The 140,951-nt window shown below is 55.2% G+C and overlaps 4 protein-coding genes and 1 pseudogene across 4 annotated transcripts; all 5 read left to right on the top strand.

The window, feature by feature from the left end:
• Positions 1 to 38,344: 38,344 nt before the first annotated feature.
• On the top strand, positions 38,345 to 64,028 carry LOC130043361 (poliovirus receptor homolog). The gene is made up of 9 exons (XM_056135615.1): positions 38,345 to 38,405; positions 41,974 to 42,342; positions 44,641 to 44,758; positions 45,853 to 46,001; positions 59,263 to 59,401; positions 59,462 to 59,634; positions 61,505 to 61,622; positions 62,499 to 62,647; positions 64,009 to 64,028. The coding sequence occupies exons 1-9, from the start codon at positions 38,345 to 38,347 to the stop codon at positions 64,026 to 64,028; spliced, it is 1,296 nt and encodes a 431-aa protein (XP_055991590.1).
• A 9,060-nt stretch (positions 64,029 to 73,088) lies between these two features.
• CEACAM19 (CEA cell adhesion molecule 19) lies at positions 73,089 to 81,306 on the top strand. The gene is made up of 7 exons (XM_056135614.1): positions 73,089 to 73,143; positions 74,462 to 74,824; positions 77,544 to 77,694; positions 78,681 to 78,727; positions 80,178 to 80,263; positions 80,526 to 80,582; positions 81,250 to 81,306. The coding sequence occupies exons 1-7, from the start codon at positions 73,089 to 73,091 to the stop codon at positions 81,304 to 81,306; spliced, it is 816 nt and encodes a 271-aa protein (XP_055991589.1).
• A 10,527-nt stretch (positions 81,307 to 91,833) lies between these two features.
• CEACAM16 (CEA cell adhesion molecule 16, tectorial membrane component) lies at positions 91,834 to 100,791 on the top strand. The gene is given in 7 exon segments (XM_056135601.1): positions 91,834 to 91,870; positions 92,686 to 93,030; positions 93,453 to 93,728; positions 96,035 to 96,313; positions 98,582 to 98,760; positions 98,762 to 98,909; positions 100,781 to 100,791. Coding segments are annotated over 7 exon segments (1,275 nt in total).
• Positions 95,360 to 95,448, top strand: LOC130044606 (uncharacterized; annotated as a pseudogene).
• Positions 100,792 to 128,177: 27,386 nt separating the features above from the next.
• On the top strand, positions 128,178 to 139,120 carry BCL3 (BCL3 transcription coactivator). The gene is made up of 9 exons (XM_056136717.1): positions 128,178 to 128,625; positions 130,094 to 130,247; positions 135,799 to 135,907; positions 136,122 to 136,326; positions 136,408 to 136,496; positions 136,691 to 136,768; positions 137,718 to 137,885; positions 138,197 to 138,308; positions 138,434 to 139,120. The coding sequence occupies exons 1-9, from the start codon at positions 128,370 to 128,372 to the stop codon at positions 138,607 to 138,609; spliced, it is 1,347 nt and encodes a 448-aa protein (XP_055992692.1). The 5' UTR covers positions 128,178 to 128,369; the 3' UTR covers positions 138,610 to 139,120.
• The last annotated feature ends 1,831 nt before the right edge of the window (positions 139,121 to 140,951 follow it).

Below are 140,951 nucleotides of genomic sequence, written 5' to 3'. Positions count from 1 at the left end.
GAGGATTAGCTGGTGATTCTGACTCATGATCCGTAACAGATTTCTCCAAATTAGTTTTGTTTTCCCATGACACATGGTAGTGCTAAGAACTTACTCCTTGCTCAGTGCTCAGAAATCACTCCTGGTGAGCTGGGCGCCCATAGATGGTTCCTGGGATCAAACCTGGGTCAGCCACAAGTGAGGCAAGTGCCCTACACTTGACCTGCCACTCTGGCCTCTCCAAATTCTATAAAAATAGCTGGTCTGTAGCTCAAAGGGTGGAGCGAAGATTCCACAGGTGAGAAGACTCAGCAACAAATTATTCCTCGATACCACAGGGAGTGGCCCCAAAAGGAGTGAAAAAGAAAATAAAATAAATAAAAATAAAATTTCCCCTTCCCTCTTTCACAGCCACTGCTGCAAAGGCTGCTCCTTCCCCTCATGCTGCTCATGGTGCTCCCCGGGGTTTCTGTGGTGCTCACAATGCTCATCTGCTGCTGGAAACTTCAGTGCTCCCAGTCTTCACTTGTGGGACTCACTGGGTTGCCCAGTGACAGCTGTGGTACTTATACACATCTGCCTGTGCCCAGTGATCACACTCAGTTGCATCATTGGGGCAGGATTCAGTCAGCAGAGAAACTGGATCCACACTCAGCACATGTGGGGGCACTAGGGATCAAACTCATGACCTCAAACTTGCAAGGCAGGTGATTGAGGCCAGGGAGCCAGTCCTCAGGTCCCAGATGTCAGATTCTTACACACGCTCAGTGCCTAGTGAATCTTTCTGGAGTCCACACTCAAGAAGGGCTGATTCTGACTCTGGATTCGGGCATTGATCCTGAGCCCTAGACTCTCCAAGTTGGTAGCAGACTCTCCCATGTGGTTAGGGAGGGTCAGAGGAGGGCGCTTGGGGGTCCCACTGGAGAGTCTATGTCAGCTGTATGGTTATGGGGTGACTGGTGACTTATTGCCTGGATCCCTACTGGGGCTGGAACCCAGGTCGGCCTGTTGAAGGCGGTGGGTCCCACGGGTGGCTTATGTGAGGCTGAGAGGAGAGTCACTTTTTCTCAATCCACCTCTGCCACCCAGTGACCTGCTGAGAAGACGAGTACTGATAAAGTCTATGATGAGCCCCTGCACCGATTGGACCAAAGCCCCATCCATCCAACTAGGTGGCCATCAAGCCACATTGAAGTCCATTTGTCTTCTCGGCTCGGGAGTTAATCCCACCACCCAATTTTTCAGGGAGCCACAGACTCAGGCTGGAGTGAGGAATTGTTCTTTGCATGAAAGAAAAGTCAGTCCAAGGCTTACCCAGGGTTTTCAGGTCTTTGTGTTCCCGAAGAAAGGAATTTCAGGACTAGACAAGCAAAAAAGTAAAAACAGATTTTATTTGGAGACTTTTAGGAAGGGGAAGGAGGGAGAGAAAGTGAGAGAGAGTAACACACTCTAGAGGGCAGAGTTGGGAGTGATCCTCCTTGAAACTCCTTTCCTGGCCTTTGTTCTTGCTGGAGCTTCTCTGGAAAGGGGGTCCAGTCTTCTCTGGGTCTGCTGGCACAAGAAAGGTCTTATCAGGCCCCTTAGGTCAGAAGGTGGGTTGTTGAAGGCCTTAGGACTAGGTGCTTTAACTGTCACGGTCACTGTCCTCCTCCCATTGTCATCGATTTGCTCGAGCGGGTCCAGTAACGTCTCCACCAGCAACTGGCTAGTCTGGGCCTCTGCTGCTTCCTCACTGCAGGCTACACTGGTTGAGGCCCAAGAAGCCATCCAGGCTGAGCTTCCCCAGTGCCCAGGAGCACCGGCCTCAGGGCATCTCCCAGGGAAACAAACTCTTTCAGGGACAGCAAAGGCAAGTGCCCTAGGATCCTGCAGAGAGAAGGAGATCCCAGGGGTTCTGAGTTCTCATGTGTGAACCAGAGAATGGAGACCAAAACAAAAGATGTCTCATTCTGGAGGCAAGATGTGAACCTCTAAGCCGGGGTAAGGCTTCACAGGCTCCTCTCCAGCGGCTGGGACAGATCGAAGAGCAGAAGCAGCCCCAGGGGAACCCTAGATTGCGAAATTCCACTCCCGAGGAAAGTGGGATCACAGAGAAGGGAAGCCGGGCAGACTTTCATCCACCTTAAGAACGGCCCCAAGGTGCTAGTCACCTCCTATCTGGGAGGTGGATGCCTGTTTTTCCAATAGGGGTACAGGACTAGGCTTCAGAAAACAAAGAAACAGGTGACAGAGACCTGGAGTCTGGCACACGTCCTGTTCTTCTGTAGGAATGTTCTCCTGGGCGAGCCCCCAAATGACACAGGTGAGGCGGAAGCGGTGGGTCTCTCTGTTTGCGATTCCCAGCTTCTTTAATATTTTCAACAACGAAAATAATGAGTAATAAAGACGCTCAGACTCAGAGTTGGAAAGTAGAAAAGTTTGTTGGAAAGTCAAAGAGAAGAGAGAAGGAGCTCCTCAGTGGGCAGTAACTTAGTATGGGACTACATTAAGGTAAGAGAGTTTTGTGAGGTCCTTTAAAGGCTCCTGGCATTCCTTATGGGTTGGCAAGTCTTTACAAAAGAAGCCATAAAATCACAGGGATTTGTCACGATCACAATCAGGACCATCCTGTTATTCGTTGATTGCCTCAGTATCGTCCCCTGGGGCCTGCTCTCACAGGGATTTGTGTCTGGTCTAAATCTCTCCAGGCACAATTGCCCATTATCTTAGTTTCCCTGTCAGCCTAGGCTCTCGGACAGAGTTTAATGTTTCTTGAAAACCTGGAATGCTGAGACAGAACCTTGGGGTGGAATGTGAGTCAGGTTGATGGAGGAGAGATGGATATCCGGAGAGAGGATATTGTGTGCTGAGGACCCCAAGCTCGAACCTGCCCACTGTGTTATGATGCAGAGGGGACTCCCTGAAGGATGTGTGGGGCAGGAGAGAGGATTCAGGGGGTGTTTTGGTCTTGGAAAGTGTCCAGCCTTGGGACCGGCTTTTTCAATGTCTTCAGGTCTGTCCGTCTGTCCCCTGGCGCCCTCTGTCGGTGGGTTCTGGGAAGCGCTGGCTTCTCTCTGCACAGCTGCACAGGAGACAGCCTGGAAAGGGAAGATTCAAACCTGACCTACAAGGTCCTTACAGACAAAACCACAGACTCTCCCTGCAGCCCCATGGCCCAGTGGTCAGGCCTGTGGACCCTTCTCCCTTGGGCCGGGCAGTTTTCCCAGATGCAGCGTGAGGGAATGCATCCCCGCGTTTGAGGGAGAGCACAGGGAGTCTGCTCGCCTGGCTGAGCTCTGCTGTGCGTGCTGAGGGACCAGCTCTACCCCCTGGACCCACAGGGTCCTCCAAGCCCTACGATGAGTAACCCCCAAGCACTGAGCCCTGAGTGGCTAAAATTATTTTACACTGCAGATCTAAGCACAGAGCAGGAAAATCACGACCATCCTGTTATTCGTTGATTGCCTTGAGCAGGCCCCAGTAACGTCTCCTTCATCCTAGCCCTGAGATTTTTTTTTTTAAAGTGCCATATTAAAGGCTCTTTCAGAGTTAGGAGAATGAGACCCTTAATTGTTACTGGTATTTGGCATATTGGGCATATTGGTCTCAGCATGGTGGTGGCTGGCTCTGGAGGTCTTCGGCTGCTGGAGCCCTGGTCGGGGCGGGGAGGAAAACTCAACCCGCTCCCCTCCAAGGGGCCCCGGCGAGGACAGCCAGGCGCGGGGGCAGGAGACTCTGGAAAATAACTCGAGTCTAATTCCACAGACTCTGGGTGCAGCACAGGGGATGCTCCTGGGAGACCAACCAAGCAGTGCTCTGAATACACCCCTAACTCTGGACCCCACTCCCCTCACTTACCCCAGCAACCTAGCCCAGGTCCTGACCTGTGGAGAGAGGAAACAAGTCAGGGAGCTGCAGCCAGTCACGGGAAGTGGTACGGGGCCTGGGGCTCCCCCTCCAGGGTTCCACAGTTCTAAATCGGTCTGGAAGAGACTTTGCCCAGTTACTCCTCAGATTCCTTCAATTCTCTCTTTTTGACTTAGTTTTTGTGCCGTGTCAGGGATCAAACCTGGGCATCACACATGAAGTTATGTGCTCCATCAACCAGTATTGATCAGAAACCAATACTATCAATACTAACTGAGCCCCTTCAGGACTTTATTAATTATAAATGATACTAAGCTCCATTCCACCATTATGGCAGAGCGTGGCCTCAGGAGCCAGGTGGGGTCCGGGTCTGGACCTGACTCTCAGGAGCTGTGTGACCTTGAGCCCCGGGCTCCCCTCTCTGGGCCTCAGTTTCTCACCCCAGGGCCTCCCTGGCCATTCCTGAGTGTTTCCTCCTGCCAGGGGCGTTCCCCGGGCAGGAAACCCGGCTGGGCACTGAGAGTCCTAATGTTCCCCTCCCTGCCCTGCTGATTTGACACCCACAGAGCAACAGTCATAGAGAAACAGCCATGGTTGAGGGGGACAACTTGTCCCATGCAAGGCTCATTGCTGCCCTGAGTGCTCAGGGAGGCCCCACTTTACAGATGGGGAAATTGAGTCACAGGGAGGCCGTCCTTAACTGATAACTCAGCAATAATAAGGCTGAGAGTGACGGGGCACAGACCGTGGGGCTCTGGGGATGACACACCCAGAGTCACCTGCTCCAACACCTGAGTCCAATCTGGTGCCAGGATGCAGGGGACACAGACCCTGAGAGTTCTGCCCTTGGGGCCTCACAGTACATGGGAAACACAGACACCAGCCCTCATAGCATAACCCAGAGTGGGTACAGTTGGGGTGAGCCGCCCAGAGCAGGTGGTTATACATTCTGGGGCAATAGGAAGAACTTCCTGGAGGAGGAGGTCTCTGCTAGTGTGTGAGAGGTTTCACTGTGGGTAACAAGCACTGTGGGTCCAGATATGCCCTGTCCTCCAGCTGCTAATACTTCATATGGGCTGGAGCGATAGCACAGCGGTAGGGCATTTGCCTTGCACGCAGCCAACATGGCCGACCCGAGTTCGATTCCTCTGCCCCTCTCGGAGAGCCTGGCAAGCTACCGAGAGTATCTCGCCCGCATGGCAGATCCTGGCAAGCTACCCGTGATGTATTCGATATGCCAAACACAGTAACAACAAAGTCTCCAATGGAGACGTTACTGGGCCCGCTCGAGCAAATCGATGAACAACGGGAGGACAGTGACAGTGACAGTCCCAGCAAGTTCTTTCTCCTATCTCCTACAGGGGGGGATCAGAGTTCCAGTTCCTGCTGCCCCCTCCTCCTTGTAGGAGCACTGGGGAGTATCTCCAGCAAAGGACACGAGGGACAGCTGGGGGTGTCATTTTTACCTTCGGTCCCTCTGTGTCCCTGATGGGCGCCCAGTGCTGATGGGGCCTGGAATCGGGGGCCTCACTCCCTCGGGGTGGGAGACCAGCCCCTGCCTCAGAGTCCATGTCTGCAGGGTCGGGGCCGCCCAGCTGTGCGGACACACAGGACAGGCTGCCTGGGGGACGAGAACAGAGCCTCGCACGGGGTCGGGCTCAGGGATCGGGGCTCGGGATGCTCAGGGCCGACAGACGGGTGGGGAATGTTCCAGAGACACTCACGGTGTCTCCGACACCAGAAATAAACCAGGGCCCCCAGCACAGCCACCAACACGGTTCCTGAAACACAGAGGCTGATCCGGAGAACCAAGCGTGAGGGTGACTCTTCCCTGGTTTCTGAAGGAAGAGAAGGAAGCAGTGATTTAGGATTGATGACGTTTGGGTGCCCCTGTTCAGCAAACATTGACCCTCATTCCCCTAGGCTGCCACCATCCTCAATTCATAGAGCTATGTGGTCTGTGACTGACCAATCAGAGCATCCCACTTGGTGTGGCTGTTGTGATTGGTTCCTGGGGAGGTCATGTGAGCTCACGTGAGCCAATGAGAGATAGGCCTGAGACTTTGGGCTATTGAATGTGCTGAAGTCTTACCCATCCCATTATTGAACTTTGTGATAGGAAACTGAAATCTGCTGGTCCCCTGACTGGTGAGGGATGAGTCTGAAGAACAGGGAGCATAGAGAAAATGCTGGGAATCGAACCCGGGTTGGCTGCGTGCAAGGCAAATGCCCTACCCGCTGTGCTATCGCTCCAGCCCCTGTTGCCTGATGTTTTAAATTACCACACTTTCTCACTGACACTATCTTCACTATCTGATGATGATGATGATGATGATGATGATGATGACGATTATGATGATGATGATGATGCCATTTTTTCTGAGCCACCGGGTATTGCAACACAGATAACCTTTTCCTGAAATCATCCTCCCAGTCCCAGTCTTCATCCCTGTCTCCAGATCCCCTTTCAGTCACACCCTCCCTACAGACACTCCATTCACAGACCAGTTCTTAAGTCTGGCTGGCTTTGATCATTTCTTGTTCCTTTACTATATTCTCTTATGTTTTATGTATAAGTGGGATTTAAAAAAACTTTAGCACAGCAGTAGGGCGTTGGCCTTGCACGCAGGCAGCCCGGCAGAGCCAGGTTCGATTCCTCCACCCCTCTCGGAAAGCCCGGCAAGCTACCGAGAGTATCTCGCCGTCACGGCAAAGCCTGGCAAGCTACCTGTGACATATTCAATATGCCAAACATCACTTAACTTCCCGTTAGTCGTCGATTTGCTCGAGCGGGCGCCAGTAACGTCTCCATTTGTCCCTGTCACGTGCTAGTGTAGCCCAATGGCATCTGTTTGCTCTGGGAACATAAAGAGCCTCAAACGATCATTCATGATCTTGACGAAGAAGTCTGACCATAGTAACATAGTAAACATAGTAACAACATGCCAAACATAGTAACAACAAGTCTCAAAATGGAAGACGTTACTGGGCCCGCTCGAGATGAACACCGGGAGGACAGTGACAGTGACATACCAATCAGTAGGGAAAAAGGTTGCAACCATGGGGCTGGAGAGAGTACAGCAGGGAGGGCACTTGCCTTGCACAAGGCCCACCTGGGTACAATCTCCAGCATCCCACATGATTCCCCAAGTACTGCCGGGTGTGAGTCCTGAGTTCAAGTCAGAAGAAACCCATGAGCATCAGTGCATGTGGCCCAAAACCCAAAACCATCAATAAGAAAAAAATTGCAAACCACTGATCTCCCATGGCGGTTACTGATTGGCAACCTGAGGACTCAGAGTGGCCAGCAGGTGTGAAAAGGTCAAGGCCACTGATTAGACCATCTTATGTGCCCAATTAGGGGCGGTCAGTTTATTTGCAAGCTCACAGAGGTGGCCCTGTCACTTACTGACACTCGCCACCATCACTAGATGTGTGCATAGGGAAGATGCGCTAGGTCTTAGAATCAATGACTAAGGGTGTCATTATTCCCAGGGAGACCAGGTTTGGGAGAGGGCAGGCATCCTGGCACAAGAAGGGGCCATCTAACCTTCAGACTCTGCTGGGAGACCTCAGGCTAGTTCCTGAGCCTCTCTGGGCCTTTTACTAGTTAGTAAAAAGCGACTGAGAACAGTGACCCCTCCCGAGTGCTCCCTTAGTCAAGGCTATTCTGAGAGTTCCCCCATCTCAGCACTATAAATAGATAATATATTTTCCATAGCTCATTTTGAGTATCACAAGAGCTCACGCGGGTGCAATTGTAAATGTAAATTTATAGATTGTAAATGGTTGGGTTCCAGAGACATCTCTGTATGGCACTAATCCATTTTGGGATTCAATTGGGAGCCTCTGTGCCAGGACTGTTGGTGTGCTAAGATGGCATCCAGAGGCAAATTGTGAGCATGACAGCCAGTCTTCTGGGCAGGTGGTGACCTGGGGAGGGACAGCCCAGGTCCTCTGCTGCCATGCGGCCTGGAGATTTAGTCCTGAACCCACCACATACCTAACCCTGTTTTGCACTGAGGCTGACTCAGGAGCGGTCGCCCTGGTCCCTGGAACATTGGGGTGAGGGGGTGAATGCTGGCAAGTAGGCACCCTCAGAGATGGACGTCTGGGGGCAGAGTAGAATGGGGTGCTGTGCCCCTTCTGCAGAGTGACTGAACCCGCGGGACTGGAATTACGGATTCCCTTCTGGCTGCAGAGGCCCGGTGGGGCCAATGATCCAGCCTGTGGGGATGCAGGGGTGGGGCGAGACTGTGCAGGGCTGGGAGCCTGTGGAAACCTGGGGTCCGAGCACAAGAGAAGGGGTCACTGACCAGCTCTGGTGGGCGCCCAGGGAGGTAAGAGCAGAGGCAGCAGCAGAGTCAGTCCCAGCAAGTGGGAACCCGGGCCAAGCCAGGGGGCAGAGGGGAGACGTGGTGGGGTATTATGGGGCTGGAGAAGACTGACCTTGGATCTCTCTGTCCTTGGATGCCAACTTTCTGCTGATTGATTCCTGCTGTGCTGGAACCCAGGGCAGCAGCTGCTGGAGGAGCCTGTTCCCATTTCTACTCCACAGCTGCTGGAACACCTTTAAGCTCAGCTATAAAATCCCCACATTGGGTACCCCAGAGGGGGCAGGTGAGGCCTCGCCCCGCCCCAAGGGACCCAGCCCCGGCAGCTGAAAACCTCCAGAACTCAACCACGGCCATGCTCATAGTCGCTCTCCACACACTCGGGCCAAGCCTCACCCAGGAGTGAATCTATTCCTGGACTCTGCGAACATCTCATACCTCACACCACTAATGTTCCAACTGTAGCGCACCACATTAGATGGAGTTTAAAGTAGAAGGCAACCAATCTTAGAGAGAAATATATTTTTACAGATATATATATATGGAGACGTTACTGGGCCCGCTCGAGCAAATCAATGAACAACGGGAGGACCATGATACCGTGATATATATGTAAGTACACAGGGCTCAACCTTTAACAACATGTTAGTTATCTCTTATAGAAGAGCTTAACGGCCCCTGTGTGAAATACACCAATCTTCACAGACTCTCACCTAGGAAACGTGTTTTGGGGCATTTTGAGCAGTTTATTCATAACAAACAATACAAAATAAATTATTTCAGTTCTGCTTTGGGGCAGGGGTTAGGGTTCAGGATGGAAATACCCAAAATATAGTGGTGGAAAGGTGTAACGGTGGTGGGATTGGTGTTCTGAAATTAAGTGTAATCAAATATTATGAACTACTTTATAAAATAAAATTAAGTTAAAAATAAAATAAAATTCCTGCACTTTTTCTGGACTTGGGACCCGTCCACCAGCCTCGGAGGAAACTAGTCCCAGATACACGCCACTTTCTCATGGCCCAACTGGGCTGAGACAGAACCAAGACAGGTCCACAGTCTTTTTATTTTGCTACACCAATGGTGTTCAGGGATCACTGCTGGCAGGATCCAGGATCCACATGGAGTGCCTGGGATCTCACCTTTGTTGTCTTCCTGTCGCAAAACAGAACAAAACAAAAAAGAATCAGAGCAGCAAAAAGGCTCCCCCAAAACCTGTCCCCCAAGCTGCAGCTGCCCCTGCCCTGGCCCCTGCTGGCCTCTGGTTCCACTCCTTAAACTCTCAGGGTATTGTGCTGGACAGTTGTCAGTACAGGGATGAGAATGGAAGACATTCTTCAGGGGTCCAGGTTGGGGTGCAGCAGGAATAACCCTGGCATCAGGACTGCCCCAGAGTAACTCCAGAGTACGGGCCGAATGGCTTCACCTCAGGAACCCAAAGGACACCAGCAAGTCTGTTTTGGTGTTATTGTTTATTTCTGGGCTACGCCAGGCAGTGCTCAGGGCTGACTCCTGGCTCTGCACTCAGGATCACTCCTAGTGGGCTCACAGGACCTTGGCGGTGTCGGGGATCAAAACTGACTGTACCACATGCAAGGCAGGCAGGCTGTCCACTGAGCTATCTCTCCAGTCTCAACACCACCAAGTCTGGAAGGACTGATGGTCAGGGAGCAGAAGATAGGAGACAGACAGACAGAGAAATGGATCTACAGAGAGACCCAAAGGTAAGGAAGGGAAGGTGGGAGCGATAGTGCAAAGGCCCAAGACAAGCTTTGGGTGCAGGAGGCCTGAATTCAATCTCAGGCACTGTGTGGTCCCTTGAGCACCCCTAGGACTCACCCCCAAGCACTGAGACCAAGCACTGAGCACTCAGCACTGCCCCATGTGCCCAGAAACCAACCAACCAAACAGTAAAGAGGGACTCAGGGAGTGCCTGGGTTTGTGTTCTGGGGTCCCCCTGGGTGTTGCTGGGGGATCAGGCTGTGGGGTTTGGGGTGGAAGCCAGAGGTCCAGTGAGAGGTGACTGTGAGGTCCAGGCAGGATATGGGGGCTACTTCTTGGTGGCGGGCAGAGTGTGAATATTGAAGGGATTGGTTTGATTCTTTGCTCCCAAGGTCAGAAGTCAGAATCTTACAAATCCTCCCATCCCCCCCCCCACATATAAATATAATTTAACACCTTGAATTAATAAATAAATGAGCTGGAGTGATAGCACAGCAGGTAAGGCACTTGCCTTGCACGCAGCCAACCCAGCCGACCCGAGTTCTATTCCTCCACCCCTCTCGGAGAGCCTGGAAAGCTACCGAGAGTATCTCACTCACACGGCAAAGCCTGGCAAGCTACCCTTGATGTATTTGATATGCCAAAAACACAGTAACAACAGTCTCACAATGGAGACATTGCCGACTCGAGCAAATTGATGAATAACAGGAGGACAGTGATACAGTGCAATGTTACAGTGCTAATAAATACTTTGGTTACTGTCTTACATAGTTTTTAAGATAAAGATCGCATGCATCTTAGCTGGTAAATCTTTCACAGAGTTCTCCAAATTAATTCTTTTTGTTGATGCCACACTTGGCAATGCTCAGAAGTTACTCCTGAGTTAGAGTTTTTGCCTGTCTTCCAAAACTCTTGAGCTCATTCACCAACGTGGCTTGGCGTGAGCCTCAGGCAACTGCAAACGAATGTCCGAGCTCGCAAAGCAGTACAGAGAAGCGATAAAGGAAGACCTCAAAGAGAGAAGAGCAGCAGTGCTGGCAAATGCAGCAGAAGCTGGGAAAGCATTCACAACGCCCGCCTGTCCTTCGCCAACTACAAGACCAAGATGACTGCCCTCCGATGTCCTGATGGATCAATCATATCTTCCAGAAGGGCAATGGAGAAGATTATCCATGACTTCTACTCGGATCTCTTTGATAGCCACATACCAAATTCTGCAGGATGGATATGTCATTCCCAACGTTCTCCCTTCCGAAATTCAACACGCCATTTTGTTGGTAAAGAAGTGAACAGCACCCGGCCCAGACAAGGTCAGACCCAAACACCTGAAGAATCTGCCATCAGTACTCATCAATACACTGGCTCGGCTTTTCACATGCTACCTGTCTGAATGCAAGGTTCCGTCCCAGTGGAAAATCAGCAGGACTGTACTACTGTACAAGAAGGGAGACATTCATGACATTGGCAACTACTGCCCGATTTGCCTGTTGTCTGTCGTCTACAAGCTGTTCACTCGAGTCATCCTGAATAGGATTGGCAGAACACTAGATGAAGGACAACCATGCGAGCAAGCCAGGTTCTGAAAAGGATTCAGCACAATCGACCATATCCACATCATAACCAAGCTCATTGAGGTTTCTCGGGAGTTCAAGATGCTGCTCTGTCTAACGTTCATTGATTTAAAGAAGGCCTTTGATTCTGTTGAGACTGAAGCAGTCATCAAAGCCTACCCAAAAAGGGCCTTCAAACTCAATACATCAGGATCCTCCATGAGCTGTATTACAGATTCACTACCAGGATCTCACCATTCTACAAGGAAGTGATTATCCATGTCAAGAGAGGGGTTCAGCAGTGTGATACCATTTCACCAAAACTCTTCAGTGCCACCCTCGAGAATGTCATGCGACGACTGGAATGGGAAGGAATGGGAGTGAAGATAGACGGTCAGCAACTACACCACCTCCACTTCGCTGATGACATCATTCTAATAAGAACAAACATTAGCCAAGTGGCACAAATAATGGCTGACTTCGACCGTGAGTGTGGAAAGGCCAGACTACAGCTGAATCTCACGAAGACAATGTTTATGAGATATGAGAAATGGTCTCGTTCCTGACGTTCCATTTGCTCTCAATGGAAAGAACATCTCTGAATGCAACAGTTATGTGTACCTAGGTGGAGAAGTCAACATGATGAATGACCTGGCACCTGAGTTGCACAGGAGGAAGAGAGTGGCTTGGAACACCTTCAAGAATGTCGAAGAAATAGCGAAGGGAACAAGGAACCTCCAACTCCAGGCAGATCTCTTCAATTCCACTGTTCTTCCTGCATTAACATACGCCTCAGAGACCTGGTCTCTACGAAAAAAGAATGAGAACGCTATTCGGATCTCCCAAAGAGGAATCGAAAGAGCTATGCTTGGAGTATCACACTTCACTCAAATGAGAGAAAGAATCCAAAGTTCCAACCTCCGTCAATGATCAAGAATCAGGGATGCTGTCTCATTTGCCAAGGCGTCAAAAATCAGATGGGTTGGACACATAATGAGAGTTGGAGATGACTGCTGGACTAGAGCCATTACCGACTAGATTCCATGGGACATCAAAAGACCACATGGCCGCCCACCTCCGAGATGGTCAGACTTCTTCGTCAAGACCCTGAATGATCTATCTGAGGGTCTTCGTGTTCCTAGTATGAGCAGACACCATTGGACTACACTAGCACGCAACAGGGACGAATGGAGACATTACTGGCACCTGCTCAAGCAAATCGATGAGTCACGGGATGTCAAGTCATCAAGTGATCAAGTGCTCATAAATCACTCCTGACAAGCTCACAGGGCCTTAGTAGTACTTGGGGATCAAACCTGGGTCTACCTCAATCAAGGCAAATGTCCTACCCTTGCTTTTTATCTTGTTTTGTCTTTTTGGGTTACACCCGGCGATGCTCAGGGGTTAATCCTGGCTCTGCACTCAGGAATTACTCCTGGCAGTGCTTGAAGAACATATGGTTGCCGGGGATCAACCCCGGGTTTACCGTGTGCATGTTAAATGCCCTACCCACTGTACTATCGCTCTGGCCCCAAGTGTCCACCCTTGGACTACTGCTCCAGTCTCCCAAATTCTATAAAACTAGTTGGTCTGTAGCTCAAAGGGCAGAGTGAAGCATTCACAGGCAAGAAGCCTCAGCACCAAATCATTCCTCGAGCACCACTGGGTGTGGCCCCAAAAGGAGTGAAAAAAAGGAAAATAAAAAGAAAACTTCCTCTTCCCTGTCACAGCTTCTATTGGAAAGGCTGCACCTCCCCCTCACGCTGCTCATGATGCTTCTTGTGGTGCTCACAGTGCTCATCTGCTGCTGGGCACTTCGGTGCTCCCAGTCTTCACCTGTGGGGCTCACCACTGCACACACTCTGGCTGTGGTGCTCTTACACACCTGACTGTGCCCAGTGATCACGCTCAGTTGCATCATGGGGTAGGACCGAGAGTCGGCAGTCTCTGGGCTCATGGTCAGCGCATTTGGGGCCACCAGGGATCAAACTAGTGACCTCACACTTGCAAGGCAGGTGATTGAGGCTGGGGAGCCAGCCCTCAGGACCCAGAAGTCAGATTCTTACACACACTCTGTGCCTAGTGGAACTTTCTGGAATCCACACTCAGGAAGGACTGATTCTGACTTTGTCACTGGCTCTGGGCTTTGCCCCTTAGCCCTGGGCTGGCCCACTTGATAGCAGAGTCTTTGTTTGGGGGTGGGGTCTGGGGAGAGCACTTGGGGGGGTCCCACTGGTGAGTCTATGCTGTGTAGTTATGGAGCGTCTGGTGACATGTATCGGCTGCATCTCTGCAGAGGCTGGGGGACCCCTGGGTCCACTGGACCCCAGAGAAACTCTGGACATGGAGCTGAACTGAGTGGCCTGGTGGGGGTCAGCACACGTGGTTCTGAGAGTAGGTGGTGGGTGGGATTTGGCGGGAACCAGCAGAGCCCGAGCTGGTCCCCGCGACCCCTGTGATTTTCCCTTTGCAGACCCGGATCCCACACAGTCAGGTGAGGAACCACCCAGCTCTCCTGAGTTCCGTGAGTCCATCCAGCTACGATGGGGCCGAGGGTGATGCTGGAATCCCAATCTCACACCTTCCCACTCTGTTAGGATGCATAGGTGACCCCCCCAAAGGTGGGCTGAGGCAGAGTGGGAGCAGGAGGTAGCCTTGGGACAAGCTTTGTCTGGGGACTGCCCCCTTGACATCACCCCCAGTCCCAGTGTCTCCCTGTCGGTGCGTCAGTCCTCTAGCGCCCTCTTTCTTTGGGTCCTCGTAAGCGCGGTCTTCTTTCCTCAAAGAGGCAGAGGTGTCAGCCTAGAAAGGAAAGATTCAAACCTGACCTGCAAGGTCCTTTCAGGGAAAATTTTCCACGCACCAATCCAGGCTTTACTCAGGAGTTTCTCCTGGCTCTGCACTCTGGGATTACTCCTAGTAGTGCTCAAAGGACCATAAGGGGGGCTGGGGAGTGAACCTGGATTGGCAAGGCAAGTGCCCTAACCACTGTACTATTGCTCTGGCTCCTGCAAGGTCCTTTCAGACAAAACCACTGACTCTCCCCTGCAACTCTGAAACCCAGAGGTCAGGCCTGTAGGTCCTTCTCCCTGGAAGTCAGTCAGTTTCCCCAGATTGGGCCTGAAGGACCCAGCAATGGGTGCCCATTAAAATCTGATCCTGGGCCAGAGCCACAGTACTTCCAGAGCACAGAGCCCTGAGCATCACCGGTGCGACCCAAAAACCAAAAAAAATACAAATGTAAAAATTCTGATCCCGCATTGGAGAGAGCTCAGCAGACTGGAGTCATTGCTTGCTGTCATGCAGGAGACGGGGTTTGATTCCTGTCATCCCTGGACGCCCCTGAAAGTGATTCCTGGTCAGGAGCAGTGCAAAAACTGCAACAAAAAGCAGACCCACCGGGTTCTGGCACAGACCCAGCGAATGAGACTCGGGCTGTGAGCGACCACATAGGGGCGTCTGCCCCACAGGAGCTAGTTTTGGTGCAACACAGGGGGTGCTTTGATGGAGACCCCCGACAATGGGATGGTGCCTTGTGCAGACCCCTCACCCCCACCTCAGCACCCTACCCCACACTTACCCCAACAGTTATGTCACTGTGGTGGTCCAGACCTGGGGACATAAGGAGATGCATCAGGAACCTGCGGGCAGTCGCGGGCAGACCCTGGGGACCACTGAGCCCAGCCCAGCCCGTTATTGATTATCAATCAATAAAGTTAATACTGCTGAGCCCCATCCCAGCCATGTCATTATATAAATCGATACTCTCAGTCCTGCCTGAGCCCCATCCCAGCCCTGTCATTGATTATAAATCAATATAACTGATACTGGCTAAGCCCCGTCCAGAAACTATTAATCATCACAAATCAATATATCAGAGTGTGGCCTCAGAAACCAGGTGGGGTCTGGGTCTGGCCATGACCCTCAGGAGCTGTGTGACCTTGAGCCCTGGGCTCCCCTCTCTGGGACTCAGTTTGCTCCCCAGCCAGACCTGAGTGTTTCCTCCTGCCAGGGGCATTCCTGGGGCAGGAGACCCAGCTGGGCACCGATGCTCCCAATGCTCCTGCCCTGCTGATGTGACACCACAGAGCGACACTCACAGAGACACAGCTGGGGAGTGGGTGACAACGTGCCCCATGCAGGAATCAGAGCCCTGGGTGCTCAGGGAGGCCCCACTTTACAGATGAGGTGACTGAGTCACAGGGAGCCCGTCCTCTGCTGGTGAATCAGCAATAAGGCCAGGAGTGACCGAGCAGAGGCCGCCAGGCTCTAGGGATGACACAAACAGGGTCACCTGCTCCAACCACTGAGTCCAACCTGGGACCGGGATCAGGGGACACAGACTCTGAAAGCCCGGCCCTCAGGGCCTCACTTGGAGACACTGACATGGGCCCTCACCGCATGACCCAGAGTGGGCACAGATGGGGTGGGAGAGACCAGAGCAGGTGGTGACACATTCTGGGGCATGGGGAACTCCCTGGAGGAGGAGGATTGTGCAAGAATGAGAGAAACCAGTTTCACTGAGGGTAAGTGAACACTGTGGGTCCCGATATGTTCGGTCCTCCAGCTGCTAATAGTTCACACGTCCCAGAAAGTTCTTTCTCCTCAGCCCCTGCAGAGGAGACCAGGGTTCCAGTTCCTGCTGGCTCCTCCTGTCTGTAGGAGCATCGGGGGATCTCTCCTAGCAAGGGACATGAGGGACAGCTGGGGGGTGTCACCCTGCCCTCAGCCACACTATGCCCCTGGTGAGTACCCAGTGCTGACAGGCCCAGAATCGGGGGCCTCACTCCCTGGGGGTGGAACACCAGCCCCTGCCTCAGTGTCTCTGTCTGCAGGGTCGGGACCGCCCAGCTGAGGGGACACTCAGGACAGGCTGCCTGGGGGGATGAGCACAGAGCCTCGCGGGGGGTCGGGCTCAGGGATTGTGGCTCGGGATGCTCAGGGCCGACACGGGTGGGGAATGTTCCAGAGACACTCACGGGACTGTCTCCAACACTGGGAATAAACCAGGGTCCCCAGCACAGCCACAAACACGATTACTGAAATCCTGAGAATGATCCGGAGGGCCCAGGGTGAGTGTGAGGGTGACGGTTCCCGGGGATATCCTGGGGGAGGAGGAGGAGGAAGAGGCAGGGGGTTAGGATCAGAGACTCTGGAGTTCCTCCTGACAGCAACCATATCCCCTCCATCCTATCAGAAATCTCCTGGACATACCCAGAAGACAGAGAATATGACCCTAGCTTTAGTCAACAGAGCATTACACCCACAGGCTGCTGTGATTGGCTCCGAGGATTATCGTTTTCTTGGTGTTTTGGGCCACACCATCAGTGCTCAGGGTTTACTCTGAGTCCACACTTGGGGGTCTCTTCTGATGGGCTTGAAGGACCAAATAGAGTGCCGGGGATTGAACCCAGGATGGCCACGTACAAGACAAATGCCCTCCCGTGCTATATTATGGCTCCAACTCCTCAGTGAGCATTCTTGAAGTTGAAGGACTCCTTCACCAGAGACCTCCCTCACCCACTCAGAGAAGAGACAGTCCTGCTCGGCACCTCCTGGGGTGTCTCCGTGCTCCCCACTGGTCCTCACCTGGGAGTTCGACTTTCATGGACGCCTGGCCTGTCCCCAGGTCATTGTAGACACGGCAGACAAAGGTAATGCTGATGGGCTCCTCAGTGGGCTCGATCAGGAGCTGGGAGCCCTGGGGTATAGCATAGGGGGGCAGGGGGCCCGTGATCCTGGGGGACACAGGCGGGTGAGAACGCGGCTTCTGCTGAAGCCCGGAGTGAGAGGGACTGAGGAACCCCAACACCTCTCATAGTATGACCAAAGTTAAGGGGCACCTGGAGCCCCCCAACTCTCCCTCTCATGCCCCCCTATTATTGCTCAGCTGTTTCCTTAGACTCGCCTTCAAAATTCATCCAGAACCTAGGGCAGGAGGTTGAGGACAGGGCATAGAGCAGGCCTGGGAAGAGCAGGGGTGCCAGACAGCCAGGCTGAACCCCCCAGAAACCGTGTGTGCAAGACCCCTTCAGTTTATTGAACCGTCATTGTGGATGTGGGTGCTGGAGCTGAACCCCAGGTCTCACTGATGTGGGTGCCTGTCCCCCACTGAGCTGATTCCCTGTCCCCATAATGACATTTTAACAGGGACCAATGGTGACTCCCTCTCTGCTCCATCTGCCTCTCCCTCCTCTCAGGCCAGCAGCCCCTGCCCCAGCCTCCTCCCTCAGACCCGGACTCCAGGGCCAGAGACACAGTAAAGAAGGTGGGCACTTGCCTTGCATGTGACCGATCCTGTTTTGAAACCTAGCACCCCATTCGGTCCCCTGAGCCCCTCCAGGAGTGATGCCAGAGTGCAGAACCAGAGGGCAGAGCTGAGCACCTCCAGGAATGGCGCAAAAACAACAAAAAACACGCCCCAGAGTTCATCCCCACCCCTCTTCCCTCAAACCCAGTGGTCCATCCCAGTCCCTCCTCCCTCAGACCCAGAGGTCCATCCTAGCCTCCCTTCAGACCCAAGGGTGCATCCAGAGCCTCCCTCCTCAGACTCAGGAATACATCCTAGCCCCCTCCCTCAGACACAGGGGTCCATCCTAGCCTCCTCCCTCAAGCCCTGGGTTCATTCTCCCAGCACCAATTTCCTCAGGTACAGGAGTTCAGGTCAACCCCTCCCTCTCTTCATCTTGGAGTCTGGGTCCCCAGATCCTGTGCCCCCCAAACTTGGGAATATATCCCAGCCGCCTTCCTCAGGCCTTAGAGCAAAATCCTGCCCCCCCCCCCCCCGCCATGATATCTTCAATCAGACATGGATCAGCCCAGGACTCACGTGCTCCAGTCATAACTCCTGGGCTCCGGATTGCTGAAGGCGTTACAGTCCAGGCCGGCCTCCCTGCGGCCCTTCTGTCCGATGTTTTCATAGAGAGATATGGAGACCTGGGGGGCATCTGGGGAGGGGAAAGGGATGGGCTCAGGGACAGGAATGCCGCGGGGCCCACACACAGGTGGGTTCAGCAGACACAGCTGGGATGGGAAACCTGGAGGAGGGATGTGGTCCCTGGGGGAAGGGAAGCCTGAGGGTCCTGGGATCGGAGGCAGCAGGAAACAGAGGGGCTCAGGATCCCCCACCCCTAGGCTCCAGGCTCCAGGAGAGTAGCTTTGGAGGTGCTGCAGCCAGACTGAAGGGAAAGTTTGGGACCACCCACATACACAAACTCATTCAAGTCTCTGACAAGTCCTGCAGGGTGGATCACAGTGCCTACCTCTTACTGCTTGTCCATCCCCAAATTTCATAGGAACTATTCACAATAGCCAAAATCTGGAAACAACCTGAGTGCCCCCAAACAGATGACTGGATAAAGAAACTATGGAACAGCAACACAATGAAATACTTGCAGCCATCAGAAAAAATAAAGTCAGAAATTTGCTTGTACCAGGAAGGGCATGGAGAGTGTCATGCTGAGTGAAATGAGTCGGAGAGAGAGGGACAGACAAAGAATGATTGTACTCATTTGTGGGATATGAAAAGCATAGTAGGAGATTATTACCCAAGGACAGTAGAAACAGTGGGTCAGGAAGACAGGTCCACAGTTGGAAGCTGCCAAAAATGGGGGGCAGGGAGGCATTAGGACAGAGAAGGGAGCACTATGACAGTGAGAGTTGGAATTGATCACTCTGGACAAGATCTGAGCGCTGAAAGGAGGAAAGAGAGATGCACGTTACCCTTTTAGTAAGAGTATTGCAAACCTCAGAACCTAAAAAGAAAATGAATGAGAGAGAGACAGAGAGAGAGAGAATCTGCTGCATAGAGGCAGGCTGGGCAGGGAGGGAAACTGTGTCATTGGTGGCATGAAATGTGCAAGGAACTGTTGAAAGGATGGGTGCTGAAACACTGAATGAAGCCCAATAATGAACAACTTGGTAACTGCATCTTATGATGATTCAATTTTTAAAAAAAGGCAGGAATATCTGTGACCCAAGAAGTTGGAGGAGGCAACAAAGAATTGCTGTGTTGGTGGCCCTGATATAGACAATTAGGGTGAGTGGTCCCAGTGTAGATAATGAGGGTGGGTGTGCTGGTGTTGATGGTGGGGTCATGGCAACGCTGTTGTCACTGTGCTGGAGGCAGGAACTGAGCATGGGCATCTTGTCTTTGTCCTGGATAAACTCAGGGGAGTCTGGGAGCTAATTCAGGTCCCTAACCAGGCTCTGAATAACTGCCCTGGCCAGGTAAAAAGCAACTGAAAAAATAAAAAAGACACCAAAAGAAAAGTCTCCCAGTTGCTATGCAACAAACAGGCCATCCTCTCTCTCCTGACCACACCACCTCCCACTCTAACCAGCTCCACCATTGCTGCTTTACCTCCTTTGGTCTCACCCCTCCCTTTCTCCTCTGACTCCGTCCCACCCCTCCCTACCCACTAGCCCTACCCCTCCCGAAGCCCCGCCCACTCCCCAACTACACCCCACCACGAATCCAGGCCTCGGGACCACACCCCTACAGGATGCCCCACCAAACCACGCCCCTCACGGTAGCCCCGCCCCTTACACGCACAGAACACGCGGAGCCAGATGCGCACGGTTCCCATTTGGGACGCACTGATGCTGATCTCACAGGTATAGTTGGCGTTATCCTCAGGCAACAGGTTGTGAATGATCAGTGATGCATCCCGCAGGTCGGCACGCAACCTGGCAGCCTTGAACTCCATACGGTCGGGCTCCTGGATGCTAGAGCCCAGCTCCCAGTGGAATTCGGCCACAATGCTGTGGATCCCCAGAGGGTCCAGCTGCGTCCACCTGATCAGAGTTATCCGTGGGATTTCAGATTCAGGAGGTTGCAGGTGACACGGCAGGATCACGGTGCTGCCCAGAGTGGCATTCACCTCCTTGGGCGCCAGCAAGACCACCTTCCTGACCCCTGTGGGGAAAATGGGGGAGGGGAGAGGGGCCAGGCTGAGGGGCTGCAGATCCCTGGACTCAGGTCTGATGGGGAGGAGCACACCCAGCATAGATCCCTGGAGCCACATGTGGTTCCTGAGTAGAGCCAGAAAAAGGTCTGGGGACCACTGGGTGTCACCCAACCACACTCTCTCTCTCTCTCTCTCTCTCTCTCTCTCTCTCTCTCTCTCTCTCAATCCAATAAATCCCAAGGAGGTACATACATTCAAATTGTTGAATATACTTGGGGGTGTCTGGGATCAGACAATGAGGAACTGGAGAAGGAACTTGCAGCCTAGGGAATCCAAGGCCTGTTCTGGCACTTTCGTTGTTGTTTCTGGTTTTGGGACTACACCTGGCTGTGCTCAGGGCTTGCTCCTCGCTCTGCACTCAGGAATCTCCCCAGACAGTGTTTGGGGGACTGTGTGGGGTGCAGAAATCAAGCCCAGGTAGGTCCTGTTCAAGGCAAGTGCCCACCCGCTGTTCTATCTCCTACCCGCTGTACTGTCACTATGCACCTGATCTGGCTTTAACATGCCCCCCCACACACGCCTGCCCTTCTGAGACAAAGGAGAAGTGCTTCACTTCCACTAAAACTCACTTTTGGCGTGTCCATTCGTTGACTTCTGGGACTGGTGAGTGTGTCTCTCACACCATCACCCATGGATTCGCAGGGACAAACACATCAATACAGCAATGAGGGGCTGAAGCAATAGCACAGCAGGTAGGGCATTTGCCTTGCACGCGACTGACCCGAGTTCGATTCCCAGCATCCCATATGGTCCCCCGAGCACTGCCAGGAGTAATTCCTCAGTACAGAGCCAGGAGTAACCCCTGAGCATTCCTGGGTGTGACCCAAAAAGAAAAAAAAAATATGGCAATGAGCACTCAAGTTCCTCCTCAGTGCTGTTTTGGACATGGATCACAGAGGGGCTTCACCCAGGTGGGGATGGGGGCAGAGTGGGGTACAGTGTAGGTTGGTTTTACTCTGAAATAACCATAGAGATTTTCTGAAAGCCTAAGAATATGGTGACCCAGCCAGAACCCTTCTAGCATCTAATCAAAAACACAAAACCTCTGCCTGATGGGCCTAGAAACACCCCATGTGGTAACTTCCCTTGGAAAGACTCTGAACCCCCTTCAAATCCTGCAAAAGATGCTGAGTGACTTGAACTCACAGTCCCACCCTGGGCTTTAGAGCACCTGGTGCCCAATACCTACTCAGACACCCTGGAACCCAGCCTGGACCCTGAGCCCAAATAACGACCCCTGCGAACACTCTCACTCACGGACAGTCCATGCCCTTTACACTCCAACATTTCTGGGAACACAGAAGTGCCTTTCCAGGGGGTCGATGCCTGACCCTGTTTTGAGCTGAAGCTGACTCAGGAGTGGTTACCCTGGTCTCTGGAACATTGGGGTGAGGGGTCATTGCTGAGTGAATTCTTGCAAGTGGCCACCCTCAGAGCCTGATGTTTGGAACCAGAGTGGAATGGGGTGCTGTGGCCCTTCTGTGGAGTGACTGAGCCCTCAGGACTGGAACTACTGATTCCCTGATGCCAGCAGGGGCCCCAGGGGCCATTGATCTTGCCTGTGGGGGTGCAGGGGTGGGGCGAGCACTGTGCAGGGCTGGGAGCCTGCAGGAGCCTGGGGTTCGAGCGCAGGAGAAGGGGTCACTTACCAGCTCTGGTGAGCGCCCAGGCCAGTAAGAGCAGAAGCAGCAGCAGATTCAGGCCCAGCAGGTTGGGGAGCTGGGCCATGCCGGGGGTCTTAGCGGGCTGAGCAGGGTGGCTGGGGGTCTCTCCACCCTCGGGGCCTCTTTTCCTGCTGGTTGATTCCCTCTGCGCAGGACCCCAGGGGCAGCAGTTGCTGAAGGAGCAGGTTAGAATAATCCATCTACACTGTAGGATGGAGTCTCTTCCGCCTTGACATTCCTCATCCCTCTGCGCCTGCACAACTGCTCACCCCCAGTACCCGCCCACCAGCTGGGGGGAAACTGAGGCGGGTACCAGAGACCCACCACTTCCTACAGCTGGGAACTGGGCTGAGAGGGAACCAAGAATGGCCACAGATTAATCTGGGTGTTTTTGTTGTTGTTGTTCTTGCCACATTCAGCGGTGCTCAGGGCTCATCCCTGGCAGGATCAGGGACCCATCTGGGTGCAGGGATCTTACCTGTGTGGCCTGTGGAGAGAAGTGTCCACCCTGCTGTGCTGTGGTCTGGCCCCGAAACCTCAGTTTCTCCCTCTGAAAAATCTCCACCCAGGTGGGTCTTGCAGGGTTGCACCTGGCCCAGCTTAGCTCTGGCTTGAGTTTGATCAAAATTTCCACAACTTTGAATAGAAGTACTGTTGGGGCAGAGGGGCTCAAGGACTGGCCGGGGGCTTGAGGTGTAGATGGCATGAAGCCCACCGTCTTGGGGTTGGGGGGACCGAAGCTGCCCGTTGGATTCTATTGGCTCAGACCAGACAGAATGTTCATTTCAGAGCCCTTTGGTGACAAACAAAGGCCAGCCAGTTGGCAACAGCCAGTGGTAACCACGCAGTGGACCCCTGTCAGCCCCTCGCTGTGGGGCTGAGGTTTCCCTGAAGGCCCCAGCGCCCCTGATGTGGAGCTGAAGAGCCTTTATAGCCCCCAGGGCTGCCCAGCCTGAGGGCGGCTCAGCCACCAACAGCCCCACCTGACAGCAGGCAGAGTTTTCACGCATTCTCACCACATCCTGCTCACTAACAAGGATCCATTGCTTTCTTACTAAGCAAGAGAGCATGACCAGAGAGGGCTGACATGGGAGGTGAGCCTTGAGGGTTAAAAACCTTTTTTCCCTTGGCAGCTGAGAAGAGCAGAGTGTGAGACCCCATGGAAGCTCATCCACTGGCCTAGAGGCTAGAGTCTAGGGAACATGGTCTGACGGCCTCTTGGTGGAGAGAAAGGGACAGTGGTGGTGGGATTGGGGCTGAATAGTGAATGCCTGTAACCAACCATCGTGCACAACCTTATAAACCAGGGTGTTAAAATAAATCAAGGAAAATTAAACAAAAGAATATATGTAAGGTTATTCACGGGTTATTCTCATGGGTTCTGTGGTTGTTCTCAGGTTATTCTTGGGTTATTATTATTCTGTCTCTGCATCCCCAGAGGGCCATCCTGTTTCTCACTTTTCTTTTGAGTCCCCTATTTTTTCTCCTAACTTTGGGTCAACTCATCCCTTGGCCTCCCTGTTTTTTCTCATCTTATAGACCTATGCAACCTAGTACGTTTCTGTACCATGTTCTGTACATGGGATGCATGTTCTTTGTATGTTCCTAGTGTGTCTTGTCCCCATCTTTCCCCATGAATGTGTGAGTTTCCTGAAACACTATTGGAACATGTATGAGCTATAACATCACCACTGAGTGGGGCATGAAAGCAGACCCAGGGGCTGACCAGAGGGACAGTTCAGGGATTAAGGCACTCGCCTTGCTTACAACCAATCCAGATTCAATCCCCAGCACTGAATTAGCTCCCCTGCACCCCGCCAAGAGTGACCTCTGAGCACAGAGCCAGGAGGAAGCCCTGAGCACCCCTTGGGTGTGGCAAAACACACACTCAAAACCCGATGGGTAAAATGAACAAAATCTCTCACTGGTGTCTGTGCCAAGGTCACCCTGGAGCAGCTGAACCCCCCAGGATGGAGAAAGTTCAGGAACAAAAAGGCTGTGATGAGAATATGAGCAGAGAGTGGCCAGAGCCAGAGCACAGCAGGGAGAGTGTTTGCCTTACACACACAGTTGAACCCAGTTCTGATTCTGGTGTCCCATATAGTCTCCTGAGCACCGCCGGGAGTAATTTCTAAGTGCAAAGCCAGCAGTAACCCCCCCAAAACGCTGGTGTGACCCCAAAAAAAATAGAATCAGAGCAGCAAACCACAACCCCTCCCCAAGCTGCAGCCCCCCTGCTCCGGCCCGTGCTGGCCTCTGGTTCTACTCCCCGAACACTCAAGGCTGTTGCTGCTGGACAGTTGTCAGTTCAGGGATGAGACTGGGGGACATTCTTCAGGGATCCAGGTTGGGGTAGCAGGAATAATCCTGGTATTAGGAGTGGCCCGTAGCCTTCCCCTGCGAACCCACAGAACGCCAGCAAGTCCAGGCAGTGCTCAAGGTTGACTCCTCGCTCTTTACCCTGGGATCACTCCTGGTGGGCTCATGAGACACTATGAGGTGGTGGAGATCAAACTGAGTATACCACATGCAAGGCAGGCGCCCTGCCCAATATGCTCTCTCTGGCCTTCCATACCATCAAATCTGGAAGGTCTAATGGTCAGGGAGCAACAGAGCAGAGACAGAGAAACAGACAGAACTACAGACAAAAATCGAAGGGGGAAAAGGGACAGCTGGAGGGTTAGTGCAAAGGTCCGAGAACAAGACTGGGTGCAGGAGGCCTGAATTCAATCTCAGGCACCGCGTGGTCCCTTGAGCACCCCTAGGACTCACCCCCAAGCCTTGAGCCTAAGCTGAGCACTCAGCACTGCCCCGTGTGCCCAGAAACATCCAACAAGTCAAGAGGAGAAATGAGGGACTCGGTGTGAACCATGGGGAGCACTTGGGCTTGTATTCTGGGGTCCCCCTGGGTATTGCTTGGGGATCAGGTTGTGGGGATCGGGGCGGAAGCCAGAGGTCCAGTGAGAGGCGACTGTGAGGTCCAGGCAGGAGGTGGGGTCTCCTTGGTGGCAGGTAGAATGTGGGGATTGAGGGGATTGGTTTGATTCTCTATTCTGGAGGTTTGTTCTGTTTGGCTTTTGTCTCCCTCACTGGCCCTCAAGGCAGCCCCCAGCTCTGTGCTCGTGTGTCACTCCCAGTGAATCTCGGGAACCAGGAGGTGCTAGGTATTGGACCAGAGTCTTCTTTGGCCAAGACAAGAGACTCAACTCTCTCTCCAGCCCCTCCAGTGAGTCTGGGGTCAGAGCCCCAGCATTTGCTGATGGACAGTTCATGGTAAGAGAGAAACTCCCTTTTCCTGCAAGGACACTCAGGGTCTGGGGTGAGGGAGAAGCTGATTGTGGGAAAGCTGTGAGCAACGGCTTTGGAGACCACATGAAATCACCATGGGCAGGGTGAGTCCTGAACAGGTGGCAGTAAACACACACACACACACACACACACACACACACACAGAGAGAGAGAGAGAGAGAGAGAGAGAGAGAGAGAGAGAGAGACCACAGAGACAGACACACGCCATAGAAATCTTTAGCTCTCATGAGATTTGGGTTTCCCTTCTAGGTAGCAGGAAATTCTACTAGAATTTGGGCTTATTTTCTCCCTGTTTTTTGCTCACGTACTTGTGTTACTGTTACTTGGTTCTCGCTGTTATTATTTTCTCTCCTTCCCGCCACTGTGGCTCTAGCTATGGGGGCGGCTCTCACACCCAGCTCTGGTGATCGCACCTGATTCTCTGTGGTGCTCACTGGGGTTCACCAGGCCCACTGACCCCGGGGACCCATGGGGACTGGGGCTCATTGACAAGAGGACATGAGGGGACTTTGCCTGGAGCAGTGGCCATCGCTGCTGTCCACTATAGGCCTTCTGCAGAGCCGCTTCTGGGCCTGAGAGAACATGAGCCTTAAAGGCCTACAACACTCTCCCCTGCCAGACTCTGTTGGTGTGGCTGTCATTGCGGGGTTCACTGGAAGGTGGTTGTTCCAGCCCCAAAGAGCATCATGTATTTGTGCTTGTGAGTGGGGAGAGATGCCGCTCCCAGAGTGCCAGGGACTGACCCGGGGATAGGAGGTGAGGGGGGCCGGGACACGGGGATGCACAGGCCCTGCTCCCTGATTATTGTGCTCCCCCAAATGATTCTATGGGAGCTCAAAACCATGCAGCAAACATTTATTTAGGTGGCAGGAAGTAGCAAGCGAGTAAAAAGCAACAAGAAGTGGGGTATATGGGGGCAGCCCACATTCTCTTTATTCTGCTTTCTGTTTGCTTTCAGACTTCCTCCTTGCTCAGAAAAGAGAAAGTAGCAAAATCTTCCGTAAGAAGTGGGGGTTGAAGGAGACAAAGTTTGAGAGCAAAGTTCTCTCTCTTTTGGCTCTTTTATGATTCCAGGTTTCCTCCCTCCTATTCCCTCTTTCTCTCCTTCCAAGTACCTGGATCTGTGGGTCTGGGGTTCTGGGGATCTTGTCATGTTTGTGCAAGTTCCTGGGGTGCCATGACAAACTGTCCTGGCGTCAGTGGCTTCCCGTGTCAGATCCATGAAAGTGGTTTCTGTGTCAGATCTCCTGGATCCTTCCATAGCTGGGGCCCAGCAGTCCCCGGGGCTGACCTATTTGCGCCCTATTGGGCAGAGGGAAAGGCCCGGTGTGGGACCGCTGCAGTTTCCTTATTCCTGGCTGGGAGCCTCAGTGCCCACAGCCCAGAACCTTCTTTCTCCTTCTCCCTCTCAGGACCGCCCAGACACCCTTTGCTGTCTCCCTCCTACCCGTCCTGGAGTCCTGCCCCTGGACTATTACTCCAGTCCCAAGGTCTTCACTGGGTGATGGTTGGGGAGAGGAAGTGGGTTGAGTCTACACCTGCACTGCTCAGGGCTAAATCCTGAATTTTGAGAAAAGGGATCACTTTTCAGTGCCCTCCTGGAAAGCTACCTCCTGTTTTTTGGGGGGGTTTTTTAGATATTTTTTTATTTTGGTTTGCAGCCATACCCAGCTGTGCTCAAGGGTCACTCCTGGTGGGCCTCGGGGAGCCTCGTGCAGTTTCAGTGATTGTGTTCAGGTCACCTGTGCTAGGAAAGTGCCTGACCGGCTGTTCTGTCTCTCAGGCCCTGAAAGGTAAAGAAACAGAAAGTTGCTCCTTCTCCAACTGCACCGAAGGCCACAGTTACTCCCCTGGATCATTCCTGCTCCCCCAGGATGTGGTAGCGACCACCTTGAGAAGCCCTGATATCTCATCTCCTATCATTTATATACTTTCTCTATAGCTATCATTGATCCTAACCTCAAACTTTTGACCTCAGTACTAAAATCATGCTTTCTTGCCTAGTTAGAAAAACAGCCGAATGCTGCAGCCCAGCAGAATGTGATAAGGAACATTTAAAACTCTGCCAGCAGTGGCTGGAGCGATAGCACAGCGGGTAGGGCGTTTGCCTGGCACGCGGCTGACCCGGATTCGATTCCCAGCATCCCATATGGTCCCATGAGCACTGCCAGGAGTAATTCCTGAGTGCAGAGCCAGGAATAACCCCTGTGCATAGCCAGGTATAACCCAAAAAGCAAAGTAAATGAATAAATAAAACTCTGCCAGTTCAGGTTCGAAGACTGTAAGTTGCACTAAGCTCCACGCTCAGGCTCCGCAGTCACTGCAGGTTAATCGTCTCTTCGGTTCTGCAAACCAGCGTGTCCCAGACGTTAGGGTGATCTCTCACACCTGTGGCTCGGCTCAGCCGCCACATCTAGAGTCTTGCTGGAGTCAAAGTGCACCCAGTGGGATAAAGGAACTCCAGTACATTGACACAGTGGACTCGTCCTGGGCTGTAAGGGAAGATCAAGTCATACAGTCTGGTGCTACAGGGAAGGACCTGGTGAGCCTCCTGCCGAGTGAAGCAGAGGGAGAGAACAACACAGAATGATCTCTCCTGGGTGCGGGACACGAAGAAAAGTAATGGTGAGGTAACAGTACCCAAAGACAATGGGAACAAAAAGCATGAGAAATGGTATTCTAGGAAGCCTCCACTTAAGGGGGCTTGGGGAATAGGAGAGGGAGGGGAGGCCACATCTTGTGGAGGGAGACATTCAGACCAGAGGCGGAGGATGTGTAAAAGAAAGGGTGTGAAGTGTCACTTGAAACCCCACCAGCCATAATGCTGTAAGCCTCAATAGAACAACATTTACATGTTTAGGAAAGAGCTTCCCACAGAAGCAGATAGTGAGAGGGAGGTAATTGGGGTGGGCGGGCAGCATTGCTGGAGGGAGGTGGCCACTGGTGAAGGGACTAGTACTGTGACATTGTATGCCTGAACCCCGATAATGAATAACTTTGTGATTTCATGGTGACTTAAAAAACGAATAAAGTTATTTAGAAAAGTAAAGTAGACATAGCGGATCATCCATGGGGCTGACCTGGGACTCAGGCCCAGCAGTGGGCATAGGCTCTCCAGGGGAACCCCCAAGTGTCCTCCCTGACCCCCTCCCCCAACCTAATAAAGATTCTGCTCTCAGTGAGACATCCCAGGGCTCAGGGCTGTCCAGTCCAGAAGTCCAGAACCTGTGACAAAGTCAAAATTAGTTCTTCCTCTCAAATCTGTGTAAGAATATTACATCTAGGACTGGAGCAATAGTAGAATGTTTGCCTTGCACACAGCTGACCTGGGTTCAATCTTCAGCATCCCATATGGTGCCCTGAGTACCGCCAAGAGTGATTCCTGAGTGCAAAGCCAGAAGTAACTGCTGAACACCACCAGGTGTGACCCAAAAACCCAAAAAATAAATAAATAAAATTTTTTAAATGGGGGCTGGAGCAATAGCACAGTGGGTAGGGCGTTTGCCTTGCACGCGGCCAACCCAGGTTCAATTCCCAGCATCCCATATGGTCCCCCCAAACACCAGCAGAAGTAATTCCTGAGTGCATGAGCCAGGAGTAACCCCTGAGCATCGCCGGGTGTGACCCAAAAAGCAAAAATAAATAAATAAATAAAATTTAAAAATAGTCTCACATCTGGGGTTTGAAGGCTGGCTCCCTGGCCTCAATCACCAGCCTTGCAAGTTTGAGGCCATGAGTTTGATCCCTGCTGCCCCCACAGGCACTGAATGTGGGCCCAGTGACTCTATTGACTCTGAATCCTGCCCCAATGATGCAACTGAGCACGGTCACCGGAGCACAGCTAGGAGTGTGCGAGCACCACAGCTGAAGAGTGGGAGCCCCAGTGAGCCCTGCTAGGGAAGACTGTAAGCACTGAAGCATCAACAGCAGATGACACTGTGAGCACCACAGCAACCCCCAGGAAGCACCACAATCAGCTCGTGTGGGACCCCCCCCACCCCAACCCCAGGGAGCATCTGGCCAAATGTCGCAGCACCAAGACCCTCAAGTGTGAGAGACGCGGCCCTTGCAGCGGCAGCAACCAAGGGAAGAGAGGTCTTCTTTATATTTCTTTTTTTTAAATAATTCCCCATTTGGGAGGAGGCCACAACCAGTGGTGCTCAGGGACATGTGATGGACTTTCAAGCTAAGGTTTCCCGCATGTGAGGCCTTCACTCGGCCCTCCAAGCTGCAGCCCCGACCTTTTTCAGGGGGGCCCACAATGGTGATCAAGGGGCTACTCCTGTCTCCGCACTCAGGAATCACTCCTGGCGATGCTCAGGGGACCCTATAGGATGCTAGAGATCAAAGGCAGGTTGACCACGGCACATTTCCCACTGTACTATGACTCTGGTTCCACAGTCCCAAGAATTTGGGGAGTTGGGATGGAGCCAGAATACAACAGGCGGGCACTTGCCTTGCACACGGGAGACCTGGGAGTTGATCCCCAGGACCACATTTGGCTCCCTGAGCCCTGCCAGGAGTGATCCCTGAACAGAGATTTCTGAACACACCAGATGGGGCCAAAATTTAAATTTAAAAAAAAAAAAGCTGGAGACTCTATGACATGAGCCTATGAGTTAGAATCACCAGCTAAGCCAGAGTCATCCCAGATCAGGATTTCCCCCTCACACAAAAGGATAAAGATAAAGGGTGAGGGGGTATGGCATCACCCAGCAGGTCAACCTGTCCCTGCAGGGCAAGTGCATCAGCAGCCTGATGGTGCCTTCAGGTTTCCTGATACCCCAAAATTGCCGCTGTGCCTCTGGCAGGAACCCAACAACTTGGGACCAAGTTTCCCAAGAAATTAAATAGCCAAAAGTTAGGTATGTGGGAGTCACACCCACAAACCACCTCTGGCTTAGCTATATAAGCTCATTTATCGACCTTGCTTCAGAGATCCATAAGTAGATCTCAAAATCAGGCCATCTAAGTGCATGAATGGCATGATTCAGAGACTCACAAATGAATCTCAGAAGAGAGCAGCATCCACAGAGATGCCTCCCCACCCCCATGCCAGACTGATTTCACCTGAGCACTTGGAAGGAGGACAGGTGTGTCCCTCCACCTGCCCCCAATAAACTCCAGCAACTTCGAACCTCCAGAACCCAGTCGCTGCCACGCTCACAGCCAACCTTCACAGGCTCATCCTGAGGCCCCCACACATGAGAATTAATCTGTTTTTTTTAAAAAAAAATTGTTTTTAATTAAAAAAACAGGTATGTTGGACTAGTGACTGAAAACTCCAGGCTTCAAGGATTTTGGGAATGGGCTCCTCCCCTCATTTCCCTGGCCTTCTAGTTTCCTGGCAGTCACACCCAAGAACTGCCTCTGAGAGTCATTTAAGTGCATTAATGACCATGATTCAGAGACTTAGAAATGAATCTCAGAAGAGAACAGCATGCTGCAAAGATGCCTTTGGACCCTAAATTTTTTTTTTAATTTCCTCCCAGACACAACATTTTTTTTTCTTTTTGGGTCACACCCGGCGATGCACAGGGGTTACTCCTGGCTCTGCGCTCAGGAATTACCCCTGGCGGTGCTCAGGGGATCATATGGGATGCTGGGAATCGAACCCGAGTTGGCCACATGCAAGGCAAATGCCATACCCGCTGTGCTATCACTCCAGCCCCATGGACCCTAAATATTTTTTTGAAAAACTAGAATTCCAGGAGTACATGACCACTTTTATGGTTGCACATCTCATACTATTCATAACAAGCAATGCAAAATAAATAGTTTAGCATCGCCTATGAGGCAGGTTTGGGAGGTGGTGGGAAAATTCAAAATAATGGTGGTGGGAAGGTGTGATGGTGGTAGGATTGTTCTTGAAATGTTGAATGTAATCAATTATTGTGAACAACTTTATGAAAATAAAATTTTTAATTAATATACAAACAAATAAAGGCACCAAAAAACAAAGGATAAAGTGTGGTTAAGTAGTCACCAACCCAGGAAACTGCCTCCACACATTTCTTCCACTGTAGTCACCTACCACACCACAACTCACAAGAACTCCAGACCACAAAGACCACAATGGCAAAGCATCACAGAAAACCACCAGGCTTAGTGAGTGAAGATCTAGCCAGGAAGATTCAACCAGTGATAATGAGCTGAGTAACCTCGCTGATACAATTTATAGAGGAATTGTTGAACATGCATAAGGAGCTCAAAGAAACATTGGAACAGACCGCCAATAAAACACGAGGGGATGCAACAGCCAAAATGAGGAAATCACAAACATACAGGCCAGCTAAGTTTCATGGGATCTTTATCTGACAAACTATATATGATGATAAATTGTATTATTTCAAGCTGTTAAAAAGAATATATAAGGGGGCTGGAGCAATAGCACAGCAGGTAGGGAGTTTGCCTTGCACGCGGCCGACCTGGGTTCAATTCCCAGAATCCCATATGGTCCCCCGAGCACCGCCAGGAGTAATTCCTGAATGCAGAGCCAGGAGGAACCCCTGAGCATCACAGGTGTGACCCAAAAAGCAAAAAAAATAAAAATAGCACTGTAGCACTGTTCTCCTGTTGTTCATCGATTTGCTCGAGTAGGCCCAGTAATGTCCCCATTGTGAGACTTCTGTTACTGTATTTGACATATTGAATATGTCATGAGTAGCTTTGCCAGGCTTTGCTGTGCGGGCGAGATACTCTCGTAGCTTGCTGGGCTTTCTGAGAGGGGCGGAGGAATTGAACCCGACTCAGCTAGGCTGGCCACGTACAAGGCAAACGCACTCCAGCCCCCCTATATATTCTTTTTAACAGCTTGAAATAATACAATTTATCATCATACATAGTTTGTTAGATAAATAATATATGTAGGGAAAAACTTAAAAGACTCTGACCTTGAGTTTCTAGGTCTCTGTTGTTATAGGCTGGGCACCCTCAAAATATTACACAGTCAGAGTTTTGTCTCAAATCAGAGTCTTCTTTTATTGAATATTCGTGAGACAGACCATTACAAAGTTGTTCATGGTGGGGTTTCAGTCATACAATGATCCAACACCCATCCGTCCTCCAGTGTACATCTCCCACCATCAGTGTCCCCCCTTTCCCTCCCATCACCCACCAACAGTGCCCCCCCCCACCAGTCTGCCTCCATGGCAGGTACTTTTCTTCTTTCTCTCTCTCTCCTTTTGTGCATTATGTTTTGCAATACGGGTACTAAGAGGTCATTGTGTTTGTTCAGGGCATTTAGTATTTTTATCAGGAAGGTAAGGCTGGAGTAGCTTTTTTAACTGGGTGCCAGCTTTGGGGTGTGGATGTGACTGCCGAGGTTTCCGGAAATACAGGGAAGTGGGGAGGGAAGGTGGATTAAGTGCAGCTTTTGATCTCTTTCTTTTTTTTTGTAGGAGTACTGCTATTTATTCAGCCACTGATTAGCTGATTGAATTGTGCATGAACTCCACCTTACTTTTTTTTTCCATTTTTTATGGCAAAGGCAAAGGCAAAGGCCCTCCCGTTGATCGTCGATTTGCTCGAGCGGGCCCAGTAACGTCTCCATTGGAGACTTTGTTGTTACTGTGTCTGGCATATCGAATACTCTCGGTAGCTTGCCGGGCTCTCCGAGAGGGGCGGAGGAATCGAACTCGGGTCGGCCATGTTGGCCGCTTGTAAGGCGAATGCCCTACCCGCTGTGCTATCGCTCCAGCCCTTATTTATTGAATCACCGTGAGAGCAGTTACAAAGCTTTTGGGTCTAAGTCTCAGTCATACAATGAAACACCCATACCTTCACCAGTGCCCATTCTCCACCACCAAAACCCCCAGTATACCCCCATCCCACACCCTCCCCCTGCCTGTGGGGCAGATGATTTCCACATTACTCTCTCTCTACTTTGATCACATTCACTATTTCGACATCAGACCCACCATTATTTGAGATTTTACCCCAACACTCAGATCTGCTGAAAAGGCAACAATAGACAATTTGTGTTCTATTGCTAGTTATGAATAACATATGATGTCGTGTGGCTGCAGTAGGGCCATGTGGTTTTGAAATTCCGAAATTTTAACACTTAAATCTGGAGGGATTTCTGCCAAAAGCCACTGGGTTTCGAGATCTGCTACTGAGTCTCTGGGATCATGGCCGTTGAGCAGCTTGATGAGAAGCCAGAGAGGCCGTTCGTGGGCGATGACCTGGGGTCTCATTGGGGTGGGGAGGACAGGCCCGGCTCCCACCCCATCCCATGAGGCCCATCAAGTTTCGTCACTGCGGGCCCAAGCCTGACTGTCCAATGGCCTCTGGAGGATGACAGCCACCAAGTCGCCAAGAGGGAGCAGGGGGAGGGACAGCACCCATTCCCCCCTGGGGTGGCCCGGCGACAGTAACCTACTGTGGGGTCCAGACACATTTCTGCCAAAAGCCGCTGGGTTTCGAGGTTTGTTTCTGAGTCTCTGGGATCATGGCCGTTAAGCAGCTTGATCAGGAGCCAGAGAGGCTATTTGTGGGCGATGACTTGGAGTCTCATTGGGGTGGGGAGGACAAGCCCGGCTCCACCCCATCCCGTGAGGCCCTGTGTGTCTCGTCACTGGGGGCCCAAATGTGACTATCCAGTGGCCTCAGACGGATGGCGGCCACTGGGCCACCAGGGGGAACAGGCCAAGGCACGAAACCTATTCCCACCTGGGTTGGTCCAGCACCAATAGCCTACTGCAGAGACCAGATGCATTTCTACCTAAAGCCACTGGGTTCTGAGATTCGTTTCTGAGTCTCTGGGATCATGTCCATTAAGCAGTTCAATCAGGAACCAAAGAGGCCTTGCCTCCAATTATATAGCTGAGCCGGAGGAGGTGTGTGGGTGTGTTTCCCACATACCTAACTTCTTGGTAAACTTTGCCCCAAGTTTTTGGGGTCTGGCCAAAGGCACAGCAGCAATTTTGGGGTATCTGGAAGTCTGAAGGCGCCATGAGGCTGCTGATGCACTCGCCTCACAGGTACAGATTGACCTGCTGGCAGCACCATACCCCCTTTTTGATCTCTTTTGAGATTTATTTATGGGTCTCTGAGGCAAAGCCAGTAGAAAAGCTTACATGGTGGCAGTCCTGGTCCCCTCATTTGCCCTCCCAGCCCCTTGTCTCACATAGAAGGACCCTCCTGTCAGCAGTCAGGTCCCCACCCAGGACAAGAAGCTCCGACCCAAGAATTCATCGCCCTGCAAAGGCCTTTGTCCATGTCCGGGACAGTCGTAGGCTCAGGGATTAGGACCTAGATGTCTCGGACCCATTATTCTACCCACCACTGTCCCCTGGGCTCTGCTCCAGCACAGGAACAGAGACTCTTCCCCAGGAGGATATTTATTTCTGCGCAAAGAGGATGATGAAGGGATGGAGGGAGGGGCAGATGGATGAATGAATAGAGGAAAGGATGGACAGATGGACGGATAAATTGAGGGGTGGATGGATGGAGGGATGGAGGGAGATATGGATGGGTGGATGGATGGAGGGAGGGAGGGATGAGAGTATGGATGATCTATGGTTAGACAGAAAGACAAGTGGATAGATGGACAGATGGGTGGGTAGACAGGTGAATGGATGAGTGGATAGAGGGAGGACTGGTCAACAGACTAATCAGTGATAGATGATCAGTGATAGGACTTTCCAAATTGTTGTTACCGCCCCTGGGGGTGCTGGAATGATGGGTGAGGTGTTAGTTTAGGGTTAGAGAGAGATGAGAGTGAGAAGAAACATACAGAACTAGATGATGAAATAAAAATGACAGAATTGGGGAGTGGATTCACACTCAGCAATGCTCAGGGCTAACTTCAAGTCCTACACTCAAAAATCATTCCTGGTGGTGCCCTGGGCACTGGATGTAGCACCAGGGTTCAAACCTGGATTGGCTGCATGCAAGGCAAACTCCCTCCTTGTTCTATATTGCTCTGACCGCCAAAGATAATAGATTTAGATTGAAAGCAGATATTGAGGGGTCACGGTCCTCCCGTTGTTCGTCGATTTGCTCGAGCGGGCCCAGTAACATCTCCATCATGAGACTTGTTGTTACTGTGTTTGGCATATCGAGTACGTCACGGGTAGCTTGCCAGGCTTTGCCGTGCAGGCGAGATACTCTTGATAGCTAGCCAGGCTCTCCGAGAGGGGCGGAGGAATCGAACTCGGGTCGGCCATGTTGGCTGCATGCAAGGCAAACGCCCTACCACTGTGCTATCGCTCCAGCCCGTGAAAATATTTATGTATTTAAATGATGAAACTATGTATTTAATTGTTGACTGCCCTCTAATTGTTCATATTATCTGCCAATAACACATTCCCCTAAAAGATGCAGGTTCCTTAAGAGAAATAACTGACTCCTGGTCTAAGAGAAACATCATGCCAAAAAAATAAACAAATCATCAAAGATTAATGAAGTAATATAAAAGGTATAGAAGCCAACAAGAAGGAGCTCCCATTAACCTAGCATGGAGCAATTTGGCCCTTAAGAATTAATTGACTTAAATACATCAATTATATAAAAAGTTATGGTTCATACTCCAAAAGAATAAAATTAATCAGTCTCCGCTGGAGACTTCTGAGAAACCAACTCATTATTCTGAAAATTGATAAATGAAAGATTCAAACATTTTACTTGCCTTTCCATTACAAACTCCATTTAATAACCAAATTGTAGAGCTAAATTACTTCTTTGCTAATTAAAGAATTCCAGCTAATAATTGAATAAATTAATCAGAAAAATCATCATTTTTGCATCTCCCCCCAGTGAAATACTAAATCAAGACAACTGTCATTAACAGATACTAAGCAGGGAGTGCAGGGAGTTGACAGGATGAAGGGTCATTGGTGGGGCTGCTGAAATGTGCCAGGCGTTTTTTTTGTTTTGTTTTGTTTGTTTTTTTGCTAGCATGTTGGGTCACACTTAAGTGTGGTCTGTCCCTGGCCGGGGACTGGTCAGCATCCTGGGAAAAGAACAGAACCTGCGAGGCTTGGACTAGAGTAAGGGGTCTGGGGAGACTCAGGTTTTTGTTTAGATGGGAGCTGGAAGAAAGAAACCTTGGCCACCTAGTACGCAAAAATGGGGCTTTTCAAATGAGACCTCTAGAGGACCTTAAAGGCAAGGCTGGAGGTTTGGACTTTGTCCCGTGGGCCCCAGGGAGGTGCAGACTATGTTTTGGAAGACAGGCCCGGCTTTCTCAAAGCATTGTTTTAAGAAGGTCAATTTGCCCTGAGTGATCCAGGTGCCTGTCACAAGGAGAGGCTGCAAGATAAGTTAGTTCGAAAGCAGATGAAGGTAGATTTTTTTAATACACAGGAGGACAATTCTCCTGTATACTGTTCAGTCCAAATTTTTACTAACTAAAGATTCTGGAAATCCAGGAAGAGTCTCTTGGGTCATTTTCCAGCCTCCTAATTCCCCTCCGAGGTCTGGGCATTTCCAGCCCAGAATATGCAGGGACCATATTCATGTCATACCCATATTTACCACGAGAGGGCGCAGCGAGCTCATGTCGCTTGGCTCAGGCTGAGGCTGGGCCCGGCACAGGCCTGAAAGCAAAGCCTGTGTGTGTGTGTGTGTGTGTGTGTGTGTGTGTGTGTGTGTGTGTGTGTGTGTGTGTGTGTATGATGGAGACTGACCATTTCACTCCTCCTCCAGACAAAGTCCACTGCTCTCTGTTCCCACGAGGCTTGTGTACATTCCATCCCCCATGGTTCCCTGAGCACTGTCCCGGATGATCCCTGAGCACATAACTGAGAGTAGTCTCGGGCACCACCTGCTGTGGCCCAAGAACAATGAACAAAAAAAAATCAATACAAAAGAGATGCAGGAGATAGCTCTGAGAGCTGGAGCACGGTCTCTGCATATGGTCGCCCAGGGTTCAATCTCCAGTACCACTCAGTCCCTGAACACCATTGGAGTGAACCCACAACAAATAAAAAAGAGAAATGAATGGAGAAGAAAGAAATCCTATGAGGAACATCAGGAGTTGGAAAGTTCCAAGGAAACAGGCCCAACAGGATTCTTGCTGAGGAACCACTGTCCTCGGGGACCCGTGGTCCAGGGCGTGGTGGGATAAGGAAGCTTATCGCTGCCCTGGGGAGGCCGAGGTTCTGGCTAAACTGACATCAGAGGATGCTTGCCCAGCAGAAATGATCATGAAGACAACAGAGGAGAAAGAAGAGTTTAGGGCCTGGGAAAGAATCTCTGTAGAGCTCAGTCTGGCAGCCTGCCAGTTGACAAGACGTTGACTGTCCTGTCCTGGGATTTCCTGGCCAGCTTTTGCATCACATCTTCCATGTTCAGCTCCATCTCAGCCCAGCAACCTTTACCAGAAAGTGACTTGGTCTCCGACGGTAGTGGTAGTACAGCACGTGGTCAACCTGAGTTTCATCCCAAGCATCCCCCATGGTACCCCGAGCCGGCCAGTAGTAACTCCTGAGAGCAAAGTCAGAAGTAAGCCCTGAGCAGTGCCGGATGTGGCCCCCAAAACAAACAACAACAAAATAGAAAGTTACCAGGGGGCTGGAGCGATAGCACAGCGGGTAGGGCGTTTGCCTTGCACGTGGCCAACCCGGGTTCGATTCCCAGCATCCCATATGGTCCCCTGAGCACCGCCAGGAGTAATTCCTGAGTGCAGAGCCAGGAGTAACCCCTGTGCATTGCCGGGTGTGGCCCAAAAAGCAAAAAAAAAAAAAAAAAAAAAAAAAAAAAAAGTGACCAGGTCTCAGACTGCCTCCCTTTCCCTACCTGGCCACTGGGGGGCGCCGCCGGGTCTCGTGAGAGCCCGGCCACTGCGCCCGCCCGCGGAGGCTCCGGCGCATCAAAGCCTAAAGGGGAAAGTCCTTACCCAGCCGCGTGTGCAGGGGAATGAATGGAGCCGCCCAGGCCCGCCCCGTGCTCCCTCGGGGCCGCCTCCACGGGCCCCCGGGCCAGACGGAGCTGCGGGAAGAGCAAGTGCAGCCGCGAACCCCAGCATGGCCCGAACCCCGCCGCTGTGGATGCTGCTGCCGCTGCTCTGGGCGTCCACGGGAGCCTGTGAGTGACCCCCCCCACCGCCGTGAGCCCTCTCTATGCGCAGGACCCCTAGACCCCAAGATGCTCCGTTCCCGCCCCGCCCCGCCCCGCCCCCCAGCCTGCCACCCCAAAGCCAGCTCCCTGGAAGCTGTAACTGCAAATCCCCAGGGTGATGTTCCCGGTCTCTGGAAGAACCTCGATCAGTGACCTCTCAAAGTCCCGCTCCCTGGAACTTTCTCCCCAAGGTCTGCAGACCACCACTGCAGATGTTTGAGGTCTGGGTCCATAGCTCCACTCCGATCCCCAAATGTCTGGCTCTGGGGTGTCTGTGCTCCCTGCTCAGTGACCACCTGCTGTGTGTCCCAGACATTGCAGGTACCAGACTGCTCCCGGGAAAGGCTGAGCTCAGACAGTTTTAGGATTTTGACCCCCTGAGAGGGTTCATGAAGCATCTCAGCTGTCCCAGCAAACCTGCTGGGTGGGGGTGGGTGAGGAGATGCTGAGGGCAGCATGGGAGTGTGTTATCACTAAAGACTTCATCAGTGGAGTCGGGATCGAGAGCCAAGTTCACAGTCCCCGACACGTGTGCTCGGGGCCAGGGCGCGTCAGCGTGAGGCAGGAGCCTAGAGTCAGCTAAGCGTCAGGCGTTTCCCAGGGTGAGGCTGATTCAGTCTTTCCAAGGGGGCGTTTGCCCCAGGAGCAACAGGCAGAGGGTTTTGTGCTCCTTGTAGATGTTGAGGGCTGTCATTGCTGGGTCATCAGGCAGTTATTTCAGTTTGGTGTTATTGTGGTTTATTTTTCCCCTTTTTTGGGGGGGCTGGGGTGGGCCACATCTGGCGGTGCTCAGGGTTACTCCTGGCACTGTACTCAAGAATCACTCCTGGTGGGGCTGGAGTGATAGTACAGCGAGTAGGGCGTTTGCCTTCCATGTGGCTGACCCGGGTTCGATTCCCAGCATCCCATATGGTCCCCCCAGCACCACCAGGAGTAACTTCTGAGCTCAAAAGCCAGGAGTAACCCCTGTGCATCACCAGGTGTGACCCAAAAAGCAAAAAAAAAAAATCACTCCTGGCAGTGCTCATCATTCCTTGACCATGTGGGATGCCAGGGATCAAACTTGGTTTTGGCAGTGTGCAAAGCAAGAACCCTCCCCACTGTGCTATCGCTCCAACTTCTGTTTTGATTTATTTTGGTTTGATTTGATTTGGGGGTCACACCCAGAGTGTTCAGGGCTTACTCCTGGTTCTGTGCTCAGGGATCACTCCTAGCAGGCCTCAAGGGACCACATGAATCGCTGGGGATGGAACCCAGGTTGTGTGCAAGGCAAGTAATTCACAATTGTCCTATCTCTCCGGCCCCTATTTTGAAGTTTCTGATAGTGTCCCTACCCTTACTGCAGAAACTGAAGCACTTATGTCTCCTGCCCACAGAGAGGGGGAGTGTTTCCTTTTCTCTACGTCCCCACCAGTACAGGTGGCAGTGATACCCAATAGCCACCCTGATATGCGTTTCCCTGATATTTCATCAGGGACAGAGAGAGTTTTTTGGCTGCTTGGTTGGTTGGTTGGTTGGTTGGTTTTGGAGTCACACCCAGAGATGCCCAGGGTTTATTTCTGGCTCTGTGTTTAAAGTTCACTTCTAGCAGTGCTCAGGGGACCCTATGGGGTGCTGGGGATTGAGCCCGGGTTGGCTGTATGCAAGACAAGCACCTCACCCACTGTACTATCATTCTGGCACCTGACAAAAAGCATTTTTTCATGTGTCTTAACCACCTGGATGTCCTCTTTGGAGAGTGTCTGTCTAGGATCTGGGAGAAGACTCAAAGATTGGGGCACATTCTCTGCACATGGAAACCCTAGACTGATTCTCAGCACTTGAGCACTGAGCCAGAAGTAGCTTCTAAGCACTCCCTGGGGAGACCCAAAACCAAAAAGAGACATGTCTGTTCAGTTCTTCTTTTGTTGGCTGGTGGTTGTAGGTTTGCAACACAGCAAAGATGTTCATAAGCAGCTGGTGGATTGGATTCAGTCCAGACTTTGCAGATGCCCAGGCCCAAATCTGACCTCTAACCTTACCCACTGTATGAATGCAGCAAAGGAATCTGTGCCTCAGTTTCTCCCTCTTTGAAACGGTACTAAAGGTAGCATTTAGCTCCACAAGGTGCTGGGAAACTAAGTGCTATGTTGGGGGAGCCCTCGGAAGAGCCCTGATCTGTGGGAGCAACTCAGGAGCGGTCACGTTCTCATCCCTTTTTACTAACTAGGAAGAAGGACCAGAGAGGCTTAGGAACTGCCTGAGGCTTCCCAGCAGAGTCTGAAAGTTGTAATTGGCCCCTTCTTGTGCCAGGATGCCCACCCTTTCCCAACCCTGAGTAATCAATACTCCCCTGGAATAATGATATCATATTTGGGGCTGAAGAGACAGTTCATTGGGAACAGTGCTTGCCTGGAACCTCATTCAATTCCCAGCACCCCATATGGTCACCTGAGCCCTGCCAGGAATGACCCCTGAACGCAAAGTCAGCAGTAAATTCCTGAGCACCACGAAGTGTGGCTGAAAATCCAAAATATAGTAACAATAACAGTAATGAACAATGCCATCATTCATTGATTCTAAGATCTAGTGGATGGTCCTTGACTCCCTCCTCTAAGTGGGAGGCACGGATGGACCAAGTCTGCAGTGAAGAACAACGAAGGACATAGTTTGTGAATAGACTAAGCTGCAAAGTGCACATTTGAAGGTGGTTTAAATCAGCAATTTCAACCATCAGTGACCAGTGCACTGGGCCTTGGGCTGGACGTTATGAACCTCCTGGGTAGATCAGTAGTTTTCTACCTTTTTGTCTGCCCAAAGACAGCAGTTGCAGTCACTGGTTTAAAAGACAATTGAAACTTTGAAACCACAGTATTCCTCACACAGATGGAGAGGGTAGTAAAGTGCTTGCCTTGGACACAGCTGGCTTGGGTTCAATCCCTTGCGCTCGGTATGGCACCCTAAACCCCACCAGGAGTGATCCTTGGGCACAAAGTCAGGAGTAAACCCTGAGCACCACCAGGATTGGCCCCAAAACAAAAACAACACAATATTCCTCAGAGGGCTGGAGCGATAGCACAGCGGTAGGGCGTTTGCCTTGCACGCAGCCAACATGGCCAACCCGAGTTCGATTCCTCCGCCCCTCTCGGAGAGCCCGGCAAGCTACCGTATTCGATATGCCAGACACAGTAACAACAAAGTCTCCAATGGAGACGTTACTGGGCCCGCTCGAGCAAATCGATGATCAACGGGAGAGCCTTTACCTTTTACCTTTATTCCTCAGAATTTAAAATACTGGTGATGCTGTCAATCAAGGAAATACGGTAAAAATTAAAACCTGGTCCCAGCACCAAGGCAGATCCACTCACTCCAGGTCCCCGGCACTGTTTGCTGCCCTCCCCCCACGCACACACATGCGCGCGCGCGCACACACACACTGACACACACACAGGGCCAGGGCCCTCTATCCCCCTTAGGTGCAGGTGATCACCAAGGTGAGCAGCCTGGGGGAGGAAGGAGCTCTTCGTGGGCTGAGCCTCCTCGGCTATTCCCGCAGGGACGGAGAAGGTGTCGGTGCGGGCGCCCGCCGAGGTCTACAGCTTCCTGAGCTACACCGCGAAGCTGCCCTGCAGCTTGCGACCCCTGGAACCCAACACCACGGAGGTGACGCAGATCACGTGGTTGCGGCAGGAACCGTCGGGGAAACGACGCATCGTGGCGGCCTTTCACCCGCTCAGGGGCCCCCACGTCTCCGAACCCGACCGCGACCGGATGGAGTTTGCAGCCGCTCGGCAGGGCGCAAACCCACTGGACGGTTCGCTGACCATACATAGGATGCGGCCCGAGGATGAAGCCAACTACACTTGCGAGATCACCACGTTCCCCTGGGGAACAGGGAGCGCGAGCACCTGGCTCCGCCTGTTCTGTGAGTGGGGAGGGGCGGGGCCTAGGTGGGGCTAGAACTGGGGGCGTGGCTAAGTGTAGCGGGTGGGGCTAACTATAGGGCGTGGTGCGTTCGGTGGGCGTGGCTGCGTGTGGTGGGTGGGGCTAACTATAGGACTGGTGTGTTTGGTGGGCGGGGCTAAGTGTGATGGGTGGGGCTAACCATAGAGCGTGGCCGAGTACAATGGGCGAGGCTAGGTCTTGGGCATAGCGAACTATAGGGGCGGGGCTAAATGTAGTGGAGGTACTAAGTATAGGAATGAATGCTAAGTATAGCGGTTGGGGCTAGGACTAGGGGCAGGGCTAACTATCGGGGTGGGGCTAAGTGTAGGGGTGGGGGCTCGGTATTGGGGCGTGGCTAACTATAGAGTACGTAGGGTGGGACTAAGTATAGGGGTGGGGTTAGGCAGAGTGGGTGGGGATAAATATATAGGTGGGGACTAGGCAGGGAGGGTGTGGTTAGGTATGGGGTAGGGTTAAGTATAGGGGATGGGGCTAGGAATAAAGCCTGTGGCTAGGTACAGGGATGGGACTATGTTTAGAGGTGCTGCTGCATATAAGGGGTGGGGCTAAGTATAGGACATGGGGCTAGGTCTAGGGGTGAAGGTAAATATAGGGGTGGGGCTCGGTATAGGGGTGGGGCTTCGGGGAAGTGAGCAGCTGGAATCTGGAGGTTAGCTGAGTGGGGAGAGCGTGGAAAGGGCGGTTCCTTCCCCTCAGAGATTCTCTGCCGACAGGGGCCGGAGCAGCAGTACAGCAGGCAAGGCGCTTGCCTTGCACTTCAGTCAACTCGGGTTAGATCCTCAACATTCCATATGCCCGTGCACAGGAGTAATAATTCCTGAGCTCAAGGCCAGCAAGTAACCCCTGTGTGACCTAAAAACAAGCAAAAAAAAAAAAGCAAAAACAGGAGTCACCGCTGAGCATCATTCTGCTGTGACCCAAAAAGCAAAAAGAAAAGGTTCTCTGGAAGGAAGAAAGCAGCAGAGCAATAGAGAAGGGAGGGGGCGTGGGTAAGGGGGCGGTCAGAGGAGGGGTGCCGAGGATCGGAGAGAGTCTTGTTGGTTGGGAACAATCTGGGAGATTGTACAACACGGCCACTAACACCAAACCCTCACTGTCTACACCTGGGCCACCAACACCACCAACATCAAACCCTTATTGTCTACACCTGGGCCACTACACTACAGCCCTTCTTGGTCTCCAACTCATTGGCATTAGCCCTTCCTGCTTTCACTTTGCCTCTCCTTGGCTACTGTCTACACTGCCTCCCACACTGTCTACACCACCTTCACCAGTGTCTCCACACACTGCCTCCACCTGCTGCCTGGGTAACTCTGACCCAGCTGCCCAATGTCCTACACTGATGCCCCTTGTCTGCCCAGCGCCACCCAACCCAATCTGTGCCCCTTTCTGCATCTGCACCAGCAGATTTAACCCCCAATTAACAGCTGGTGACAATCTCAGAAATTTCCTGTCAGAATGTGGAAAAATTTCCCTAGGATTTGTCTGTAGCCTTTTTGTTCATTACATGGTTTCTGGTTATTTTTTAAAGAAATATGCATTTTTTATTTAATAATAATAGAATTTAAAAAGAATACACCAAATACCTTTCCTTTCTTTTTGTTTTTGTTATGGGGCCACTCCTGGCATTGTCAGGGTTTGCGTCTGCTCTGTGCTCAGGGATCACTCCTGATAGGATTCGGGGAACCAGAAGTGGTTCCAGCTTGGAACATTCGAGGTGAGAAGGAGGAGGAGGAGGAGGAGGTGGAGGAGAAGGAGGAGGAGGAGGATCAGGGACCCAAACCTCCTCCTCCCAGGCATCCTATTGAGGCCATTCCTGTGGGACCTGAACTCCTCCTAAGTGTCGGCTTCTCAGGGCATCTCCCCTCTCTCAGCCTCTATGTCCCTTTTGTGTTGTTGGTTTTTTGTTGTCGTTATTTTAGTCACATACAACAGTGTTCAGGGATCACTCCAGGTGATGCTCAAGAGACCATGGCGGGGGGGGGGGGCTGGAGCGATAGCACAGCAGGTAGGGTATTTGTCTTGCATGCGGCCAACCCAGGTTCGATTCCCAGCATCCCATATGGTCCCCCGAGCACTGCCAGGAGTAATTCCTGAGTGCAGAGCCAGGAGTAACCCCTGTACAACACTTTTTGGGTGTGACCCAAAAAGAAAAAAAATAGAGACCATATGGGATGCTGGGGATCAAGGCAAGACAAGGCAAGCACTCTCCCCTCTGTCCTATCTCATCAGCCCAAACTGCCTGTTGCTTTCCCAGACGCCCCCCAGGTCTCCATCTCCCGCTCTGATGTCCCCGGGCAGCAGGGCCGCAAGGAGACCATCCTGACCTGTGACGTCCGCAGCAACCCGGAGCCCAAAGGCTATGAATGGAGCACGTGAGTCCTGGAGCCTGACCCCCAGATCAGAGTGGGAAGGCTGGGGAATGGCCTGCTGGTCTGAGGGGGTTGTCTGAGGGATGGGGTCTTGGTCCGAGATGAGAGATAAACAGAACCTATCTGGAGAGAAGTTACCTTTGGCCCCTATTAAAGCTGTCTGGGTGCGGGCAAGGAACGCAACTCAATGGTAAATAGGTGCCCACATGTCTGAGGCGCCGGTTCATTCCCCAGCTCCCTACAGCCACATTTTTTTTTCAGTAAAATAAAGATGTCTTGTATATACAGTTTCTGAGGGGCTCGACCCAGGCGGCAGGTACCCCAGCTCTTCACGGGTCCTGCTCTGTGCCTCATCCTTACCCTCCTGCCCCAGATCCCGGCTCCCAACTCAGCACTGGACTGTGCCCGGTCAAAGATCACGGCACCCCAATAAGTACATCATTTGCCCAGGTCACAGCCCTGAGGGCAAGAGAGGGCATAGTGGAGGCAGTAACTGATAACAGGGCTGTTGGTCAGGGGGGACATTTTGGGGGGATCTAAGCTAAGAAAGTGGCTTTCAGGCTGGAGCAAATAGTACAGTGGGTAGGGCGTTTGCCTTGCACGCAACCGATCTGGGTTCGATTCCCAGCATCCCATATGGTCCCCCGAGTACCGCCAGGAGTAATTCCTGAATGCAGAGTCAGGAGTAACCCCTGATCATCACCGGGTGTAACCCAAAAAAAAAGCACAAAAAAAAAAAAAGTGGCTTTGCTCTGCTTAAGGTGTGAGCTCCAGGGGGCGCTGAGCAGAGAGCCATGGGCTCTGTTCTTAGCAAGTTCTCTCGGGGCCACCAGGTGGAGACAAAGGACAGACAGAGAGGGGGACCAAAAGCTAAAGCAGGTGGGGGACTAGACAAAGGACTAGAAAGTTCTGGATGATTACTGAAGTCTGAAGGCAGAGCCTCAGGATGCCCTGAGTAGTTATAGGGGAGTGTGAGGAACAATTACTCCAGGTATTTCCCAACTTGGGCCTTATTTTGGGCAGCTGCAGGAGTTCCTCAGTCCCTGTCACTCTGGGCTCCAGCAGAGGCCGCGTTCTCACTCGCCTGTGTCCCCCAGGACCACAGGCCCCCTGCCCTCCTCTGCTGTACCCCAAGGCTCCCGGCTCCTGATCCAACCCACTGAGGAATCCATCAACACGACCTTCATCTGCCGCGTCTCCAATGCTGTGGGGACAGGCCAGGCAGCCAGGAGAGTCCTGCTCCCAGGTGAGGACCAGGAGGGGAACCCCAGGAAGAAGCTGAACAGGACTGTCCCTGAGAAGGGATAGGATGGTCCCTGGTAAAGGAGCCCCTCAGCCAGGAGATGCTTCCTGAATCCTGCCAAGGCCTTTGCCTGGATACTCAGAAAGGCCTTTCCAGGGCCTGAAATCAAACTCTAGCTATTGTGGCTGTTAGAAGCTCCACTCAAAGTTGGCTGAGCAAAGCAGAACAGTATCAAAAAGTCACCTTCTTGGTGTTGGAATATTGAATACCTATAGCAAAGCATCATGAACAATTCTGTGAATCGTGGTGTTTAAATAAGGCAGGAAGAAGAAGAAGGAAATGGAGAAGAAGGGGAAAAAATAAAATAAAAACCACCTTCAGGGGCTGGAGAGATAGTACAGTGTGTAAGGAGTTTGCTTTGCACGCAACTGACCTGGGTTCGATCCCCAGTATTACATATGGCCCACCAAACACAGCTAGGAATAATTCCTGAGTGCAGAGCTAGGAGTAACCTCTGAGCATGGTCAGCTGACCTGAAATCAAACAAACAAGTAAATAAATAAACTATTTTTTTAAATGCAACTTCAGGGGCCTGAGCAATAATACAGCAGGTAGGACACTTGCCATACATGCTGTCAATCCAGATTCAATCCCTGGCACGATAAGTGGCCCCCTGAGCCCAGTCAGGAGTGATCCCTGAGCACAGAGTCCTGATCACAGTCGGACATAGCCAAAAAAAGAGAGAGAGAACGTTTGATTCAAGCTAGGTGCCCCAAATGTGGTTATAATTCAGGAACTTTGTTTTTATTTCCATTTATCTCTATTTTGGCTTTTCTTGGTGTTTGAGGCCCAGAGAGCCAAGAGTCACTTCCCTCCATCCTTCTCCCCCATGTTTTACAGGTTTCCTGTCCCACAGTTTAGTAATGGGTTGGAAAAGACATCAAAACTTTCTTCTTGTTTATTTTAGGGCCACACCTGACAGTGCTCAGGGGTTACTACACCTGTCCTGGATCTATACCCAGGAATTACTCTTGGTGGGCTAGGGGGACGCTATGAGATACTGGGGACCAAACCCGGGTCTGCTGCGTGCCAGGCAAGCACCCTACCCGCTATGCTATGGCTCCGGCCCCAGACATCAAAACTTTGTATAGTTTTGCCCAAAGTCCCAGGACTGACTCTCACTGGTTCAGATTAGGTCACATGATCCCCAGGAACCAATCACAACAGTCATGCAGAATAGAGTGTTCTGATTGGTCAGCCGTGTTGAACCTCAGCACTCTAAGGAGTGAGTGTGGGTGGTAATTGCCCGAAGGATGGAGGGGAGATGTTTGCTGGGCAGGGGGTACCCCGGCTTCTTCCATCTTAAGTCCCAGCGGCCTTCTCTTCCACCAGACCCTGCCAGTGAAGAGCCACACTCCAACTGGCTTAAGATCAGCCTCCTGATTGGAATCACGCTTCTCCTGGGCATCGTGGCAGTGTCTGTGTTTTAGTGCCGGTGCTTCAGCAACCCTGTGAGTGGCCTCTTCTCTCGAACATTCCCCACTCACCCACCGATCGTGAAAGTCCCAGCGCCACGGTCACTGAGCACCTCCATGTCCCAGCCTCTGTACTCGGCCCTGCATACTGCAGCCCAGAATAGAAGGAAGGGAGGGAGGGAGGGAGGAAGGAAGGAAGAGAGAACCCTTAGGAGGAAATGCTAGGTCAGAGACATGAAATATTAGCAGCTAGATCACAAGGCAATTCTGGGACCCTATTGATAGTTCCCACCATCCCCAGTGAAACTGCCTCATACCAGCTAGAGGCGCCCTCCTTCAGGAAGTCCTCCATCATGCTCCAGCATCACAGACCAAGCACTCCGCCCTGCCCACTCTGGGTCATGCTATGAGGGCATGTGTCTGCCTGCCCCATGGACTGTGATCTTCTCGAGGGTAGTACCCTCTAAGTTTCATGCATTCCCCTCCCTCCAGCACCAGGCTTGTGTTCCCCTGTATTAGTCATCCCCAGATCACAGCGGACTGTGCTCAGTCTCACCCCTCAGGCTTACTGATGAGTCACCAGCAGAGGATGGGCTCTCTGTGACTCAGTCTCCTCATCTGTAAAGTGGTGCCTCCCCAGTACTTGGGACAGCACCGAGCCCTGCATAAGGCACGTTGTCCCCCTCATTCCCTAGCTCTGTCACTGTGACTGTCGCTATTGGGTGTCACATCAGCAGGGCAGGGAGAGGAGCGTTGGGAGCGTCGGTGCCCAGCCAGGTCTCCTGCCCCTGGAATGCCCCTGGAAGGAGGAAGCACTCAGGACTTGTTGGGAAGCCCCAGCGGGTGAGAAACTGAGACCCAGAAAGGGGAGCCCAGGGCTCAAGGTCACACAGCTCCTGAGGGTCAGGGCCAGACCTGGACCCCACCTGGCTCCTGAGGCCACGCTCTGCTGAATGCCACACTCATGATGAGTAACAGGCCAGGACGGGGCTCAGCCAGCATTGATTATATTGATTTATAATCAGTGACAGGGCTGGGATGGGGCTAAGTCAGGATTGAGAGTAGCACTGTAGCACTGGCCTCCCGTTGTTCATCAATTTGCTCAATATGCCAAAAACAGTAACAACAAGTCTCACAGTGGAGACGTTACTGGTTCCCGCTCGAGCAGGTTTGAGAGTGTTGGTTGATAGCTAATAACAAGGGGGATGGGGCTCAGCCAGTATTGAGAATATTGATTGATGATTAATAATGAAATGCAGCTCAGTGGTGGAGCTCATGACTTGCAGAAACGAGGTCCGGCTTCCATCCCCAGCACTGCAAAAAAAAAAAAAAAACTGAAAAAAGAGTCAGAACTATAAATCAGCAGGTAGGGCCTCTGCCTTTCTGCCTTGCTCACAACCATCCCCGGCATCCCAAATGATTCCCTGCAAGTTTTGGTAAGTGGAGGCAGGGGAGGGGGCAGGAGTTCTGAGCCCCCAGCCCAGTTACGAGGTACTGTCCCAGGAGTACCAAGTTGTCGTGGCAGCAGGGCAGGCAAGGGACCCTCCTGGGAGGTTTACCCAGGAATCCCCAGGAGCGTCTGGTCGTTGGCTCTGTACAGGGCCTGGGAATCTGCATTTCATAGGCGCTCCTCTCTGGACCCTTCGTTCGGACCCCTGGGGAATCTGTCTGGTGTCCAGGCAGCAGCAGAGACGGGTCTGCAAGTCTGGGGTTCCGGAGGGAATCGGGTTGGTCGGGTTTGAAAGGCTCAAGTGTGAATCTTCTTCCTAGGCTGCCCCTGTGATGTAGCCCCGAAGAGCAAAGCCTGCGCTCCCAGGACCGACCGGCAGAGGGCGCAAGGCACCAGGGCGACCTTCAACTCTCGTGACTGCAGCGGCCAGGGCCTCTCTACTGGACACGTTCCCAGGAACCAACCTCGAGCCACTGCCCCCGGACTGGCCCTGAGAGCCGGAGACATTTTTTAAATTATTTATTTATGCTTCTGATTTGGGACGGTCGGTGGAGAAAATTAAAAAGATTTTCAAGAATTTGACTCGGTGGAGCTGGAGCGATAGCACAGCGGGTAGGGTGTTTGCCTTGCAGGTGGCCGACCCGGGCTCGATTCCCAGCATCCAGGATGGTCCCCCGAGCACCGCCAGGAGTAATTCCTGAGTGCAAAGCCAGGAGTAACCCCTGTGCATCGCGGGGTGTGACCCAAAAAGAAAAAAGGAAAAAAATTGACTCGTACCTTGTGTTTCTCGGTCTCCGAACCTGCCAAGCCCTGAGGTGACAAGCCCTCCTCACTTGCTCTGGTCCCCAGCTGTAAACTAAGACTGGGCCTCGGGCCCGAGCTGCTGCTTCGAGGGCATTCGTGGAGCGAACCTCTGCGGGATAGTTCCAGCGTTTCTGCGCATGCGTGCCCGGGAGAGCTAGCGCATGGGGGTGACCCCCATACCGCAGGGTTAAGACCACTGATCCCCCCAAAAAAACAGAATGTGTCTTCTAAACTCAGGAGCAGGGATGTGGGTGCAGGACAGATGCCCCCTGAGAACAAGATGAACACAGCCCAGCCCCCAAGACAAATGTTTCTTACACCCCAAGATTATGAGGGGGTCTTTGGTGCGAAAGAGGAGAGGCTGAGGCCCCAGAGGGTGCCACAGTGGGGGGAGGGGGGAGAGACCCTGATCTCAGGACGTGGGCGCTGGGTTCCCAGACACCTAAAGAGAGAATCTGATTTTCCTCCTTCTGACTTTTGTAACTGGGTCTGGTGTGTGCACCCCCACACCAAGTCAAACCCCAGTTGGACATCGGAGTTCCCGCTGAGTGAGCACCACAGGGCTAGGAGGAGCAGGGAGATCCCACACACAGATGCCCAGGAACTAAATGGCCTCTGAACTAAAAAGTGTTTCTATTTCCTCTTGGGCCATTCCCCAGAGATGCTTAGGATCACATCCAGCTGGAGGCTGCTGGGTCCCTTCTGGCATGGCTGGGGGCCATGCAGTGCCAAGGGTGGACCCAGACACTCTGGGGAAGTCATCCACTGCCCTGCCCTTCTCCCATTTAAACTAACCAGTTTGGTGTAACACTGTAGCACTGTCCTCCCATTGTTCATTAATTTGCTCTAGTGGGCCCAGTAACTGTCTCCATGGTGAGACTTGTTACTGTGTTTGGCATATCCAATACATCACGGGGAGCTTGCCAGGCTTTGCTGTGCAGGCGAGATAATCTCAGTAGCTTCAAAACGATTTTACTGGGAGCCTTGTTTTGTTTTGTGGTCACACCCAGCAATCCTCAGGGATTACTCCTGGTTCTGCACTCAGGAATTTCTCCTGGTGGTACTTGGGGGACCAGGGATCCAACCCCTGTCGGCCATGTGCAAGGCTAGCGCCCTCCCCACTGAACTACCGCTCCAACCCCCTTGTAAGCTTTTACTGGGGGATGGGGGTACATTAACAAACCCAGTGTCCTGAAACACACACTCACTCCCATGCATCTGCACCCCAGGAATCCGCATAGGCCTCTCAGGGCTGAAATCCAGCTGGGGTATGGCGGCTCCAGGGGGGACCAGCAGAAGCCTTTGAGTTCCCTTCTCCAGCTGGACAAGGCACCTGCAATCCTAGCCAGACCTTTCACTCCCCATCTCCCTCCTGCCCTATATCACACCCCGTCCCTTCCTTTGTCCTCCTACTTTCTCTCTCCCTTAGAGGGACCCTTGTGTGGGCCATCAGGGGCCCCCAGGATGTCCAGTAAAAGATCCAGAAACCTTGCACACTGTTTAGCCCCTGAATTTTACTAAATGAAATCTGTTTATATTATTTTCACTCGAGGGCTATCTTGTTTACTTGTTTGGGGGTATATCTGTCAATGCTAGGAGCTTACTCCTGGCTCTGAGCTCAGGGATCCCTCTTGGGGGCTCGGGGACCCTTTGCAATGCCGGGGTCGAAGCTGGGCTGCCCGCGTGCAAGGCAAGTGCCCTCCCCACTGTCCTATCGCTTCAGCCCCCGTGACCGTGTCCGTGGAGATTCAGAGAGAGCCTCTTGGGTGATTTTTCCAGGGCCTTGGGAAGGGCGAGCATTTGTGTCATACCGACATTTCCCACTGGAGGGCGCAAGGAGCTCCCTGTCGCTGAGCTCCGGTGAAGGCTGGGAAGAGGACATCGCCTGCAAAAGTCAGGTCCTCAGATTTTTCCAGATTCTGGCTATTGTAAACAGTGCTGCAATGAACAAAAAAGTGCAGATGTCACTTCGACTATACTTTTTTGCTTCTCTGGGATATATTCCCAGGGAACTGGTGGAGGGATGGGTACTTGATCATTGTATAATTGAAACCCAAGCACAAAATTTGTAAATCTACAACTGTACCTCATGATGTCTCACTAATAAAAATTTTTTTTAAATTAAATTAGGGGCTGGAGCGATAGCACAGCGCGTAGGGTGTTTGCCTTGCACGCAGTTGACCAGGGTTCGATTCCCAGCATCCCATATGGTCCCCTGAGCTACTGTCAGGAGTAACTCCTGAGTGCAGAGCCAGGAGTAATCCCTGTGCATCGCCAGGTGTGACCCCCCCCAAAAAAATTAATTAAATTAAATTTTTAAAAAAGTCAGGTCCGGTCAGAGCAAGAGCAAGAATCTGTGTGTGCTTGCACGTGCATGTGTCTGTCCATCCCCTTGTCTTATGGACACTGACAAACCCTCTCCTCCAGCCAACGTCCACTGATCTCTGTTCCCACTAGACCTGTATCAATTCTCAGAGAAAACTGAGTCCGTCATCCTGAGCTGGGAGCTGCACAGCCTCCGTGGAACTTACAGCCAACCTGTGACACAGGTGCATCCATTTCTCAGGATCTTGGGGGCTAAGGAGAGAGGGCCCAGACAGGAAGGCTTCCTGGAGGAAGGGGCCACTCAGCTATAATGCAAAGTGTGAAGTCAGAGAAAGAGCAGAGGGAAAACATCCTGTTTGCATCCTGTTTTCAGTGAGAGAAGTTCCTGTCTTATCGATGTGTCTAGCAGAAACGAAACAGGGCGCAGAGGTGTGGCCTGTGGCGAGCATTCCCAGAAGTAAGGGTACCTACTCAAGAGAGTAGACTTTGCCCCAGCTGCCAGGAGCCCCATGGTATGCCCCTGAGTCATCAGAGTAGAAAGTGGGCCCAGGAATTAAGTTTCGTTTTCCTGGGCCTTGAGAGAACTTGGGACTTGTAAAGTTGTACAAGGAGGGGAACAACCACCGAGAATCACCCCAAAAGTGTTGGGAGTCATAGGACAGGAGGGAGGGGAAGTGCCCAGCTGGTGGCCGGTTGCTGCGGGGTGACCGAAAGGAGGCTGCCCTGTCTTGTCCTGGGGTCCCCGTGTCAGCTTTGGGGGCTGAGCTTTGGAATGCACAGGGGAAAGTGTCACCCGCGCCCACGTCACCCTGTTGTCTGTTCACTCCTTGCTGCATCCTCACGGGGATAAGGACCAGGCTGGTCCCTGCAGCTCCCGGCAGGAGGGACTGACCCTGAGGGTCTGACTCTGCACACGGCACTCCAGGACTCCCGCCGGCCCATGGTGGCAGTGTCCAAACAGGGGTGTACAAGGGGGCCCAGACCCAGGTGCCCTTCACGATCGCAGCCTCTGTTTTGTGGTTTTGGGCCACACCTGGTCATGCTCACGGGTTACTCCTGACTCTGCACTCACTCCTGGCAGTGCTCAGGGGACCATCTGGAAGGTCGAGCATCAAACCTGGGTTGGCGGCATGCAAGGGCAAGGCGAATGCCCTCTCTACTGTACTAGCTCTCGGGCCCAGTAGCTACTTTTATCACTGTCACTGTCCTCCCGTTGTTCATTGATTTTCTCAGGTGGGCCCAGTAACATCCCCATTGTGAGATTTTGTTGTTACTGTGTTTGGCATATCGAATACTCTCGGTAGCTTGTCGGGCTCTCCGAGAGGGGCGGAGGAATCGAACTCGGGTCGGCCATGTTGGCTGCGTGCAAGGCAGACGCCCTACCCGCTGTGCTATCACTCCAGCTACTTTTATAATTTCATTTTTTGTTTGTTTGTTTTAGTTTGGGGACCACCCCCAGTGGTGCTCAGGGGCTACTTCTAACTCCATACTCAAGGATTACTATTGACAGCAGTTGGGGAACCATCCATGTGCTGCAAATCAAACAAAGGGCACTGCGTGCTAGGTGAGAGTCTTGCCTCTGTATTATCTCCCCCTCCTAGTGAATTTTTTTTTCTCTTTTTGACTTTTTTTGTTTTGGGGCCTCATGCAGCAGTGCTCAGGGCTTACTCCTGGCTCTTGCACTCAGGAATTACTCCTGGCGGTGCTCGGGGGACCATATGGGATGCTGGGAATCGAACCCAGGTCGGACACGTGCAAGGCAAACACCCTACCACTGTGCTATTGCTCCGTCCCCTCAAATTTACTCTTGGTGGAAGTCAGGAGAACAAATGGGTTGCCAGGGATCAAATTTGGGCTGGACGATGCGACCCAAGCACCCTACCTTCTCTCCAACTCCTCAGTGATTATTTTTCCTGATATTTTATTTTTTATTTATCTAGTTATTTATTTATTGCTTTTTGGGTCACACCAGGCGATGCTTTTGGGTCTGCATTCAGGAATCACTCCTGGCAGTGCTCAGGGGATCATATAGGATGCCAGGGATTAAACCCAGGTTGGCCGCATGCAAGGCAATCACCCTCTCCGCTGTACTATTACTCCAGCCTCTCAGTGATTACTTTTTAATATCATCTAACATGTCTATTTGTTTCCTCGGTAACTTTTCTGTTTGTTTGGGGTGCCTTGGGTGGAACCCAGCGTGAGTACACAAAGTTGTGCGTGGCTGAAAGCATCCTCCCCATCCTCCCCAGTAGAGAGACAGAGAGACGGGAGTGGGAGGGACCACAGCCTGATGGTAAAAATAGCCTGTTTATTTTTTTAATTTTTAATGAATCACCGTGATATACAGTTACAGACTTACACACTTTCGTGTTTATATTTCATACAATGATCGAATACCCATCCCTCCACCAGTGCCCATTCTCCACCACCAATGTTCCCAGTATCTCTTCCAACACCACTCCCATATCCCCTTCCCCCCTCCTGTGGCAGGCGGATTCCCTTTTACTCTCTTTCTCGCCTTTTGGGTGTTATGGGTGTTATGGTCTGCAATGCAGGTATTAAGTGGCCATCTATAGCCAACTTTCAGCACACATCTCCCATCCCAAGCGGGTCCTCCAAGCATCCTTTACTTTGTGATCCCTTCTCTATCTGAGCTGGAAAATGACCTGTTTAATGCAGAGCTGTGAACATACTTATAACATCTGAGGGGGGGTGAGGTATAGCACCTAGGAGTGATTGATCATTTACATCTGGAAATTTACACAGATAATTTACATAGAAAGTCATTAGCATAGGACATTCTCTTGGAGGGAGACACTCTATCTCCCAGGGACATCTACATTGCTTTTATCTTTCCCTCTAGCTGTATATGTTCTCAATACTTGCATGGATTTGGATAAACACAGTAAGAGACAAAGATCCCAACACTTAGTTCTCTGGGCTCTGAGATCAAGCAAGGCTTTTACCATAAATTCCAGGCTAAGTTCTCAGGCCAGTTCAGCTTGTCCTTCCCCATGGGGGTCCTGTCTCTTAAATTGTAAGAGCTTGCATCAAGACCATGCATTTATGTTTTCTAGACTGTCCCATCTGGATACCACGGTAGCTTTGCCGCTCACCCCAGGTCCATCCCAGTCCCAGACCTCCCTGTTGGGGTGTTATAAACTACAGCAACTGAAGCCTGAGTCTAGTAATTATGACCAATGCCGAGGAGTAGAATGTTTCAGAGTTAATCAACTCCCAAATATTAGAAGCAAAGCATTAATGGTCTTTCTGTGTTTAACCAAAGAACCTTGCTCTATAGTAAAATATAAAAAGGCTACAGGAAAATAGAAAAGCAGGTACAAGTACACAGTACTTCAAATACAAAGCACTACAAAATACAAAGTTCAGAATTACCAGGAAGTTTTGGCTTATAAGTAATCAAGACTGACTTGGGGTACTGTGGCAATGAGAGATAAAATATAAAGGAAAGGCTAAAGATAAACTTTAACTAAATTGAGGATGCTAGCAAGAGCCCAGTAAGCTTCTCTGGGAGGAGGAAAAGGGGCGATTCACTGAGGATGCCTAAAACACTTAGGGTTAATATCCAACATCCCAGGACATCACACATGCCTGCCAAGTGGTCCCTAACCCAACATTTGTATTTATCTATCATAAAAAGCTTTTGGAACCCTGCTTTAGAGATGAGAACAGGGAGGCAGGAGACTTATTCCTGGTTGCTTGGGATTGGTGGGCTGCTGAAATCTGAAATCCGAGCCCAAGGGGTCACAAGCTAAAGTCCCCACCCAGTGGAGGATGCAGGGCCACTCTACCACTGCCAAGTTGGAGAGAGCAGGGAGTGAGGGAGCCTTCCAAAGTGGCCAATCCAAAGGGGAACTTTCTAGAAAGTCAGAGGGAAGTTCTGGAACAAGAGGCAAAGTTGACAGTGACCACACGATGAGACCAGCAGGGAAATGGACACAGTTGGGAACCCAAAAATCTCCCCAGCTCTGTCCCTGAGCATGTGACTGTCCCCACACAGTCCTCTTGTCTCTATCTGTCTGTCTGTCTGTCTCTGGCTCCCTGCTGCTCCCTGACCATCAGCAGCTCCAGACAAGGCTTTCCTGGGAATGCTCTGGGTTCCTCCCTGAGAGTGACCCCAGAAGGCCTGAGTGTCTGGGTTGGGGACCCCTGATGCACCCCGAGTCCCCCCCAGTATGCCCTGAAGCAGCAGGGATGCCCCCTCCTGCTCCCAGCACGTTGTTGTGTGGCCTCACAGTGACAATGGCCCGATTGTCCCGGGTGTGGGACTTAGCTGTGGGGCTTAGCAGGATCAGAATTCAGCCCTGCACACCCTCCATGAGTGGACCTTTCCTGGGCAACTGAGGCCCTGAGGGGAGAAGCAAGTTTCCCACAGCAGCCCAGGGCTCTAGGCCACTGCAGACGAACCACAGATGGGTAGGACCGGGATCTGGCCCTGCCCTCTCAACCCAGCCACCAGCGCTAGCAGGTGTCCTGGTCTTGGTCAGAGATTGCATGGCCAGAGAGGGCACTTGCCTTGCACACAACTGGCATGAATTCCATCCCAGGCATCCTATATGGTCCACAGAGCATCACCAGGAGCGACCCCTGAGCACAGAGCCAGGAGTAAGACCTGCGCATTCCAAGGAAGGAAGGAAGGGAGGGAGGGAGGGAGAGAGGGAGAGGAGGAGGAAGGAAGGATGGGAGGGAGGAAGGAAGGAAGGAAGGAAGGGAGAGAGGGAGGGAGGGAGGGAGGGAGGGAGGGAGGGAGGGAGGGAGGGAGAGGAGGAGGAAGGAAGGATGGAAGGGAGGAAGGAAGGAAAGAAGGAAGGGAGGGAGAGAGGGAGGAAGGATAGGAGGGAGGGAGAGAGGAAAGATAGGAGGGAGGGAAGGAGGGAGGGAAGAAGGAAGGAAGGAAGGAAGGAAGGAAGGAAGGAAGGAAGGAAGGAAGGAAGGAGGGAGGAAAGATAGGAGGGAGGAAAGATGGGAAGGAGGAAGGAAGGAAGGGTGGGAGGGAGGGAGGGAGGGAAGAAGGAAGGAAGGAAGGAAGGAAGGAAGGAAGGAAGGAAGGAAGGAAGGGTGGGAGGGAGGGAGGGAGGGAGGGAGGGAGGGAGGGAGGGAGGGAAGAATGGAGGGAGGGAGGGACGGAGGGAGGGAGGGAGGGAGGGAATGAAGGAGGGAGGGAACTGGTCTTTGGGCGCACCTGTTTCCTGGTGCCCTTGCTGCCAGCTGGTGCAGGCCAGGGTTGGGGCGCCCAGTCGAGGCTGCAGGCGATGTGCCTGAATTTCCTTGTTCCACCTTTGGCTCTGGGCGGTGCCCGCGGGGCTTCTAGGCCATCCCCATAAACTATCCCCATAAATAGCTGTCCCCAGGACTGGGTGACCTGAGTCTTGGAGAGACATCCCACTTGCGGAGGCCCCAGAATGGTCCAACGCCTGGCCTGGCTCGTGTGCCCGCTGCTCTGTCTACCTTTGCTGTTTCTGCTGTGGCCGCTTCAGAGACCCCTGGAGGCCCGTGAGTGACCCCCATGCCCTGCGTTCAAGTCCCCCTGACTTCCCCAGGCTGGAGAGCCACCCTCCTTCCAGGGCCATAGTCCAGCCATCCTGGGATTTAGGGGCAGTGGCCGCAGGGCCCCACTCATGGCCACTGGGAAGGGACAGCTTTAGTCCCAGTCTCACAGCATGCCCCCGGCCCCAGGAGGAAACCGGTGTGGAGAAACAGCCTAGGGGGACCCCCGTATGGGGGAGAGGGAATCCACCTCAAAGTGACCAGCAGAGACCGCCGCCCCCCGGGCTGCTGGACATTTCTCCCCAGGACCCCTTGATCAAATACCAACACATGGAGGGGTCAAGGGTACATAAGTTCTGACCCAGATGTGTGTCTCTGGGATGCCCATTCCTGATGCACCCCATCATCATAAATGCACCCCACTCGGTGTTCACCTCTCGCTGTCCCAGAGGTGGCGGGCCCCAGGGACCCTCCTGAGTTCCCTAAACTAAGAACACTTTCAGGTGAGGAAGGTTCTTGCCTTGTATATGGCTGACATATGTAAGATAAGGTTCTTACATATGTCTTACATACGTAAGATAAGATACTCCCCCGCCCCCTCTCACCACCACACATGGGCACCCTGAGACTACTAGGAGTGATCCCTGAGAGCAGAGACAGGAATAAGAAGCTTCCTGAAGAACTGGTCTCAAGGCTAGGAATTCGGGGATGAAGTGATAGCACACCCGGGTTCAATTCCCAGCATCCCATACGGTCCCCCAAGCACCGCCAGGAGTAATTCCTGAGTGCAAAGCCAGGAATATCCCCTGTGCTATTGCTGGGTAGCGCTGTAGCACTGTCCTCCCGTTGTTCATCGATTTGCTCCAGTGGGTGCCTGTGTGACTCAAAAAAAAAAAAAGTTTAGGAATCCTGCCTATGAAATTTTGTATCATTCCCTGAAATATGAGGGATAATCCAGCTGTAGAGAATACTCTTGCTGAGGTGTTCATCTCATTGTTCTGGGTTTTTTGTTGGTTGGTTGGTTGGTTGGTTGGTTGGCTGGTTGGTTGGTTGGCTTTTGGGACACACCCAGAAGGGTTACTCTTGGCCCCTACTCGGGAATTACTCCTGGCAGTGCTCAGAGAGGCCTGGGATTGAACCTGGGTCAACCGTGCAAGGCCTATTACCTATTACTCCACCCCAACATTGTTTTTCTCTCCTTTTTGGGGGGGGGGGGGGAGGGCGGGTATCACACCCTGCAGTGCTTAGGGCTTAGTTCTGGCTCTACAGTCAGGGATCACCCCTGGTGGTGATAGAGATGCTGGGGGACCCTATGTCGGCCACATGTAAGACAAGTGCTCTACCTGTTTTATTCTTGCACACGCCCCCCTCAGTAAACAAATCAGCCCCTAATCCCACCCCCACCCCAGCTGACTCAGCCACTTACCCCAACCCCTCACACACTATAGAACCTCTGAACTTTATTTTGCTTGAGGGACCACACCCAGCAGTACTCAGGGATCAGTCCTGGGAGGGCATAGGGTGCAGGAGATGGAACAGGGTCAGCATCTTGCCAGGCCAGTGCCTTATCCACCGTACTAACTCTCCAGCCCCTAGAACCCCTGGATTAAAGTGAACACGCAGAGGAGCAACATCGGGGGAGGGGGGCTCCTCCCCATCTTGAGTGCCCCTCCCACCTTCAGCATGTCTCACTCCCATCCAGCCCCTACAGCCAAAGAGGTGGTGGCCGTGTGGGCCCCCGGAGAGGTGCACGGTTTCCTGGGCGACACGGTGAAGCTGCCCTGTAACCTGCGATTTCCGGAGTCCAAACCCCAGAACGTGACGCAGATAACGTGGAAGCGGTGGGCACCGTTGATAGAATCCAGCGTCGTGGCGGTCCTCCACCCGCTGTATGGCCCCAGAATCCTGGAGTCCGGCCATGTGATGTTCACAGCTGCCGAGTGGGGCCACAACCTACTAGACGCTTCGCTGTCGGTGCACCGGTTGCACCCAGAGGACGATGCCAACTACACGTGCGAGATCACCACGTTGCAGGAGGGGAGCTACAGCGCCACCACCTGGCTCCGGGTGTTCTGTGAGTGTGGGGGGCGTGGCGGGGAGGGTGGGGCTTTAGGGGAGGGGCGGGGCTTGGGGGACGGGGCGGGGCTAATGGTGGGCGTGGTTATCGGAGCAGGGCTCAAGGAGCCATCTAGTGGGGAATTGATTTTATGTTTGTTTGTAAATTATGTAAATCTGTAAGTGATCCATGCAAATTTCCAGATGTAAATAATCAATTACACCTAGGTGCTGCGCTCCAGCCCCGGCGGTGGGGAATTGAAACACACACACACACACACACACACACACACACACACACTACACACAGGGCAAATGTCTCTACTGGCTCCACTATGTTTCGGCCCCTACACCAAATGATTTTTTTTTTAAATAATAGGCTTTATTTCTTCCTCCGCAGCTGGCCAAATATTTCTATTTTCATTGGTCAGCAGGTGCAAAAATATTGAAAACCACTGGTCTATTCTGGCCTCCCCATCCCCCGGGCCACTCAACACTATCCACAGTCTACACCAGGGATCCAGATCTATCCACGGTCTACACCTGGCTGTGGAGTTGTCTCTGTTTTCCGTATTGTCTAGACTGCGTCTGTCTCCATGAACACCCTTCATTTCCTGTCCTCTCTACACTGGCCCGCCAGGAGAAGGGTCTACACTGTCCTTCCCGGTACAGAACCCACTGCCCTCTGCCCTGACACTGTCTACACTGGCACCTCAGGGGCTGCCTACCTGTCCCACAGCTGCCTCCCTGCTGCCCTGTGGCTGTCTCCACGGCCCCCAACACCATCTGCCTGTACCACCCCTCACAGCCTCACCCTCACTAAGTGCCCCCATATCAGGCTCCCTATACAGCCAGATGTAGGTCCCAGCAGGGCCCCATCCTGAGTGTCCCCCATGGTCTGTGCATCCCCTGCGTGTCCAACACGTGCCCCAGGAATCACCTGCACCCCAGATTTTCTGTTCAGGGGTGCCTATGTCTCTATCCCCACCCCAGTGCTGCCCACAGAAGCAGCAGAGAAGGTTCAAGACCGCCACAGCCCCCAGCAAAAACCTTACAGAGAAAGAAGGCAGCGTAGAGCACTGCTTTTACCCACTTCTTTCCCAAAGCTCATTCAATACCGTGTTGGAACCTTGGGATGGACCCTAATGGGCTGGGCTTCATGGGGCTCCCCTCCCAGGGTGGTGTCTGTGGACACAGGAGGAAGGGCTGGGCAGACTGGACAGTGCAGATCCAAACTCGGGCTACGTGTGGTCTACACTAGCTCAGCCTAAAGCACGTGCACCCCCTTCCATCTGCTCTCCTCTGCCTCCACTGTGTCCCCCGTCAAGCCTCGCCCCCTGGGGTCTGGGATCCGCCCACTCTACTGATGCTCCCCCCACCAAGCTTCTACACTGAGCCCAAAAGGAGAGTCTACTTAGCCATGCTGAACACTCCCCAAGCCCCATCATCCCAACTGTCTACACTGCATACTCCCCAAACCCTTGTCTGTGGCTATTCTCTCAGACGCTGTCTACGCTGGACCCTTGGGTGTTCTCACTAGTCTGAGGGTGCGAGGGAGCTACATGGACAGCCCGAGCAGCCCCCTCTCCCCCTAGATGTGATGCTGCTGTTCATCTTTGAAAGCACTAGCAGTGGGAAGAGGGGCGCCAACAGAAGACCTTACAGGACTTGTCAGAGCCTTGTGTATAAGGAGGGTCCCAGTCTCAAGGCCTGGCCATGGCACCCCCACAACTGCTGCCCAAAGAAAGACCCTTCTCACCCTGCTGCCTTCCACCCTAAGGCCCTCCGACTTCCCTTCCCCTCCTCCAGGCCTCCCATCTCAGTTGTACCTGAGGGACCTGAGCCCCAGCCCCACCTAAGTGTGGGCCCCATCTCTGTCCCCTCCCCAGATGCCCCCCAGGTTTTCATCTCCCGTTCTGATACCACTGGGCAGCAGGGCCGTTATGAGACCACCCTGACCTGTAACGCCCGCGGCAACCCGGAGCCCAAGAGTTATGACTGGAACACGTGAGTCTTGGGGCCTGATCTGGTTCTGAGGGGGGCAGCTGAGATAGATTCCAGGTCTGAGGAAGGAGGCTGAAAGATCCTGGTCTGAGATGAGGGAGTAGCCAAAAGGATAAAGGGAGAAATTGTCTCCTATTACTACGTTTCACTTGTGGAGAGGGAGCTCAGCTCAGTGGCAACCAGGAGCCCACATGTGTGAGGACTTGGGTGCACTGCCTAGCACCCCACATCCATAATTATTTTTTATACAATCAAGCAGTCTTGCAAAAACAGTTTCTGAGGGTCTCAGCCCAGGCGGCAGGTACCCCAGCTCTTCCCAGGGCTGCTCATGCCCCGTCCTCACCCTCCTGCCCCGATCCCCACACTCCCCACGCAGCACTGGGCTATGTGGGCAAAGATCACCTGCACCCAGTTGGTGCGACAGTTGCACCATCACAGCTTTGATGAGGCAGAGATTAGAACAAAGGAGGCAAAAACAAGTAAACAAGTAGGTCTGAGGTGATGGGGACACTGGGAACCCGATTAAAGGAAGTGATTTTCCTCTGACTGACATGGGAGTGCTGAGCAGAGTTGGGCCTTGAGTTCTGTTCCAGCAAGTTCTCTCAGACCATCAGGTGTGTGTATTGGGGAGTGACAGGGGAAGCAGGAGCCAGGGGACGGAGGTGAGAGTGGAGGCCCTGAGGACTGGAAGGTTCTGGATGGATTCTGAAGGTAGCTCTCAGGACCTGCTGTGAAGTGATGGGGGAGTGAGAGGGAGAGAGTCCGGGGAACTCCAGGTACCCCTCAACTTGGGTCGCACGGGGGAGGTGCTGGGTTCCTCAGTCCCTGTCACTCTGGGTTCCAGCAGAGGCCACATTCTTATCTGCTTGTGTCTCCCAGGACCATGGGCTCCCTGCCCCCCTCTGCTGTACCCCAGGGCTCCCGGCTCCTGATCCAGCACACTGAGGAGTCCATCAATGCAACCTTCATCTGCCACGTCTCCAATGACCTGGGAACGGGCCAGGCAGCCATGAGAGTTGAGTTCCCAGGTGAGGACCAGTGGGGAGCACAAAGATACCCCAGGAGGTGCCAAGCAGGACTGTCTCTGAGGGATGAGTTTGGAAGTGTCCCTAAGTCTCTTGCTTTTTGGATACTCAGAAAGGAATTTCCAGGATGATTAGACAGAACCTTAGCTATTGCAGTTGCTACAAAAACCACTCAAAGTTGGCTGAACACCATGGAATTTTATTCTTTATTTGGGCTGGAGGAAGCCAGATTGGACCACACCTGGTGGTTATCAGGGATCACTCCTGTGGGCTCAGGAGACCAGATGGGGCACCAGAGATTGAACTGGATGTGCCACGTGAAAGACAAACACCCTACCCGCTTTACTATCATTCCCCAAAGTGTTTCATTATTTAGAAGGCATCTTTAGGGGCCAGAGTGATATTGCAGCAAATTAGGTGATTGACTTGCACACAGATTCAACCCCCAACACTCCAGATGTCTGGGCCCACCAGAAATGATCCCGGAGTGCAGTACCAGGTATAAGCCTTGAGCACCACCAGGTGTGGACCAAAAACCAAAACAAACAAACATACAAACCAAAAATCACCTTCAGGTTTGATTCAATCTAAGTGTTCCTACTGTGAATGTAAATAAGGAGCTTTTGGTGTTTTATTTCCACTTACCTCTTTCTTGGCCTTTCTCAACGATGAGATCTCGTAAAGCCAGGATGTCAGTCCCCACAGCGCCCTCCCTCCCAACAACTGCCCCCAAGCTTTACAGAGTCTCATCCCACCGTTTACTCATGGGGTCTGGGAGGCATCAACACTTTCAATAGTTTGGCCCAAAGTCTCAGGACTGACTTTCATTGGCTCAGTTTGGGTCACATGCCCCCCAGGAACCGACCAATCATAACAGCCGTACAGAATACAGTGTTCTGATTGGTCAGCAGTGCACCGTAGCGCTCTATGGAATGAGAGTGGTTGCCTGTAGGATTGAGGGGCGATGTTTGCTGGGTACGGGGTACACCAGAGTCTTCCCTCTTAAGTCCCTGCTTCCTTCCCTTCCAGAAGCAAAAAGTCCTGAACCCACCAATGAAGAGCCAAGCTCATTGCTTAAGACCAGCTTCAAGTTTGGAATCACGCTTCTGATAGCTACCGTCATCATTCGTGCTTCAGTCAATAAGCATCCTAAGTTGAACGCACCGGAATTCCCTCATCTCAAACATTCCCCATTCACCCACCAACTGTGAAAATTCCAGCGCCACGATCACTGAGTCCCCACCATGTACCAGGTCTGTGCTCGGCCCTGGGCATGGCAGCCTCTCCCAGAATTGTTCCCAAAGCCACGGCAGACCCCCGTTTTGCAGACACTAGCCACTGTGGTTGGGGAGTCTTGTCCACAGCTGTCCAGCAGCTGCACTAAACGGCCCAGTTACCAACGACTCAAATAGGAATATTTTGTCAACTCTCTTTTCCCACATTTTATTTTTCCCCACTTCATTTATCGTGCTGTTTGGGCCACACCAGGCAATGCTTTGGGACCACACCTAGGGGGTCACACCAAGGCAATCAGGCCTCCTGAGAAGCCTGCGATAATTAGAAGCACATGGCCGCTTATGTGGCTGCATGACCTCTCACGATATACAAAGTGAGCAATGGAAAATAAATGATCTAGCATCTGCCCTTGGAAGGCAGTCTTGAATGGTGGTGGGAAAATCCGAGCAAAGTGTAACTCCCAAAAGTAGAGAGAGAGTATCTGAGCAATTGTCTGCCATAGAGACAGGGTAAGGACTGGGATGGAAGTGGGGGGGATAATGGGAACATTGGTGATGGATAGTTTGCACTGGTGGAGGGGTGGGTGCTCGATCATTGTATAGCTGAATCTCAAACATGAAATCTTTGTATCTGTATCTCACGGTGCCTCAATAAAAAATTAAAAATAAAAAAATAAAATAAAGACAAGGTGAATAACAATATCAGTGGGCAACCAAAGCCTGACCCGCTGGGTGCTGGGTGCTGGCTCTCTCCATGGTTCAGAGCACTGGGGGAGATGGCTCAGGGGCACGTGGAACCCTGGGTTTGATCTCTAGTATCTCAGAGATCAAATCCCAGGCCTGGCTCTGGGATTCAAGCACAGTCCAACAGGTGGGATCCTTGGGCCCAAGAGATAAAGTCACTGTTCCTGAGCTCTGACAGCCAAGGAACGGCCGAGAGGCCGCAGCCCAGGACCCCAAATCACAAGGGCTAGGCCTGGGTCTCCGGGTCACTCCCTCTGCCTGAGCCGTGCATTACTGCATTTTACACCTCAGTCCTCTCCGCCTTACCCCTCCCGTGGAGTTCAGAGATTTCTGCCTGCTCCAAACCTGGGGATTCAAGAAGACGCTGAAGCAGGCAGGCAGGGAAAGGGGCCCCTCGCCCCTGTAGCAATGAGATCTTGGGAAGTCATAAAACTAGACCTGAAATGCATTAATTACCTTGATCCAAAGACTCACAACTGAATCTCGGAACCAAGCAGCTCGCTGCAGGGTTGCCTCCAGACCAGGCCCTGTTTGGGTAGGGCTTCCATGACCGCTTCCGTCTCAACAGAATCAAAGGCCTTCTTTAAATCAATGAACGTTAGACAAAGCGGCATCTTGAACTCCCGAGAAACCTCAATGAACTTGGTTATCGTGTGAATATGGTCGATCGTGCTGAATCCTTTGCAGAACCCGGCTTCCTTGCATGGCTGTTCTTCATCTAGTGTTCTGCCAATCCTATTCAGGATGACTCAAGTGAACAGCTTGTAGACGATAGACAACAGGCAGATCGGGCAGTAGTTGCTAATGTCATGGATGTCTCCCTTTTTGTACAGTAGTACAGTCCTGCTGATTTTCCACTGAGATGGAACATATCCATCCTGCAGAATTTGGAATTTTATGAAAATAAAATTTTAAAAAAATAGCCCTCATGCTGCCAGGATCCACCTTGTGGACATAGGAACTAAGGCCTGATAAGACCTTTAACTGGTGCCAGCAGAGACGCAGAGAAGGCTGGACCCCCCTCTGAGAAAATCTCCAGCAGGAACAGAGGCCAGGAAAGGAATTTCAAAGCAGAGCATCCACTGCTCCCAACTCCACCCTTTGGAAACCCCCTCTAGCAACGGACTCTTATCTAGGTAGAAAGTCACACCTGGGGCACCTTGGGAAAAATTCTCCAAAAGCCAACTTGAAGAAAGGAGGCGCGTGCATATAGGCGTGTGCCCCCCACCCCGCATCTCCCCTTTTGAGATACGGACCTTCATACGTCAACACTGGGGTGTGTGCTGGGTGGCTCTCTCCACTCAAGAAGCCCTCTCTCGAACACAGGGGATTGCCCTGCCACAGAGGCAGGGGGGGATGGGGGGATGGGGGTGGGGGGATATTATCCATGGTGGTGGAAAATGGGCACTGGTGGAGGGATGGGTATCTAATCATTGTATAATCGAAACCCAAGCACAAAAAAATGTAAATCTACAACTGTACCTCATGGTGTTTCACTAATAAAAAAAAAATGCAAAAAAAAAAAAAAAGGAAGCCCTCTCTCTCCCTCTCTTTCTCTCTCTCTCTCTCTCTCTCTCTCTCTCTCTCTCTCTCTCTCTCTCTCTGCTTTTGGGGTCACACAACGATGCTCAGGAGTTATTCCTGGTTGTGTACCCAAGAATTACTGCTGGCAGGGATTGGGGAGTGAACCCAGGTCAGCTGTGTGCAAGACAAATGCCCTCCCCATGGTACTATCACTCTGGTCCTATGGAAAAGCCCTCTCTTGAATGATTTACTCTCTGTCTCTCTCTCCTTCCTTTGAATTTCTAAGTAAAATCTGTTTTTACTCCTCCTGATTTTTTTTCTTTTTGGGTCACACCCAGCAATGTTCAGGGGTTACTCCTGGCTCATGCACTCAGAAATTATGCCTGGCGGTGCTCAGGAGACCATATGGGATGCTGGGAATTGAACCCAAGTCAGCCACATGCAAGGCAAATGCTCTACCCGCTGTGCTATCACTCCAGCTTCTCCTCCTGAATTCTTTCCTGAGAGACAAAGGCAGCAGGCCCAGAAGGCCTGGGGAAAGGCCAGGACTGACCTTCTTTCCCTGCCAAGAGCAAGGCCGACAGCAAGCTCTGGTCAGCCCTCACTTTCCACAGCTGTACCCCCGGACAGAGCAGATCTTCTACCTCTATCCCCCACATTTCACATAAGTCACCCAGGGACCCCCCACAACCTGACAGCCTTCTGCTGTTGGGTGTCCAGCACACAGGCTCTGTGTATGTCTCACACTGACCCCCAACTCGTCACTGCCTGCAGGTCCGGGCACCTCCCCCGGCATTGATCTTAGACACTGTCTAACCGGAGGGTGATGGAAATGTCGCAAAGTGACCCTCGTGCCTGAGACTGGCCTTTTGAAAATTTAAAAGGTCTAGTTTTGGGGCCAGAGTGATAGTACAGTGGAGAGGGCTCTGGTCTTGCAAGCGACTGACCTGGGTTCGATCCTCGGCATCCCATAGGGCCCCTCAAGTACTGCCAGGAGTGATTCCTGAGTGCAGAGCCAGGAGTAACTCCTGAGCATCACTGTTGTGACCCAAAAAGACAAGAGAGAAAGAAAGAAAGAAAGAAAGAAAGAAAGAAAGAAAGAAAGAAAGAAAGATTTTTTTTTTTTTTTGCTTTTTGGGTCACACCCGGCCATGCACAACGGTTACTCCTGGCTCTGCACTCAGGAATCACTCCTGGCGGTGCTCAGGGGACCATATGGAATGCTGGGAATCGAACCAGGGTCGGCCATGTGCAAGGCAAACACACTGCCCACTGTGCTATCACTCCAGCCCCAAGGAAGGGAACATTTTTAAGGGCTCTTTTTGGGAGGGACTAAGGAGGGGCACTCTGGAAGTGCTCAGGGTTTCCTTCTGGTTCTATGCTCAGACCTCACTTCTGAGGTGTTGGGAGACCATATGGGGCATTGAGGCTGGAACCTGGGTCCAGCACATGCAAGGAAAACACCTTTCCTGCTGTACTCTCTCTCTCTCTCTCTCCTGAAATACCGAGTTTTAAGTGATAAGTTTGATATAGGCAATTAGAAAGGGAAGGGCCCCCGTGGCAGTGAAATTCCTGGGAAGTAATAAAGCCACTAGTCCTAAGGCCATCCAGAGGTACCTGTGAGCACAGGGACTAAGACCTGATAAGGCTTCACCTGATGCCAAGGGACCCAGAGAAGGTTGGACCCCTCTCTGAGAGAAGCTCCAGCGGGAACAAAGGCCAGGATAGGAGCTTCAAAGAAGACCATCGACCACTCCCAACTCTACCCCCTTGGCAACCTCCTTTGCAACGGACTTTGATCTAAGTATAAGTCCCACATGGGGCACTTTGGGAAAAACCCTATAAAAGCCACCTTGAACAAAGGAAGGGCACATAGGCTGCCCGTTCCCGTGTGCTGCTTGTGTCCATGTGACGGAGCACATGTGGCGTCCCAGTACATGCGTCACCCGAATCTCCCCTCTTGAGATGTGTACTTGCATGCTTCCACCTAATGCATCTCTGAAGAAGCCCAGGTTCTCTCTTGGGCACATTACTCTCTTACTTTCTCTCCCTCCTTCCTCTTCCTAAAACCTCCAAGTAAAATCAGTTTTTACATCACTGTTTTTACATCACTGTTTTACATCACTCCTGAAATTCTTTTCTGCAAGACAGGATAAAGACCTGGAAACTTTGGTTAGGTCTGGGACTGACTTTCCTTTCCTGCAAAGAGCAAGTCCTCACTCCAGCCTGAGTCTGCAGCTCCCGGAGAGATTGGGTGGTGGGGATCAACTCCCATGCAGAGAAGACCAAGCGGATGTCAGGTGTGACTTGATGGCCACCTCACGGGGCTGGCCCGTGACCTGCAGGGGCTCATCGCAGACTATCAGTCTCAGCCGCTCCAAGGGTGGCAGAGGCAGATGGGGAGAAAGTGAACATCTCTCCTCCCCGCCTCACATAAGCAGCCCATGGGGACCCACCAACTTTCGTTTGAGGACCCTTCCTGGAGCAGACAGAGGGACAGAGATAGGTCAAGTGAAGAAATAGGAATGACTCATTGTTTTGTTTTTAATTTTATTTACTTTTATTTTTTATTTCATAAGGTTGTTCACAGGCTGGAGCAATAGCACAGTGGGTAGGACATTTGCCTTGCACACGGCTGACCTGGGTTTGATTCCTCCATCCCTCTCGGAGAGCCTGGCAAGCTACGGAGAGTATCCCGCCCTCACAGCAGAACCTGGCAAGGTCCCCATGTCATATTCAATATGCCAAAAACAGTAACAACAAGTCTCACAATGGAGACTTTACTGGTGCCCACTCAAGCAAATCGATGAACAACAGGAGGACAGTGTTACAGTGCTAAGGTTGTTCACAATAATTTATTACGTTCAATATTTCAACACCAATCCCACCACCATTACGTCTTATCCACCACCACTATTTTGAGTTTTCCTAACCACCACCCAAGCCTGTCCCAATAGCAGGCCCTAAGTAATTTATTTTGTATTACTTATTGTGAATAATTCTCTAAAAGTGATCAAAAATGTGTCCTTAGGAGAAAGTGTGTGACGATTGTTGTATCTCACCCTGGAGCCATTGAGCCTTTGTATAAGAGATTGCTAACATGTTGTTACAGGCTGAGCCTCGTGTGCTAATATTTTTTTAATTGAGATCGGTTGCCTTCTACTTTACATCCTATCCAATGTGTGCTACTCCTGGTATATCAGTAGTTTAAGTATGAACATGACACTCCAGGAATTCTAAAATTTTAAATAGGAATGCAAAAAAATTAAAATTTTATGTAGAGTGACAGAGCTGAAGTTAAATTTTTAACTGGATGATGAACTTTGGGGTTCAGAGGCCTCTCTGCAGCTTGTTCCTCTCATCTGAGATATATTTGTGAGTTTCTGGGTCATGGCTGTTAAAGAGTTTATATGGGGCCAGAGGCAGCATGTGGGTGTGACTGCCAGGCTCCCGGAAGAACAGGGGGATGGGGAGAGGTAGCCCATTCCCAACTCCATGTGTGTCTGGAGATTTCAGTCACCAAACCGGCATACCTGAGTTCAGGAAAGACTTATTGGGGTGTGCACCCGGTGGGCCCTACTGACCTCTGGTGAGGCTGGGGCAGAGTCACACCTGGGAGAGGCTGGGGGTGGGGGATGGTTTAAATCTCTCTGGTGGGAAGGGGGATGAAGGATGGGGTGGTTCCTCTGGCAGGAAGAGGACAAAACAAAGGTGTGCTCTTAGGCAGGAGGGAGGCAGAGGATGGTGTGGTTGGTCCAGCATTCCTTTATCCACAGGGGGCGGATGGAATGCAGCCTGATAGGATGCAGTGTGGGCCCCGTGCCAGGGGAGAGGGCAGGGTGACCCTAAGCGAATCTTATAGTAAGAATTTCATTTTACAGGGTTTGGGAGGACTGGTCAATGATTGGAATTAATCACAAGTGCGTGTGTGTGTGGGGGGGGGGGGCTGAAGGTAGGTAAAATAGAGAAGAGACCAGCATGACAATAATAGCTGGGAATGATCACACTGGACAAGATCTGAGGGTTAAAAGTAGGTAAAGGGATATTCTTGATAACCTTTCAGTATCAATATTGCAAACCACAATGCCCAAAAGGAGAGAGGGAGAGAGAGGGAGAAAGAGGAGAAAAACAGAAAAACACCTGCCATAGAGGCAGGCAGGGGGTGGGGGTGTGGGGGTGATGGGAGGGAACCTGGGGACACTGGTGCTGGGAAATGTACATTGGTGGAGGGACGGGTGTTGGAACACTGTATGACTGAAATCCAATATGAACAGCTTTATAAGGGTCTATCTCACAGTGATTCAATAACAAAGTTTTAAAAAAGAATTTTCTTTTAATTTTTGCTTATTTATTGTTTTTTTGGGGGGGTATCCAGCAGGGTTCAGGGGTTATTCCTAGCTCTGTGCCATGGTAGTGTTGGGGGCACGAAGTGTGATGGGGAGGAAATAAATGTGAGACAAGCACTGTACCTCCCCTACTATCTCTCCGGCCCGAGGCACTATAGCACTGTCCTCCCATTGTTCATTGTTTTGCTTGAGCAGACCCAGTAATGTCTCCATTGTGAGACTTTATTGTTACTGTGTTTGGCATGTCGAATACATCACGGGTAGCTTGCCAGGCTTTTGCCCTGCGGGTGAGATACTCTCAATAGTTTGCCAGGCTCTCCGAGAGGGGTGGAGGAATCAAACCCGGCTCAGCCAGGCCGACCGCATGCAAAGCAAATGCCCTACCACTGTGCTATCACTCCAGAGGCATCTGTTTTAAATTGGGGTTTGTTTCCTCAACCCCAAGTACCTAGGGACAGCTGGATGAGCTCATCCCTAGATGGTCTGTCAGTCACCCAGGCCTGTTCCAGCCTCACTCAGAAATGGCTGACATCTGGGACTGGAGTGACAGTACAGCGGGTAGGGTGTTGGCCTTGCATATGGCCGACCTAGGTTTGATCCTTGGCATCCTGAGCCCTGCCAGGAGTAATTTCTGAGTGCAGAGCCAGGAGTAACTCCTGAGCATAGCCAGGTGTGACCAAGAAAGCCAAAAACAAAAAAAGGTCCATGTCATCTTCACCCCTTACCACCCCACCCTCCAACCCACATAGCTTCCAGCTTCCTCCATGCTCCCGTGTTTATCTCAGGTCCACATTTGCATGTGCTGTTGATACTGCCAGGCAGACCTCACCCACCCCACCCACCCCAGCATCCTCCTCTTCACGGCTGTTTCTCTCATCTCAGATGGCCCCTCTTCCAGGAAGCCCTCCTAGCACCCTCAGGCTCTCACAGTCCCCTGGACTTCACCATTTTAGCACTCATGAGTCATTCTGGCTCATCCTTATTTGGGTATGAGTCTGTGAGCCCCACTGAGGAGTAAGAATTGAGGAGAAGCTATCTCAGTTACTACCAGGACCCCAACACCTCCTAGCACCAGTAAGTGTGTTGGAGTAGCATGTAGCACTGTCATCCTGTTGTTCATCGATTTGCTCGAGCAGGCACCAGTAACGTCTCCATCGTGAGACATGTTGTTACTGTTTTTGGCATATTGAATACGCCGCAGGAAGCTTGCCAGGCTCTGCCATGCGGGTGGGATACTTTCGTTAGCTTTCCAGGCTCTCCGAGAGGGATGAAGGAATCGAACCCGGCTCAGCCACGTGCAAGGCAAATGCCCTACCCACTGTGTTATCCATTGCTCCATGAATGAATGAATGAATACAGGGTGCTTTTAGAATGCGATGTGAAATTCTTCAGAATGAGCTAGATCAAATCCCATCTTTGGGGGCTAGGGCGATGGCCCAATGGGCCAGGACCCAGGCTTTACATGAGGGAACTCCGGGTTCAATTCCCAGCACCATATGATCCCCAACATCTCTATTTTTTTGGTGGGGGAGGGTTCACATCCAACAATGCTCAGGCATTACTCCTGGCTCTTCACTCAGGAAATACTCCTGGCAGTGCTTGGGGGACCACATGGGATGCCGGGGCTCGAACCCAGGTTGGCAATATGCAAGGCAATTGCTCCGGCCCCCAAGTGGGTTTTATTTTGTTTTGTTTCGGAAGCCACACCCTGAGGTGCACAGGACTTACTTTTGGTTCTGTGCTCAGGGTTCAATCTGAGCTGCAGGCTGTGCCCGACCCCTGACACACGCACACATATACACAGAGAAACATACACACCCAAGAAAGACACACACACACACACACACACACACATCCCACCTCCCCCAAAATGGCAGATTGCTGGTATCTGCAGAGTTCTCCCTCCTACATGCAAAGCCTCTTCTGCCCCATCAATCCCATGACCAGCCCTACCTCCACCAACCAGCAGAGTCCCCGCCCCCCATCCCAAGCAGGCGAACCCCAGATATTGGTTCCCCACACCTCTAGAAATCACACCTCCCCACCCACCCTAAGCATCTCCAGGTGTGGCCACAGAACAAAACAAACCAAGCTCTTCTCTGCCTGCTGGTAGAATCGCCTCCCTCCTTGAGCCTCAGTCTCCCTGTCTGTGAAGTGGGAGCAGCTGTAGGGGGCTAGGGGTGCAGACGACATAGTGGGTGTTCCGGGCAGCCTGCCGGGCCTGGGAGGAACTGCACTGGCTGACAGCACGGGGGCTGTTTCTGTCACTGCTGTAGCTGCTGACAGTGGCGATGCCAGGGGGAGGAGTTTGAAAGAGGCGAGGGAGGAGGCCCAGGAAGCCCTAAACGCACTCCCAGTCACCCCAGAGAACTGGTCCAACCAGTGCAGGGGCACCCGCCCCGGGGAGCCCGGCTGAATTCCGGAACCTGTAGAAAGGGGGTTCAGGGCTCGCTGGCCTTGGCCATGTCCCGCAGGCACCCCCGGGACCCCCACTGAGCTGGCTTGCTTCAGACAGCCAGGGCCCAACCCTCTGCCCCCACCCCCACCCCAGGGTGGCCAGCAGGGAGCCCTTCGGCCTCCCCACAAAGCAGCATGATGGAGATTCCCACGGGGGCCCAGGGCCGAGTCCCAAAGGGCCTCCTGCTCTCAGGTAAGCAGAAAACGGGATCCCTAGGGAGGAGGTGGGACTCAGCTTAGGACCATGGGGGAGGGGGTGGGTATATGAGGGGGTGGTCTTAGAAGATGGCAGGGAGGAGGCGGGAGACATGGCACAGTGGGTAGGCATTTACCTTGCACATGGCCAACCCGGGTTTGATCCCCAGCACCCCACATGGTCCCCCGAGCCCTGCCAGGCGTGATCGCTGAGTGCTGCTGGGTGTGGCCCAAAAACAAAGACAAGCAGATGATGTAAAGGAGGATGGAATGATGAGAGTAAACTGGGGAAGGAGAGCAGCAGAATCGTAAATCAAACCCCCTGTTTCTGACAGGGGTGGGATCCCGAACACCCAGGTTCAGGGGCTGTTCCTGGCACTGTGCACAGGAGCCCTGGAACCCTGTTGACCCTTGTTGAACCATGTGTGGTGCCAGGGATAGAAACAGAATCAGTTGTGGGCTGGGCAAGTGCCTTGATCCCTGCACTGCCCCTCCTGCCCACCAAACCCCTTTATAGGTGGAACTTTATATGTGGAACTTTCTAGAAAGACAGGATCATGAGGGCAGGAATTTCTTTGTATCTGCTTATAGTATGATGCATCCCAGCCCTTAGAATTTCAAATATAGCTTATATATGTATGCCTGGAACTACTGGTCTGCTGGAGGGATGAGTGAATTGATTGATTCAGAGAGCCCAAGAATTTAGTGCATGATCACAGAAGATCTAGCAGGTAAAACTTTGCAGCAGGGGCTGGAGATTTAGTCCAGGGGATGAGGTGCCTTGCATTCTGCCCATCTGGCATATAAGGTCCCCTGAGCACCACCAGGGTGTCACTCCTGAACACAGAGCCAGGATTAGGCCCTGAGCACACTGTGACTGAAACACAACCCACAGAGGCCAGAGGGATGGCACAGTGGGTAGGGTGCTTGCCTTGAATATGGTCGACTCGGGTTCGATCCCTAGCACTCTAGATGGTCCCCAGAGCCCACCAGGAGTGATGCCCTGAGCACTGCAGGCTGTGCCCCACCCTTGACACACTCACACATACACACAGAGAAACATACACACTCACAGAAAGACACACACACACACACACACACACACACACACGAAACCCACCTCCCCGCAAATGACAGATTGCTGATATCTGCAGTGTTCTCCCTCCTACACCCAAAGCCCCTGTCTGCCCCTCAATCCCATGCCCAGCCCTGCCTCCACCAACCAGCAGAGTCCCCCACACTCCCCCGTCCCCAGCAGGTGAACCCCAGAGCCTCTGTGTGCCCCACCACCTCAGACCTTCCGGTGCCTTCCGCAGCCACCATCCTGGCCCTCTGGCTGCCCCCGGGCTCCACCCTCAGCATCAGGAAGATCCCGGAGCATCCTCACAAGAACCAGGACCTCCTGCTGTCTGTCGAGGGCGTCCCGGACACTTTCCAGGTGGTGGACTGGTACCTGGGGGACGAGCCATCGGGCAGCACCAGGCTCTTCTCCTACTTCCCCGAGCTGCAGCCCCCGCAGCGCGTGGGCAACGCCATGCAGAAGCGAGACATCACAGGCTTTCCCAACGGCTCCATGCTGCTGCGACACGCTCAGCCCGAGGATAGTGGCACCTACCATGTGACCGTCACCATCAGCCATGCCTGGTCCCTCAAGGCCGAGGCCCAAGTGCAGGTGGCCGGTGAGTGCTGGGCGGGATGAGGGGACGAGGGGAAGGCTTAGAGAGGGGCCCCGGCCAGCCCCCTTGCCCCCTGCTCTACCTGGTCCCCCCTTGTTGATCAAGCATCCGGTGTGGGGGGGTTGAAGAGATGGTGGGGGGGAGGTCATTTGCCTTGCAGGCAGCTGACCGGGGTTTGATCCCAGAGGGTCCTCCAAGCCCTGCCGGGAGTGATCCCTGAGTGCAGAGCCAGGAGTAACCCCTGAGCATCACTGGGTGTGACCCAAAAGGAAAAAGAAAAAAACTAGAAAGCCAGCTGGGAGCCAGACCCCCACCCAGGTGTGACTCCATCGCCCACTGAATTCACTCATAGAACCATGCGCCTGCCCTGTGCCTGCCCCCAAGAATGCAGCTGCGGGGACTGGAGAGATAGTACAGAGGGTAGGGTGTTTGCTTTGCACGCGGCTAACCCAGGTTCTATTTCCAGCATCCCATATGGTCCCCTGAGGACTGCCAAGAGTAACCTCTGTGCATCACCAGGTGTGACCCAAAAAACAAAACTAAAAAAAAAATAGAATGCAACTGCGGGGGCTGGAGTCATAGCACAGCGGGGAAGGTGTTTGCCTTGCACACGGCTGACCCAGGTTCGATCTCCAGAACCCCATATAGTCCTTTGAGCACTGCCAGGAGTAATTCCTGAGTGCAGAGCCAGGAGGAACCCCTGAGCATCACCAGGTGTGACCCAAATAGGAAAAAAAATTTAAGAAAGAATGCAGCTGCGGCTCCTTTACACCTTCAGGCTGAGAGGGGAAGCACTTTTTTAAGAACCAACATGGAACCTGAGCTATAGAGCAGCAGGGAGGGCATTTGCCTTGCATGTGGCAGACCCAGGTTCAATCCCCGGCATCCCATATGGTCCCCCAAGCACTGCCAGGAGTTAATTCCTGAGCGCAGAACTAGGAGTAATCCCTGAGCATCGCTGGGTGTGACCCGAAAAAAAGGAAAAGCACCAACTGTGTGTCTGGTCTGGAGAGGCCCAGAGAAATACACAGGGAGGGCCTCAGTCCTGCGCTCTGAGAAATGGAGCCTCAGGTCCCCGAACCCACATCAGGGCCCCTGGGAGGCGGTCACATGGTCACATGACCTACACAGCCCTGTCCACTGCATGCAGGGGCCAAAGAGGATCACCCATCTGACCCTCATGGAATGTGCAATTTATCATTGACCAAAACTCAATGAATTGACGCATCACTCAATCCTTGTGCTCCTATTTGGTTTGGGGCTTGGGAGTGACTCCCGGTGCTGGGGGGCTCTCCTCCCCCCTAGGGGTACTAGAGAAAGATGGAACTCAGACTCCGTGCAAAGGCCATGAGCCCCAGCCGTCTGTGCCTCCCTCACTGGTCCCGTGACTCAACTATTTTTGGGTTCTCTGTTCACCTTCCCTCCCCCCCCATATTTGAGTCAGGGAGCCATCTTGGGGAGTTCCACACGCTAAGCCGGTGCCCGGCCACTGGGCCACAGCTCAACTCAACTTGCTGGCTTGGTTGACCTTCAGGCCACACCTAGCGATGCTCGGAGGCCACTGTTTACTGCTCCTGGTGGGTGTTTGGGGGAACCACGCAGGACCAGGGATCCGACCTCTGCTGGTAAAACATGCGCACACCACGGCCCTCGGGGCTCTCTCCCTGGTGCTGAATTCAACATTTCGTTCATTTGGGGCGGGGGTCACACCTGACTGTGCTTGGGAGTCAGTCCCGGTGGGGCTCAGGGGACTGTATTTGGTGCCAGGGATTGAACCCGAATGGACCCTGTGCAGGGCAAGTGCCCCCGCCCCAACCCTGTGCTATCACTCTAGCTGCTCTGCTTCATGAGGATGAGACTCCGCTGAAGCCGGCTGCAAGTCTGGAAGTGGGAATCCTCTGTCAATGTCCTGGCACCTCGCCTGGGGCCTCTGCGGGCATCGGTCTGGGCCTCAGCAGGCGCCACCCACCCGCTGCTTATCACCAGCTCTGTGTGAAGCTGGGTGAAGAGCGAGCCCTACCAGCCTCCAGGAAGACCCGAGCAGGAGCTCCACGGCTTTTTCCAAACCAGCCCTGGAAACTCACAAATCTGAGACGCAAGCTGAGGGTCTCTGAGACCCCCCCGCACCCGACGGCACACACAGCAGGGCACGCGGGAGGCAAGATGCTATCGCCACCCCCCATCCCGGAGCGCAGGGTGACTCAGGGGCCACCGCCTTTCCCAGCCTGCTCGCGCTCTGGAATAAGAAGCAGGAAATGGAGCGGGTTATAAAAAGACAGCACTTGGTCATGAAAATCAAATCAGGGCTCTTGCAGCCGCCACGGAAGCTGCCGAGGGGCTGAAAGGGAGCTGATTGAAGGGCGCTGAGCAGTTCCGAGATACCCCCAGCACAGCTGGGACCCAGGCTCTAGGGGTGTTGTACCTCAAATCAAGTCCCCCTGCAAAAAGCTGTGTTGAGGGGCTGGAAAGGTAGGACAGGGATTAAGGCACTTGCTCTGCAGGTGGGCCACCCTGATTCCATCCCCAGTACCTCATATTCCTCCCTGCACCACCAGGAGTAGCCCCTGAGCACTGTAGGGTGTGGTCCAACCCCCTCCTAAAAAAGAAGCAGGAGGAAGTTCTGGATTGGGGAGATGGAGGCCCATGGAGAGTCACGGCCAGTGGGTGGTGATACGGGGCCCCCCAGGACCTCACCCAGCCCCTCTCTATCTTTCAGCCACAGAAAAGCATGAAGATCCATCATCCATGAACCTGCCCATGAGCACTGGGCTCCTGGCGGCCATCATCATTGGCTCGCTGGCCCTCGGGGCTCTGGTCCTGGGCAGTTTTGCTTCCCTGCTGATGACACGAGGCTGCAAGGGCCAGAGCCACAGGTATGGGGGTCCCCGCCTCACTCTCCCTCCCCCTAGGCTGTGTGGTGTCCGGGGCCACACCCATGCCAGGCAGACACACTACCTCCCCAGCCCAAACTGAACATGCTTTGACCAAGAGCAAATCAGGGAGGAAGGGATAGCTGAGCCTGGTTCCATCTCTGGCACCGCATGGTTCCTTGAATACCACCTAGAGCAGCCCCTGAGCACAAAATCAGGAGTAGCCCCTGAGCATTTGGGGATGGGGCCCAACCACCACCCAGAGAGAGAGAGAGAGAGAGAGAGAGAGAAAGGTATCCATAAGGAATAATACTGTGGACAGTGGGCAGGGCATTTGCCTTGCATGTAGGTGATCCAAGTTTGATCCTCGACATCCCATATGGTCCTCTGAGTACCTCCAGGAGTAATTTCTGAGTGCATAGCCAGGAATAACCCCGAAGTATCACTGGGTATGACCCAGGAAGTCCCCAGAAAGAAAGAAGAAAAGAAAAGAAAAAGAAAGACAGAAAGAAAGAGAGAGAAAGAGAGAAAGAGGGAGGGAGGGGGGAGGAAGGGAAGAAGGAAGGAAGGAAGGAAGGAAGGAAGGAAGGAAGGAAGGAAGGAAGGAAGGAGGGAGGGAGGGAGGGAGGGAGAAGGAAGGAGCAATGGACAGAAGGGAGGGAGGGAGGAGGGGAAGAAAAAGAAAGAGAGAGAGAGAGAAGAAAAGAGAAAGAGGGAGAAAGGGAGACAGACAGCCAGACAGGGAGTGTGCAGACCCTGTAGATGACATTGACAAACTCGCTTTTTGGCATCGGGTGGCAGCTGGGGAGACTGAGGAAGGGCACGTGGCTGGGGTGCTGGGAGGGGACAGAGGACCGATGGGACCCTCATCTTGGCTCCTCTGCGGTCCGGACCTTCTTCCCCTCTGGGGAGGCCCAGCAGTACCTCAGGGTCCCTGCCCACCCGCCGCGCCTGTCACCCTCCTAATAGCGGCTCATCCCTGCCTGCAGGAGCACAGACTCGGGGAAAGCGGAGGTGGACAGCTGTCACAGCACCGGTAAGCCAGAGCCACCGCTGCCCCCGCCTGGGACCCCCCGGCGCTCTCCCACCCCACTCAGGGCCTCCCAGACTCAGCTCATACAACTGAGCATTTCGACCTGTGCCCCAAACCAGCCTGCCCCTCAAAGACACCATCACCTTACACACTCCTGGTCACACCTGGAGGCCTGGGCCCGTGTCTCAGAGCCCCTAGCCCCCACCCAACCCCGGGCAGGGGCCTCCTAATACTCTCACCCTTACTCCGTCTCCCCAGTGCTCTGGGGATTGAGTTTATTTCCTTTCCATGGTCCTCAGCCACCCCCATTCCTGAGCCCACTGCCAGGCCTCCCAGGCTCCAGTGCTCCTCCCATCTCTCTTCTGATCTCTCTGCCTCAAGTAAGCCCTCCTTGCTGACCCAAAGACGCCTTCTGGGCGCCACCACCCCAGTTCTGCACACTCTAGGTGGCTCCCACTCCCCTATTGGGCTGTGAACCCCCACAGGACAGGGCCAGAGCTGCCTCAGTCTCTGCCAAGAGCCTGACACAGGGTTGGGCAGGAAGAAGGTTCAACACAGATGTTCAATGGGTGGATGGAAGTGTGGATGGGTGGGTGGGTGGGTGGATGGATGGATGGATGGATGGATGGAGGGATGGAGGGATGGAGAGATGGGTGAATGGATGGGAGAGTGGGCAGGTGGAAGGATGGGATGGATGGATGGATGGATGGATGGATGGATGGATGGATGAATAGAAGGAGGGATGGATGGATGGAGAGATGGGTGAATGGATGGGAGAGTGGGCAGGTGGATGGGTGGATGTATGGATGGACTGATGGATGGATGAATGAATAGAAGGAGGGATGGATGGATGGAGAGATGGGTGTATGGATAGGAGAGTGGGCAGGTGGATGAGTGGGTGGATGAGTAGATGGATGAATGGGTGGGTAGGTGGAGGGAGGAATGGATGAATGGGTGGGAGGATGGGTGAGAGAATGGAAGGACAGATGGACAGATGAATGGATGGATGGAAAGGAAGGTGGATGGATGGGAGAAAGGGCAGGTGGATGGATAGATGAATGATGTGTAGATGGATGGGTGGGTAGGTGGATGATTGGAGGGAAGAACGGATGAAGGGGTGGATGAATGGGTGGGAGAGTGGGAGGGCCGATGGACAGATGAATGGATGAATGGATGGATGGGAGGGTGGATGGGAAGGTGGATGGATGGATGAGAAGGTGGATGGGAGGATGGCTGGATGGATGGGTGGATGGGAGGCTTATATGGATGGATGGATGGATGGATGGATGGATGGATGGAGGTATGGGTGGATGGAAGGTGGATGGATGAACAGAAAGATGGATGGATATGTAGATGAGGGAATCTATGCATGACTGGGCTGAGGGGTGAGTGAGTGGGCGGGGCTACAGGCCCCGTCAGTGGCTCCCTGCCCCCACCCGATCTTTTACTTCAGATGGTGAAAATGTTTATGAAGTGATGCCATCTCCCACTATCCTGGTGTCCCCCCTCAGCGACATGAGGTCCCCAAAAGCCACTGCGGTGAGTCCCCACCCAAATCCTCTAAAGTCACAACTGCTGAGCGCTCCCCCCAAGCCCCTTCCCCAGCTGTCTGTGGAACCCCCCAGGGGCCTTAGCAGACAGTTTGGCAGCTGTGACACTCAAGTTTTCCAAGGGAAAGAAAAGACCCTAGCGGGGGCCTGCATGATCCTGAGAGGGGCTGTGGTGATGGGGACTCTGGGTCTGGTCAAACACCACAGGTCAAAGGTCAAAGGGGGCTGACTCACCTGTGTCTTCCTTGCAGCCTCTGCCACCGCCGCTGCCCCCCCAGCTCCAGGAGCCACAGAACCAGCACTACCAGGTTGGCGGGGGAGGGGGGCACTGAGGGGAGGGGGCTAGAACGGGGCTTGCTGTCCTCACCAATCTGCCCCCAAACCGGCTGTTTGGACCCCCAAGAATCCCGTCACAGGCCCGCAGAGAGGGAGAGAGGGTTGCAGGGGTTCGGGAAGAAACGCAGCACAAAGACAGGAGCCACTCCAGGCCACGTCAGGGCTTGGCCCTCCTGGCCCACTCAGCATCATCATGACCCCGTCTCCCCTCAGCATCACCGTGACCCCGTCTCCCCTCAGCACTGTGACCCCATTTCCCCTCAACAACACTGTGACCCCATCTGCCCTCAGCATCATCATCTCCCCTCAGCATCACTATGACCCATCTCCCCTCAGCACTGTGACCCATCTCCCCTTAGCAGCACTGTGACCCTGTCTCGCCTCAGCACTGTGACCCCATTTCCCCTCAGCATCACTGTGACCCCCATCTTCCCTCAGCATCACTGTAACCCTCAGTACTGTGATCTGTCTCCCCTCAGCATCACTGTGACCCCGTCTCCCCTCAGCATCACCATGACCGCGGTTGTTGTTCTTCTTCCCGGCTCCCCTTCTGTCTCTGCATCCCTCACTCACTATGTACCTCTCAGTCGCCTCAACTCTCACCCTCACTAACCACCCTCTCTCTGCTTCCCCTTCCAGGACCTGCTGACCCCCGACCCTGCCCCTTACTGCCAGCTGGTGCCAGTGCCCTCCTGACTGGCTCACACCCACAGTCTCCTCCGGAGCAGAAGGGGACCAGGCCATGGACCTATGAAAAGAGGCAGCCTGACCTCAGAAGGGGTCCCTGCAGACTTCTGAGTCTGCACCCCACGCACACACACATCGCATCCCTGCTGAGACCTGGCCTGGGCTCAGAGTCACCCCCATCTGGGGATATTAGGGTGCGAAGGGGATCTCAGGTCTGCCTCCAACCACTGAGGGGGAAGCAGCCTGTGCCCCTTGTCACATCGACACTCTGCAGAGCCTGGACGGACCCTTGGAGCCACTGACAAAGCCCAGAGCACAGAGCCCGAGTCAGGAGTGACCTTGAGCACAGAGCCAGGAGTCAGCTCTGGCACTGCGGGCTGTGCCCCCCAAATCATCCAAACAATAAAAGCCAGTCTTGAGGACCAGAGAGATGGCTCAGAGGTCAGCCCAGGTTCCACCGTGGGCCTGCATCTGGTCCCCAAGCACTGCCTGAGCAGAGCCAGATAGTGATCCCTGAACACAGAGACAGGAAAATACCTCTGAGCGCTGCATCTTAAAAGCTATAGCCAACCCCTGCCCTTGCCCCCTCAAACCTCCCTGAGCCCCTCAGGACAGAGGGTCCCTTCCCTCCACCACCACTCTGGGTGCCCGCTGGGGACCCTGTCACCCCTTAATTTATTCTTTAATTCTACAATAAAGAAGCCATGTGCCTCAGTGTAGGATGCTGGAGCTCTGTGGGGGGAGGGGGGAACAGACAAAGCCTATCCTGACCGGTAGGGGGGGTGGAGCACGCGCAGAGGGGTGTAGCAGGAAATACAATCAGAAATCAGGAATGTGCACTCAACAATTACTCCTGGCGGTGCTCAGGGACCCTATGGGATGATGGGAATCGAACCCGGATCGCCCAAGTGCAAGGCAAATGCCCTACCCGCTGTACTATGGCTCCAGCCCCAGTCTCTGGTTCCTTGATGCGTTCTGTTCCCTCCCCTCACCCACAGCCCTTCCCCCACTTCCCCTGCGACCTGCAGGCAGGCTGCAAGGCGACATGCAGCCAGCAGGGGCAGCAGAGGACCGCGCAGACCAGCCTCCAGCAAGCCCGACCCTCCCCTCCGGTTTCCCCCCCCCCACCTCTCTTTTATGTTTGTGTGCTTTGAAGGCCGCACCTGAGAGCCACCACTTTCTCCTGTCTCAGTTCTCTGGGTTGGCTCCTGGGTGCCCGGGAACCCTCTGTGGTGCCAGGGATGGAACCCCGATCTGCCCCACGTAAAGCAAGTGCCTTAGCCCCTGTTGATCCCTCCGACCCCTCTGCCCTTTTTATTTATTTTATTTTTTTTTTTTTACTAACTTCTGGACCCGAGACAGTTCACTTTGTTGCCCAGGCCAGAAATATGGGTGTCCAGTTCCCTTGGGGCAGGCACAGGAGCCAAGCTCAGCCCTCCGGCTTCTCTACAGCCCAAAGCCAGGCCGAGTGGACCAGCTGCAACCGGCTCCCACCCTCCCAGCACAAGGAAACCAGGGCCAGACTCAGGCCAGAGAGTACAGGGTAAGGTCCAGGCAGCCAACGCCAGCTCAGTCCCTGCAACCATAGATGCTCCGCCGAGGACCTCCAGGATACAGAGCCAGGTGTGGCCCGAGGATTCCACCTGGTGTGTTTCCCGCCCCGCCCCCCCCCCCACACACCCCACCCCATACCCCCAAAAAATACCTCTGCTAAAACTCACCAAAAAAAAAAAAAATCTCTGCTAAAACAGGCCTCTGCTAAAACTCACACCCCAGTGACATCTGTCATTTCCTGTACCTGCAGCTCGGTTCATCGCATGCCCCTCACTCGCGCATGCGCGGCTGTCTCCCTTATGAATATGGATGAGTTCCCGGGGAGGAAAAAGACTACTAGAATATGCATGAGCTGTGACATCACTGGGCCTCTGCTGGGCAGAAACCCAGATCCGCACTCCCTCTCTGCGACGCTGTGCTCGGGCCTGGCCCATGCTGGTGGACGTCCTTGTCCATCCCCACTGAAGGGCTTTTCGTGCCAGCCAGCCACACTCCTCTTTCGTCTCCAGTTGTTGCTCTGCTTTTTCGGACACAAGGTTAAAACCCAGCAGGGCCTGGCATGGGCTGCCTCTGTCGCGCGAAGGTCTCACGGGTAGGGACCCTCAGAGCCAGACTCCTCCCGCGCCTCTAGTTGTCACTCATTTATTTGGGTTTTTTGTTTGTTTGTTCTGAGGCCACACCCGGCGACGCTCAGGGGTTACCATGGCCCTGCACTCAGGGATCTCTCCTGGCAGTGTTGGGAGGGCACCCTATGGGATGGCTGGGGATTGAACCCCAGTGTGCTACCTGCAGGGCAAGTGCCCTACCTGCAGTGCAATCACTCTGGTCTCAGTTTCCACTCATTGATTGCTTTTTTTGGGGGGGGAGGGGGGTCACACCTGGCGATGCACAGGGGTTACTCCTGGCTCTATACTCAGGAATTACCCCTGGCAGTGCTCAGAGGACCATATGGGATGCTGAGAATCGAACCCCAGTCGCCCGCATGCAAGGCAAACGCCCTCCCCGCTGCGCTATTGCTCCAGCCCCCTCCACTCATTGATTGACACTGATTGACAAGCACCAGCTTAGTCGAATGAACCCTCCCACAACCCATTCCCCGGGGGTCCAGTCTAATGGGGGAGTCAGCACTGAGCCCACAAGTACAATAGTGATCATCCGTGTTTATAGAGTCCTTACTCAGGCATGCGTGTGCTGCAATGCTTCATCTTCACTGACTCATTTTTATTTTATGTTTTGGTTTTGGGGGCACACCGGGTGATGCTCAGGCATTACTCCTGGGTCTGCACTCAGGAATTACTCCAGACGGTGATTAGGGGACCATATGGATGCCGGGAATTGAACCCGGGTAGACTGTAAGCAAGGCAAGTGCCCTCCCCGCTGTCCTATCGCTCTGCCTTCCATTGACTCATTTTTAGAGAGAGACACACCAGAGCTTACTCCTAGCCTTGTGCTCAGGCATCACTTCTGGTGGGGTTCAAGGAACTATACACAGCGTCTGGGGCCAAGTGGGGGAGTTCAGCGGCATGCGATGCAAGTGCCTCATACCTGTACTATAGTCTCTCTCCAGTCGTCGTTGACTTCATTTCTCTGCGTGGTTCTGCATAGGAAGTACCATGATGATCCCTATTTTACAGGTAGGGAAACTAAGGCTAGGCAAGGTCAGCTTGCCACAAGGTGCAAATGGACACACTGGTAAGACAGGGTGTCATCCTAACTAACACCAGTGCTCTGCTTCCAATATGCAAGGAAGAAGAGATGGAGGATTAAGTATCCACTAAAATGTTGGGGGTTGGGGGAGGAGGATAGCACAGTCAGGAGGGCTTCTGCCTTGCATGTGGTAGACCGGATTCGATCCCCAGTATCCCATATGGTCCCCCAAGCACTGCCAGGAGTAATCGTTGAGCATCACTGGGTGTGACTCAAAAAAGCCAAAAAACAATAAAATAAAAAGTTGGAGAGACTGAGTGTTCAAGCAAAAGGATCTGCCTTCTGCAAGAGCGTACCAGGGAAAGGCCATCTTGGCTGCACAGCGGTATCCCGAGGTTCTGCACGGTCCCAGGCACTGTGTTTGGTGTTTGCCCAGGTATAGAGACCCCCAGAGGGCCTGAGCCATAGCACATGGGGTAGGATGCTTGTCTTACACTGGCTGACCTGGTGCGATCCCCAGATGGTCCTCTGTGCTTGCCAGAACTGATCCCTGAGTGCAGAGCTAGGAGCCCTGAGTACTGCCAGGTGTGGAAGAAGAAAAAAGGGAGGAGGAGGAGGAGCAGGAGCAGGGAAGAAGAGCACACACACATACACACACACACACACACACACACACACACACACACACACACAAACCGCGCCTCTTTGCTTGCTGTGCCAAGCTCTGACCACCAGAGGTCACTGCCCGCCGCCGCCCACTCGCTCTGAGTCCGGCCCCGCCAGATTCTCAGGGCTTCTTGTTTTACAAATGAGGAAGTGGCTTCCCGGGGAAGGAAGTGGGCTGGGCCGTGACCAAGAGTGTTATGATTCATGGGGAAAACCCTTCCCGCCCCAGTGCAGACCCTTTGTGTGTAAAAGGGCATCGCGCGGGTCACTGGGGTGGCGGCTGGGAGCGGCGGGGACGTCGCTCACCAGCGCCCCCGCGCGGCCGGGTGGGGTTCAGGCTCTGCCCCAGGCCTGAGAGCGGGAGGGGGCGGGTTTGCATTTACCGGGGAATGGGGGCGCGGGATATCGCGCCTCTAGACCCTTTCTTGCGACCAAGCCTCACTGCTAGTCAAGAGTCTCTGGGCCCAACCCCAACAAAGTGCCAGGTGTTTTGTATTTTGGTTTCGGGCCACACCTGGCGACGCACAGGGCTGAGGACTGGCTCTGCACTGGGGAATCACTCCCGGAGGGCTGGGGGGACCACACCCAATGCTGGAGACCAAACCTGGGGCCTCGTACAAGACAAGCACTTTACCGCTGTACTGTCTGCTCCTGCCCCTTTCCAGCTGCATCTTAACCGTCATGGACAGGTCTGGGTCCCCTGTATCCACTCCCTCCCACTGACTCCTGACCTCCTTGTTCACTCTCCAGCTTCAGGGCCTTTGCATCTGCTGTACCAGCTGCCAACCACACGTGCGCGCGCACACACACACACACACACACACACACACACACACACACACACAACACCCTGTAGTCTAGCCATTGTCATCTCCAGCTCAAACATTGGCTGTTCAGAAAGGCCCACTTGGGGCTGGAGCCACAGTACAGCGGGAAGGGCACTTGCCCTGCATGTGGCTCGCCGGGGTTCCATCCCTGACACCCCACAGGGTCCTGGAGCCCCACCAGGAGTGACCCTGAGCACAGCCAGGCATGGCCCCAAAACCAAAAAATTAAAGAGACTGACCTCGTCCCCCAGAGATAAAAGAGCCCCACCCCCATCCCCGCCCAGAGACTCTCACCCTCCTCTGGTCCCATTTGCTTTTCTGCTGATCTCCATTTGCCCACCCCCCCCACCCCCACCCAACAGGCTCTATCAGCCCGTGCTATCACCCCCGAACTTGGCCCCGCTGGGAAGGGACACCGCTCTCCCTCCCGGCTCAGCCTGGCACCTCGTCAGGGCTCAATAAATATTTGTGCAGTGATTGAATGCCTTGGAAAAACCCAGGTGAATAAGCAGGGAACTGCGGGGGGGAGGGTGGGGATCCAGGCTCCCTCCTGCTCTCACCCCCGGGGGCCCCACCAACTGGTGCCCCGGTGCACTTTCTAGGGGGAGGCATGGGGAGGGGAGGGGATGTGGGGTCCTTTCTCCCCCAGATCAAGGTCCTCCTCCCTCCCAGGGGAGCAAGTCCAGCCCTTGCCCCTCTGGGCACAGGAAGCCACACCCCAGATCAGATCCTGGAGTAAATATTGCCAGACGCCTCCGCCCGGGACAGATAAGGCGGGAGACAGTCGAAACCTCTCAGGCTGCTGCTGAAGAGATCGTGGGGCCTGACCCCTGGCAGCCACGTGTCTGCCACAGAGGACAGGCCAAGAGGCTGCAGGGGAGTGGGGTGGGGGCGAGGGGGGCACAGTTTCTAGCAAATATTGATCAAGTCTTGGGCGAGGCCTCGGAGTGGAATGTGGCGGGCAGGGCTGGCTCTTTAGGGCCAAGATAAGGACCCGGGGGAGCAGACGGGTCGGATTTAGTAACTCCTCCTGCGCCAGCCTCTGGCCCTGCACCTCAGTTTCCTGTCTGCAGAATGGGCTCTTGGAACCCGCGGGGTGGAGTCAGTGGTGTCGGAGTGGGATTAGTTCCCGGCTCCTCTTCCCGCCCATACAGATGTGATTCCAGACCTGGGGCGGCTCAAAGGGCTCAGAGCACTGTTTGTTTGAGGGAGGGTCTGGCTCTATCCCCGGCACTACGGGAGCCCCCGCAATGCACCACCAGGAATGACACCCACCTACCCCAGCACTGACCTGAGAGTGGCCCCTGAGCCCTGCCAGCCGTGGCCCCAAAACCAGTAAGAGAGAACTGTGATTCCAGGGATAGATACGGCTGCGCATGTGAGTGGCCCTGGGCTCCGTCCTAGCACCTGGCACCCCTGAGCACCCTCGGGGCCCGCCATGATGGGGTGCATGACTTAAAAAAAGAAAGAAAGAAAGAAAGAAAGAAAGAAAGAAAGAAAGAAAGAAAAAAGATTCTTTGAGTCATCTCTAGTGTGTGTGGGTTTGGAGAGGTGGTTGAAATTTTTTTATTATTTTTTTTCATATTTGGGCCACTTTCAATGGTGCTCAGGGCTTAACTCCTGGCTCTGGACTCAGGGATGACTCCTGGCAGTGCTCCGAGGGACTATATAGGAGGCTGGGGATTGAACCCGGGTCAACCATATGTGAGGCAAATGCCCTCTCTGATGTACTATCTCTCCAGTCCTGGTATGTATGCAATTTTAATTTTTTTTTAATTTTATTGGGGTTGGAGAGACAGCGGGAAGGGCGCTTGCCTTGTACACAGCCAGCCCAGGTTCCATCTCCAGCGTCCCATAGGGTCCCCCGAGCACTGCCAGGAGTGATCTCTGAGCAAGGCCATGTGAGGCGCCAAAACAAAAAGTTTTATTTATTCTGTTTACAATACTATGAATAATGGAGTCTCTTGTACATAATTCAAAACCACACCCAGCCCCAGTGGGCCCGCTTCCCTCCTCTCCTGGAGAAGATGACCCGACGCCGTGGTTTCTGTCTTCCCTCCCCCTACCCACCCCAGCACCCAGAATGGGCCCCAGGGCCTCTGGCAGCCCTGCTGGAACCTGCTTCCAACAGGGCAGCCGGGGCCAGGGCCGTGGGGCTAGAGCCATCCGTGGCAAAGGAGAGACAGGTGAGCCTCAATGATTATTTAACCTGACAGCACCCCAGGCTGTCCTGAGGCGACCTACAGGCTGAGGGACCATGCAGATGGTTGAAAGGGGAGAGCGGAGTGATAGCACAGTGGAGAGGGCATCTGCCTGGCACACTGCTGACACGGGTTCCATCCCCAGCATCCCACAGGGTCCCCCAAGCACTGCCAGGAGTCATTCCTGAGTGCAGAGCCAGGAATAACTTCAGATCATTGCTGGGTGCAACCTCAAAAATAATAATAATAATAATAATAATAATAATAATAATAATAATAATTTAAAGGACTTGGAGCCCAGGCTTAGCACGCGGGACCCCCACTCTGATCCTGGTCACTGCATAGCCCCCGAGCCCTGCCAGGAGTGACCCCACCCTCATGAAGAAATTATCCTTTTTACTTAATTTTTGTTTTGTTTTGTTTTGTTTTGAGGGGCTGCAGATATAGTACAGTGGGTAGGGCGCTTGCCAGCCAACCCAAGTTTGATCCCTGGCATCCCGTAGGGTCCTTTGAGCCCCATCAGGAGTCATTTCTGAGTGCAGAGTAGCCCCTGAGCATCGCTGAGTGTGGCCCCCCGAAAAAAAGTAAATCAAAATAAATTTTTGGTTTGGGGTCACCCCTGGTTATGCCCAGGGGTTCCTCCTGGCTCTGCACTCAGGGATCACTCCCGGCGGGGCTCAGGGGACCCTAATGGGATGCCGAGGATCAAAGCCAAGTCTTCCTGCATGCAAGGCAAGTGCCCTCCCGGCAGTGCTATGGCTCTGGCCCCCCAATGATCACTTGAGGGGCCAGTTTCTGGGCCACACACAGCCATGTTCAGTGGCTACTCCTGCCTCAGTGCTCAGAGCAGTGTTTCCAGGGCCACCACAGGGTGCCGGGGGCTCAGTCTGGGTCTTGTGCCCTGGCCCTGCGGCTCTGCGGCTCCCCAAGGACTCAGGCTGCCTCTGGGTCCCGGGCACTGCTGGCAGGAGCAGGAGGGGGGGTCCCCAAGGGGGGGGGGCCTGGGGCAGGATGATAGGCCTGCAGACCCCATGTCCCCCAGGGTCCCGCCCCCCAGGGTCGGGCATGGAGGGAGAGCTGAGACCTTGCCCCAGAACCGGACCTGTGGCTCAGAAGGCCCCCAGGGACCCAGGAGGCAGGTCAGGCTGAGAAGCCCAGGACTGGGGGCAGGGGGTGTCACTCAGGGAGGGTCACGGCCTGGTCACATTCCCAGGCCAGGCGCCAGGTCACCAGACACCGGCGCCTCCTGGGAGACTCTTCTCTCTGTGCTCTCCACGGCGGGTGTCTGGTTCCACAAACTCTCAGCCCCGCCTCCACACCCACCTCCTGCCACCCCGACAACCATGTCCTGCCCTCCCGGGACCCGCCATCCGGTCAGGCCAACTGACTCATGCCACAGCCTCCCCTAGCCCCCATCTCGGACAGTGAGGTGCCAGAGTGGTCAGGGCTGGGACTGGGGAGACCCCGGGAGCACCTGGTCTAGTCTGACAGTCCGGGAGGGCTTCCTAGAAGCGGAGGCGCTGGGCAGATGAGGAGCAAGCAGAGGGCAGCAGGTGCCGAGTGGATGGAGGATTGGCAGCGAGAGTTCCCAGAGTCACGAGGTCTCTGTGGGACCAGCCTGGGGTTTGTCCTGGGAGGCGCTGGGGAGCAACAACAGGTCCTGAGCACTGTGGGCAGGGTGGGGGCAGATACCAGGGAGGAGCAGCAGAAGACAGGGCAGGTGGGGGCCGGGAGCAGAGCAGGGGCCACAGGCAGGGTGAAGCAGGCACCTGGGGGTGGGGAGGCATGTGGGGGTCCTGGTCGAGTTGTGCCGCAGGGCTGGTGTGAGGCTTTGTCCAAGGAAAGGTGGGGGGTGGGCCGTCCCTTATCAGGGGTGGGAGGGAGAAATAGGGTCTGGAGGTCAGTTTGGGACAAGGTGAGGGAGACGTGCCAGGGACACCAGGGAGAGGCCCGAGTGACACCGGATAGGGGCGGGCAGAGGACAGGAAGGGTGAGGCGAGGCCAGGGCACAGGGGCTGGGGGGACCCTCCCACTCCCCAGCCCCAGCCAGCAGGGGCATCTCAGGGCAGGAGCTGACCTGGTCAGGTGAGCGGAGGGCCAGTCCCGGGGAGGGTGTGGGGGGGGATCAAAGAGCCCATTTGTCCAGAGCAACCTTCCCGGCACCCCCCCCAGCCTCCCAGTTTGACCCACTGAAACATCACACCCCCCTTACTTAATCCCCCCTGGGGGTCTTCCTCTCCCCAGTGGACTCTGAGCTCTGTGTCTGGGCTGCCTCCCACTCCCTGCCCCAGGAGGGTCTCCCCAGCTCCTGGGGGGCAGTGGGGGCCCCTCCAGGGGGTCTGACCTCACCTGGGGGTTATGGGGGTCCCTCAGGGGGTCTGACCTCATCATGGGGTGTGAGGGCCCCTTCATGGAGTCTGATCTCACCCTAGGGGGTGTTTGGGGCCCCTTCAGGGGGTCTGACCACACCCTGGAGGTGTGGGGGCCCCTCAGGGGGCCTCTGACCACACCCTGGGGGGTGTGGGGGGCCCCTTCAGGGGGTCTGACCTTACCCTGAGGGTGTGAGGGTTCCTTCAGGAGGTCTGACCTCACCCTGGGGAGTGTTTGGGGCCCCTCAGGGGATCTGACCTCACCTGGGAGGTGTGGGGCCCCTCCAGGGGGTCTGACCTCACTGGGGGTTATGGGGGGGTGCCCCCACCTTCAGTCCCATCCCATGGCGGGGACACAGAGGCCCGGGTGGGAGCAGAGGGTCGGCCTCGAGCACTGGTCATCCGGACAGTGAAACCAGCTGGAGCAACGGTGCAGGCTGAGCCCCCCAGGATGACAGTGGAGGTGACCCTCCCCCCAGGAGCAGAGAAAGTGACCCTGGAACCAGCATCGCTATGGCCATGGAGCAGGACCAAGAGAGGGCATGGGGCCTTGCCGGCTCGATCCTCCACACCTCGTCTGGTCCCAAGTGACCCTGAGCACAGAGACAGGAGTAAGCCAGGAGTGCTGCAGAACACAGCCCCCATGGAAACAAAGAAACAGTCCCAGTCCCCATGGAAACAAAGAAACAGTCCCCACTCCCTGCAGGAACTGGGCAGGTGAGAGCCTGGCCTGGTGCCTCAGTTTCCCCAACTGCTAACATAAGGCCCTGACGGCATCTAGGATCCCCTGGATGGCCCCAGCAGAGAGGTGGGGACGCCAGTGGTCACTAACCACGGGATCCTTCCTCAGTGACCCCCCCCCAAACTCACCAGGGGATCTAGGGGGAGAAACAGCCCAAAAATCTAGCCCAGCCCCTCGTCCCCCCTCCCTGATAACCTGGTTCTTTAGCTGGTATGAGACTGGGCTTCGGGCACAAAGGAGGTCGGGCAGTGCCCCAGGAGGCCGGGCTGGGTCGTGGCCCCTGGCCGGCGCCTGCCACGCCCACTTGGGTGCCCACACGGGGCCCCAGATCCCGGCGACTCGATCCCTCCAGATTCAGATGATCTCCCCAGGCTCCCAGCTCCAAATCACCAGACCCGGCTGGTCCTGCACCAGACGGAGCCCAGAGCCTGCCAGGAAGGTCCCAGAGCCTCGGACGCCAACACCCCCATCTCCGAGACCGAGTCAGGACGCCGACACCCCCATCTCCGAGACCGGGTCAGGGGTGCAGCATGGCCCCGGCCGGGTGCAGCTGGCTTCTCCTCAGTGGTGAGCAGGAAGGGACCCCCCACCCAGAAGCTCAGCCCCCCAAGCGTCCCTGGAAAGGGAGGGACCAGGCTAGATGAGGAGGGGGGACGCAGCGCCCCGGCTCGACCCGAGTATCATAGAGGTGAGCTGGGGGTCCTGGGGAGCAAACCCCCATTTCTCCTCCATGCACACATTGAGACCAACCTCACGCCCTGGTGGGGGTGGGGGACACCCACCTTCTCTTCCTTGGCCTCCAAAAATGGGTCTGAAGCCCCAGGCCTCCCCACGCTGGCAGTGGGCATTCTTGCCCTTCCTCTGCACCCTGCGTTCTAGAGGCTTCTGTGCTAGGAGCTGGCACTGGGGGAGGGAGGGTCCCACTGTGACCCTGGTTTTAGAGATGAGAAAGTCGGGGTTCAGGGAGGGGAAGAAAGGTGGACCCAAAGGGCAGAACTGGGCCCCAGGTCCAGCGGCCTCCCCCAGGGTGACCTCACACTATTCTGGGCTCGGGGCTCCGTGTGTGAGCAGACGGGGGTGCATTTCTCTCCTTGTGACAGGGCCGTAGAGGATGGGAGCCACGAAACACGGGGCTGTGTGGCAGGGCTGCGGGGAGCTGGTCTGACACCCCCACGTGGCCAATCTGGTGGCTCTGCAGTCAGGAAACCCCAGGGTTGGGGACTGCAGGAATGTGTGGGTCCCCCACAGTGTCTGTGAACCCAGGACACTCCCCAGGCCCCTCGACAGAGACCCCCACGCCCAGCCGCATGCCAGGGCCTGCTCCTCCGGCGGACTGGGGTGCGGCCCCCCCTCAGCCCCCTACCCCCACCCCTTCCTCGCAGCTGCCTTCCTGGGCGCCGGGGCGGAGATCCTCATCACGCCTGAGCCGGCCCAGCCCGCAGAAGGCGACAACGTGACACTAGCCGTGCAGGGCCTGGCCGGGGAGCTGCTGGCCTACAGCTGGTACGCGGGGCCCTCCCTCAGCCTGGCCTACCTGGTGGCCAGCTACATCGTCAGCACCGGCGACGAGACCCCCGGGCCCGCCCACACGGGCCGTGAGGTGGTCCGTGCTGACGGCAGTCTGGACGTCCACGGGGTCCTGCCTGGGCACTCGGGCACGTACATCCTGCAGACGCTCAACAGGCAGCTCCAGACGGAGGTGGGCTACGGACACTTGCAGGTCTATGGTGAGAAACACCTCCCAGGACCCCCATCCCAGACCCCAGTGGGCGCCAGAGAGAGAGGGGGTTTGGGCTAACTGCAGGCTTGGCACGGGGGGACGCCCTGATTCCTCATGCACCTCAGGAGCAGACCGAGCACAGAGTTGGGAGCATCCCCCACCCCACTCTCTGCCCGCTCTCAATTTTAAAATTTAAATCAAAACCATCCAGGAGAGAAAATACATCTGAAATAACTCTTGAAGTGCTCACCTCCTTCAGGCTGGCCTCCAGGATGACACCCGCCTCTTAGCCACCCGTTCTCTGCCCCTCTGCCTGGGGGGGATGGGGGTGGTCTCCAAGGGTAATGCCAGGATGCAGCCCTGGCCTGGAGGGGGGGAGGCCCCGGGAACAGGCGGTGCCCGGCCCCCTCCCCGTCTCTTGCCCCACAGAGATCCTGGCGCCGCCCGTGGTCCTGGCCAACAGCACGGAGCTGGTGGAGCGGAGGGACACCCTGCGGCTGGTGTGCGGCAGCCCCAGCCCCGCCGAGGCCCGCTGGTTCTTCAACGGCGAGGCCCTGCCGGTGGCCCTGCGCCTGGGCCTGTCCCCCGACGGCCGCGTGCTCACCCGGCACGGTGTCCGGCGGGAGGAGGCGGGCGCCTACCAGTGCGAGGTCTGGAACCCCGTCAGCGTCAGCCGCAGCGAGCCCCTCAACCTCACCGTGTACTGTGAGTCCCGCACGCCCCTGGGGAAACAGAGGCTGGAGAGGGCATCCGGGGGTGGGGGGGGCAGCCGGCCAGGCAGCTAGGGGGCAGCTGTCCCGTTTGTGGGCGCTTGGGTTTCTGGACCAGGCTTAGCAGTGTCTGGGGGGCGGAGGGACACTCCGTGCTGGGACCTAACCCGGCCAGCAGAGCCTGCCCAGCCTTTCTGCTCCTGTGCTGCCCCTGGGGCCCCCTCCCTCTAGTCCCACCGTCTAAAGCTCTGTGTGAGGGCTGGGACGTGGCTCCACAGTGCAGCCTTGCACGTCTGGGGCCGTAGGTGCGACCCCTGGCATTGCAGGAATAAGTAAAGATAAGTAGAATCTCCAGTTTGGGAAAAGTAATAAACAGGAACTGAAGGGGTAGTACAATGGGGAATGTGCTTACTTTGCACACAGCCGTCCCGGGTTCGATCCCCGGCACCCCATAGGGTCCCCCTGAGCACCACCAGGAATAGATCCCTGAGCGCAGAGCAAGGAGGATCCCTGAGCACCAGCAAGTGTGGCCCCCCAAAGAACAAGAATAGATAAAAAAAAATAGAAAACCATAATTTTTTTTAAAAAAAGCCCTCTCCAGGGCTAGAGCGATAAGACACAGCGGGTAGGGCATTTGTCTTGCATGCCCCCAACTTGGGTTCAATCCCCGGCACCCCATAAAGTTCCCCTGAGCACCACCAGGAGTGATTCCTGAATGCAGAGCCAGGAGTAAGTCCTGAACATCACGAGATGTGGCCCAAAAAACAAAGATAATAATTAAGTCCCCTCCTCTGAAGTGGGTGAATCCTTCCCTCCAAGCAGGATTGCAGACACGAGGGCATTGCCCCCTCACCCACCCTCCATCCTAAAAGGGAGGTGAGTGGAACTGAGAGGGAAAATGATTTTTGCTTTGGGGCCACACTCGGCCATGCTCAGGAATTACTCCTGGTGGTGCTTGGGAGACTCTTTGGGGTGTCGGGGATCGAACACAGGTCGGCGGCATACAAGGCAGACGTCCTCCCTGCTGTACTATCTCTCGGGCCAGGGGAGATACTTTTTAAAGAAAAAACATCAGTGGGGCTGGAGCAACAGGGCCAGGGCAACGTGTGTTTTCTGCATGTGAGAGGTCCGGTCCCCCCACCATGTGAGATCAAAACAAACAAACAAAAATCTCAGCCAAACTTGGGTACTCCCCGGGAAACGCCAGGGACACAGCCGCAGGGCAGCTCCAGGGAAAAGTGTATCGACGAAGGTCCGCCAGGCCAGAGCTGTCCCCAAACTCCGAAACTTCTTTTCTATCGCCTGGAAATTCTCAGTTTAAGAGGCACCGGATCTGAGAGATCCCGGAAACTCGAGAAGCAGAAAGTTCTGGAACCGCCTCAGGGTTTTGGGGATTGGGAAGCTGAGATTCCAGCTCCCCACAGCACTGACACTTACACTCTGAGAGGCCATCCAGGCTGCCGTGGGGGGCCGGGAGTGGGCTTAGCAGGCAGGGGTGCAGGCACGGCCTGTGGGAGCTCCGGTGTCCACTCCCAGCACCGCTGGAACTGATGAAGCCTGAGAAGCTTCTAAGCACCGTCAACAGTGACCCCCCCAACACCCCTTGACTTAAAAAATCCAGTTGTGAGCCTTTTCTGGTTCCTCAGCATGATGATTGGGTGACTTGCGTCTCCCTGAAAATCTCATTACGCCTTTGACACATTACCCATCTGAAACGAACTTAAAAAAAAATAAATAAATAAATCCAGAGAGAGTATACAGTGGGTGAAGATGCAGTCCCGAGTACAACCCACCTGGCTCAATGCCCAGCACCCCACAGGATCCTCCAAGTCCCCCACCAGGAGTGATCCCTGAGCACAGAGCCAGGAGTAAGATCTGAGCATCACTGGGTGAGGCCCGCCCGCCCCCCCCAAAAAATAATAATAATAAAGTTGCACTGTTTATTTATTTTAGGGTTTGGGGCCACACCCAGCAGTGCTCAGGGCTTACTCCTGGCTCTGTGCTCAGGAATCACTTCTGGAGGGGCTCGGGGGACCCTGGGGGGTGTCAGGGGTTGACCCCAGGTGGGCAGCGTGCAAGGTCCGCGCTCTCCCCACAGTGCTGTCGCTCTGGCCCCTGTCTGGTTATTTAAGAGGACAGACACACCGAGAGATTCTGAGAAGGGGATTCTTCCAATCCCAGAGCAAGGCAGAGGCGGCTGAGGGGTCCCGGCGGGTGGAAAGCAGGCTGGGGTGCCCACCTCGACGGCCCCCTCCCTCCCTCCCTCCCTCCCTGGCCCTCTTCTCTCCCGCTGCCCCCCAGTCGGGCCGGAGCGCGTGGCCATCCTGCAGGACTCCACGGCCCGCACGGGCTGCACGCTCAAGGTGGACTTCAACGGCTCGCTGACCCTCTACTGCGTGTCTCGCTCCTGCCCCGAGCCCGAGTACGTGTGGGCCTTCAACGGGCGCGCCCTGAAGAACGGCCGTGACCACCTCAACATCAGCAGCATGTCTGCCGCCCACGAGGGCACCTACACGTGCATTGCCAAGAACCCCAAGACCTTGCTTTCGGGGTCCGCCTCAGTGGTGGTGAAGCTGTCTGGTGAGTAGCCCCCAGTTTGATACCCCAGCCAGCCAGCCACAAAAGTCCAGGGGAACCCTCCAATACATGACTGGAAATTAGAGATCTTCCTTCTCCTTTTTTTTGAGGGGAGCTCACTTCCGTTGGTGTTCATGGGTGGGCCTTAGGTCCTGGAGTTCAACCCCAGGGCTCCTACATGCAAAAATACCCTTTTGCTTAGGGGCTACACCTGGCGGTGCTCAAAGGTGACTCCTGGCTCTGTACTCTGGGATCACTCCTGGTGATGCTCGGGGAGTCACAAGGTGGCCCGGGAATAGAACTTGGGTGGGCCACATGCAAGAGCCTCACCCACTGTGCTATTGCTCCGGCCCCCTCCTGGCGTTGGCATTTTCTCTTGGTTTTTGGGCAATGCCTGGCTCTGAACCCAGGGATTACTCCTGGCGGGCTCAGGAGACTCTATGGGCTGCAGGAACCCAAGCCCGGGAAATGCCCTACACACTGTACGCATTGCACTGTTGCTCTGGCCCTGGACCTGCGCTCTGAAAGAGACCTGAGACCCAGTCACAAGCCAGGGGACAAAAGTGGCCTGTCTTCAGCCTGGGAACAAACGCAGGTGGCCTGGGTCACCAAAGCCACAGCCCAGGCTGTGCCCAAAGAAGCTCTGGCTGCATCCCAGCACCGCAGCATCCCCTGAATGCTGAAGGGAGCAAACCTCGAGCCCTGGGTCAGGAGGGGCCCAAACATCGCCCCCAGAGGAGATCCGCCACCTGATGTCACCTACAAGACAGGGGCAGAGGAGGCCCCTTGGGGTGACATTGGCCTCAAGTCTGTCACCAGCTGCTCGGGCCGCCGGCCTTCCCTTCCACCCACAGCTGAACTCACTGGAGCTGACTGAGCGTGCCCACGGCCTCGTGCGCCCTGAGTCTGCACCGGCCTCCTCCCCGGGAGGCAGCGAGGCCATCCTCAGCACCCGCCAGGTGGAAGCAGCTGGTGTTTGCGAGCCGGCCATCCTCAGGGGAACCAGCTCCTCCCCAGGGGACGGTGGTTTTGAACCTTCCGCGGATCACATTCCGAGGTTCCGGCCCACGTGGCCACGGTACCCCAGGGACAGTGAGGGCAGTCCCGCCGGCCGAGATCCCTCCTCCCTCTGACAGGCTGGGTCTCAGCCAAGGGGTGGATCCTCCTCCCCCTCCCCACAGCAGAAATGCGGCCCCCAGAGGTAAGTGTCTGCTGGGGCGTCCCCCCTCCAGGCCTGGCTGCAGCTCCTCCTACACCCCAAGACCCACCCAGTTCTGCCCTGCCTCTGCCAGCCAAGGGCAGGCGTGCACGTCTGTGCAGGCAGGTGTGCATGGATGTGCCTGTATGTGTGGGCAGGTGTGCAGGTATGTGCAGGCAGGTAGGTGTGCATGTATGTGTGGGAAGCAGGTATATGTGTAGGCAGGCAGCAAGTGTGTGTGGGTGGGCTGCATGCATGTGCTGGCAGATGTACATGTATGTGCTTGTATGTATGTCTCCACATATACCCCTCCAGGCCTTCCTCAATGGGAGGGGGAGAGATGACCAAGAGGGACAGAGGAAAGAGAGACGGATCTTCCTCCACCTGGAGGAAACATCTCTGATGGAGGAGGAGGGGCGTGGCCCCAGGCCCGCAGCCTTCTTGTGGAGGGGCCTACGGAGCGTCCTGCGCTCCATTCTGATGGAGGAGACATGGTCTGAAGGAGACATGGTCCTTTTCTTTTTTTTTCTTTCTTTTTTTTTTTTGACAATTCCTAGTTTGCTGGGGGAGTCGCCTTTGGGGTACTCCTAATCTGATGGGGGAGTACAGGCTCCCCCTCTTTCTAGGAATTTTCTGCTAGGATAGAAGACACACCCTCATCCAATTTATGGGGTTTCCATTCCAGTCATCTAGAATTTCCAATCTGATGGAGGAGACATGCCTCCCACCCCACCCCGCCTTCTGGAATTTTCCACTGATGGGGAATGACAGCCCCCCCCCACATTCTGAGGTCTCTTGCTCTGGGGTACACAACTCCCACCTATCTGATGAGAGCAACAGGACCCCCCAATCTGATGGAGGAGACACTCCAGGGCCACAGGGAGGATGAAACCCACACCACGTTGAAGCCCAAGGCTGGGACACAAAACTCACCTCCACCAGCAGCACCCTCACCTCCTTCCTCTGTCTCCTGCGGGCACCCTGCATAGGGGAGGCGCGCCCGCCCGAAGGGGCAGGCGGGGTCGCGTAGGACGCTGCCCAGCTGGCCCAGCGTTCCGTCCCTCTCTCCCCAGCGGCCGCCGTGGCCATGACCATCGTTCCGGTGCCCAGCAAGCCCACGGAGGGTCAGGATGTGACGCTGACGGTGCAGGGCTACCCCAAGGACCTGCTGGTCTACGCCTGGTACCGCGGGCCCGCCTCCGAGCCCAACCGGCTGCTCAGTCAGCTGCCCTCGGGGAACTGGATCGCCGGTCCCCGCGCACACGGGCCGCGAGGTGGGCTTCGCCAACTGCTCGCTGCTGGTGCAGAAGCTGAACCTCACCGACGCGGGGCGCTACACGCTCAAGACCGTGACGCTGCAGGGCAAGACCGAGTCCCTGGAGCTGGAACTGCAGGTGGCACGTGAGTGTGGGGGCGGGCGGGCGCTGCAGCGAGGGTGGGTGGGGGAGGGGCCCTCTGCATGTGCGCTCCCCAGGGGTCTGGCCTCCCCAGCACACTCCCTGGGCCCCCTCCCTCTCTCCCCTCATGAACACTGGCTGCACCTGTAAAACGGATGGCATGGGCCGCCTCCATCAGACCAGAGCCCCGGGCCCCATCAGTGCTCCTAAGGCTGAAGGCTTCGAATGAGAGGTGTCATCTAAGGGCAGGGTGTCCTTTCCCCGGAAGATTGGGGGACCCTAGCACCCAGGAGATGCTGCCTCCTCTGCTCTTGGGGAAATTAGCTCGGAAAGACACTGCCTCCCCACCAGACCAGAGGATAAGTAAGCATGAATCTGGCCTCCCTCTTCAGACAGGGGGAGTCCTAGAAAATGAAGATCTGTTTTGTCCTTTGCATTATAGGAGTAAGGACTGAATGTCTACGGTCAGAGTTTCTGGAGTTTCTCCAAATGGAAATAAGGACAAGCTCCTGAGTAGGAGGCTCTTAAGAACTGGAATTGTATGTCCTTAGTCCATAGAGTTTCCAGCAGTCGAAAATAATATCTCTCCCATCATCCTGGGAATTCCCAATGCTGAAAATCACCAAACTGGGAGTTCCCAGAATTAGGGACCATGTCTCCTCCATCAGACTGGGAGCTCCCAGAACTAGGGACCGTGTCTCCTCCATCAGACTGGGAGCTCCCAGAACTAGGGACCATGTCTCCTCCATCAGACTGGGAGCTCCCAGAATTAGGGACCATGTCTCCTCCATCAGACTGGGAGCTCCCAGAATTAAGGACCATGTCTCCTCCATCAGATGGGAGCTCCCAGAACTAGGGACCATGTCTCCTCCATCAGACTGGGAGCTCCCAGAATTAAGGATTGTGTATCCTTCATCAGACTGGGAGCTCCCAGAACTAGGGACCATGTCTCCTCCATCAGACTGGGAGCTCCCAGAATTAAGGATCGTGTATCCTTCATCAGACTGGGAGCTCCCAGAACTAGGGACCGTGTCTCCTCCATCAGACTGGGAGCTCCCAGAACTAGGAACTGTGTCTCTTCCATCAGACTGGGAGCTCCCAGAATTAGGGACCGTGTCTCCTCCATCAGACTGGGAGCTCCCAGAATTAGGGACCATGTCTCCTCCATCAGACTGGGAGCTCCCAGAATTAAGGACCATGTCTCCTCCATCAGACTGGGAGCTTCCAGAATTAGGGACCATGTCTCCTCCATCAGACTGGGAGTTCCCCGAATTAGGGACCATGTCTCCTCCATCAGACTGGGAGCTCCCAGAATTAGGGACCATGTCTCCTCCATCACATGGGAGCTCCCAGAACTAGGGACCATGTCTCCTCCATCAGACTGGGAGCTCCCAGAATTAGGGACCATGTCTCCTCCATCAGACTGGGAGGTCTCAGAATTAAGGACCATGTCTCCTCCATCAGACTGGGAGCTCCCAGAATTAGGGACCATCTCCTCCATCAGACAGGGCACTCTCAGAGCTGACATCCCTGGGCACAGAGTGGACATCCCTCTCTCACAACTGAAACTTTGGGGACCTGACACCAGGTTCATGCTCCGCCACCCCAACCAATCCCTGGGTTTCTGGGGCAGCTGAGGGCGGGGGCACGCAGGGGCCGTCCCGGGGGCCCCAATTCCTTCTCACCATCTCTCTCCTCACAGTAGCCTCCCTCCCTCGCTCCATCCACCGACCAGCGCCACCTCCTGCACCTGACCGTGGCACCGGCTGAGCGGGGCGGGCGGGCGCCGAGAGCAGGGGGGAGGGATTACAGAGGGGGGGGCCAGGCCCTCCACCCGCTGACCCCCACTCTCCCCACCGCCCCCCCTCCCCACAGCCCTGGAGTAGTCGTGCTGGAGTCGCCTGCAGACGTGAGCTCTTTGCACCGAGGCTGCTCAGGCCTGGCCCGGGGTCACCCTCCCCGCCTGGAGCTCACCCTGCGGAGCTGCTGGGCCCTCACCGCCCGCGCCGCGTCCCACCGAGCCCACCTGCTGCTGCCCGCCCTAGCCAGAGCGCATGAGTACACGGATCCTTCCAGCGCTGTGCGGGAGCCCCGGGGGGGCATAAACGTCCTAGTTAACATGCGTGTGTCAGCGCCTCCTTGCACCCCCGCCAGGCCGCCTCTCCAACCCAAGACCCCTCCCTCTGCGTGGGTGCCCCGGCAGCCCCCAGGTCCCCCAGTTTAAAGCAGAGCGGCCTGCGCCCCACCCCTAGCACCGCCCAGGACAAAGACCACCTGCACTGGACACCAAACAACCATGGTCCATGCCCTCCCCACTGTCCCCTGGCTCTGCCCCTGACCCCTGAAGGAAAGCTGTGTATGCCCAGCCAGGGGGACGACTGTTTCTCAGGAACTCTTCTAGAACTTTCTGGCCCACGTTGCCCAGGGTCTCAATTTCACTGATTCCCCATCCCTGCCTCACCCCCAGCCACCGCATCCTCTGTACAATCCCAAAATAGCTCTCCTGTAACCAAACACACACACACACACACAGGGGTTGCAGGGCTGGGGAGTCAGGGGCTGGCCCTGTGACTTCTCTCCACTGGCCAGGCCTAAGCCGCAGGCTCCACCCAGCCCAAATGCCCCACTAGAGAGAAAACGGCCATTACAAGGAACAATGGCAGGGTGCTGGCTTTAATGCCAGGCACAAAAATAAATAAGAAGGAATGCTGGGAAATGCAGGGTCAAGAATGGAGAGAGAAATGACTCTAGGAGGGAGAATGGGCAGATTTTCAGACAGCAGTGGCTAATCTGGGACGTGAGTGTGGACCTGCACCATCCCCCACAGCGCTGGGACCACTGTCCTACAGACGGGCTATCACTGCTGCTAGAAGACACGTGACTATGGAGAGGGGCTGCAGATGGCCAAAGCCACACCAGGAGAGGCAAAATAATAGCCTTCAAATGCTCCAGTGCGGGGGGCCAGAGCAATAAGCCCAGCAGGTAGCATACTTGCCTTGCACACAGCTAAGCCGGGCTCAATCCCTGGCACCCCAAGTGCCACCAGGAGTGATCACTGAGCAAGAATAAGCCCTGAGCACCACTGGATGTGACCCCAAAACTGAAAAACTAAACTAAAGCTGGTACTCTGTAAATGTTGAAACAACAGACAAGTTAGATGCTTGATAAATATAGATGGATAAATATATACATATATGTATATATATATAATATGAATCCTCATGTATAGAGCCAGAGGAAGCCCTGAGCACTGCTGGGGATGCCCCTCCCCAAAAAAATAGAGAGGAAGGAAGGAAGAGAAGAGAGAAAGTGGAAGGGGAGGGAGGGAGAGAGAAAAGAGAGGAAGGATGGAAGGAAGAAGATGAGAAAAGAGAGAAAGGAAAGAGATAAAGAGGAAGGAAGGAAGGAAGGAAGGAAGGAAGGAAGGAAGGAAGGGAGGGAGGGAGGGAGGGAGGGAGAGAGGGAGGGAGGGAGGGAAGAAGGAAGGAAGGAAGGAAGGAAGGAAGGAAGGAAGGAAGGAAGGAAGGAAAGAAGGAAGGAGAAGGAAAAGGAAAGAGAGGAAGGAAAGAAAGTGAAGACAGAAAGAAAAAGAAGGAAGGAAGGAGGGAAGAACAAATGAAGGGACAGAGAAAGGGAAGGAAGGGAGGAAGGAGGGGAAGGAGGGAGAGAGAGAAGGCCGAGGCGGGGGGTGGGGGTGGGGGGGTTCAGGGGCTGCTGCCAGGCCTCCAAACGCCTCCCTCCAAGCTGGGAAAAATGTCTCACGTGTCCTTCAGCGGCAAAGGTGGGGAGAAGCTAGTGGGGGGGGGGGTCAGATGGAGCCACTTTGTGCAGAATGAGGCCACCGGGAGGGGCGGGACGGGGAAGGGGGCAGCTTGGGTTTCAGGTTTCTAGGTCAGGGATCCCATATCCTGGGGCGTGGGGGCTCAGATATCCCCAGATGTCCTGCCTCCCTCCTCACTGGCCGCCCCAGAATCCGCCCAACCTCTCCTCACCCACCCAACTAAGAACAGCAATTACCACCCGCCGCCCCAGAAAACACAACTCAGGGTCACTCTGGTCCTCAGCTTTCCTCTGAGGCCGACACGCAACAGGCCACCCAGGCCCCCTGGACCCTTGCAGCTGCCCAGGGCCGCAGGGGGGCAGCCCTCAGGGGTAGCCCCCTCCCTCCTTTGCTGGACAGGCCACTCTGAGCTGAGTGTCCGGCTCCAGGGAGCCGCGGCGGCCAGCCGAGAGAGCCCAGAGCCAGCCCCTAAGTGCTCAGTTGGGGCTTCTGACCCCACTTCAGCGTCTGCCACAAGGGCAGATGGAACAGCCCAAAAATAACCATTTTTCTGTAAGGCCTTCCTGGGGGATTTCACTGACCGGACGACAGAGGTCAGCCTCCGTTCATGGGACACAAGGGGACCTTGAAGAGCGCGGCCCGCTGAAATGACTTGCAGGAAAACGAGCAAAGGGAGAGTAGAACCCGCAGGGCGGGCCCTTGCCTGGCACAAGGTCAACCCAGGTTTGGTGTCTGGCTCTGCACTGAGCCTTCTGAGCACTGAGCCAGGAGTAAGCTCTGAGCACTGCCAGGTGTGGCCCCCAAAACAAAACTACATAAAATAAAAAGTGCATAGGGACCCGGAGGAATGGTAGAGTGGGGAGGGGAGGGGGGGCGCCAAGCAATAGGACAGTGGGGAGGGCTCACAGCCTTGCTCCCAGCCACCCCGGGTTCCATCCCCAGCATCCCATAGGGTCTCCTGAGCACAAAGCCAGGAGTAACCCCTGAGCATCATCGGGTGTGACCCCAAAACAAAAACACAAAGTGCTTAGCTTACACTATTCTCTGCTGGCCAGTTGTGGGGGTCCCAGACCCAGGGACCGTTGACCGGAAACAGAACCTGAGACACAGGGACAAGGGGACCTGCCCAAGGTCCATGTCCTGGGAGTGACCCCAGGCCCCCCCCACCAGCCCCTGTCACAAAGCCCGGATGGTGCCTGAGGGCCTCGACTGCACTCCAAGAGGGTGGGGCCCCACTGAAGGAGGCCCCCTTCCTCTCCCCGTGCCCAGAAACCTTTTCTCAAGTCGCCCCAGGGTTGCCCCAGGGCAGGAGCGGGCAGCAGTGACCTCAAGGCCGTGTACACAAAGGCCCGGGGCAGAGGGGGGAGAGGAAGGAAGCTGCCCTGTCTTCCTGCCCAGGGCCAGAGTGTTGACTCAGGACCCAGAGGGGAGGGACTGCAGCTGCGGTGCCAAGGCCAGGGCTGGGAGCAGGCAGGGCCAGAGAGGGTGTCCCAGCACCCTGAGGTCACACAGACGCAGGGCAGCACGGCAGGGGACAGCCAGGGGTTCCCTGGGGTCCCACCTTCAGAAGCAGGTGCCAGCCCGTCTGTGGGGCCCTGGGACCTCTCCCAGGAGGCCAGGATTCGGCCCCTTCCAGGAGCAAAGTCGGTTTGGGTTTCCCACCTGGGGCTTTGCTTTGGCTTTGGCCTTTCTTTCTGCCTGGAATGTTCTTCCCCTAGACCCTTGAGCCTTCCTGACAGGCAAGTTTCCAAGCAGAGGGGCCCCCTGAGCCCCCTCAGCATTCCCTGAGGAACAATTCCCACATTGTTCTTTTTTTTTCCAAAGGGAACCCATCCATTGGTGCTCACAAGCTACTCCCAGTCTGATGCTCAGCCCCATTCCCAGTGGTGCTGAGGGACCATGTGGTGCTGGGGATGGAACCAGGCCTTCTGCATGCAGAGCCTGGGCTCAGACCACTGAGCCACTTCTCCGGCCCCAAGTCAACTTCTTTCATTTCATATATATGTAAATATGGCCCCAGTCCCACCATCTTCCTTCTCTGGGTCATGGATAACCCAGTTCTCCTCCAGGGGTGAGTGATTACTCTGCCACAGGGGGTCCTCCCCGTGCCCGCAAGAGGCCCAGAGACCCACTCTCAAAGACGTCAAAAGCACATCATCGTTACCCACAGCACCCCTGCCCTATGGCCCACATGCACGGCCCACCTGGGTGCTCTCCCAGGTCAGCAAGGGGGCTGGAGCAGTCACGGACTGGGGAGGGCGTTTGCCCTGTATACGGCTGACCTGTGTTCAGTCCCCAGGATCCTATAGGGTGCCCTGAGCACCGCCAGGAGTGATCCCTGAGCACCACTGGATGTGGCCCCACCACAAAACAAAACAAACAGACAGACAAAAGACTCAGACATCAGTGAGGTTGTGCTGGGCTGCCCAGGGCTGGGTTGTCCAGGTTCACTCTGGGCAGCTGAAGGGTCTGGCGCTGGACCTCTGAGGGTGGGCAAACCATGTGAAGTGGAGGAGGAGGAAATGGGAGAGGAAGAGGAGGAGAGGAGGAGGAGGAGGAGGAGGAGGAGGAGGAGGAGGAGGAGGAGGATGTAGAAAGGAGGAAGAGAGGGAGAAGAGAGAAGTTTACAGGCTTTGTTGGTCTCCTGTCCACGGAAGTGACTGTCACCGCGGTGAGGGGGCGGAGGGCACCCGCACCTTCCCAGGGGCCCCATCCCAGAAGTTTGGGTGCTTTTATTTATTTATTTATTTATTTTTGCAGGGGGCCACAACCAGCTGTGCTCAGGGCTCATCCCTGGCTCTGAGCCCAGGATCACTCCTGGTGGTGTTCCGGGGACGGTATGAGGTGCTGGGGATGGAACCCAGGCTGGCCGCTGCAAGGCAAGCGTCCTACCTGCTGTCCTGTCACTCTGGCCCCCGAGCCCGAGGACACAGCCGTGCCCACTGTCCGCGACACCCCCAGTGGCTGTGGCGCCTGTTTCCTCTGGGCTGCCCAGAGCTGGGAAGTCCCGCACCAGGTGCCAACACAGCCGTTTCCTTCTCTGCCCCCCTTCCCTGGCACTTGGTTGGCCTCTTCTTTGGGGCCCTAGGGTGGGGGGGCAGGGAGGGGCTGGTGGCTTGTGGCCTCTCACTAGACACCAAAGAGGACCAGACCGCTCAGAACCTCAGTGAACTTGACTGCCCTCCGCAGGGCCCCATTTCCCCACACAGCTCCTGGGTGAGGGCTGTCAGGGAAAGGGAGAGACAAGTGTTCTCCCCCTTTTTGAAGAACCCCCCCACACACACACACACAAGCAGAGTCACTGTCTGCACCCTCCCAACAGGCAAACCATCGGTCAATAGCATCTCAAGTGGGTTGAAGCGATAGTACAGCGGGTAGGGCATTTGCCTTGCACGTGGCTAACCCAGGTTCAATTCCCAGCATCCCATATGGTCCCCTGAGCACCGCCAGGAGTAATTCCTGAGTGCAGAGCGAGGAGTAATCTCTATGCATTGCCAGGTGTAACCCAAAAAGAAAAAAAAATAGATTCTCAAGTGAGGGGGCCAGAGTGACAGCACAGCAGGGAGGGAAGTGCCACCCCATTACCACGCAGAGCCCCCCGAGCCCTGCCAGGGCTTAGTTATCCCTGAGCACTACCGGGTGTGGCCCCCAAACACACAGGAAAGTGGCCAGTGTGGACGTTTGGGGGATATTCTGTGCATGAGATTCTTGCACAGGTAAGGTCAGCTGGGGGGAGGGGAGGGCTGGGGGGGGGCAGTTAAGAGGGCCTCAGCTCCGTGTGCCCTGAGCGGTGCACGGGTGCCCAGGTCCTCTCCATCCGGACAGCCAACCAACCACTCACCTTCCGGGGCAGGGGCACACACCGCGGTGCTCAGGGCTCACTCTGGCTCTACACTCAGGGATCTCTCCTGGTGGTGCTGGTGGGGAGGAGGATCCTGTGGGATGCCGGGAATCAGACCTGGGTCGGCCACATGCAGACAAGCCCTTCACCATCCACTGCCCACCAGGAGCAATCACAGAGCACAGCGCCAGGAGGAACCACAAGCTTCTCTGAGTGTGGCCCAACCCCTGGCCCCCATAAGAGCTGGTGATGAGTCGTGAAGTTTGAGGGACCCAACATTAGACACACAGGTTGAGATTTTGGGACGTGTGGACACCTCACACCACCCTGGGCTGCTGGAGGTTCACACTGTCTAGAATATTTGGGAGATCACTTCTCGGCCTTTTGGCTAAGATCACTGTCACTGTCCTCCTGTTGTTCATCGATTTGCTCGAGCGGGCTAAGATCAAGGGTAGAATATTTGAGGGGCCGGGTTGAAGGGCGCAGCTATCAGCCCAGTGGGGCTGGGTGGCTGGCGGGGAATGGGGTGGCAGACGGGGGCACAGGAGTGCCAAGGCTGGCACGAGGTGGGGGAGGGGCGTAACCTGTGTGCCTGGAGCAAAGCAGGAAGGGGAGTGGACAGGGATCTGCTGGCGCCAGGGGTCCCGTGGGGGACAATGGTCTAAAGAGAGGCTCCAAACAGTCTGGGCATGCTCCGAGACTTCTGGTTGGAAGAGGCGGTTGGGCGTGGCAGTGATGGGACAGGAAGTGGAGGAGACCCTTCAGGGAAACTGGAGCATGTGCCTAGGGCCTGGAGGGGGTGTGTGGGCCCAGGGGCCCAGGCCTTGGGCCAGGGAAGACCAGCAGGGGGGTGGACAGGACAGAATTGTAAGTGGGAGATGAGGGACTGGGGATGGCACAGGGGCTAAAGCTCCTGCCAGGCCAAGCCTGAGGCTGCAGGTCCGGGCCCCGGTACACCCACATGCACCAGGCCCAGGAGCTTGAGGGCCCAGGGCTCCCCTATACCCATCACCACAGTACGTGAGGGCTCCAGCACTTTGTGTGTGTGTGTGTGTGTGTGTGTGTGTGTGTGTGTGTGTGTGAGAGAGAGAGAGAGAGAGAGAGAGAGAGAGAGAGCACCACAGTGACTCTGACCCCAGAGAGCCTCTGATGGGCCCCACACCACCCGGAAGTGCCAGTGTGGGCAGAAGAAACTTCAAGAAAGAGCCGCCCTGAGTGCCACAAGCCAGAACGTGGCACCGCCAGATGTCATGATAGCAAGGGGCAAAGGGCAGGGGGGGACAAGAGATAAACGGATGAGATCTGTGTCTGGGCGCCACACCCGGCTAAGCTCAGGAGTCACTCCCGGAGGTACTCGGGGGACCCTATGCCCCTATGCTATGCTAAGGAGCGAACCAGGCTCGGCCACATGCAAGGCAACAGCCTGAACCCTGGATTATTTCTCCAGACCAATTAACAAAATTTCAATTCGGTTTTGGATCCCTGGCATCCCAGGAGGGATTCCTGAGCACAGAGCCACGAGTAACCACCCCTAGCACCACCAGGGATGGCCTCAAAACAAACAAAAAAAATGTCACTGAGGAGAGGCTGGAGTGATAGCACAGCAGGTAGGGTGTTTGCCTTGCACATGGCCGACCTGGGTTCGATTCCCAGCATCCCATATGGTCCCCTGAGCACCGCCAGAGGTAATTCCTGAGTGCATGAGCCAGGAGTAACCCCTATGCATCGCTGGATGTGACCCAAAAAGCAAAAAAAAAAAAAAAGAGTTATTAAAAAGGTGAGGCGGGGGGAGAAGGGGGAGATGAGGAGAGGCTCAAAATTACTGGAGCACCGGCTTTGTATGCAAAGCCCTGGTGGACTCCACCCCTGGACCCCCAGCTCAGCTAGGGGTGACCCTGCAACAACCCAAACAAGAGGATGGGGCTGGGAAGTCAGGCTTCAACCTGAGACCCAGGGTGCCACCCCAACAGAACCCCACAAAGGGCCGGGAGATAGTGGCAGGCTGTGGGCCAGAGACTGGGGGGCAGTCCATGTGGCTCCTGCTCCCTCCCTGGGCCCCGGTCCTCTCCCCGCCCCCCCACCACACCCCTGTCATCGTTTTTATGGCGGGGAAGGCTGGTTTTCCCCTAACCCGCCAGACGCCAGACGGCCCTTCCCTCTGCCCGGCCCTGACCCTCCCGCCTCGGGAAGCCCCGTGCGGCCTTCTAAAATGTCCCAGCAGGATGGGGCCCCCTGCCCTGTTCATCCAGCCAGATGGTCCCCCTGAAAGGGGAAGTGGGTCACCCCCAGTCACCAGGCATGTGGCCTTAGGGTCTCATCACCCCCCTGCAACTATGGGGGGGGGCAAGGGTGGAACTACCAGTTCTTTCCACATTTCACAGGGCCCATGCTCACTCCCTCCTCACAAGACCCTCTGACACAAAGGGGGGGCTGGGATGTGAACACAGGTTCTGACAGGAGAATGTCCTGACAGAACTCAGCGGGGAGAGTGTCACAGAGAGCCCCATGAGGGTCAGGGCTGAGAAGGGGGAACCTGGGGCACTAGGCAGAGAGGATTGGCCTGATCCAGCCAGCTGACAGTCCTGGAGGGCTTCCTGAAAGAGGGAACAGCTCACTGAGATCTGAGGTGGGAGGTAAGGGGAGCACATGTTCCAGAGAAACAGCATTTGCAAGGGAATTCAAGGATTAAGAGGGAATCTGGGGGTTCTACATATGATTGCGTCCCTCCCCCTTTTAAAGTCTCCTATTGCGGCCAGACAGTTGGCTGGGAAGGGTTGGAAAGTCCTGCAGACAGGCGGCCCCGTGACACCCCTCCACACTCAGAAGCAACTGCTGAGGGGCCGGAGAGAGAGCACAGCAGGCAAGAAAGGCACCGGCTTTGCATGCAGCCCATGGCTGGGATCCGTGGCCAGCGCCCCCGAGCACGGAGCCAGGAGGAAGTTCCGAGCACAGCCAGTTATAGCCCAAAATCACGCCCCCCACACAAGGAAACCAACAAAACACAGCCCCGTGAGCCCCCATCCTGGGAAGGGACATCTGCTTCAGGCCCCGGGGGGGAGGAGGGGAGATGGGGAAGGATGCTGTGGGCAGAGGGAATGGGGCCTTTGTGAATGCCTGATCCTAAGTGAGCCCAGCTGGGCCAGGGTCTGCAAAGGCCTGGGGGCCGCATGTGCACCTCTCTCACGGACGCAGAGAGTCAGGGAAGAGGAAAAGGACGAGGGCTGGAGCGATAGCACAGCGGGTAGGGCATTTGCCTTGCATGCGGCCATCCCGGGTTCGATTCCCAACATCCCATATGGTCCCCGGAGCACCAGGAGTGACCCTGTGCAACATTCGGTCACGTGCAAGGCAAACAAAAAGCAACAAAAAAAGAAAAAAGGAGAAGGAGGGGCAGGCGTGGAGCAGAAAGCCTCCAGGGCAAGGCAGGGTGGACTCAGGCCCAGGTCCCAGGGAGCCGCTGGACCCAGATCCTCTTCCCAATTCCCAGCGGTCAGCTCCCAGCAGCGCCCCCTGGCCCACTGTGACCGCTAGGTGGCGCCAGGACACCACTGTCCAGGTGTGTGCTCCCGTGCTGGGCAGGATAACCTGCCGGGAGAACCTCCTAGAACACCAAGAAACCCCAGCCCTAGGTCGCTGATGGCAGCAACTAAGTCTCTCCTTAAACCAGAAGCTCAAACCCCCACATCCCATGTCTCCCCCTTCAGACAGGAGGATTCTTCCAGCAAGAGCTTAAAAACCCCTTACTGCCCGCATGGGAGCCAGCAGAACCCTGGGCCTGGCGCAAGATGCACCAATCCAAACTAAACACGTGTTCGGGATCCACAGAGTTCGAGTTTCTCTGCTCACTCCCCTTGGGCAACCTCTTCCTCCGCCCTCAGATTGGGAGCTCATTCTCCCCCATCAGGTTGAGGCCACCCTCATCTACGGAAAAGGGGCTTTGCAGAGCTTGGTAGGGGCCCCTCTAGCACGCACAGATGGCACATGGCCTGTCCGACAGAAAGGGAAACGGAGGCAGGACGGGCCATGGAGGCAGCCACAGCTCTGTGGAGTGGCACTTGCTCTCTGTCTTTCCCGCGCCCTAACTCCCCCTGGCACTGGGATGAGGGGAATTCTGACTCCGGTGTCTGCACCGTGCATGTGGCTGGTTTATCTGCCTGGGCCAGGCGCTTGCTCCAGCCAAAGTCCAGAGCTGGGCTCGAGGCTCCTGGGGCGGGGGAGCTGTGAGTCCTGCCTGGGAGCTCAAGCTCTGGCCTGCACCTCCGGTAGGGGCCAAAGCTGGTCACTCCAGTTTCACGCTCCATGGACAGGGGCGTTTCCAGCCTCAGTTTCCCCAGTAGGGCACTGTTGATCTCATGCATGAGAAACCCTTGACCCAGTGATCAAGGGCCCCCCAGATGTCCGCATGGAGCCGCCTCATTCTGTTTCCTCCTTCTCCTCGCCCCCTCCTGATCCCTGCCCCCCTGCATGGCTTCCCCCACCCACCCCTGCTCAGAACCTGTGGGGCTCCCCAGGGCTCAGAGAAGCCCCAAGTTCTGCCCCCCCACCTCCCCACCCCCGGGGACCCCCTCTGGCTCCCAGATCCTGCAAACTGCCCGCCAACCTCCGCTCCAGGTCTTAGGGGAATCCTGGGGGCCACCCCCATCTCTGCGGATGGGGCTGGGGCTCTCCTTTGGTTTCCGCCTGACTCCCTGGACACTTTGGGAGGTCCCCAGGGTCCAGCCCTGCCCCTGTCAGAACTGCACGGACCACAGTCAGAAGCAGCCTGGGATTCCCAGGGTGTGTCTCCCGCCCAAACACACCTCAAAGTCCAGTTCCTGTGGCTCATCTCAGCTGCCCCCTCCTAGGGCCTGCACTCCTCACCCCAGCCTCGGCCACTGCAGGCTCGGCCCTGGCCTTGCCCTCACCTGTCACAGCTGGAGACACAGTCTCCCTCGGCTAATGCAAAGCCTCAGAGGCCTGAGCAACCTGCTGCACACAGATGAACAGACACACACGCAGACACACAGCAACACACACGCACACGCAGAGGCACACAGATACACACACACACAAGCAGACACACAGCTACACATAGATACACAAACCCACGCACACGCAGAGACACAGCTACACACATGCACATGTAGAAACACACAGATACACAGAGAGACACACAAACACACAGATACACACACATGAAGAGACATACAGATACATAGATACACACACCATACACATGCATAAAGACACTCAGATACACACCCATGCACATGCAGAGACACACAGATACACACACAGACACACAGATACACACACGCAGAGGCATACAGATACACACACATACATACATACATACACACATACCACACACAAATGCAGAGACAGACACACATACACCACACACACATTCAAAGATACATAGACACACAGATACATACGCCCCCCCCACACACACAGAGAGACACAGATACACACACACACACAGACACACAGAGACACACATGCAAAGACATATAGATACACAGACACACATGCACCACACACAGAGACACAGATACACAGACATTTACACACACACAAACACATGCAGAGACGCACAGATACACACACCACAGCCACGCACACGTCCATCTCCTCCCCGCTTCGCTGGCACAGCCCCAGGCACTCTGAGCGTCCACAGCCCAGACACCCACCACCAAGCCTTTAACCAGCTGTCCCCGCAGCCCCGACACACCCAGTGCAGTGCAGGTCTTTATCCAAATCCTACTCCTTAGGGCCCCAGAAGTGGCTCAGAGGGTAGAGCTCACAGGGGCAGAGACAATAGTACACCAGTACGGTGTGGGTAGGGTGCTTGCCTTGCATGCGGCCGACCGGGGTTCCATCCACAGCATCCCAGCACCACCAGGAGCAATTCCTGAGTAAAGAGCAGGAATAACCCCTAAGCATCGCCAGGTGTGGCCCCCAAACAAACAAAACAAGGGTGGAGCTCCCACTTTGCAAGTGGGACCCCTAGTACAGTCCCCCACACCCACGGTCCCCTGAACACCAACTGGGCACCACCCCAACACTAAGATGGAGTAGCCACCAAGCACAATAGGTGACAGAAGAAAAAGTCACCCCTTTCCAGTGTCTCCTGAAGGCCCTGGATTTGGAAAAAAGTCTTTAAGGGCTAGAGAGATGGTTCAACAGGCTGAGTACGTGTTCTGCACGCCTGAGGTTGGGGTTCAACTCCCAGCACCCCATGAGCCCCAAACCTCTGAGTCACCCAGTAACACCACCAAGTACACCCGGAAAATAAAAAAATTAAAATGAGTTGGGGAGGGGGTGAGGGCACACCCGGCTGTGATTAGGGCTGACTCCTGGCTCTGTGCTCTTGGGCCATCCCTGGCACAGTCACACACACGGAGGACCCTATGAAATGCAGGGCCCAAATTGGGGCCAGCCACGTGCAGGGCACGCCAATGCCCTACCCCTGTACTATCTCTCCGGCCCTAAATGATAACTTTTAAAAAAACTACTCCACCCGTTTGGTACCAGTGTTTCTGCACAGCAAACACAAGCCAACTTCCTGCTCACGTGGAGTCCCAGACTCTGGGAGGAGTCGAACTCCCTGACTCCTGGGGCCCAGGGGCCTCCCGCACCCCGGAGCAAGGCAGGGCCTGAACATAACCTGTAAATCTGTCGTCAGGCCCTACTACGTTGCCAAGGGTCAAAATCCCGAGGAAGAAGTAGAGGAGGCCCCTTCATGGGCAAGGACCCAACAAGCAAGCGCGTGCGCACACAGACACACACAGACACACATAGACACACACGTACATGCACACGCACACACGCCTGCACACCACAGCTAACGTAAAAGGCACGCGCGCACATACCCACACATGCGCATACCCATGCATGCGCACACATACCCACATACACACCTACGCGCGCGCGCACACACACACACACACACACACACACACGTACACAAGTACACAGGCTCGTCCTGCCAGGCCTTCTCATTTCAGCAAGGCTGGAAGTGCTCCCTCAGTTTCCCCTCCCGTCAGCTGTGTCCAGGGTCTTTAGTTCTCACCATTGTTTTGCTTCCTAGCTTGCTCTTTTAGTTTTGGGGAACACACCGGACGGTGCTCAGGGCTTACTCCTGACCCTGCACACAGGAATCACTCCTGGCGGTACAGGGGGACCCTATGGGGTGCCGAATATCGAACCTGAGTCAGGGCTGCAGAGCAAACGAGTCCCTCCCCGCTTCTATCTGGCAGGCCCACCATTGTTTTGCGAGAAAGGTGCAGTTTGCTGGTCTGCACGCGGCCATAAGCTATATCTCCACTTCCCAGCTGACACCAGCGCCTCTTTCCTGGGTATATACGGGAAGAGCGGATGGGGGGATGGGGGTCATAGACCAAACCTCTGGCCCTTGCAAACTGTAGGTGTTTTCACTGCAGTAGCAACTCGGTTCAGAATCACCAACCTGGGAAACAGCCTGGGTGTCCCCCCAGGAATGACTGAGGTGCCAGGCCGGATCCCCACACCTCCTGGTGGAAATTAACATGCTGGAAATCCACAAGTTGGAAATTGTGTAGCTGCATTCCCCATGCAGAAGGACCAGGATCAGTTAAGTTGAGCTCCACTGGACATTGTAGCACTGTAGCACTGTCCTCCGTTGTTCATCGATCTTGCTCAAGGGGCACCAGTTATGTCTCCACTGTGAAATTTCTTGTTGCTGTTTTTGGCATACAGAATACCCCACAGGGAGCTTGCCAGGCTCTGCTGTGCAGATAGGATACTCTTGGTAGCTTGCCAGGCTCTCCAAGAAGGACGGAGGAATCAAACCCGGGTTGGCCGTGTGCAAGGCAAACGTCCTACCCGCTGTGCTATCACTCCAGCCCACACTGAGAACGCACAGGAAAAAGGTCAAAGGGGATCGTCTGAGGATGGTGGGGAGGGAGGGACAGACCACCAAGGACCCACAGGGGATCTGAGAGGGTGATGGAAAGCATCTCGTTGTTTGGGGGCCACACTCAGCATTGCTCAGGGGCTATTCCTGCCTCGGTGCTCTGGAAACCAGCAGTGCTGGGATTGGACCCAGGGCTCCTGCATGCAAACCAACTCCCAGCGCCAGCCTGTCTGGGCAGATTGTAATGAACTTCCGTGGAGTCCTCCAAACAGCACTGGGTGACGACGAACAGGGCAGTTCCTGGGAATACCCAACTGAACCAGACACATCAGTGTAGGAGCCACCAGCAGCACAACGTGGCAGAGAAGAGCCAGACGGTGCCAGTGACAAAGTTCTAGGCTTCCACACAAGCAAGTGCACGATTCTGCCCCCATTGATCACTGGCCCTTAATCAGCTTGTTTGTTTGTTTGTTTGTTTGGGGGCCACAGTAGGAGATGCTTATGGGTTATTCTGGCTCTGTGCTGAGGAATTAACCTTGGCAGTGCTCAGGGGACCATTTGGGATGTCAGGATTAAACGTGGGTTGGCCATGTGCAAGGTAAGTGCCTTCCCCGCTGTACTATTGCTCCAGTCCAACTTTTTCTTTTCTTTTCTTTTCTTCTTTTTTTTTAAGAATAGGAACTGCAGGACTGGAGCCATAGTACAGCGGGGTGGGCACTTGCCTTGCATCAGCAGACCTGGGTTTGATCCCCAGCATTCCATATGGTGCCCCAAGCACCACCTTAGCGTCATTGAGTATGGCCCCATTACCAAATAAAAAATACCCAGGGCTGGATCAATGGCACAGTTGGGTAGGGCATTTGCCTTGCACGTGGCTGACCCGGGTTCGATTCCCAGCATCCCATATGGTCCCCTGAGCACTGCCAGGGGTAATTCCTGAGTGCAGAGCCAGGAGTAACCCCTGTGCATCGTCGGGTGTGACCCAAAAAGCTGTAGCACTGTAGCACTGTTCTCCCGTTGTTCATCGATTTGCTCGAGTGGGCACCAGTAATGTCTCACAACAAATTGTGAGACTTGTTGTTACTGTTTTTGGCATTTTGGCATATCGAATGCCATGGGTAGCTTGCCAGGCTTTGCCACGCAGGCAAGATCCTCTCGGTAGCTTGCTGGGCTCTCCCAAAAAGCAAAATAAAAATAAAAAAATAAAAAAAGAAAGAATACCCAGTGACTTTCTGGGAAAATGTTGACTGCAATGAGTCAACACACAGATCCTGGAGCTGGAGAAGGAGAAGAAGCTTGAGAGACTGGAACTCCCAACTCCAGGGGCTTCCTGGGCCCAGGGGCACCGCCAGCAATGATCCCTGAGCATCATGGCATGTGAGTCCCGTGAAAAAGTCACCAAATAATCAAAATACATACATGCAGGGTTGGGGGTAGGAGGTGTTTGGTTGCCACGGCACAGTTTGGGGACAGTGGGAACGTTCCCTATCTTGCTAGGGAAATGATTCCCCGGTTATAGACTTATCAGGCCATATCCAGCATATTGAAAGGGGTGCGTTTTATTGCATGTAACTTGTACCCCAATAAAGTTGGTTTATTTTATCTTATCTCCTCTTCCCCTGCCCCAGCTGTGCGACCTTAGGGAAAGCCCCTGAGTTCTGTGTGCTGGTGAAGGAGAGAGAGGGTGGCAGAGGGTGCGTGTACCCAAGGCAGCGGCTGGGGGGTGGGGGGAAGGTGGTCAGGTCTCACCATGAACGCAGGGGTCTGTGCAAAAACCTTTTGCAGGGACCAGAGTGATAGTATAGTGAGGAAGGCGTTTGCCTTGCATACAGCCAACACAGGTTCAATTTCCACACCCCGTAGGGTTCCCTGAGCACCGCCAACAGCAATTGGATGCAGATCGAGGAGTAACCCCTGAGCATCACTGGTTATGACTCTAAAAAGAGAGAAACTTTTGCCAACCAAATAAAGGACTTGACAAGCCCTTGTGGCGGAAATGCCAACAGAGGGCTGCCTCAGGCCAGGCGCATGGGCCCCTCCAACTCCTGGGACTCCTCTTCTGGGTCTCCTTCCCTTCGTTACCATTGGCACAATGACCAGGGGCTGCACACGCTTTGACCTGGTGCTCGCTGGGGGCCCACATGCATTAGCCGTGCTTGCTGGAAATGGGCCTTTAGAGGTGGTGCTCTCACACACCAGGCTCTGCGCATGCGGGTGGCACCAGGGATTGAATTTGGGGTTTCACGAATTCAACCAGGGATTGAACTCGGGGCTTTACACTTGCAAGACAGGACCTTTTAGAGCCCTCCCTGGGCCTGAGGTACTTTTGGTTTGTTTGTTCTTTGGCCACTCCCAGCGGTGCCCAGGGCTTACTCCAGGCTCTGCACTCAGGGATCACTCCTGGCAGGCTGGAGGGACCATATGGAGTACCAGGCATGGAACCCAGGCTGGCCATGTTCAAGGCAAATGTCAGCTTGTACTACGACTATTACTATCTACTACTAGTAACTACTACTAGTACTAGTAGTAGCAGTAGTAGTAGTACTAACGCTCTGACCCCAAGGCACTTCTTTCTTTTCTTTCCAAGCACTTTTTTTTGGGTTTGTTTATGGTTTTGTTTGGGGGCCACACCCAGTGGTGCTCACTGGCTTACTCCTGGCTCTGCACTCAGGGTTCACTCTTGGGAGACTCGGGGGGACCCTATGTGGTGCCAGGGATCAAACCTGGGTCGATTATGTGCAAGGCAAGTGCCTTACCCACTGTACTATCACTCTGACCCCCAAACACTATTTCTTAACTGTTTCCTTTTCAGTGATTCGTGAATTAAAACTCTCTGTGTTAGGTAGGTCTCTGTGCTAGGGTTCACCATTCTTTCATTTGGTGTTGGGGGAGTCTCTGGGGTCCTCTGCTGATGATTTTTGGCCAACCCCACTGGGGGTTCCAAGAATGCAGGTCCCTGAGGTCCTGGAGTTGCCTGAGCCATGCTGATAGTGCTAGAGAGCAACCCTCCAGCACCCCACCTGATGGTACCCAGTTCCATCCAGGACTGCAGCCACGATGGTCCATGATGGCCATGATGGACAGCTGGTACCTGGGTTGACGGCATATAGGGTAAGCACCTTTTCTTCTGTACTATCTCCCCACATCCCCCCTTAAATGTAGTTTTGTTTGGGGGACCATCCCCGGCGATGCTCAGGGCTTACTCCAGGCTCTGCACTCGGGCATCCTCCTGGGGGGATTCTATGGGGTGCCAGGGATTGAATCTGAGTCTGTCACTTGCAAGATAAGCGCCCTCCCCACTGTCCTATCGCTCCAGCCCCAGCCCCTTAAATGCATTTTGTGAGTCTCCCCAACCCACATGGTCCTGGTGGGGGCATGTGGAATTCTGAGCCCTGGAACAAGACCCCCGCAGGAACCACAAGCAGCCGTATCAGGATCTGAAACCTATGAGACCACGGCTTTTCCCAGAAGCAAGACAAGTGTGACCTCAGGCGGCCCCAGGGACAAGTTCAGAGGTGGGTGACCTCCGGTAGAGACACCACAAGCCCACCTCACCCCACTTCCTGCCCCACAGGACAGAGGGGACATCTGCTGTCCCTCTTCCATCTCTCCAGCAGGTCCATGCTGAGGCTGCCTAGCTGGAAACAGCGTGAGGCTGACAAGCCACGCCTGCATAACCCAACACGGGGGTCCGGGGGCCAGCACCCCCATGCTGAGATACTGTGGCTGGGGAGCAGGAAGGTGAGTCCCCGAGGTCTGGCCCACAGGAGGAAGGACCTGGCGTGACATTGACTTTTTGGCTTTCCCAAGGGGGGACTTTTGCATCTTTATTTTTAGGGTCTACGGGAGAGGGGGCACTGTGGTCTCAGACAGGGAAGCTCTAGCCCCCAGCAACAGGATGAGTTTAAAGCACCATGGGGGTCCCTCCCTGGGGGTGAAGGGTTCCACTTTGCCCCTGAGGTGGGTCAAAGCGGAGTCCTTGTTTGCAAGGTCAGAGGAGACCCCTTCCGGAAGGAGTTAGACTGGTGGAGGCATGCACGCCCTCCCTCCCGGTTACCTTGGAGCACCTGAGTTGAAAGTTGGAGGCCAGAGTTGATCCCCACACTTTCAGGCCTGTAGATTATTTATTTATTTGTTTATTTATTTATTTATTTATTGCTTTTTGGGTCATACCCGGCGATGCACAAGGGTTCCTCCTGGCTCTGCACTCAGGAATTACTCGTGGCGGTGCTCGGAGGACCATATATATAGGATGCTGGGAATCAAACCCGGATCAGCCGTGAGCAAGGCAAACACCCTACCTGCTGTGTTATCGCTCTAGCCCCCCAGGCCTGTAGCTTTGATGGCCAATTCAAGCTGCAACTCCCCAAGTTAGTCTGATGGAGGAGGCAGGACCTGCAGACTCTTTTTTTTTTTTTTTGCTTTTGGGGGGTCACACCTGTCGGTGCTCAGGGGTCACTCCTGGCTCTGCACTCAGGAATTATTTATTCCTGGCGGTGCACAGGAGACCATATGGGATGCTGGGGATAGAACCCAGGTCGACTGCATGGAAGGCAAATGCCCTCCCCGCTGTACTATCACTTCAGCTCCACCAGGCCAGACTATTTTTCCCCCACTTTTTGCGTCACACTCGGTGATGCTCAGGGGTTACTCCTGGCTCTGCACTCAGGAATCACTCCTGGCGGTGCTCGGGGGACCATATGGGATGTTGGGAATCAAACCTGGGTCGGCCCTGTGCGAGACAAACACCCTAGCCGCTGTGCTATCATTCCAGTCCCCAGGCCAGACTCTTAAGGGAACTTTAGTCTTATAGCCCCCTCTTTTCTGAAAGCTCCAGTCCAGTTGAAGACCCTCGCCCCCATCAATACAGCAAAGGGGGGAGGAAGAAGGTCCCCTTTCACAGAGAGTCACAATACAAGACAGATGACGGAGGCGTGCCGCCAGCCACCTCATCCTTAGGGAGCCCCAAGCCAAAGGTGAGACCATGGCCTTGTCAACCCAAGCCACCCGCCCCGGGGAGTTCCGAACTTGATAAGAGAGTGGAGACGTGTCCCGCCAGTCCAGATGGCTGATAGGTGAAGTGACACCTCCTTCTTGGCGCACTCCCTGTCTGGAGAAGGAGAGGGAGGAGGAGGAGGAGGAGGAGGAGGAGGAGGTGGAGGAGGGGGGTGACTCTAACCTGCAACGTGGATGTGGGTTAAGTGCCCGCCCTACCCAGCCAGGCCCCTCCCAGCCTGATGAGGGCAACAGCCCCCTCCTCCCTTCACCTTTTATTTATTTATTTATTTACTTATTTATTTGAGCAATAGCACAGCAGGTAGGGCGTTTGCCTTGCAAGCAGCCAACATGGCCGACCCGAGTTCGATTCCTCCGCCCCTCTCAGAGAGCCCGGCAAGCTACCGAGAGTATCTCACCCGCACGGCAAAGCCCGGCAAGCTACCCGTGACATATTATTCGATATGCCAAACAGTAACAATCGTCACAATGGAGACGTTACTGGACCTGCTCGAGCAAATCGATGAACAATGGGAGGACAGTGACAGTGACAGATTTATTTATTTGTTTTTGGCTTTGGGGGCCACATCCAGTTACTTCTGGCTCTGTAATTATTCCTCATAGTGCTGGGGGAAGCGTGTGGCGTGCTGGGGTTGCAGGGCAAACGCCCTACCTATTGTACTGCTGCTCCGGTGCCTCCCCCTCTGCTTAGCCATGTCCTTCCTCTCTTCCTGCCCCAGCGATGCCAGGCAGGGTCTCGCCCTGCCCCCCACTTCACCGGGCACTCACAGAACTTCTGGAGGAGGGTATCCACTTTCCCAGCCTTGGCCCCTCTCAGTTGGCCAGCCAGAGACCAGGCCATCTTAGACTGCCCTCCTGCTCTGTCCCAGGCCCCCAGGTCATCACAGTGGTGGCCAGTGGACATGGTGGACATGATCGTGGGCTGGGCTCAGCAGGCTTCCCACGCTGGACCCCACCGTGTCTGGCTTCAGAGGGCATTTGGTGCCAGGCCGCTGTGCCCCAGCTTTCTTGCTGATTCTCCAGGTTCTGGGCAGCTGACTCAGCCATCTAAGAGGGGAAAGTGAGTCCCAGAGAGGAGGGGTCCTCCACAGCCAGGACAGTCCATCCAGTGGGGTTCATCTAGAGGGACAGGAAAGGGGGCCTGGGGTGTACCGCCTAGCAGGGGTTCCGTCAGGGCCAGAGGCCTGCCCGAGGGAGGGGGCTGCTGAAGGAGGAGAAGAGCCCCCCAGAATCCTCCCGCACAGGCTCAGCTCCTGGTGTGGCCCCAGGCAGGGGCTCTGGAGGGAGCTGAGTGGGGGCTCAGCTCTCGGCCTGCCTGGCCCCTGCGCCTCGGGTCTTTTCCTGAGGGGAGTTCAGGATGCAGGCCGGCAATGCCTCACAGTAATGCCATCATTCCACTTGCTGAGGACTGGCCCCTGCCTGCCCCTGCCCAACCATGTTTGCCCATTGGCCCTCCCTGCTCCCTTTAACCCCACTCCCCCCCCCCCCCCCGCCTCACCCGGGCAAGCCCTCTGTGTGCAGCCTGTTCCACAAAGGAGGCTCAGAGAGGGTCAGCTGCTTGCCTGGGGTCACACAGCAGGGAATTGGGACCCAGGTTATCTGGTGATGAGAATGGAGGCCAGCAGCGTGCTCGCTAATATGCTCTCTCAACTCTGTGGGGGACCCCATCCCAGACCCCATCCCTAGCCAGGCCCATGGCACTTATCCAGAGACCCCACCTGCGTGTGTGCCATGTCTGCTGGGACAATGCCCAAGAGAAGGGCCAGAGGGCAAGAGGGGGAGGGAGGGGGGAGGGGGAGGGGGAGGGAAGGGAGGGGAAGGGAAGGCTGGGGAGGAGAGGAGGGGGAGAGCAGCAGGGAGGAGAGGAAGAGGAGGAGAGGGAAGGGGGAGAGGGAGGGGAGGAGGGGCAGGAGAGGGAGGAAGGGTGTCCAGCTCCAGCCCTGCCAGCTCGGATGTGGCAATCTTCTGACTCAGCGTTGTGCTGCGTGCAGACCGGGCGGGCGGAGGAGAAAAGGGAAGATTAGGCCTTGGCTGCGGCCCCAGGCAGGCTGATCCCGCCTGGTGCCAGGGGTTTGCAGCAGCTGCCAAGGCCCGGGGTGGGGAGGGACCAAGAGGGTCAGGCCGTACCCCAGGAAGCTGGCTGGCACTTATCGCACATGGGGTGGGGGTGGGGACAGCCTGGAGCAGAGTTGATCGCGGGGGACAGGACCGCATCTGACAGGGCAGGACCACACTGACCTTGAGCAGGGCCCGCCCCAGCCAACTGCATCTCTGTGTTTTTTTTCTCTTCTGGCTGAAATTCATTCTGGCTCCCTGAGTTGCTCTCCTTCCTCCTACACAAACACACATATGTGCACACACGCACATGGGCGCAGATTCCTACACAAAAGGACACACGCATGCACATGCAAACACGAACACACACGTGCACTCACACACATGCGCGCACCCACACACGCGCGCGCACACACACACACACACACACAGAAAGGACAAGCTGCTCCCAAAGTCACCCTTGTGCACAGGACTTTAATCCCCTGTGTCTCAGTTTCCCCTCTGGACCATTCCTTCCAGAGGCAATAAGCTGGAACTGGAGATTTCACGTAGGAAGGGAAGGAGACCCTTGGCTCTGCAGTTACAGGATTCTCTCCAGGCTGGGGCCATGTGCAGGAACCAGAGACTGAGTCTTGGCTTAAAAGAATTTTTGACTTAGTCATACCTCATGGCATTCAGAGCTGACGCCTGTCTCTGAGCTCAAGGATCACTCCCGGTGGGATTTAGGGGACCATATGGGATGCGGATACGGAGTCTGGGTTGGCTGCATGCAAGGCAAGTGCCCTCCCCTCTGTGCTATTAAAATTTTAAATTTAAAATCTTGCCTCCCCGACTCCCCCAACACCATGTGCCCTGGCCATGACTGTCCGCTCTGTGCCTGCGGGCAATTCTGTAAAGTTCTTTTTCTTTTTCTTTTTGAGTCACACGGGGTGATGCTCAGGGTTTACTACTGGCTCTGCACTTGGGAATCACTCCTGGCAGTGCTCCGGTGACCCTATGGAAAGTGGAGGATCAAACCCAGGTCAGCCGCATGCTAAAGGCAAAAGTCCCCCACCCTGGGAAAAGGAAGCTCAGCTAGAGAAGGGAGGACCAAATAAAGGGTGTTGGGAGGATCCTCCCAGGATGGGAGAAGCATGAAAGTAAACTATAGACCAAACATGATTGCCATTCAATGCCTCTTTTGCAAACCACAACACCCAGAAGGAGAGAGAGAACAAAAGGGAATGCCCTGCCACAGAGACAGGGTGGGATGGGGGGAATGGGGGATGGGAGGGATACTGGGATCAGTGGTGGTGGAAAATGGGCACAGATGGAGGAAAGGGTACTCGATCATTGTATAACTGAAACTCAAGCACAAAAATTTGAAAGTCTACAACTGTACCTCATGTTGTTTCACTAATAAAACAAACAAACACTGTCCTCCCATTGTTCATCTATTTGCTCGAGTGGGCCCAATAACATCTCCATTTTGAGACTTGTTACTGTGTTTGGCATATCGAATACGTCACGGGGAGCTTGCCAGGCTTTGCTGTGCGGGCGAGATACTCTCGGTAGCTTGCTGGGCTCTCCGAGAGGGGCAGAGGACTCGAACCCGGCTCGGCCAGGCTGGCTGCATGCAAGGCAAACACCCTGCCGCTGTGCTATCGCTCCAACCCACTAATAAAAATGAAAAATATATAAATAAATAAAATAAAAGAGAAAAGTCCCCCACCCCACTGTGCTATTGCTCCAGCCTCTACTCTGTAAAGTTTTGATAGAATTTTCCTTCCAAACTCAGATTTTTAATAGCCCCTACCCAGGGTCTGAGAGATAGTACAGTGGGTAGGGGCCTGGTTCCATCCCTGGCACCTGGCACCCCATTATGGTCTTCTGTTCCCTGCCAGGGATTCTTGAGCAAAGATCCAGGAGAAAGCTCTGTGCACAGGTAGATTAGGGACACACACACACACACACACACACTTTTTTTTTTCTTTTTGGGTCACACCCGGCGGTGCTCAAGGGTTACTCCTGGCTCTGCACTCAGGAATTATACCTGGAGGTACTCAAGGTACCATATGGGATGCTGGGCATTGAACCCGGGTCGGCTACATGCAAGGCAAACGTCCTCCCTCTGTACTTTCTCTCCAGCCCACACATAATTTTTAAGGGACCAAGTCCTACTGGGAACTGGACCCAGAATGGGTAACTTACTGGGTTCATCCCAGTGCAAGAAGGGCTGAGGGGGTGCCTGGCCTAAAGACTTAAGGCAGACAACGTGGAGCTAGAATATACATCACTTCATTCATTCATTCATTCATTTGTTCTGCATGCCTGTCTCCACCTGCTCAGCAAAGAGGCAGGTACTATCACTTCCCCCACACAGCCATCAGGGAATTTTGAGCCTGAGAGAGGCTTGCTCTGGGGCTGAGCACAGGCTGCGCACACAGAAACACACTTTCAATCGCCGGCACTGCATGGTTTACTGAGTGCCACCAGGAGCGACCCCCAAGCACAGAGTTGGGGGCTGCCGCCCATCATCTCCACTTGTCCCCCCCACAAAAGCCTTCCCACTTGTATGATCTCTGTTTTATTTTAATGTTTTTGGTTTGGGGGCCATGCCTGGTGGTGCTCAGGGATCACTCCTGGTGGTGCTTGGCCCCCGGGCGGGGGGGTTCCCTATGGGATGTTTGGGATGAAACAGGGAGTCAACCCTGTGCCAGGCAAATGTCCTCCCCACTGTCCATTGATCCAACCCCTGTTTTCTTTATTTTTCTTTCTTTTTTTATTATTTTTGCTTTTTGGGTCACACCCAGAGATGCACAGGGGTTACTCCTGGCTCATGCACTCAGGAATTACTGCTGGCGGTGCTCAGAGGACCGTATGGGATGCTGGGAATCAAACCTGGGTCGGCCTCGTGCAAAGCAAACACCCTACCTGCTGTGCTATCGCTCCAGCCCCCTCTGGCCCCTGTCTTAGAGGGGCAGAGCACCCTGCAGGTGGATGTGGGAGGCAGGACAGGCTGTGGGGGAGAAGTCCCAGCGCTGAGGGCGCCGGCGGAGGGAGCGTGGTCAGACACCCAGCAGCACTGCAGCTCCTTCTCTGGGAAGAACTCTGGGACTCGTCCAGGGACTGCCCCTGGCGGCAGGGGCCTCCCAAACTGCAGGCCCAGAGAAGAGCGAGCCGGCCCCCCCAGGGGTGCGGGAGCGCCGGGGAAGGAGGGGCCACCATCCTGGTTCCACATCCTCCATTCCCGACACTGGAGGGAGGTGCGGGCGCTGGGACTTTCCTGCGCTGCAGAAGATTCTGGGAAGTCAGAGGCAGCTGCAGGGCGGGGCTGGTGGCAGGCCCCCCTTCCCCTCCCCGCTGGGTCCCCCAGCGCACCGCCCCAACCCTGCCCGCCACCCTCAGACCCTCAAGGCTCCCTCCTTGGAACGTGTCACCACCCACAGAGCCTGTCCAAGTCCCTCTTTCCGTCTCCCCAGTTCTCTCCCTCGGCTCTCCTCCTCCTTCAGACCCACTCTCCTCCTCCCTCAGTCCTGCTCTCCTCCCTTCATCCTTCTCAGACCACCTCACCACGCCCCCTGTCTCAGGCCCTCACCCCTCCTTCGACACCTTACTGCATCTTCACATTCTCTACCTCCTTCAAAGTTGTCACCTCCTCCATCAGACTCAGCCTCCCTCAGACTTTCCACGTTGTGACCTCCTCCCTCAGACCTGGTCCTCCACCTTCTCAGAGCTTCTGCTCCTCACCTCTTCCATCAGATCCTTTTCTTTGCCCTCATGGCCCTTCTGCCGCCCTCAGACCACCCGCTTTCCGTTTAGCTATGTCTCCTCCCTCTGTGCCTCCTCCCTCAGGCCTGCTTCTCTGGCCCCCACCTGCAGGCTCGGACACCAGCACCCCTCTTTCCCAGCATTCCAAGCCCCTTCTGAGCTAAGCACAGGCATAACCCTCCAGTCCTTCCTGGACCCAGGGTGATTGCTCCATGGTTACAGAGAGAAAGGGGTGCTCTGTGGGCCCCCCACACTGATAAACCCCTCCCTCCTCGGACTCTGCGCTCCACCACCCACCCTTCGCCTCTGTCTGGCTCTATTTATTCATTTTTAGGTTTGGGGGTCACACCTGGCAATGCTGAGGGTTTGCTCCTGCTCTGCCTTCAGGGAGCACTCACGCCGGCAGGAACCATATGGGGGCAAGGGATCAAACCCCAGTCCGCTGTGTGCAAGGCAAAGGCGGTACCTGCAATATTATCTCTCGGGTCCCAACAGGTCACAATTTTGTTCCCCACCGTTCCCATAAAGCTGAAAAGACCAATCCACCTTTTTATTTATTTTTATTTGTGGGGGGGGGGTCACACCTGGTAGTGCTCAGGGCTACTCCTGACTCTGCATTCAGGGATCCATCGCTCCTGGCTGGTGGAGGGGGTTAGAACCCCGGTGGGCTGTGGGCAAGGCAAGTGCCTTCTGGGCTGTGCTCCCTCTCTCCCCAAAGGCCCCCGAGTAGCTTTTTAAAGAATAAGCAAGTAAATAAGTGCCCCTTCCCGGGGCCAGGAGCAGGTAGGGAGCAGCGCTGGAGTGAGCCAGGGGCGCAGGTGCCCTGTGCCAACAGACGTTCCCCTCGACAGAGGCCTGGGGGGCAGCTAATGAGAGTGCAGGAAAGGAGGGGGGAGGGCCAAGCCGCAGCCCACAGCTGCTCCCCACATCCCGGGTTAACGATCCATCGGGGTGCGGCCCGAGGCCGGGCAAAGTTCCTTCCTGGGGGCCCCACATCCACTTTCAAAAGCCCAGAGAAGCAACAGGCAGGCGGCGGGTGGGAGGCAGAGACAGGTGGAGACCCCTCCCATTACCCCGCCGGAGACTGAAGGGATAGGGGCAGAGCCCGAGATCCGTCCAGGTACCTGCGTGCCTCCTGGACAGATCCGGGGTGCAGCCCCCACCCTCTGCACCCCGCCAGACCTCTCCTCACCCCGTAACCGGTGACCTGGACACAACCCCAGCGCCCGCCCCGCCCTCTGGGAAATCCGGGAAAGCCCCGATTGGGGGCGGGGCGGGGGCCCTCCCCGGGGCGGGGAGAAGGTTGCAGGGGAGGGGCCAGGGAGGGGGCGGGGCCCCGGGGCCCGCCCCCATCTCCCCACCCCCACCCCATGCTCCAGCCTGCCTCTGACTCATGCCCCCAACCCGCCCGGCCTGTTCCCCACCCACCCAACTCCTCCCGGGATGAGCCTGGGAAGCGGGGAGCCGGGTTGCGCCCCCACCCCACGCTTCTCCTCCCCGGGCGCGAAGGCTCGGCTCCCACCATCTCTCAGGAGCTCGGACCCTGCACGACCCCGGCCCGGGTTGGAGCGCGGGAGGATCTGGGTGGGCAGAGCAACCCCACGGAGGTCTCGCTTCCAGTGCACCCTCCCCACGTGCTGCAGGGGCTGCGGGGCCGGTGGAGGGGCAGCGCCCCAGTACACCAGCATAATTCCTGCCTGGGGGAGGGGGGTCTCTTTGACTCGGAGTCACGGCCAGAGCTGGGGGCGGGGGGACCCTGCAGGAACTTGGGTGCGCTCAGTTCCGACCTGGGCGCCTACTGCGGGGTGGGGGTGGTGGGGGGCAGAACTAGACGCGGTGGGGCCAGGGGCTGGCTACCCCCTACTCAGTGCTCGAGAAGGCAGGGGAAGGACCGAGCGCCTTTTCTTCCGCCTGCTCAGTCCCCAGTGCTCACTCCCCGCACTGCGGAACAGGAAGCTGCGGGAGGGAAGTGCCTAGGCCAAGGTCACCTGCAGAGGAAGTGGGAGTTGGGAGACTGGAACCCCGCTTCCAGCCCCCACCTCCAGGGCCTGGGTGCGGGAGAGACAGACCGAGGGTGAGCGCTGCGGAGAGTGAGACCCACGGCAGAGACATGGAGAGACATCGACACAGCTTGCTAGACAAGGGGATGAGGAGAGACGGAGAGACTCAGGGCAGAGAGGGTTAAAGCAGAGCCGGGCCTTTGCATTCACGTGTGAGGTTCTGGGTTTGACCCCCAACACAGCCAGGGAGAAAAGAAAAAGGGGTGGGGGGAGAGAGAGAGAGTTGCGGGTGGCGGAGGGCAGTATCTGCACCCCGGGGGCGGGGGCTCCTCCCCCAGCGCCCTGTGCACCCCCAGGAGCACAGTGCCAGCCCCTCAGCTCCCAACCCTAAAGGAAAGTCAAGGAAAAAGGGACCAAGAGAGCTCACAGCTGGCGCTGTGCAGGCAGGAGTCCTGGGTTCGAGTCCCAGCTCCGCATTCTCCCGAGGCAGTACCAGGTGGGAGTCTAACCCGGACCGGCCCCCAAGGAGCTGCCCTCTGGAGTTTGCTATAAATAACACCAAAAGAGTAGCCAGAGACGGGGCTGAAAGAGAGAAGAGAGAGAGGGGGGAAAGAGAGAGGGAGAGAAAGAGGAGAAAGAGAGGGAGGGAGGGAGAAGAGAGGGAGAGGGGAGAGGGGAGAGCGAGAATAGGGGTAGGAGAGGGGGGTGGGAGGGAGAGAAGAGAGAGAGAGAGAGAGAGAGAGAGAGAGAGAGAGAGAGAGAGAGAGAGAGCCAGCCCCAGGGATCGCAGAGGGGCCCGGCCCGAAGGACAGGCTCTAGCCGAGGCCCGCGGCCCAGGGGCGGGGACCCGCGCCCCGGCCCCCGGCCCCGGGCCCCCGCCCCCCGCCCCCCGCCGAGGCGCGCTGGGCGGGGCGCACGGCGGGGCGCACGGCGGGGCGGCGGGTCCAGGAAACCCCTGGGGCGGCCGGGTGGCCCCGGGGGGGCCGGGGGCGGGGAGCGGGCGGCCGGCACCGCCCCGGCCGACAAAAGTCCCTTCAGTTCGGCCGGCGGCAGGGGAAGTCCCGGCGCCCGGCGCTGCCACCGTCCCGTGCCGCCCCGCACCGCCGCGCTCCGGCCGCCCGCCCGGCCGCCACCCCGGCGGCCCGATGCCCCGATGCCCCGCGGGGGCCATGGACGAGGGGCCCGTGGACCTGCGCACCCGGCCCAAGGCCGCCGCGCCCCCGCGCGCCGCGCTGCCCCTCCGCAAGCGCCCCCTGCGCCCGTGCTCGCCCGCGCCCGCCGCCCCGCGCGGTGCCCCCGGCCCAGTGCTCCCCGCCGACGCCCGGTGCTACGGCTCCGGCTCGCTCGCCCAGCCCGCTCCGCCGCCCGGCCCTGTGCGGCCCGAGGCGCTGTACTACCCCGGTGAGTGCTCAGGGTCAGCCGGGCTGGGGACGGGGGTCGGGCCGGGAAAGGGGGGGACGGGCCCGGGGAGGCCCACCGCGGGCAGAATCCCGCGCCCTCCAGGACGCCCGTGTGAGGTCGGGGACAGCTGCGGGCCTGACCCCGAGCTTCGAGGAGGGTCACGGAGCGGTGGCTGGGGACAGACGGGAGGGGCGCCCCGCAGGACACTTCGGGGTGGGCACTCGGCACTCGGGAGGGACTGGAGGACCCCCACCCCCAGCCTGAAATCCCAGAACTCAGGGAATTTTCAGTCCTTAGAACTCAGGGTTGAGGCACATGAGCATTTGGGGGGTTTTGACATCCAGGGCCGTGGGGGTCGGACACAGTCAGGGGAGCAGGGCTGGGGGGGTTGTAAAGAAGCAGGAGATGGACCCAGGGGGGCCAAGTGTCATGATGAAAGGGCACAGAGGTGGAGGTGAGCGGTTAGTGGGAAAGGTGGGTTGCAAACACCCCAAGGATCTGGGGTCGCAGGATCTGAGGGCGCAGACCTGACAGCCGGGTCCTGAGGAATCAAGGAAAGGGGAAGGTGAGGCCTCCCCTGGGGTCACAAGGCTTTAGGGCAAAGGTCAGAGAAAGAGTAGGCAGGCCTGGGGGGGCTTCCTCGAGCAGGGACTCAGAGCCACAATAAATTGGGGGTAAAGTGGGGGAATCCCAGGTGTATCAGGGTTTATAATGGACAAACAGGAACCACCTGGAGAGTTAGGGGTTCAGGAAGGTGACAGAAAGAGTTGGACCCCAAGGTGCCCCTTCCCACCTCAACTCCAGGAAGGAGCGTGTCCCCCCCACAGCTGCGCCCATGGCACCATGCCAGGGGATCCCCAAACAGCGGGGAGCTCCTATCTAGTGCCCCCAGGTATGGGCACCTCCCGCCCTGTCAGAACACAGAGCACCGCTCTGATAGTACCGCAGACAGCCAGGCCTTCGCCCACCTCCACTTTTCTTCCCTGGGGGGAACGGCAGGCCTCAGTTTGCCAGTCTGAGCAAGGGGGTGGGTGTGGAATCCTTAGCTGCCACAGCCCTCTCTAACAGCTTGACCTGCAGACTTCCTGCAGCACCCTCTCACCTTCTCACCCTCCCCAGTGCCCCCAAACTCCACACACTCACCCACATCTCTCAGCACTTCTTCCCTCCCTCCCGCCCTCTCAGATGCACCTGCTCTTAGGGTTCCCCTGCCGGACTGGGGGTGGGGGGCTGTGAGGCGTGTGTGTGTTGGGAGTTTAGCCCCCTCCTTGGAAGCTCATCACCTACTTGGAGGTTTGGGGTGAAATTCAAGCAGAGAGAAGTCAGAGTGAGCAATGGGGGCGGGGGGGAGTTGTTAGGGCTCAGAGGACGTGAAGCCAGCTGGGGCCCCCGATGAAATGCAAAAGGGGACACCAGGGACATTGCCAGAGCAACCAGGGAACCTCACCTAGGTCTTCTCTCCACCCAGGACCATTGCTGCCCTTGTACCCCACTCCCACCACGAACACCCCCTTTCCCCTGCTGAACCTGCCTTCACCCCTGTACCACATGGTGTACTCCATGGAACACCCTCTGTCAGCTGATATCGCCATGGCGACCTATGCAGATGAGGATGGAGACACGTAAGTGACTGTGCCCCTCTTTCGGGTGGGTGACCAGGAGCTGGGAGTGCTAGACTAGAGAACACAGACCTGGAGGGGCCCGATTCCTGGCCAGTCCCTGCTCTGTTCTGAGACTCTGAACCAGACTCCCTTCCAGACCCTCTTTGTAAAATAACCCCCCTCCAGGGCACCCCCAGAGAGTGGGGGCTTCTCATTTGTGATCCCCCAATGAGAAAACCCATGGTGTGGATTCAACGGATGATGTCCATGAGTCATGGGCTGAAAGCCTGGTCAATGATCCGGGCTCAGTACCTTTGATTGGATATGATCAGTCCCATTATCATTAATAATATGATGACTTTGGGGTTGGAGCAATAGCACAATGGGGAGGGCCATTGCCTTGCATGCAGCCAACCCGGGTTCAATCCCCGGCTTCCCATAGGGTCCCCCAAGCACCACCCAGAGTAATTCCCGAGTGAAGAGCCAGAAGTCAGTCCTGAGCATCACCAAGTATGACCCAAAAGCCAAAATAATAATAATATGGTGATGAAGATGAATTTTAGTCTACCCCATAGATAAGCTGCAAGTGGAGTTCACTTAAAGCAACACTCCCTCTGACCACAGCATCTGTCTGCTTTGTTGCTGTCTGTCATGGTCAGTTTCATTGTTAGGGCTCAGGCACCCAGGGAGGGTCCCTAAGCAGATTTCAGGAACTGCACAGTTGAGCCCCAGCAGCCTTGGAACTGCTGAAAAATCCTACTCTGGACCTTTGAGCCCTCTGCAGAGCCCCAGGGGGCACCGGATGTGCCATTTCATTTGTTTTGGTTTGGGGGCTACACCTGGCTGTGCTCAGGGATCACTCCTGGCTGGCTCCAGGGGCCATCCAGAGCGTTGGAGATTGAGCCTGGGTAGGCTGAGGGCAAGGCAAGTGCCCTCCCAGGTGTCTCTCAGGCCCAGCCCTGGATATCCTTGATCATCAGGATGCTGATGATTTGCTTGGCCTAGGTTGAAATCTTTCCCAGCTCTCTTCTTGCCTCAGTTTCTCCCTGTAAAAACCAGAGGACTGGAGAGATAGTCCAACAGGCAGGGGGCTTGCCTTGCAGGTGACTGAGCCAGGTTTATTCCTGGCACTCCGTAAGGTTCCCCGAGCACTGCCAGGAGTGATCCCTGAGCACAGAGCCAAGAGTAAGCCCCGAGCACTGCTGGCTATGACCCCGCCCCCAAAAACAAAATGAACCAAACACCCAGAATGCATAATACAGCAGATAAGGCACTTGACTTGCATGCAGCCAACCGGTTTGATCCCTGGCATCTCATAGGGTCCCGGAGCACTGCCAGGAGTGATTCCTGAGTGCAGAGCCTGGAGTAACCCCTGAGCATGGCTGGGTGTACCCCCCAAACAGACAGAAAAAAAATTCAGAAAAACAAAAATAAGCGATTCTGTCGGGTTTCTCTCCACCCTTGGTGTGTGTGTGTGGGGGGGGGGGCGTCCCCTGGGAAATAGATTTCACAGGGATCTGCCCCAGGCCCCCAGCTTTGGGGCCTCACCCACAGGGTGCAGAATAGGACCTACCCTCCAGTCTCCACCCGCCCTGGCTTCTCCCCGCCTTCTCTCCCCCAAAGCAAACAGTTCTGCCTAGGCTGCCTGAAGGGGGAAATCCCTTCCCGCAGAAGCTGACCGCAGCCCAGCTGCTTGGCCTCCCGCGTCAGCGCCCGTCACTGCCGCCTCCCCCCGTGCTCCCTCTAACCTTAACCCCTTCCGCTGGGGCCCAGCCTTTACGGGAATGGGCCCGTCCCCCTGGGGGAGGGTGGGGGAGGGGGGCTGCGGGGGGGGGGGGACGGGGGGGGGGGGCCTGGGTTGGGCTACTGAGGAAGGAAGGGAGCTAGAAGCTCCAGGCAGGTGGACCCCCCACACACCCACCCCCCAGCAGAAATCAGGGTGCTCCAGTGTCCAGAGAACACAAGTTGGAGTCCTGAACCTTGGGGCAAGGGGGGGGGCGGGTGCATGAGAGAATGGGGACCCCCTAGGAATCTATATAGCAGAAGCATTAGGGGAGTCAGTAGGGGCAGAGCTGGGGTGCCCTGGGTGCCTGAACATTCTGGGGGTGGGGGGTGGGGGGTGGAGGCTGGAAATGTAAGCCAGTTGAAGTCTCAGGCTGGCTTTGCAGGCCAACCCCCTCCCCCGAGGCTGGGCTCCCCCCTCGCCTCCCCCAGGGAAGCTAGGTAGCTTTGGGTCGCTGGGTCCGGGGATGGAAGTTGGGGTGGCCGGGTAGATCCCCGACTCGGCCGAGACAGGCTTCCCTCCCCGGGGAGCAGGAAGCGACCCCGCCCCGCAGACCTGTTACTGGAAGGCCAAGGGCCGGGCCGCCCCTCCCCTCCCCACTTCCTCCGGCCCCGCCTCAGCCCGCGGCCCGCGCGTTTATGGGAACTCGGGCCGGCGCGGTTTCTCTGAAATCATTCGCTCCTCTGCCCTGGCTTAACCCCGCCTGGCGTCCTGGGAGACTCGGGGCGGGATGGGGGCCCTCCCCAGAGGCCCCCTCCCGCCAGGTCCTCGCTCCCCCAATACTGTTGCCTCTGCGCTCTTGAGGGAGGAAAACTGAAGCTCAGAGACGTCCTTTGGCTTTGCTTTGGCTTTCCCCATTAGGGAGACCCCAATAGGTCCCTTCTTTTTTTTGGGGGGGTGCACGCCCAGCGGTGCTCAAGGATTATCCCTGGCTCTGCACTCAGGAATCACTCCTGGTGGTGCTCAGGGGACCATAAAGGATGCTAGGGATGGAACCCATGTCCGCTTAGTGTAAGGCAAACACCTCCCCACTATACTGTCGCTCCAGGCCCCTAGGTGATAGATTTCTGTACCCGGCATCTGCAACACCTAGAGAGCCCATTTCAAATATGAGAGCCCAGAGAAATAGAGCAGGTAGTTGTTTGCCTTGAATCTGATCCAGGTTCAATCCCCAGACTGTCCCCCTCCCCCCACACTCCAAAGGTGATCCCCAAGTGGAGAGCCAGGAATAAGCCCTGAGCACAGCCAGGTCTGACCCTCCCCACCCCCCCCCCCCCCCCCCCGCAACATAGATAGGTAAATATGAAGGTTCTGGAGAGATAGTCCAGGGGGTCAAGGCGTTTATCATGCATGCGGCCAGTCCTGGTTCAAATCCCAGGCACTGCATTACGGTTTCCCAAACACTACCAGGAGACACCTGCAAGCCTCAAGCCAGGAGTCAGATTGTGAGCAACACAGGGGTGGCCCCAGCCCACCCGCAACAGAAATAAAGTGATAAGTCACTAAGTAAATCCAAACAATGACATATGCGGGAGATGGCTCAGGGGTTCAGTGTGCGTACTTTGCCTGCTGCAGCCCTGAGACCTGAGGGCCAGCACTGAATGATCCCCTAAGCTTGAGATGATCCTCAAACGCACACCCAGAAAAGCAGAATGTGGGCCTGAGAGGCAGCAACTGCCAGTCTGCGTTAAATCTGCAGCACCCCCATAGGGTCCCCTGAACACCGCCAAAGCTGCTCCTGAGCACAGTCAGGTAGCCCCGGGCCCCACGTCGTTCCCAGAATATCAGCAGCAATAGTCCTTGGGCACTACCAGCTGTGGGCCTCCCCCTGCCAACACCCCCACCCCCAAGAAAAAAAAAAAGTGGATTCAGGATCTATGTTTACAGTTGGGAGAATCTGGTTCCCAAAGAAGCAGTTGTGGGTCGGACTGTTAGTACAGGGGGTAAGGCCATAGATGTGGGACCATGTGGTTTGTTCCCTGTCACCAATGATGGCCTCTGTGCCCTGCCAAGAGTCAGCCCAGGTGTGTCCCAAAGGTAAAACAAAGAAAAGGCAGTTCTAGCAAATGGACTTTGGGGGTGGGGGAAGAATCCAACCCAGGTCTTCGCATATGCAAAGCATGTTCTCGGCTTCAGAGCCACTTCCTGGTCTCTGTGGACTCTGTCCACACTGCTCGCAGTCCCTGTTTACACTGTCAGCCTTTTTTGGGGGGGCGTCCTACACTTGGTAATGCTCAGGGGTTACTCCTGGTTTTGTGCTCAGGAATTACTCCTGGAGAGCTTAAAAGACCTTATGGAGTGCTGGCTTAGCACGTGCAAGGCAAGCGCCCTACCCGCTATACTATCCCTCCAGCCCTACGCTGTCGATCTCACAGCCATGGAGCTGATGTCACCACGCCCCCATACACACACACACACACACACACACACACACACACACACACAACAGTGCTATCGTGGCTGGCCCTCCATTCTTAGTGCTGCTCCAGGTTGGACCCCAGAAAAAAACACTGCAGAGTGAGAAGTGGGGTAGTTCAGTGGTTTCTGCAGTGTCTCAGGCCCTCCTTGCCTCCCAACTGGGACTATCAGAGTTGAGGGGGCTTTTGGAGATGATACCACCAAGCTGATACCACTAGACAATCATTGGATGCCCAAGGCGGGGGTGACTGTCCCCACTCACTGGCTATGTGCCCGGAAGCTGGGGGCCCTGGGTTCCCCAACCCAGCATCTGAAACCAGGTCCATATCTTGATTAGGCCCACCTAGTTGTTCTCTTCTTTTTTTCTTTTGGGGTCACACCCAGCAATGCTCAGGGTTTACTCCTGGCTCTGAACTCAGGGATCACTCCTGGTGGTGTTCAAGGGACCCTATGGGATTCTGGGGATTGAACCTAGGTTGGCAGCAAGCAAGGCAAACACCCTACCCTCTGTACTGTCAATCCAGCCCAATACCTGGCTGTTCTTTTGGTTTATTACTTCAGTTTACTTCAGTTTGGGGCCCATACCTGGCAGGACTGGGGGACCATGTGTGCTAGGGATGCAACCAGAGGCTCCAGCCCTGGCCCTAACTCCGCTCCCTTCAAGGCCAAATTTCATCCCCTTCACCAGCCTGCCCTTGTTCCCTGGGGCTGGAGGCTGATGTGATAGTCAGATGACCCCGAATGAACCTGGAGAGCCCCGTTCATCTTCCCCTCTCAGATCAGAGAATTGGTGGCCCAGAGGCAGGGGGTGTGTAGGGGACTAAGAGCTGGCTCTGGAGCCCTTTAGGAATGACTCACGCCTGGGACTGGAGTGATAGGACAGCAGGGAGGGTGGGGAAGGCATCTGTGGCTAGCGCAGGTTGATTCCTGGCATCTGAGTCGTGTTTCCCCCTCCCCACCCCACCCCCGCCCTGTGCACCGCCAGGAGTAAATCCTGAGTGCAGAGCCAGGAGTAACCCCTGAGTATCACTGGGTGTGACCCAAAGAGCCCCCCAAAAAGGTATGCCTCAAACATTCAGCGTGTGTGGAAGGCACCCACATAGCACTGGGCATGAGAGGGTTCCCCATTCTAGCAGGGAGAACAAGTGCAGGGTGCAATGTCTAGGACTGCGAGGGAAATGCAGCAGGGTCAGGGATGGGGTGGGAGAGGCATCCAGACACCCCGCTGCCGTGTGAGCAGAGGCCCAGCATGAGCCCCAGAGATACTAGGGTGGGATGGACTCAGGCAGCCCTCACACACCAGAGTTAGCACCGAGTGGTAGAGAAGGAGAGGAGACTCTCCCTAATGCCTGTGATTCCCCTCACCCTCAGGCCACTCCACATCGCTGTGGTGCAGGGTAACCTCCCCCTTGTGCATCAGCTGATCACCCTCTTCCAGCATGGAGGCCGGGATCTGGACATCTACAACAATCTCCGGCAGGTGAGTGTGGGGCCGGGACTCTGGGTCTGAGGGAGGAATGGGCGGATGTTGAGGCTTTGGGGTGTCCTGGAGAAGGAGAGGCTCTGGATCTGCAAGGCAGGGCGCTCTTGATTTCTGCTTCCCGAGTGAGCCTGGAGGTGGAGAACAAGGAGACTCCAACCGTTCTGGGCCTTAAGGGAAGGCATCCGTCCCTGATTAGTCTCTGTCGCCCCAGACGCCGCTGCATTTGGCTGTGATCACCACCTTGCCGGCGGTGGTCAGCCTCCTGGTGATGGCTGGTGCCAGCCCCATGGCACTGGACCGCAATGGACAGACAGCGGCCCACCTGGCATGCGAGCACCGCAACCCCAACTGCCTGCAGGCCGTGCTGGACAATGCCGCCCCGGGCACCGTTGACTTGGAGGCCCGCAATTTCGACGGTAAGCAGCTACATGGGGTACGGATTGAGACTGTCTGGCGAGCCCCAGCCCTGGGTTTAACAGAGCCTGCTTGTCTCTTAGGGCTCACAGCCCTGCACGTGGCTGTCAACACCGAGTGTCACGACGCTGTAAGGCTCTTGCTGGAGCGCGGAGCTGACATTGACGCAGTGGTGAGCATGCGCGGGACCAGGGGGCGGAGCCTGGAGGGGCGGGGCAGCGGGGCGTGGTCCGCGGGCGCGCTTCAGAGATATGGGGGTGGGGCTGCACTGTCTAACGGAATGAGGCGCCAGACCCCAGGCTAGGATGCCAGCAGCCAGCTGTCGGGGCGGGGCTCCGAGGCACTCAAAGACCTCTCCTGCCGCAGGACATCAAGAGCGGCCGCTCGCCGCTCATCCACGCCGTGGAAAACAACAGCCTGAACATGGTGCAGCTGCTGCTGCAGGTGGGCACAACTCCTACCCCTGGCCTCTTGCCACCCTTTTCTCTGGCACCAACCCGGCTCTCGCCCCCATCGCTGGCACTGACCCCGCTGCTAGGTCTGGCTCTTGCTTCGCTTCCAGCTCTGAACCTTCCATTTTGGGCCCCGTTCTGTCAACCTGGTGACTTCACATCTCCCCGCCAGTCCCCAGGCTGCAAACTTACTGTGAACCCTCTCCTGATCTCCCCCTCAAAGGCCTGGTTCCTCCTAGTGATTACTTTGCTCACCCGGCCGGCCGGCTTTGGCCCAGTTCCCAAGCTGCCCTTCGCCACGGCTGGGTCCTCCCAAGATGTGCGGGAGATGCGTGGATCCCTTTCCCTTTCCTTTGTGACTCCACCCCTCCATGCACCCGACCGAGGTCTAGCGATGGTGGGTCCAGCACTACCAGTCGTTGGCTCTGGGTGTAACCTTCTATTCCCTATCCTAACCTGGTTCTGACCCAGGTTCCTGCCTCTCTCGGACACCCCTAAGTAAGTCTCTGTATTTGCCAAAACTGGTCCTGTCCAGGCCCCACCCTCGACCTAACCCCGCCCACTCAGACTCCGCCCCGCCAGACCCCAGCTCCTTACCTCCCGGCAACCTCCGCTCCGCTCGGACCCCGTCCCACATAGGCCCCGCCCCGTCTGGCCCCGCCCCTCTCAGGCTTCGCCCCGTTCAGGTCCTGCCCTCGCAATCCCACGCAGGCTGCACCTTCCAAGGCTCCGCCCCTTTCGAGCCTGCCCGCTCACCGCCCCTTGTAGACCACGCCCCCATTTGGCTCCACCCACACAGAGACTCCTCCCTCACCGCCCCTCTCAGGCCCCGCCCACACCTTTCCCGGGCCTGGCGTGCTCAGTCTGTGCGCCCGCGCCCGGGTGGTCCGGGTCCTGACGCCCTCATCCTCATGTCCCCCGCTCTGGTCCCCGTTCCACAGCACGGCGCCAACGTGAACGCGCAGATGTGCTCGGGCAACTCGGCGCTGCACTCGGCTTCGGGCCGCGGACTGCTCCCGCTCGTGCGCACCCTGGTCCGCAGTGGCGCGGACAGCGGCCTCAAGAACTGCCACAACGACACGCCGCTGATGGTGGCGCGCAACCGCCTGGTGAGTGCGTGCGCTGGGCCGGGGCGGCCGGGGTCGAGGAAGCAGGCGGGGGGAGGGGGAGGAGGCCGGGTCCGAGGGAGGCGCGCAGGGATGCGAGAGAGGTGGCCCCGGGGACCTGGCATGCACGTGCCGGGGAGTGGGTGTGCGCCAGCGTGCCTGGGGTCAGCGCCGGGGGGTGGGGGGGCGCTCAGGAGGGGAAACTGAGGCACGCAAACTAGCAAAGGATTCACTCGCCTTCGCCAACTCTGAAGGCGCCCGGCCTCGCAGGGGCGCCTGGTGCTGAACCTCCCCACCCCCCTCGTCTCCCACAGGTCATAGACATCCTGCGGGGAAAGGCCACGCGGCCCCCGCCTGTACCCCCAGAGCCCTCCCCCGAGCGCCGGGCCACCCCCTCCCCTGAAAGCAGCCACCTCAGCTCCAATGGTGAGAAGCCGGTTCCAGCCCCACTCCCCGACGGCGGCTGGGGTTGGGGGTGAACCCTGAGATCCGGGAGCACTGGGACCCCTCTTCTCAGGCCCTCACCCCGCCCTGCTCTTCTGCCCCCACAGGTCTGCTGTCCGCCTCGCCGGCCTCCTCGCCTTCCCATTCTCCTCCCAGGAAGTTCCCCCGATTCTCCATGGTGCCCTCCAGTCCCCCCTCCCCAATTGCCTTCCGGCCCTTTCCTGGAGTCCTCCGAGGCCCTGGCCGGCCAGTGCCCCCCTCCCCGGCTCCAGGAGGCAGCTGAGAAGAATGGGGGGCGGGGCGGAGGCAGATGTCGGACTCATGAGGAGGGACCCCTCCTGCGCAATGGGGTCAGCCCTCCTGGAAACTGTGAAACTGCTCACTCTGCACTCCACCCCACCCCCAGTCTTTGGGACCAGGATTTGCACAGCGGCACCTGCATCTACTCTGAGCACTGTTGTTCCACCTCGCCCTTCCCGAAACCCCCACCCAGCCCCATGATTCTCAGGCACCCGCCCTCTCTCTGCAGTTCCACTCACACAGCCCCTTCCTGGGAGCTGGTGGAAGCAGGAAACCCCCTCTCTCCTTTGCCTTCGACCCCACTCAATAGACAGGGAGAAGAGGGCCGGGCCGGGCACTGATAGCAATGTAAATTATTAGGCATTTTGGTCGGATTTCTTTTGTAATAAACTATTTTTGTACCATATTGCTTGTGAGGCCTCACTTGCAGGAAGCGAAGAAAAGCAGGTGGATGTTTGCAAGTCTGTCCCTCATATCCAGGCCACGCGGTGAGGGGCTCCCAAAGATCTCAGACAGATGTGATGTGTGACGGAATTCCAAAATGCTTAGGGTGAATGGGAGTGACGGGGACGACCCTCTCCCATGAGACCCCATGGGCTTCCATAGGCACTCGGGGTGCGTGCGACACCTAGGTGTGGTTTTCTTGGGGGGATTATGCAGTTTGGGGGTCCCCATTCAAGAGCCAGACATGCCAGTTTTGCAGGTACGTGTGGATGTGTGGAAGCAGTTGGGGCCATCTCAGCCATATTTGTCACCTGATATACCTCAAGTGTTAACATGGGCCAAGGTGATAGTACAATGGGTAGGGCATTTGCCTTGCACGCAGCCGACCCAGGTTCAATCCGCAGCATCCCATATGGTCTCCCGAGTAGTGCCAGGAGTGATTCCTGAGTGTAGAGCCAGGAGTAACCCCTAAGCATTGCCAGGTGTGACCCAAAAAGCAAAAAAAAAAAGAAAAATCAAATGTCACCATGTCACAGCGCCATAAAGCCCTCTAGTCAGCCCATTTTGGTTTTGGTTCTTGGTTTGGGGGCTACACTCAGTGGGGATCCTGAGAGTGCTCAAGGGACTATCTAGGGAACCGAGTTAACTGAATGAATGCCAGGCAGGCTCCCTCTTCTCCTATCCCCTGTACTATCACTGTAGTCTTGGTGGTGGTTCTAGTGGTCAGAAGTCTCAAATCAGGGACAGAGATGCCAGCTGGTTTGGGGTTGTTAGGTTGTGTGTGTGTGTGTGTGTGTGTGTGTTCTGTTTGGGCCACACCCCAGCAATGTGCAGGGGTTACTCCTGGTTCTGCATTCATTGCACTCAGTAATTGCTCATGGTGCTCGGGGGACCCTATGGGATGCCGGGGGTCGAACCCAGGTTGGCCGCATGCAAGGCAAACACCCTCCATGCTGTACTATCCAGCCCCTGCTGGTTTCTTCCAGGAAAATCTGCTCTGTTCTTTCCCAGCTCTCAGAGGCAGCTCCTGTGTACTTCCCGCCAGCAGCCCGTTCACCCTCAGAAACCTGCTCCCAGCTGCACCTCCAGCCCATGGCCTCCTGCTTCTGCTTATAGGGCCGCCAGTGGGGCCCCCAGCCGGCTGGCATGGAAATAACACGCGAAGATTTGGGGGGCATCCAAATTTCTTTCTTCAGCAGAGTAGTTTTCCCAAGGTCTTGGTAAAGGGATGGAATGATTTGTTGGGGATGTGACTCTCCAGAAGAGAAGATGAATGGGCAGAGGCCAAACTGGACCTTCTAGGAGGGACCAGAACCCAGGTGGGTCCCCACCACCCAGGCCGCTGTGAGAAAGGTCAGCCACCTTTCCCTGTGTGCTTCCTGCCAGACCCTGGGTTACAAATGACAGTGGTTGCTTTTTGTTTGTGGGGAAGGCATCATTCTGGGGGTGGCGGAGCATGGGTGCTGGAGATTGAACCACTCGGGGTCACTGCAGAGCACAGGAATAGCCCCTCAGCACTGAGCCCTCAGCATGGCAGCACTGTCTTTCCCATCAATTTGCTTCTAGTGGGCACCAGTAAAGTCTCCATTGTGCGACTTGTTGTGACTGTTTTTGGCATATCAAATACGCCACAGGGAGCTTGCCCGGCTCTGCCGTGCGGGCAGGATACTCTTGGTAGCTTGCCAGGTTCTCTGAGAGGGACGGAAGAATCGAACCCATGTCAGCCATGTGCAAGGCAAACACCTTACCCGCTGTAGCTCCCGTCCACTGAGCCCCTAAAAAAAGAAAAAAGAAAGACCCAGATGAATGTCTTTACCTTTCATTGCTGTAAAGGTAATAGCACAGCAGGGAGGGGCCTGGCCTTGCATGCAGGCTACCGGG

This window comes from Sorex fumeus, unplaced genomic scaffold (assembly GCF_029834395.1).
Source record: "Sorex fumeus unplaced genomic scaffold, SorFum_2.1 ptg000122l, whole genome shotgun sequence".
In the NCBI taxonomy this organism is placed as follows: domain Eukaryota; kingdom Metazoa; phylum Chordata; class Mammalia; order Eulipotyphla; family Soricidae; genus Sorex; species Sorex fumeus.
The sequence above is the reverse complement of the archived record's forward strand: the minus strand, read 5'-3'. Positions and strand labels throughout refer to the sequence as shown.

Bases quoted from the DNA above. Each gene is read 5' to 3' on its own strand.
- LOC130043361 (XM_056135615.1), top strand. From the start codon at position 38,345: ATGGCCCGAACCCCGCCGCTGTGGATGCTGCTGCCGCTGCTCTGGGCG. The intron at 44,759-45,852 runs GTGAGTCCTGGA...TGTGTCCCCCAG, and splicing joins AAAGGCTATGAATGGAGCAC to GACCACAGGCCCCCTGCCCT. The intron at 62,648-64,008 runs GTGAGGACCAGT...TCTTGTCCACAG, and splicing joins CATGAGAGTTGAGTTCCCAG to CTGTCCAGCAGCTGCACTAA.
- CEACAM19 (XM_056135614.1), top strand. From the start codon at position 73,089: ATGGAGATTCCCACGGGGGCCCAGGGCCGAGTCCCAAAGGGCCTCCTG. The intron at 74,825-77,543 runs GTGAGTGCTGGG...TTTCAGCCACAG, and splicing joins GGCCCAAGTGCAGGTGGCCG to AAAAGCATGAAGATCCATCA. The intron at 80,583-81,249 runs GTTGGCGGGGGA...TTCCCCTTCCAG, and splicing joins CACAGAACCAGCACTACCAG to GACCTGCTGACCCCCGACCC.
- BCL3 (XM_056136717.1), top strand. From the start codon at position 128,370: ATGCCCCGATGCCCCGCGGGGGCCATGGACGAGGGGCCCGTGGACCTG. The intron at 128,626-130,093 runs GTGAGTGCTCAG...CTCTCCACCCAG, and splicing joins CGAGGCGCTGTACTACCCCG to GACCATTGCTGCCCTTGTAC. The intron at 136,497-136,690 runs GTGAGCATGCGC...CTCCTGCCGCAG, and splicing joins GAGCTGACATTGACGCAGTG to GACATCAAGAGCGGCCGCTC.